This window comes from Sander lucioperca, chromosome 11, assembly GCF_008315115.2.
Source record: "Sander lucioperca isolate FBNREF2018 chromosome 11, SLUC_FBN_1.2, whole genome shotgun sequence".
Classification (NCBI taxonomy): domain Eukaryota; kingdom Metazoa; phylum Chordata; class Actinopteri; order Perciformes; family Percidae; genus Sander; species Sander lucioperca.
This window is the reverse complement of record NC_050183.1, coordinates 27549441-27689904: the sequence shown is the minus strand read 5'-3', so window position 1 is coordinate 27689904 and position 140464 is coordinate 27549441. Positions and strand designations below refer to the sequence as shown.

General features: G+C 41.6%; 10 protein-coding genes, 2 long non-coding RNA genes and 1 other non-coding gene across 29 annotated transcripts in view; 7 read left to right on the top strand and 6 right to left on the bottom strand.

Moving 5' to 3' along the window:
- vamp4 (vesicle-associated membrane protein 4) overlaps positions 1-1708 on the bottom strand; it is a 9905-nt gene extending 8197 nt beyond the window's left edge. The window contains exon 1 of one of the 2 annotated variants that reach the window (XM_031311729.2): positions 1447-1708. The gene's annotated coding sequence lies outside the window, so the exon portion shown is untranslated. The remainder of the gene's footprint in view (positions 1-1446) is intronic. The other variant, XM_031311728.2, reaches the window with a different exon arrangement.
- A 2011-nt stretch (positions 1709-3719) lies between these two features.
- On the top strand, positions 3720-4793 carry rangrf (RAN guanine nucleotide release factor). 3 transcript variants are annotated; one of them, XM_036007318.1, is made up of 3 exons: positions 3720-3840; positions 3949-4543; positions 4583-4793. In XM_036007318.1, exon 2 carries the CDS (start codon positions 3953-3955, stop codon positions 4532-4534), a length of 582 nt encoding a protein of 193 aa, XP_035863211.1. In that variant the 5' UTR covers positions 3720-3840; positions 3949-3952; the 3' UTR covers positions 4535-4543; positions 4583-4793. The 3 variants fall into 3 exon arrangements, 2 of the variants coding, with proteins under 2 accessions (XP_035863211.1, XP_035863210.1); XR_004107128.2 differs by having other exon boundaries at positions 3722-3840; positions 3930-4588; positions 4648-4793; XM_036007317.1 differs by having other exon boundaries at positions 3723-3840; positions 3930-4543.
- Positions 4794-10071: 5278 nt separating this feature from the next.
- itpa (inosine triphosphatase (nucleoside triphosphate pyrophosphatase)) lies at positions 10072-13532 on the bottom strand. Its single transcript, XM_031311850.2, has 8 exons — positions 13401-13532; positions 13114-13171; positions 12951-13015; positions 12786-12859; positions 12657-12688; positions 11702-11814; positions 11084-11160; positions 10072-10401 (listed from the first exon to the last, which is right to left on the bottom strand). Exons 1-8 carry the CDS (start codon positions 13461-13463, stop codon positions 10269-10271), a joined length of 615 nt encoding a protein of 204 aa, XP_031167710.1. The 5' UTR covers positions 13464-13532; the 3' UTR covers positions 10072-10268.
- A 90-nt stretch (positions 13533-13622) lies between these two features.
- On the top strand, positions 13623-21462 carry mettl13 (methyltransferase like 13). Its single transcript, XM_031311849.2, has 9 exons — positions 13623-13889; positions 15477-15749; positions 15867-16335; positions 16450-16649; positions 16825-17014; positions 17303-17467; positions 20309-20521; positions 20622-20753; positions 21032-21462. The coding sequence occupies exons 1-9, from the start codon at positions 13737-13739 to the stop codon at positions 21319-21321; spliced, it is 2085 nt and encodes a 694-aa protein (XP_031167709.1). The 5' UTR covers positions 13623-13736; the 3' UTR covers positions 21322-21462.
- A 344-nt stretch (positions 21463-21806) lies between these two features.
- dnm3a (dynamin 3a) lies at positions 21807-46498 on the top strand. Of its 6 annotated transcripts, none has more exons than XM_031311689.2 (21): positions 21811-22679; positions 26344-26417; positions 26741-26890; positions 26998-27201; positions 27427-27525; positions 28725-28885; positions 28991-29133; positions 29238-29373; positions 31445-31512; positions 31675-31768; positions 31933-32019; positions 32124-32194; positions 32280-32340; positions 34065-34091; positions 34890-35003; positions 39733-39842; positions 42983-43094; positions 43754-43915; positions 44192-44415; positions 44520-44663; positions 46116-46498. In XM_031311689.2, exons 1-21 carry the CDS (start codon positions 22519-22521, stop codon positions 46147-46149), a joined length of 2436 nt encoding a protein of 811 aa, XP_031167549.1. In that variant the 5' UTR covers positions 21811-22518; the 3' UTR covers positions 46150-46498. The 6 variants fall into 6 exon arrangements, 5 of the variants coding, with proteins under 5 accessions (XP_035863207.1, XP_035863208.1, XP_031167549.1 ...); XM_031311687.2 differs by having other exon boundaries at positions 21813-22679; positions 31675-31813; XM_031311688.2 differs by lacking the exon at positions 34065-34091 and having other exon boundaries at positions 21813-22679; positions 31675-31813.
- Positions 42319-47875, bottom strand: LOC118496271. The gene is made up of 3 exons (XR_004898816.1): positions 47794-47875; positions 45521-45524; positions 42319-42329 (listed from the first exon to the last, which is right to left on the bottom strand). It is a non-coding gene; the product is annotated as an uncharacterized LOC118496271 (long non-coding RNA).
- A 654-nt stretch (positions 47876-48529) lies between these two features.
- Positions 48530-52039, bottom strand: pigc (phosphatidylinositol glycan anchor biosynthesis, class C). 3 transcript variants are annotated; one of them, XM_031311626.2, is made up of 3 exons: positions 51916-52039; positions 50952-51183; positions 48530-49739 (listed from the first exon to the last, which is right to left on the bottom strand). In XM_031311626.2, exons 2-3 carry the CDS (start codon positions 51177-51179, stop codon positions 49089-49091), a joined length of 879 nt encoding a protein of 292 aa, XP_031167486.1. In that variant the 5' UTR covers positions 51180-51183; positions 51916-52039; the 3' UTR covers positions 48530-49088. The 3 variants fall into 3 exon arrangements, with proteins under 3 accessions (XP_031167486.1, XP_031167487.1, XP_031167485.1); XM_031311627.2 differs by having other exon boundaries at positions 50952-51186; positions 51916-51999; XM_031311625.2 differs by having other exon boundaries at positions 51912-51987.
- A 3673-nt stretch (positions 52040-55712) lies between these two features.
- LOC116058775 lies at positions 55713-71137 on the bottom strand. Its single transcript, XR_004107115.1, has 3 exons — positions 71127-71137; positions 67808-67818; positions 55713-55911 (listed from the first exon to the last, which is right to left on the bottom strand). It is a non-coding gene; the product is annotated as an uncharacterized LOC116058775 (long non-coding RNA).
- tmed5 (transmembrane p24 trafficking protein 5) lies at positions 55950-61101 on the bottom strand. The gene is made up of 4 exons (XM_031311629.2): positions 60791-61101; positions 59977-60074; positions 59419-59599; positions 55950-57906 (listed from the first exon to the last, which is right to left on the bottom strand). Exons 1-4 carry the CDS (start codon positions 60977-60979, stop codon positions 57688-57690), a joined length of 687 nt encoding a protein of 228 aa, XP_031167489.1. The 5' UTR covers positions 60980-61101; the 3' UTR covers positions 55950-57687.
- Positions 59445-118718, top strand: suco (SUN domain containing ossification factor). Of its 6 annotated transcripts, none has more exons than XM_036007312.1 (24): positions 59445-59617; positions 88660-88780; positions 91623-91724; positions 92704-93032; positions 93802-93942; positions 94277-94469; positions 96924-97035; positions 97562-97689; positions 98006-98073; positions 98184-98291; positions 101167-101272; positions 102527-102547; positions 102852-102907; positions 104909-105000; positions 105469-105534; positions 106385-106468; positions 108848-108932; positions 109123-110484; positions 110622-110709; positions 110839-110943; positions 112983-113137; positions 113498-113589; positions 114746-114801; positions 115426-118714. In XM_036007312.1, exons 3-24 carry the CDS (start codon positions 91659-91661, stop codon positions 115993-115995), a joined length of 4083 nt encoding a protein of 1360 aa, XP_035863205.1. In that variant the 5' UTR covers positions 59445-59617; positions 88660-88780; positions 91623-91658; the 3' UTR covers positions 115996-118714. The 6 variants fall into 6 exon arrangements, with proteins under 6 accessions (XP_035863205.1, XP_031167471.1, XP_031167472.1 ...); XM_031311611.2 differs by lacking the exon at positions 59445-59617 and adding an exon at positions 62076-62381 and having other exon boundaries at positions 114749-114801; positions 115426-118718; XM_031311610.2 differs by lacking the exon at positions 59445-59617 and adding an exon at positions 62077-62381 and having other exon boundaries at positions 115426-118718.
- A 1569-nt stretch (positions 118719-120287) lies between these two features.
- mysm1 (Myb-like, SWIRM and MPN domains 1) lies at positions 120288-129112 on the top strand. Of its 2 annotated transcripts, XM_031311616.2 has the most exons (21): positions 120288-120416; positions 120626-120698; positions 120794-120864; positions 122030-122104; positions 122384-122468; positions 122595-122693; positions 122959-123514; positions 123880-123932; positions 123969-124138; positions 124221-124351; positions 125190-125293; positions 125401-125478; positions 125579-125661; positions 125746-125800; positions 125953-126003; positions 126270-126344; positions 126441-126629; positions 126715-126847; positions 126965-127070; positions 128216-128273; positions 128417-129112. In XM_031311616.2, the coding sequence occupies exons 1-21, from the start codon at positions 120361-120363 to the stop codon at positions 128753-128755; spliced, it is 2640 nt and encodes an 879-aa protein (XP_031167476.1). In that variant the 5' UTR covers positions 120288-120360; the 3' UTR covers positions 128756-129112. The 2 variants fall into 2 exon arrangements, with proteins under 2 accessions (XP_031167476.1, XP_031167475.1); XM_031311615.2 differs by having other exon boundaries at positions 123880-124138.
- Positions 129113-132273: 3161 nt separating this feature from the next.
- Positions 132274-140464, top strand: part of oma1 (OMA1 zinc metallopeptidase) — a 13736-nt gene continuing 5545 nt past the window's right edge. Inside the window, exons 1-6 of the mRNA XM_031311624.2 lie at positions 132274-133093; positions 135515-135743; positions 136378-136551; positions 136691-136798; positions 139691-139819; positions 140097-140171. Coding sequence (XP_031167484.1) covers positions 132711-133093; positions 135515-135743; positions 136378-136551; positions 136691-136798; positions 139691-139819; positions 140097-140171 — 1098 coding nt within the window. The 5' untranslated portion in view covers positions 132274-132710. The remainder of the gene's footprint in view (positions 133094-135514; positions 135744-136377; positions 136552-136690; positions 136799-139690; positions 139820-140096; positions 140172-140464) is intronic.
- Positions 136977-137111, top strand: LOC116059014. Its single transcript, XR_004107183.1, has one exon. It is a non-coding gene; the product is annotated as a small nucleolar RNA SNORA5 (small nucleolar RNA).

Sequence of the window (140464 nt, the reverse complement as noted above, 5' to 3'; positions counted from 1 at the left end):
AAATCGCGATCTCGCCCCAGTTCGCGATTTAATTTCAATTAATTTTTTGAAAGCATTTGACATTGACATTGACATGTTTTAATTATGTAAAGACATGTTCAAGGTAGGGCTGCTCGATTATGAAAAAAAATATAATCACGATTATTTCGGTCAATATTGAAATCACGATAATTTAACACGATTACTTGTTGGCTTCTGGGAAGATGTTGCAATTATTGAACTTAAAAAACAGTGGAAAAAGTTAAATAAATCAACAGAAAAAAAAAACATATAACTGTGAAATTTGCCTTAATAGTAAACTTTATTTTTTCATTCAGAACACAAAAGAAAATAAGAGTTTACTTGCAAAACGTAATGAGCTAAATAATTGTTTTTCGCGATTATTCTGTTTTTGTGATCATTGGGAGCCGAAATCATAATCGCGATTACATTTCGATTCATTGCACAGCCCTAGTTCAAGGAGTTCCGATAGAGCCTGTATCAGGGCCATATTTAGTTCAATGTGTTATACAGTACGTCACTATTTTTGGTAGCCTACTGTACTGAAATGGCCAGTATGTAGTTTATTTTCTTTATTCATTGAAGCCTCTATGTTTACAGGCTCGTGGTGATGCGCAATGTGCTATAGGTGGCAACAAAAATCTATGTTTGGTACTGCCCATTTGTTTTGTTCTGTCATGGTTCATGTGTGCAATAAACATTATACTTCGTGAGAAAAAAAATCGTTGCAAAGAATCGTGATATCAATTTTAAGCTAAAAATAAAATCGTGATTCATATTTTTCCCCGAATCGTGCAGGTCTAGTGCAATCCATAAAAGAAGCAGTATTGGCTTAATATCAAAGTTGTGATTTATAACATAAAATAAATATTACAGACAGTGTGATGTCAGGTTTGGACAACAGAACTGTGGAAATTGCATCATATTAACCACAAGAGAGGACTGTTGATTGTTAATTATCATAATTAATATATGGATTGCAATTTGTTTTCCTCTTAGAGAGGGAAAAAAAGACGTTGCGTTCATTGAGTCAAGTAACGTTACAGTTATTTTTTGATATTTTTACTACTAATGTAATAGCTTAGAGGTTCAAACAAGGGCTCTATAAGGGAGCCAGTGCTGAAATGTCACTGACATCGCAGGAGCACAGCTGGTATTAGCTAGCTAATCACAGGCGGTGACAACTTTAGCTGTTTGAGCTGTTTGTTAGCAGTACGTCAGAATGTAGCCTAGCTAAGTACGCCAGAATATCGTTGTCTACCAAACTTTGACCATTGAATTACTACACCACAATATTTAAAGTCGACCGGGACTAATATAGACGCCAACACAACTAGCTACTAGCTAATTTAGCCAGCTAGTTCAGACAGGCCGCTTGGTTCATTGACAAAATGTATCTACCCAGCTAAGCTAAGCTAAACTACGGATGCTAACGTGGCTAGCTACCTGCTGTTTCCCACAAGATCCGATGCTCGATGCTGGCGAACACAAGCACACAGACACTCAGGTATGAATCCAGGGCTTTCAGGGTTCGAGGTAGCTTTACAGTTGTGTCACTTTCATTTCAAATGCTGTCCAGGCGACGAGACAGGATTATCATTATGGATGCTAGCGGTCCGCTTGTCTTTTCCTCCGTCTGAATCAGCTGACCAGGAAATGAACACAAACATCTGGAGGAGGAGGAGAGGGACCCATAGGAGGGACCGCTGCAGATGTTTGGTATTCGTCTCTTTTTTTAACAATTGTACAGCAAATATACCAATTTCTCATAGTAATATACAGCTCTTTGGCACTTTTCTAAATAAATGCATACATGTCCCTCTTCTTTTTACTTTACCTCAGTTTAGATTGAAATTTCATGCCACTTTTTACTTTTATAAGTTACACGTCAGAGGGAAATATTGTATTTTTTACACCAACAAATGTATTTGAAGGATCAAACTTTATTCTTAATCGTCACATACACACAATGTATATTCTATTACTGCATTTAAGTGGACAGCTATACATACAGCATCCGGGGAGCAACTTGGGGTTCAGTGTCTTTGCTCAGGGACACTTTGACTTGTGCCTGGAGGATCCTGGGATCGATCCGCCAACCTTCTGGTTGAGGGGCAACCAGTCTACCTCCGAGCCACAGCCACCCCATTTGGCAGCTATACTGCTAATTAAGATTTTTTTCAAAATATAAGTGTATAAAATAAAATTCATAATTTCATAAATGAAATTACCCAACAGTATATTAAGTAAATTAAAATGTGCTTCAACTCAGCCAATTACAAGAGTATTTAAGATATGTATTAATAGGCCTATACCACTCACAGGAGCCATTGTTCTATAGGTAGGCTACATTTATTTTAGACATGTTTCTGGTAGTCTTTTGTCATTTTAATTTTAATAGACTTTTACTTGGAATGTGCGTATGTTTACGCTGCTGTACGTAAATTGGCTTTTACCTTAGTGTTAATATTTTAATAATAATTTCACCACCAGTTTAGGGTGCATGCAGTGGTGTAGTCTACGTGATACGCAGGTATACGCAGTATACCCACTAAGAAATCTCCAGGATTTCCATATAGCATACCCACTAAAAAATGTGCAATGATACGCAACAACATATTTATGTGACAGAACTTTCACTTCAGATATTTGTATTCACAAATACGGGGTCGAGTAATGTGACAGCAAACTAAACTAACACTGCAGAACATGCAGAGAGACTTCTCTCATCTTTCATCGACCCGCTCCTCGCTGAGCGCAGTGTGTAGTAGCGACCGGGCCCCAAATGCTCCGCCTACACTAACTCAACTTTTGTGATCCAGGCTTAGGTCCCTGATGTGAAAGCCCCCCCTTACTGCTTTATATTCCATGATATTGTTGATATATTTTGAATGTCATCTGTGTTTTCCTTCTTATCAGGATAAATAAAGGTATTCCCACCGTAAATTGGTGCATAAAAGTGTATCAGAATGAAGGATATTAGTCTTTGACGCTCAAAATAACCCTGGGGGAGGACATCCAGACCCCACACTTTGATATGCGCCCCTATAGACTTTTTTATCTACCGAAAATGATTAGCGCTGGTCAGGGGGGTATATGTATGGTGGCCGACAGGGGCAAACGCCCTGCAACTTAAGAAAACACACGCAAATAGACAAAATACAAGCAAATTAAGAAAACAACTTCATTAATTTGCAGCATTCAGCAAACGCGCTGCAAATACACACAACACAACCAAATACATAAACGCACTGCAAATACACACAACACAACCAAATACATAAACACGCTGCAAATACACACAACACAACCAAATACATAAACGCGCTGCAAATATGAAACGATGCAAAAAGAAAAGCACACAAACCCAGAAAACAAATGCAACAAAAAAAACGCAGCATCCAGATTACACAACGGAAGTTCTCCAGACCTCTAGAGGGAGCAGCTAAGTGGAACAGCTGGATTTTCGACCCCACGCGCGTTTATGTATTTGGTTGTGTTGTGTGTATTTGCAGCGCATTTGCTGAATGCTGCGCATGTGTTGTCAAATTGATGAAGTTGTTTTCTTAATTTGCTTGTGTTTTGTCTATTTGCGTGTGTTTTCTTAAGTTGCAGGCTGTTTGCCCCTGTCGGCCACCGTATACATGGCTTAAAGAAACAATTCAAAAGGGGTACATTATTGAAAAAAGTTTGAGAACCACTGCATTAGACTACACCACTGGGTGCATGTCACGTCTCACCTGTAGATGGCAGCAGTGCGCATGACATGCGTCTAGCGGGCATACAATGTAACGGGAAGAAGAAAGGAAACTTTTAACGGAAGAGAGTTCTGGCTAGCTGGTAAGCTATCTGTTTACCACGTTACCACGCTTTATTTACAGATATATTATTACGTTTTCATGTTCTTTTTTTGCTGGTTCTCTCCAAAGCGGCTCACGGTCTTCACAGAGAGATGCAGAGTGCCGGAGGCTGCGCCGGTCAGCCTCATCCTCTGTTCGGAGGAGCCCTGTCAGCCGCCTTCCCTCACAGCGCCAAAGACACCAGTGAGCTGAGGGAGATCCCGGACAACCAGGAGGTGTTTGCCCACGAACACACCGACCAGAGCCTGATCGTGGAGCTGGTGGAGTACCAGGATCAGGTGGCGGACCAAGACGCCGCCAGATATCACTTTGAAGACATCGCAGGCAGCAACAAAGCGTTGGAGCCAGGTGCCTTTGAAGTGACCAGTGTCGTGCCTCTGTCCAAATCCGAGCTGTCCCTGTCAGACTGCAGCTCTGCCTGGATGCTGACTGGGACACAGTGTGTATCCAAATTCAACGAGGAAGCGAGGAACACAGTGACCCTTCACCTGGGTCTGTTCCGTCTGCCGCAGTTCTCCACAGATGTCCTGATATCCTTCAACGACCCGCAGAGAATCAGCCCTGAGAGCAGCAGTGCTGCCTCGGCGGAGACACACAGAGAGCCATGGACGGTGCAGGACTTCCAGCGCTTGTTGCAGACTCTGACCCTGCACAACCCAGGCCTGTTTGGGTAGAACAACTGCTTGGGACCCTTTTGTCTCAGGCACATTTAAACATATTAGGACTGTGTTTTGCTGGGGCCCCACAAGAATCAGCAGCATGCGTCCCAACTTAAACGTTTTGGAAGCAGTTCCTTCGACCCACATACTCTGTTCTGCCTTTTTGATGTTGACTTTGTTCTACCTTGTTGTCTCTGACATTTAAAATGAAATGAAAACCAAACATTTCACGATATGATAGTTGTGTCATAATAAATGTGTTGGATGGGAAATCTTGGACTATTTCATTATTTTTGGATCACCTGATTATTTTTTATTTAACATTTATTTAACCAGGTTAGTCTCATTGAGATATAAAATCTCTTTTTCAAGAGAGACTGGCCAAGATAGCAGAACAAGTTAGTTACATCTAAAAACAATTTACAATCACAAAAGAAACACAAAAGAGGCAAAGACAACTCAAGTGCATTTCAATTAAATAAAAATACCATTAGTCAAAACATTTGCACGTGTGGATGGACTCATGTTCTATGGTTTTAACATAACCCTTTAAAATCATTTAAGGAAATTAGACACTGTAGTTTGAGGGTTTTCTGTAGGTCATTCCAAGTAGAAGGTGCAGCAAACATGAAAGCCTTTTAAAACAACTCTGTCCGGGCTTGAGGTACATTCAATGAGATAGTGTTCTGGGACCGTAAACCATAAGTACTCTGTGTAAAAGAAAGGAAATTCAGATATGTAACATGGGCGCCTGCCTAAAATGCCTTTGTATATGAACATATAAAGGTGAGTAAGCCAGCGATTTGACAGAGAGGGCAAATTCACTGTGGAGTAAAGTGTACGGTGATGAGTGAGGGGTCTGCAATTTGAAATGAACCTTAAAGCTCTATGATATACAGCATCCAACATCTGAAGACACTTTGATGGGGCATTCATGTACAACAGATCACCATAATCAATAATAGAGAGAAATGTGGCATTGACTAGCCTTTTTCTGGCAGAAAAAGTAAAACAAGATTTGTTCCTAAAGAAAAAAACTACTTTTAGAGCAGTGGTTCTGAAACTTTTTTCAATAATGTACCCCTTTTGAATTGTTTCTTTAAGCCATGTACCCCCTGACCAGCATGTAAACAGGAACAGTACAGTGCTGTCAGCAACAGATTTACTAAACAACAGCCTTGTAACTGAAAAAAACAACATTTAAATGCTAATGAGAAAAGGAGACAAAAACAGTAAAAAAGACAAAAACTTGGAAAAAGATGGTAGAAAGAAGGAAGGAAGTAAGGCAAGAATAGGTCAAAATAGTATCAAAAACTTCAAAAACAGTGACATAAGAAGAAAAAAGCAAGAAACCTGTAAAAAGTAGGACAGTAGAAGGAAGGAAGGCAAGAATAGGTCCAAAGAAGGCGACACAAATGTCACATTTTTGGTAGGAAAAAAAAAAAAAGTCTACATAAAGAGGAACAATGTTCTGGACAACAGCCTTGTAACTATTAAACATTTTGTTAAATATCTCATGTACCCCCTGCAGTTCTCCAAAGTACCCCTAAGGGTACACGTACCCCCATTTGAGAACCACTGTTTTAGAGCATATTTAACCTACAAATACATGTATATATGCATATTTAGGATTTTTAATTGATGATCACCGTTCTTTTAAGCTTCATATACATAACAGAACCTAGTAAAAAAGTTGAAATTGAAGCTGCTGTGTGGTCCTTTAGATCGGATTAACATGATCACATTAATGTTATTTTTAAGGCACGTCTGACCTGAGAGAAATGTGAGATTTGAGACATAACGTCACAGACATGCAAATTTACCGCTTCTCAGTTTCCCGCCACATTCCCCTTCTACTACTCACTCAAGCCTCTCTTCCTTTATTTTACTCGGCCACCATCCTTATGTGTGTTTTTATGCTTAGATACAAACATCTGACAGAGTAGAGCCTTGCCAGTATCTGTAATGCACAAACCACCCCTTACAGACCATTATATTATTTACTTACTAACACTGAACTTGTGCTACTCTAACGCTCTAACCTCCATATTTGTGCAATGGCAAATGTCAAAGTGGCGGTCAGAAGGTTAAAGGTGCATTGAGGTAGCCCTCCTACGTACTTCCGCTCAACTTTAATTTTCCTTCAGTGCTAATGAAATGTACGTGGGTCTGGTAGGACCAGGCTAGAATTGAGGTTCCACATGTAAACTCCCTCTGGAGCAGTTAAAATGCAGTTCATATCCATAGAGTCTTCAGTGGGACCTGAGTTTGGTCATAAACAGTAAAAAAAATTGAGAGAAAGAATCCCAGCAGGAATATGCATTAGGTCAACTGTTTTCATCATTCTCTGCAGTGGCCTCATGGTGGAATAATTCATTAGCCTGAACCTTGAAAAACATTGGAAAATGTTCATTCAAGGGTGACTTTGGTGAAACACAAAATTTATAGAATGGAAATTGACCCTCATTATTTGTTAACCCCAAGTTAAGACTTTTACTCAGTTATGCGTGCTGTTATTTGAGGAAAAAATGTTTTTATTTGAGTCTGCTGTTACATAAAAGTCACCACAGAGAGGGAATTCAGGTAGGTTTTAACACAACAAATAAGAGGAAGTACAGTCTGTCTCCCCAAAGCCACATTAAAACCCTTCTTATCCTCTGGTGCATTCACGACGGATTAAGATCTTGTAAAGTCAGGCATCTTTTCCTCTCAGTGATCCCAGTAGCACATTCCTTCATCAACCACAACATCTAAACTAACACAAAAGATAAGCCTCCTACTGGCTACCTTGGATAAACATGCTTGGTTCTCTTTTGTTTTCTAATAAAGTCGGGAAAAATTCTGTCTTTCAGAGCTGTTGAGGGTTTTGGAACACAGCACCTGACTTAAAGGTCATGCCAGGAGACAATTTCTGAGACATGAGAAGACTTTTTTCCATTACTACAGAGTGGCTACTGGGTTACTATAGTGCAGTAGTCTCAAACATTTTGCCCGGTGATGCAGAATGGTTTAACAAAAGAATGATTGTCTCTTTCTAGATTGTTTCTGTTTGGGAAATTATGATACATACGTTCCCTCTTGTTATTTATTAAACTGTTTGCATATATATATTATATTCTCTCTCTCTGTTAAATTAATTGTGGATGCGTGTGGATATTGTTGAGAAACCAAAACACTGCTTGAACTCATAAGACTCTGTATCATGATTTATTGCATTTACACTTGTGATTATAAAAAGCAGCTGTAGAGAGCTTTTCGTTAGGTCATTGGCTGTACTATTTTGTAGTGAGGCAACTGCCTCCTTGTTGGGTTCTCAAGTAAAATTAACTTTAATATATCTTCAGTAGCCCTGTCTATCATTTGATAATGGAAAGTATTCTAACCATTTCATTTCAAGCAATTATCAGAGGAGAATCATTAGAGGCAGAGGTACAATTAGGCATTTTATCATTAGAAAACATGTTTTCGTATTCCATGAATTTTTTTATGGCCCCACAACATTTTACACAACCATCTCTTATGTCCAAATAGACAGGCAGAGAGGACAAAAGCTAACTTGTGCACTCTCGTATCTCTTGAGGATTGCTGTGTCTAAAACTACTCTGTAATAGTTGGATACATTAAAAATGTAATTGCATGGTAGGCTACCAGTGTCAGACCTCTTGTTTTTGTAAGCTTGAAAAAAATCCAATATAAAATGCCCAAGGTAGAATTTATTGTCATTCCTTCCATTACAATACTCAGTATACTGGGGGACAAAAGTGTGTTCCTTAAGTGCTGCAGTGTACACCAATACCAAGAGATACAATTAAAAAAAAGTAAAGTTTGATGAGTGCCGTCACATATGTAAAGATGTCCCTAGTTTCATTAAAACCGGTTAAAAATTATCATGGAAAGAAATGCATATAAAAAATAAGTCTCTGTCGGCTTGGGAACCACAATTTCATCATAATAATCTGGCTGCAAAAGATTCAATTTAAGCGAAACAAATGCCCAAATAATCCTGTTTTTTTAATTTATGAGACAAATTTAGGTCATATTGATGTGATGTAATGTCATGTCATATCATGTATTTATGTTGTTCATTTTAGCCAGTTTTGGTAGTTAGTTTAAACTGGGGCATGTGGTACTAGAGCTGTTCCAGACATCATATGAGGATGTCTGCTGTTTACCTCAACGTTGTACAAAGGAGGGAATGCCTTTAGAAGAATGACTACAGGATAAGCTGCTGCAAGAATGGAGTTAAATAAAACAACGCCATGTACTTTTGCAATACTTCCATCTCCTTCTTAGCTGACTCTTTATTCTCCAAAATGCATACTGTATGGGCAGTAGCTAGGGGGCCCCCACTGAATGCTGCAGCACTGACAGTAACTGTGTTGACTTTGAGTCGCAGAGGAAAAGAGGGAAAAGGAGGGATGCTTTCACAGCCATGTCTTTAACCTCTAGTGACCTGAAAGTCTGGCTCACATCTTGCATGTCCTGTTAAAGAAACTTGGCTGACAGGTGAACTGAAGTCTCCCTGATGAAGATGCATACAGCTTTCTTGCTCCTTCTCCCAACAACTTGCTACTTCCTCTGGAGGTCTAAGCAAACAGAGTGGTCCAGTCATTTTTTTTAAATAATTTTTTGGGCTTTTCCACCTTTAATTTTTGATAGGAGTAGGTGAGAAAGGGGAGAGAGAGAGGGGGAAGACACGCAGGAAGTTGTCACAGGTTGGATTCGAACCCTGGACCTCTGCATAAACCTCAGTACATGTGCGCCTGATCTACCACTGATCCAACCCGGCTACAATGGTCCAGTCATTTCACGACGTACAGCAGCTTTTTTTTTAGCCTGACAAGCCAGACCCACATCAAGATGTTGCAAATTACAATTTTCTGGCTTCTAGGGTGCATCTAGATTTCTAGGCTAGCTTTTTTTCTCAATAAGTGTTTTTTACTTGCTTAGTATCATTATCGATAACCAGGCGCAAACATTTTCTTGTACACAGCTTCATAGAATATAAATAAATGAGGAAAGTATGCAAAAAAGCCATTCAATCTGTGTTGAAGAAAGTAGATGAAATATTTGATAAAACACAGCGCTATGGGTTGTTTCTGTCTTCTGGTGGTCTCATGCAGGATGTGTGTATTTGTGCATGTGTGACATTTTCAGTACAGTACATCTGGGAGGCATCAGTCACAGACTGTGTGCATAGTTTCTGCTCAGAGACTTCCAGCTCTAGGGTCATTTATTACCTAAACACTCCCTGTTATCACTGTTGTGTTTGTACTGAACAGTCTCAGAGCGGTCTGCTGCTCTCATCAGGATCCCGAAGCTCCGCTTTTTTTTTAATAATTCATGCTCATCTCCAGGTCTAATTTTGTCTTGGCAGGCAAAAACTCTAAAGGTTGTCTTTGAGTACCCACTGTGAAACAAAGAGACAATTCTTGCAACAATTTCCGCTATCTTCCCATATTATCTGGAAGACATATTTGACATGCACATTTCCTGAAGGTCCTTTTCCTACCACTGACACAAGGAAATCTTCACCAAGAATAACAAAGGGAGAATTTGTTGAAAAATAAGTTTATTAAAAATAAACAGTTTCCATTGCAGATTCTACATGTAGACATTGTGATCACAAATTTGTTATCTGCCATATGTTTCTGACCCAACAATAAAACACTCTGCTGGTCAAATCTAATGACTTGAGGGTTGATACATTGTACAGATTCAGAACCTGAAGTGAGCCTAAAATGATTCTTTAATCCTCCTGCTTCTTCTTCTTGCCCTGTGGCGAGGTATCGTTGGTTTGAGAGAAGTGCTCAGACATGGCAGCAAGCGCCCGGTAGCGGTGCGAGATAGTGTTCTTCACCTCTTTGGGCAGTTCAGCATAGCTGCAGATGAAAGGGAAGTAGTTAAAGTCAGAATGGATATGTGTTCATGTCTGGCACAATAGTGATAAATAATCTCTAATGCAGAGGTCTTCAACATTTTTTAAACCAAGGACCCCTTAACTGAAAGAGAGATGGAGCAGGGACCCCCCCCTACTACATATATTGTATAATATGAAGTTGCATATTAAACTAGGCCTACAATAACTTGCAGGGCGGCCAAATGCCTTTATACATACCTTTTTAACATTCAAATTGTTGGCATGATTTTATAAATAATGTTCAAAATACATGTGTCACATTGAATCCTTAGGATGTACTGTATTGTGGATGGCTACCTTAGTGACTACCTTACCTATAGCACAGTAAGCCTATCATCAGTGAGGATTTATGTTTGCTAATAATATGTTGGATTCATGGTAAGACTTTTTCATTTTTGAAAAAACTTTCAAAAATTAACAATAATTTGGAGGTCCCCCCGCATTGACTCTGAGGACCCCTTAGGGGTCCCGGACCCCCTGTTGAAGATCCGTGCTCTAATGCACAGCATAAAGTGAAAACCATAATGATGCTTTTTTTTTTTTTTTTTTTAACTAATCTGCAATGCTCAACTCATTTTTAAATGGGACTTTACATGTGTTGACCGCTGGCTCCCCCTTGTGGTATGAACAAGAAATTTGCTTACGTTTTGTCATATCCCTCTGGCTGGAAACAGGGATCCCATCCAAAGTCTCGAGGCCCCCTGGGTTCCACAATGTGTCCCTTGATATACCAAGAGGAGAGAGTGAATGGAAAATAAAAAACACAAAACACAATGCTAACCGCCACCTGCAAAAACAAACTCACTAAAAATCACACATATTGCCTCTGAGATAATCAGTCTCCCCACACCCAGCCTATCAGACATGAATGACACAGCCATCCCACGCCCAGCACGTACAATAGCAGCTGACACAGACCATCCCCTGAATCAATTCTTCACACTACTTACATCCAGCCGCAGATACAGAGCACTGAACTGGACTAAAGCCTATTTAAAAAAAAGTTTTGTCCCCCACCGCCATCACAGTGCTTAACAAACTGTGATACCGCCACGATATGGATTATATATATAACATGTTTTATGTGTTGTTGTGCTATAGAACATGAAAAGAAGATGTGTGGAAATGATTATCCCTATGGGACAATAAAGAATCCATCCATCCATCCATCCATCCATCCATCCATCCATCCATCCATCATCCATCCATCATCCATCCATCCATCCATCCATCCATCCATCCATCCATAGAGAGACTCTTACCTCTGTTTTCCCTCTAAAGAGCTGTACTGGCTCATCTTTCCCAGCAGAGAAAGCAAAGGTGCAGAGAGCCCATGCTGATTTATCTTCAAACCCAGCTAGGAGTTTGTACAAGCCTACAACAAAAATGTAAAAAAAAGATTAGAAATGCCATATTCACTTTTTATACCCAACTCTAAATATCTCTGTTAAAATACAGTGGCACTCATACGTTTATGAACCCATGCTAAAGTTGACTAAAAAGAGGAATAAAAAAAACATTTTTTGGAAATTGATCTAACCCTAATTTAAAAAAATGAGGAAAAACCCAACCTTTAAAGACACCAATTTCCTTTGTGAATGAATAATTTATCGTAAATAAATAAATGTTCTTCTTTAAAATACAGGGGGCATAAGTCAGTACACCCCTATGTTAAATTCCCATAGAAGCAGGCAGATTTTTATTTTTAAAGGCCAGTTATTTCATGGATCCAGGATACTATGCATCCTGATAAAAGTTCCCTTGGCCTTTGGAATTAAAATAGCCCCACATCATCACATACCCTTCACCATACCTAGAGATTGGCAAGTTTTTATTTCATTTAGCCTGATAGCTGGTTTGATCTGCATTCAGAGATGATTTTATGGACACTACCCCATGCCAATCTCTAGGTATGGTGAAGGGTATGTGATGATGTGGGGCTATTTTAATTCCAAAGGCCAAGGGAACTTTAGCAGGATGCATAGTATCCTGGATCCATGTGTTTATTTACGATACATTATTCATTCACAAAGAAAATTGGTGTCCTTAAAGGTTGGATTTTTCCTCATGTTTTAATTAAGGCATTAAGATCAATTTCCAAAAGATGATAGATAGATTTTTTTTTTATTCCTCTTTTTAGTCAACTTTAGCATGGGTTCATAAACTTATGAGTGCCATTGTATCTCAGTAGTCTCATCTATTATCATACTTACATACCTTCTGGCTTGAGTTTATCCAAGAACCATTTTCTACAAAAACAAAGTTTAGTTGTAATTATTACTGATCATTACCAGGCTACTATGAAAGATAAAATGGCATATGACAGACGTGGAACTTGTTACTAACATGTACGGTCCAGGCAGGCCTCCCAAAGCCTTGAAACACAGACAGGTGTCCTCCACTATGACTGGCCCATCAATCTGAGGGTGTAAAACAAGCAATGCAATCAGTTTCATTCATTCATCATGTACTGTACATGCAGAATATTTACTTGCATGACAGTACAGTTACCTGCCGTGCAGCCTCCTTACACTTCTGTATGGAAATCTCATCTGGCTCCCCTTGGTATTCAGGCACTAGAGACAAAAATAGTTAGTGTGTTATTGTTAGTGTCGTGTGTGCAATGATTACAGGAACTATCTATTCTACTGGTGGTCTCTGTTCTGATACTTACAGTCAATCTTTTTAGACACTAGCTTGTAGGGAAACCTATCTCCCAGGATCTGAATGACCTGATGGACGTGACCAAAGTGAGAGTCAACCACAGAATCTAGCAGGACTGAGTTTTGTCAAATGAAACAAGATATTTCTGTATTAAATTACAGCTCATGCTCACTGTCTATGTTTAGCTAAAGGCAATACGTGTAGAAGTATCCCGCCTGAAACGACTAGCTAAGACAAGACAAGCACGAACGTGAACACAGAATCCGTCTCAGGTGTAAAAATGTTTGCCTCTTTTACCTCTTCGAGTTTTTTAGCGTTTCCAGTCACGAAGACCACAGACCTTCCAGCAGGCACAGCCATGTTGAATGACACCCCCGGAGGACTAACAATATCGGACCGAACACTTCCGGCTGAGCAACTGCCAATGAAAGCAGCTCTAAGGGCCAAAGCGAATCACCACGTACCGTGTAACCCCGCCTTCACACAAAGCCTCCAATCAGCGAGCTGTACTGCCAGCAATGTTGTCCGGCTTGTAAAGTTTCGTTGCGTGCCATGTGCAGAAGTGGCTGTCAGCAGACTCTGTCACGGTAAACTCGAACGTTTTTAGACTTTTGTAAGCACTGCAGCTGAAAAATGAGTCTTTTACCTCGCAGTGCCGAGGAGTTCAGCTCCGCAGAGTACTGGGAGAGATTTTTTAAGAAGCGCGGAGAGAAGGCTTTTGAATGGTATGGAGACTACAACAAACTCTGCGGCGTGCTGCATAAATACATCAAAGTCAAAGATAAGGTAAAAATAACTTGTTTGGCAAGATATGTACAGGTATGGCGATACACAAAGTATATAGAATTGCCGTCAAAATAACATAACACAAATGTTATTATTTGCATACTATTCATTCACTTCCTGCTAATATGTATACCAGTGTTTATATAAAGTACTTTTCTTTCCTTATCCATTTAGTGTTATTTCCATAATAATACACACAGTATTTTCTGTCTCAGTGGTGGAAGAAGTATTCAGATGCCAAATACCACAGTGTAAAAAAAATACTCCCATTCCAAGAAAAGGTCCTGCATTCAAGATCTTACTGAAGTAAAAGTACTGTGCATCAGCATGATATAGTACATTAAATATCAAAAGCTAAAGCAGTCATTATACAAAAAAACAGCCCCTGTGAGTATTTCATTGGATAGCTAATATTTCATTAATGTGCATTTTACTGTCGAGCTGGGCAATATATCGATATTATATCGATATCGTGATATGAGACTAGATATCATCTTAGATTTTGGATATCGTAATATCGTAATATGGCATAAAGTGTTGTCTTTTCCTGGTTTTAAAGGCTGCAAGTGATGTCATTTTCTGAACTTACCAGACTGTTGTAACTGTTCTATTATTTGCCTTTACCCACTTAGTCATTATATCTACATTACTGATGATTATTAATCTAAAATCTCATTGTGTAAATATTTTGTGAAAGCACCAATAGTCAACACTACAATATTGTTGCGGTATCGATATCGAGGTATTTGGTCAAAAATATCGTGATATCTGATTTTCTCCATATCGCCCAGCCCTACTTTACTGCTCAAGATGTTAAAGGTGAAGCCAATTTTATATACCTCAAGAACCTTTGGGTAGTTACATTTACAAAGAAGCATCATATTTAAGAAGTGCATCATGTGTTTTGCATATTCAATTTAACCAGCAACTGTAGCTGTCAAATAGAGGCGTAAAAAGTCCAATATTTTGAAATTAAATGTGGTGGACTATAAGTATAATTTAGCATAAAATGGAAATATTAAATAAAGCACAAATGCCTCGAAACTGTACTTACAGTACTTACGTAAATGTGCTTACTTACTTTTAGAGATGGCCCGATACAATTTTTTGCTTCCCGATACCATATTCTGATACCTGAACTTGCGTATCGGCCGATACCGAGTACCGATCAGATACCAGTATGTCATATATTTTATTATGTTTTAACAACTGTATGCTACTATCACTGTATGGATGTGATATGATTTCTATCTTTATTGTCAGTCTGGCTCAGGTTAAACTCTTTGTGAAACATGAACAATGAATGCCACAGAACTTTCTTTTATTATGCAGTTTGACAGTCAGTTATAACGGAAAAAGAACATAAATAAACTACTTTAACGTAGATTTTCTTTAGGTCTTTATTATGTGGTATCGGATCGGTGCATAAGCTCCAGTACTTCCCGATACCGATACCAGCATTTTAGGCAGTATCGGAGCTAATACCGATACTGGTATCGGTATCGGAACATCTCTACTTACTTTGCACCTCTGCAAAAATCAATAACTGATTAATTAACGGTGTATTGTTGTGTTTCTGTCTTGCAGGTGTTGGTGGTCGGTTGTGGTAACTCTGAGCTGAGTGAACAGATGTTTGATGTTGGCTACAAACATCTTACTAATATTGACATCAGTGAGACAGTGGTGACCCATATGAACCAGAGAAACGCTGAGCGCCGGCCAGGCCTGACCTTCCAGCAGGTGGATGCTACACAAACTCCATATGAGGAGGCTAGCTACCAGGCTGCTCTGGACAAGGGCACACTAGATGCCATGGCGTCAGAAGAAGAAGGAGCACTGGCCAGGAACATGCTCACTGAGGTAAGAAAACCAAAGGGTCAGGGTGTGCACAGACCGTATGTTTTTTCCTCCTCACTCTGTAGACTTCTCAACACACGTCTGTGCATTCTCGTCACAGCTGTGTTCTTGTGTCTGCAGGTGGGCCGTGTGCTAAGTGTCGGCGGCCGGTATGTCTGTGTGACGTTGGCTCAGGAGAGCGTGATCAAGTTGGCTGTGGAGCACTTTGTTCAGCTGGGCTGGGCTGTGAGGCTCCACTGCCTGCAGGAGGAATTGGGAAAAGAAGAGGACTCCTTTGCTCTGCCGGTCTTTGTTCTGGTCTGCACCAAGTTTCGTCAGCCTATGCCCATGCCTATTCTGGAGATGTGCCTTGGGGAAGAAGGAGCCCCTACTCGTCTCCCACAGGTAGCAGAGTTGTTGTCTGCAGTAAGGGAGCATCAGGCTTACTCTGTCTTGAAAAAGAGACTCCGTACAAGCACAGACGCCAGCTCGAGCCCCTCACTCACTCTCTGCCACGCCAAGACTGGCCTCCCCAGATACTCTCTCACAGTACAAGATTGTCCCCCAGGTGCCAAGGTGCCAAGATCAAACCCGTTTGCTATTTTTATTGGTGAGCTCTCCTGTTATCTCATCATGTTTTTGCCTTTGCATGTACAGTAAGTCACAGTGGTTGGCTTTTGCCCTTCTTTAATGACTACTTCCCCCCCTCTGCTTATCCTGTCAGTGCCTCAAGGCAGTGAGACAGCTTGGCTCTACAGCTCCAGTGAGGGGCGAAGGCAGCTGGCAGCCAGTGCTAACTTTCGGCGCCTGGTTATTGCGGCAATGCACAGGAATCAGGAGTACACAGACATGCAGGCTGTCCAGTCAGAACTCTCACCAATGGTGATGGACCTGGCTCCCCCGGGTATGCCAACAAACCAGCAGGTAAACACAGACACACGCACATGCACACACACACACACACACACACACACACACACACACACACACACACACACACGCGCAATCCTTTTTAGAAATTTTCTTTTGTGCAATAAAACCTTTTCTGTTACAAAAATGTGCATCAGTGTATTCATTTGAGTTCTCTGTCCCTATTCAGGTGCCGTTTCTGTCAGTTGGAGGTGACCTGGGTTGGCGAGAGGAGGTCAGCAGGGGTGTGAGTGAGCTGAGCGGGGAGTACTGTGTGGAGAATGTCAAAGGAGAAGACGGAGAACTGTATCGGAGACTCGTTTTCCTGTCTAATGTTGCCCTCGTCCAGTCAGAGAGCCGTCTTGTCCCTTCAAATACTGGTCAGTTGTTTTCCCTTCTTTACTGTAATTAGTTTTCCTTTATAATAAATAACCAATTAAGCAAAACCAACAGTGCATATACCGTATATGTCCAATTAAATGAACAGACACCCATCAAACTAAGAAGCTAAATAACAAATACAAGCAAAAAAATAAAATAGAACCATAAAAGGGGAAACAATGAAACAAACAATAAAAAGGAATAATATTACCATAGTTTGAGTTTAGTTATACTATATTATATTTTATTGGATTATTATAAATTAATGACTGTTTATGTCCCTGCAGCATCAAGTCATAAGAAGAAAAACAGAAAGAAGCTCAAGCCAACAGATGCTGCAACAACATCTTCCACCTCTCTGTCAGTGGACAGCGGCTTCCTCTGCTGCGCTCACCATGAGGTTATGGTGGCGGGCCTTGCTATGCTAGGGGTGGGCACGCCACAGAACAAAGGTCAGTTGGGCTTATGGTGTTGTCATTTAAACATATGTTTGTTTGGTTTGTGGTTTATTGTCTGTTGTTATCACAAACCCCAATTCCAGTGAAGTTGGGACGTCGTGTAAAACGTAAATAAAATAAGAATACGATTTGCAAATCCTTTTCAACCTATATTCAATTGAATACACAACAAAGACAAGCTATTTAATGTTCAAACTTATAAACTTTATTGTTTTTTTTTTTGCAAATATTCACTCATTTTGAATTTGATGCCTGCAACACGTTCCAAAAAAGCTGGGACATTGACATGTTTACCACTGTGTTAACATCACCTTTCCTTTTAACAACATTCAATAAGTGTTTGGGAAATGAGGACAGTAATTGTTGAAGCTTTTTTTTTTTTTTTTTAAGATTCTTTTTTGGGGCTTTTCCTTTTATTGTGTAGAGACAGTGGATAGGCATGAAAGGGGGAGAGAGATGGGGGATGACACGCAGCAAAGGGCAGCAGATCGGCTTTCAACCCGCGCTGCTGCAGGACTCAGCCAACATGGGGCGAACGCTCTTACTGGGTGAGCTACAGGTCGCCCCTAATTGTTGAAGCTTTGTCGGTGGAATTCTTTCCCATTCTTGCTTGATGTACGACTTCAGTTCCTCAACAGTCCGGGGTCTCCATTGCTTGCGCATCATAATATGTCCCTCCAGAAAAACGCGATTATGCGATTGCATAATTCAATGCATAATCAGCCAAAGTCTGCATATTTATGCGGGGGCCGCATTTTTTCAAATACGCCGCATTTTCGCCGCATAAATTGCAGATTTCCACACAAATATGCGGGGCTTGCATGATTTCATAATCCCCGCATTTTTGGTGCAAAAAAGTCACATATATCTTAGCAGAAAGTTGAAAAATGTTGCGTTTACTTCACACAAGAGCAGCCGTTTTCCCCTGTTGCCATGGAAATGTTATGAAGTGACGTAATTGCGCGACGTGAACATCATCGAACAGCTACAAACCCCGCGATGAAACCGCAATTTTTGCTAGTTCCCACAATTTCATCGCATAAAATTGCATAAATATCCTGCATATTCCATCGCATTTTTTAAGAAAACGTGCCACATAATCAAGGAGTTTTGCCCGCAACAATCTCAAAAAAGGACTGCATAATGCGCCACACATTTTCAGTGGGAGACAGGTCTGGACTGCAGGCAGGCCAGTCTAGTACCCGCACTCTTTTACTACGAAGCCACGCTGTTGTATCACGTGCAGAATGTGGCTTAGCATTGTCTTGCTGAAATTAGCAGGGACGTACCTCAAAAAGACTTTGCTTGGATGGCAACATATGTTGCTCCAAAACCTGCATGTACCTTTCAGCATTAATGGTGCCTTCACAGATGTGCAAATTAGAGCTGTAATCGGGCCTTAAAAGTTAGGCCCGACAAGGCCTGAGCCCGACAGAATTCGGCCCAAGCCCGACAAGTACATTTAGATTGACAGCTTTTTAAAAGCCTGAACCCGTTTACAGCTCGACATTATTCAAATGTGCGCACGCACACAGCCACTGGCTCATTATTCTCATTATGCACATGGTCAAAAGTTTTCCACACCTCAGACTTTTCTTTCTTTGCCGGTGCAACCAAAACGTAATTGCCAGAGGCCAGCCTCCGTTTTCACCTCCTCAGCATCCATTTTCGCGCTAATCAAAACGCATCACCTGACCGCTCATTTACCGCCCAACCTGGAGCGCAAGCCCAAGCCCATGTAAAATGATAGAAATTAAGACCGAACCCAGCAAAGATCTTCAGCTCTAGTGCAAGTTACCCATGTCATGCCACTAACACCCCCCATACCATCACAGATGCTGGCTTTTGAACTTTGCGCTGATAACAATCTGGATGGTCCTTTTCCTCTTTGGCCCAGTGAACATGACGTCCATGATTTCCAAAAACAATTTGAAATGTGGACTCGTCAGACCACAGCACACTTTTCCACTTTGCGTCAGTCCATCTCAGGTGAGCTCGGGCCCAGAGGAGCCGGCGGCGTTTCTGGGTGGTGTTGATATATGGCTTTGGCTTTGCACGGTAAAGTTCTAACTTGGACACGTAGATGTAGCGACGAACTGTGTTAACTGACAGTGGCCCACGTGGTAATATCCTTTACATAATGCTGTCGGTTTTTAATGCAGTGCCGTCCGAGGGATCGAAGGTCACAGACATCCAATGTTGGTTGTTGGCCTTGCTGCTTACGTGCAGAGATTTCTCCAGATTCTCTGGATCTTTTGATGATATTATGGTCTGTAGATGATGAAATCCCTAAATTCCTTGCATTGGTACGTTGAAAAACATTGTTCTTAAACTGTTGGACTATTTGCTCATGCAGTTGTTCACAAAGTGGTGAACCTTGCCCCATCCTTGCTTGTGAACGACTGAGCCTTTTGGGGATGCTCCTTTTATACCCAGTCATGACCAATTAACCTGTTCACCTGTTCTTTGAGCATTCCTCAACATTCCCAGTCTGTTGTTGCCCCTGTCCCAGCTTTTTTGGAACGTGTTGCAGGCATCAAATTAAAAATTAGTGAATATCTTTTCTTGATTTTAGTCTGGGTGGGTGGTGATGATGATGAAGGGGGGGTGTTCATGTTGCGAGTTGTATGTTTTGTATAAAAAATAAAATAAAAAAATTGTTAATCACACAAAAAAACAAAGGTCAGTTCCCACCTGTTTTAACAGTCTTGTTGAGGTTGTAGAGGTGGATGGCGGGAGGAAATCTAGACCAAACGGCCACAGGCGTTGCAGCGTCTTCCCACTTCATTGAGCTTTACCTGCGATGTTTTCATCCCCTCTGTCTCCCTTTCTTAGATGTCCCGGTGTCAGTGCTCCTGGTGGGGCTTGGTGGAGGAGGCCTGCCTCAGTTTCTACGGGACTTTGTGCCCGGTGTTACTGTCGAGGTTGTGGAACTGGATCCTGTTGTGATGCAAGTGGCAAAGGAATGCTTCGGGTTTCGACCAGATGACCGTTTGACTGTCACTCTTGGGGACGGCCTCGAACGCATCTGTGCCCTGGAGAAAGAAGGTTAGTGAAGGAGGAGTCAAGGAGAGAGCTGTCAAAAGTAAGCCTACGCCAGTGAATATATTACCTAAGAAGTGACTGTCTATTTTTTTTCCCTCTGTAGGTGGTCGTTTGTTTGATGCCATCATGTTCGATGTAGACAATAAAGATAGTACTGTGGGTATGAGCTGTCCTCCTGCTGCCTTTGTAGAAACCTTGATCCTGCAGAAAGTCCACAGCCTGCTAACCCCAAGAGGTACAGTATTTTTAACAATATATCTCTCCATCTGGTGGTATCTAATGTTTTCTATTGAATAATGAAAAGAAAAAAGTTTTGTAATTTTAATTAAGTAGACAACTAATAGGCACATTAAGAAACTGAAAATAATCAAAAAGCTGTTTATTGGTCTCATTACACATGTACAAAATGTCTTCATTTTTGTTTGAAATATTTCACCATAGTTGTGTGTTTCATCTACATGTTCTCTTCTTTCGTCTGTCTGTCTGTCTCTTATCTCCCTGCCATTGGACCAGGTATATTCATACTGAACCTTGTGTGTCGTGACTCAGCCTTGAGGAACAGCGTGTTGGAGCGTCTGAGCTCCGTTTTTCCCACCATCCTCTCTAGAAAGATTGAAGGGGAGGTCAACGAGGTCCTTCTTTGCTCTCGTGGAAAAAATGAGACATCGGACGCTGTTCGCATCCTTCCATCCCTGAACCGAGCAGCCAAAAGCCTGCAGAGCGCACTATGCTCTAACAGGACTGGAACCAGCAGCCCTCATATAGACATTGCAGAGTTGTTGAAAGAACTGAAAGTAGAGTAAATATATGTGGGATGGGATGTACAGTAATCATGTGTCATACTGGAATATGAGAGTATGTGCTTTCACTTTGCCATTCAGTGCGATGTAATGGAAAGTATTGATGTACAACATCTACAATCACAAGTAAAGAATATTTTATCTTAATGTGGTGCTTTGACAAAAAAAAAAAAAATTCCCAGTGCTGTTAGATATTTGAACTTGCATTATTATTGTATTATTTCACAATTACATGTCATTTAGCTTACACTTTTATCCAAAGCTACTTACCATTGCTGTATATGTCAGAGGTTGCACACCTCTGGAGCAACTAGGGGTTAAGTGCCTTGCTCAAGGACACATTGGTTGATGTATCGCAGTGGGAATCGAACCCAGGTCTCCCACACCGAAGGCATGGGTCATATCCACTGGGCCATTACCACCCCCACAATTAAATGTAGCCTTCAGTTTCTCTTTCACTTGACTTGCTTCGGTTTTCCAGTGTACTACATGGTGCTCACTCCCTCATTGCCAAAGAATGCAGCAGTGTTATTTACAGTAGATGAATCTTACTCTCTGGTTCTAGTTGCAGTGTTTATAGGGCTGCAGCGGAGCCCTACCCACACTAGATGCGTAGGATTTTAAATAGCTGTCGGCTAGAGGAGTGAATGTTTGCTTGGTGCCTGATACATCAGTGTACTTTCATTATTGGCTATGAAGTTTATCTGTCCTCTGCATAAGGGGATTGCCGAGTGATTGCCACGCATGCGCAAAACTTGATTCCGTTAGCTGTCAGAGTAGAATGTTTGCACCCTGTCCGTGGACCAAAGTTAGCGCAGCGACAAGCGGCTAGCTTCGAAAATGTATCCAGAGGGAAACGGCATACTGCGAACATTCGGAGTTTTAAAACAACAAAAATGTCTATAGCGAACTGTTTTCGGAAACTTGAGGTCTGTGAGTACAAACGTGGACATAACTGTCGAAACCACACTAACGGTAACGTACCCGCTGCTAAAGTTAACTACGGAGCTTTGTAAAGTTGGCACCGTCCTTCAAGAAGAGTATTATTTTTAGGTTTTGTACATATCAGTCATGAAAATGGCACACTTGTAAGTAACCATTAACTATGGTAGAAACTCTAACGACGGGTGTAGTGTAGAACCGGAGTAGCTAAAACAGGATTTAAAGGAGCTGGGCGGGTAGCCCTGCTGCTCCGTTGCGATGGGCAACCGCGGGATGGAGGATCTGATCCCGCTGGTCAACCGCCTTCAAGATGCCCTGAGCAGCGTGGGCCAGAGCTGCAGCCTCTACCTGCCGCAGATCGCTGTGGTGGGCGGCCAGAGCGCAGGCAAGAGCTCCGTGCTGGAAAACTTTGTGGGCAGGTAAGACACAATGAACTCTAAATGAACTGTACAGCAAGCAACATGATCAACACAACCCTTGTTAACTGTACTTACTTTAGGTGGATAAGATTTACATGGCAAACGGTGCCATTTTTTAATAAAGCACCCTTTATCGTTTTGTGATAGATAGATAGATAGATAGATAGACTGTATTCATCCCAAAGGGAAATTTTAGGAATTCAGTAGCTTAGACAACCATAACACAACAAACATACATACACATATCTCACATACATAAACATCACTCACAGAAATTTAAAGAGTTAAAAATGTGTGAAGTGATTACAAAGGTCTGGTATGGTCTGACCGTGTGATGCAATGACCATGATAAAGTGCTATGGATGGTAGTGTATGCAATGGTGGTAGTGCAAAAGTGAACAGTGCAGGGATTGAATATTATTAAATATTAACTATGACTGAATAGACAAGAATGTAAACATAATAGAGTTGCTTGACAAACAAGACAGTAAATAATATACTTTAAGAACAATATATAACAGGGAATCAGTTATAAGTTATGAATTGTTAGCGGCTTTGTTAATATTAATAATTTAATTAATGGATTAATAATTTGGTTTTCCAGGTTGTGAATAATCCTTTTGGTACCTGTCCTGGACCAAAATCCATCAACAAGAAGCAGGGTATATAACTTTAGCTCTGAAGGCTATTAGAAAGCAAGAAACCTATCAGTTCACATTTATAAATGCATTTCTACCAAATGCAAATAATAAACATCTGCCAACAGCATTTTTCACAACCTGGCAATCCAGTAAGTGATTACTAAACATTAATAAAGTCATTAGTTTCCACTTATAAACCCACTTCTTACGAACAGCACCCATAAATGACCAAGACTGTAACCAAGATATGTATAAACAGTAAGTCACTTAAGTCACCCTAAATGACTGAATGACTTGAAAGACAACGCTATAAGAAAGTCTTACCAAAAAAATCCATTGTGCAATTTGATTAGTCCTGGCTAATTGTAATAAAATACTACAAAATATGAATTTGTAATAATAGGCCTACTGCTATTTGCTTGTAATGCTAAAACTACAGTCATGGGAGATGCTTAATACACAAAGGTGTTTTTTTGGGATAGTTTTTCCTTATCCGATGCGAGGGTCAAAGGTAAGAGGGTGTTGTGTGCTGTACAGATTGTAAAGCCCTCTGAGGCAAATTTTAATTTGTGATATTGGGTAGGCCTGCACGATAAATCGTTATAAAATCGCGATCTCGATTCACCCCTGTTCACGATTTAATTTTTAAATGAGCGTTTTTGTTTTTTTTCTCCAATTAATTTATTGAAGCATTTGACATTGACATTGACATGTTTTAATTATGTAAAGACATGTTCAAGGAGTTCAGATAGAGCCTGTATCAGGGCCATATTTAGTTCAATGTGTTATACAGTACGTCACTATTTTTGGTAGCCTACTGTACTTAAATACGCAATGTGCTATAGGTGCCAACAAAAAATCTGTGTTTGGTACTGCCCATTTGTTTTGTTTTGTCATGGTTCACGTGTGCAATAAACATTACACTTCATGAGAAAAAAATCGTGGCAGAGAATCGTGATATCAATTCCAAGCTAAAAAAAAATTGTGATTCATATTTTCCCCTGAGTCGTGCAGGCCTAATATTGGACTATAATGAAATGGACTTGACTTGACAAAGATCTGTGTTCCACTGTATTGAAACCAGGACTTCAGGCAATTAGTCAATTACAATGCACAGCTGAAATCACTGTTTTCATATAGCACTGTCTCCGCCCAGCACTAGCTGTTTGAGTTGCTAGTCTAAAGTGGTGGATGCCGGAGGTGGCAGTGTTGGTATGACAGTAGCCAGTGTAGCACCTTATCTCACTGCAGGCTGTGTAGGTGTCGAGGAAGGGGAGGAGGTTAACATGGCTCCTGAAAACGTAATGGAATCAGCATTCTTTAAATTAATGTACAGTACGCGAACCAAAACTGAGCTCAACAGAGCTTTGTTGAATTTACATCTTACTCTGACCTTTAACAGACTTCAAGGGCCTTAAAATAATGTAGACTAATCATGATTACCAGTGTTGTTGTATGGGTAAAGATGAAATGCAAGTAAGACGATTCGGTTCGTGAGGAGTAGAATAAGTGCATCCACCCTGTCAGAAAAGAATGCTGGTGAGTAAGTGAGTCATTTCTGAGTTTCAAGACAGTGGAGCTCTGTTAAGTAAAGGAGGCGTATGTATTGTCCACATGGGTGTATGTATTGTCCACAGGGGTGTATGTATTGTCCACAGCAGTAGAAGGTGTGGCATTGCCAGAAACTATAGGACACTATTAATGCTTGCTTTCCTGATTGTGTATAATGATATTTTAACACACAACTCAGTTGTTTGTCTCTGCTATGATTATGTTATTACACCCCTTTTGTGGGGGACTGTGCCAGCTATTTCATCTGGGACAGGATGCAGTAAAACAAACTTCCTGAATTTGATTTGATTAGGAAAGAGGAGGATATTTTCCTGTGCATTCGGTTTCCTTATAGTCAACACTATATTTAGCTTTTAGTCTTTATATATCCGTTAGGGCTGATCATATGGCAAAGCTTTTCTTAGCCTTCCTGACCGAGTTGCTGATGTTTTGGATAGTATGTATGGCAACTAAAATACAACCAATATACAGCTGACTGTTAGTGCTCACAATACTATACAGTGGTGCTCATACGTTTATGAACCCATGCTGAAGTTGACTAAAAAGAGGAATAAAAAAAAATCATCTTTTGGAAATTGATCTGAATGCCTTAATTAAATAAATGAGGAAAATCCAACCTTTAAGGACACCAATTTTCTTTGTGAATGAATAATGTATCGTAAATAAATAAATGTTCTTCTTTAAAATACAGGGGGCATAAGTCAGTACACCCCTATGTTAAATTCCCATAGAGGCAGGCAGATTTTTATTTTTAAAGGCCAGTTATTTCATGGATCCAGGATACTATGCATCCTCATAAAGTTCCCTTGGCCTTTGGAATTAAAATAGCCCCACATCATCACATACCCTTCACCATACCTAGAGATTGGCATGGGGTACTTTCCATAAAATCATCTCTCAATGCAAATCAAACCAGCTGTCAGGCTAACTGAAATAAAACCATGCCAATCTCTTCCTAATGGAACTTTATGAGGCTGCATAGTATCCTGGATCCATGAAATAACTGGCCTTTAAAAATCAAAATCTGCCGCCTCTATGGGAATTTAACATAGGGATGTACTGACTTATGCCCCCTGTATTTTAAGGAAGAACATTTATTTATTCACAAAGAAAATTGGTGTCCTTAAAGGTTGGATTTTTCCTCATTTATTTAATTAAGGCATTAAGATCAATTTCCAAAAGATGATTTTTTTATTCCTCTTTTTAGTCAACTTTAGCATGGGTTCATAAACTTATGAACACCACTGTAAGTTACACCATTTTAGTGTAATGGTCTTATATGTGCATGTACAATATGTAAAGTCATTTAACTGGTGCCTGTCAAGCTAATGTTTCAGATTAAGATGCAAGATTGCATTGACATCGAATGCAGTGGCAGTGGCAGTGTGCGTGCGTGTGTGTCTGTGTGTGTTTATGTATCCTTCTCCAATTTAGTCTTTCTTCCCAAACAGAGACTTCCTTCCACGGGGTTCGGGAATTGTCACTCGCAGACCTTTAATCCTCCAGCTGCTTAGTGCTAACACTGGTAGGTAAGGCACACATCATATTCACTCATGCAGGCTGGAACATGTCATTCTTAAGCTGCCACCAGATGGCAGTATGATATTTTACAATGGCTGAGCCCGACTGGTGGGACAGTGCTGGAATTGTCATCTTTGCTGCATGTCATCCCCCCCTCTCTCTCCCCCCTTTCCTGTCTTCAGCTATCCTATCTATTAAAGGCCAACAAATTAATCTTTAAAAGCAAAACGTTGCAGGCGTGATATTCCAAGATCCTTTAGAAAATTATGATGAATCAATCATTGTTTAACTGATGATTCCCCCCCTGCTCATTGTGTGTTTTTTCAGAGTACGGCGAATTTTTCCATTGCAAGGGAAAGAAGTTCACAGACTTTGATGAGATCCGCAAAGAGATCGAGGCAGAGACGCGCAGACTCACAGGATCCAATAAAGGCATCTCCCCTGTCCCCATCAACCTACGGATTTATTCACCACACGGTAACACAATGTGTACTCGTGTGTGTTCAGTGTGACATATCCAAGGTCAATTTCTCTGACACATGTATGACCTGTGTGTTTATTTCTACTCTTCTGTGTGTTTGCAGTGCTGAACCTGACTCTTGTGGACCTGCCTGGCATCACCAAGGTGCCTGTAGGCGACCAGCCGGCAGACATAGAGTACCAGATACGAGACATGATCATGCAGTTCATCTGTAAGGAAAACTGTCTCATCCTGGCTGTCACGCCAGCTAACACTGACCTGGCCAACTCTGATGCACTCAAACTGGCCAAAGATGTTGACCCACAGGGTAAGCCCTGGGTGGGCTTGTAAAGTCTGTGGGGTTTCATTATGTCCTGAGAATAAGGCTCTACACACTAATGTCTTCATAGGGATAAATGATCACATTATTACATTCAAAATATGAATGTCTAAAAGGTTGAAAGGGGTTGCCATATATTATTCATATTTCCACAGGTTATGAAATCCCATTTGGAGGCTATAAAATGTCCTCTTTTCTTCATCTTCTTTTCAGGCCAGCGCACAATTGGTGTAATCACTAAGCTGGACCTGATGGATGAAGGAACAGATGCCCGGAACATTCTAGAGAACAGGTTGCTTCCCCTGCGCAGAGGTGTGCTGCTTGTGTTTGTGGGCATACAGTATGTGTGTTTGCACGTGCTTTTGTGTGTTGAGCCACCTAGCTGTAATACAGTCACACTACACCCAGTGGAGGCTCTTTGTAAAGGACTGACATTATGGAGTCAGCAGCCAGAGGCTCCGTCTCGGTCAAACTCTCATTCCCCTCTATTCTTTTTCCTCGTCCTCTCTGCAGGGTTCATACGTTTTGAAAAAACCTGGAAAAGTTATGGAATTTGAAAAATGCAAATTCCAGGCCTGGAAAGGTTTTGGAAACATAAAAAGACCCAGAAAGTTTTGGAAAAGTCATGGAATTTTTTTTTTTAACACAGTATAATAATATGTGATTAATAAATGTATTTCACGTCGTCCTAACCTCACCGTTCTATTCGGGGCGCGATATTACGACTCCCACTATGAACCACATAAATTGTCATTCATTTTATTGTTAAACCTCTGAGGGTAAATTTTAACACAGATTTTTATTCTTATTGTATAATGTCGATTGACATTTTCAGGAATACATAGTCATGGAAATTTGCTGAAAAGTCATGAAAAAGTATTGGTTAAAATGTGTATGAACCCTGTCTCTGTCTGACTCTGTCTTTCTGTTTATCCATATGCAGTATGCAGTATCTCTTTAACTTGTGCCATGTGTTGAAAGATGGTTATGCACTTTGAATAACATCACAGCAGTACTTTTGAGTGTATGTCTGGACAATTGTTCTTGTGTGTATGAATAGCTTGTGTGTGTGTGTGTGTGTGTGTGTGTGTGTGTGTGTGTGTGTGTGTGTGTGTGTGTGAGCCTGAATAAAGCACCACCAGGTGCTGGCCCCTTCATGCTTCTCCTACAGTGCTAATGCATTAACCATGGAAGCCCTAGTAACAGCATAGAGCTGAAGCATTAGATAAGGAGCCTGGTGCTATTACATCTATTACTGTGCTAAATAGTGGATTCGGCCCGCTTGATATCACATGCTTTGCTGTTGAACAAACATATTTATTTCCTGCTTGTATGCTACAGTCTTAATGGAACAAATGGCGGTCTGGGAAGAGTTCCCAAGGACACGTCAGAAAATGCAAGTCAAATCTGTCTAACATCAGAGTCCTTGATTCTTCCTTCCTCTTGTTGCACATTGTCGTCCTTACAATGGTCACATGCTGTTCATTTCCCTTCTCACCCCCCCCCCCCAGGTTACATAGGGGTGGTGAACCGCAGTCAGAAGGACATTGATGTGAAAAAGGATATTAAGGCAGCCCTGCTTGCAGAGAAGAAGTTCTTCCTTTCCCACCCGGCCTACAAACACATGGCTGAAAGCATGGGCACCCCATATTTACAAAGAATACTTAACCAGGTTAAAAATACACACACACACACACACACACACACACACACACACACACACACACACCTAGAGAAGTAAATACATCGTATTGTTTCTCATTATGTTTGTTTGCAGCAACTGACAAACCACATCCGGGACACTCTGCCAGCCTTCCGTACTCATCTGCAGGGCCAGCTTCTGGACTTGAATAAAGAGGCTGAAAAATGCAAACAGTTCAGTCCTGATGACCCTGGACAGAGAACCAAGACACTGCTACAGTCAGTCAGTCAATCATTCTGGAAGTGTCTGTTTGTACTCTTTTGTTGTCTTTTAAATTGTTGGTATGTCAGGGTTTCTCCTGGTCTGTGTTTCTGTCTCCCAGGTCAGTTCAGCGCTTGGCTGTGGACTTTGAGAAGCTAATCGAGGGCTCGGGCGACAAAGTAGACACCGTTAATCTGTCAGGAGGTGCCCGGATCAACCGAATCTTCCATGAGCATTTCCCCAATGAACTGGTCAAGGTGTGTGTGTGTGTGTGTGTGTGTGTGTGTGTGTGTGTGTGTGTGTGTGTGTGTGTGTGTGTGTGTGTGTGTGTGTGTGATTCTTAATTTGAATTTTGTTTTGTGCATAGGTAGCACTTGTCATACAGTAGCTCCATGAATACTAGGGGTGCACGTAAATTTGATATTGATTTTTAGGCTCAAGATTCGATTCAAAATCGATTTTCGTTTCAAAACGATTCTCGATTAAAAAAACGATTCACAGTATGTAAATGTAGTTACTTTTCCCATGTGGTTGCAGTAGACATACAATTTAAAAGAAAAGAAACACAACAAATTAAATGTAGTTTGATATTACTTTATATGTCTTCATACAAAAATAAAAACTTTTGCAACTAAAAACTGCAAAGTGCCAAGCTTTGGCCAGCTTTCAAATAAACTTAGCACAAAAAGTAAGGAAATTTGTGTTTGGTAGATTATTTCTCTGTGGTAACAATGCTTTTTGGCAATAACTCTTATACTGTTGGAAAGCCTGTTTAGTTCCCTTACAAATGGTGCCCAATTTGTAAGGAACATGCATTTGTGGGATGAGCAGCAGCGCTGAGTATGTGGGTTGCGCCCATGAAAAATTTGCCAAATCTTCTCTGCCATTGCCAAACAGCTTATTTTGCTGTTGCTATTGACACTTGTTTTGAGCTTCTGGTACCCCCAGGTGCTGCCAATCAGGTGCCTGATTTAGAGATGAGATTCTGCAACCAGTGGCAATCCCATATCTCCACAGTCTGGGACCGAACTCTATCCTCCAAGATGACAATGCTCGCCCCCACAGGGCAGGTTTATCAGAGACTACCTCCAGAATGTGGGAGTGGAGAGGATGGAATGGCCTGCCAGCAGTCCTGACATCAACCCCATTGAACACTTGTGGGATCAGCTTGGGCATGCTGTTCGTGCCAGAGTGACCAACACAACCACGTTGGCTGACTTACGACAAATGCTGGTTGAAGAATGGGATGCCATCCCACAGCAGTGTGTGACCAGGCTGGTGACCAGCATGAGGAGGAGGTGCCAGGCTGTTGTGGCTGTGTATGGTTCTTCCACACGCTACTGAGGCTCCTGTTTGTGAAATGAATAAATTGCCAATATGTCTTGTTTCTTCAAACTTCAATCATCCAATCCACCAAACACCAAATGGGTCAATGGCAGAATAAGCTGTTTGGTATTGGCAGAGAAGATTTGGCAAATTTTTCATGGGCGCAACCCACATACTCAGCGCTGCTGCTCATCCCACAAATGCATGTTCCTTACAAATGGGGCACCATTTGGAAGGGAACTAAACAGGCTTTCCAACGGTATAAGATTTATTGCCAAATAGCATTGTTACCACAGAGAAATAATCTACCAAACACAAATTTCCTTACTTTTTGTGCTAAGTTTACATTTAATTCAAGTATAAAATAAAACTGTTAAATAAAAAGAGCTTTTCGTTCAGAGTTCGTTGGGAGTTTAGCGAGTCTTTAATGTTAATCTCCGGGTGATGCCGTACCATGTGAGTTCTCAAGTTTGTGGTGTTTCCAAAATACGTAACTTTCGCTTTGCAAAGCCTGCATATAGCATGATTCCTATCAAGTTCCGTCTTCCCCTCGAGGTTATAAAAGCCGAAATGTGCCCAAACTCTCGCCTTCAATGAGGATGGAGCAGGTTGAATCATTCTTTCTGTGAGGTTTGCCATTGTTTGCGCCGACTAAACTACTTCTGCTGCACTCGTTCTTTTGATTATGACAAGAGGGCCCAGGCGTCAGTGTGAATTCGACGCAGTGTCATCTTTGGGAATGCTGAGCTAAACTCATTTCAGGACAATAGTATACACGCCATTAAAAATTTGAAAAAAAAAAAAATATATATATATATATGAAACGATTTTTTTGTATTCTATGAATCGATTTTGTATCGGTAGAGCCTGAATCGCGATATGAATGTGAATCGATTTTTTTGCATGAATACTGTATGTGCATTAAAAACTGTGGTGCTAAACTGAAATGGACCTCAGCCAAGTGCTCAACTCTGACTGACTGTGTACTGTGTTTGTCTTCAGATTGAGTTGGATGAGAGAAAGCTGCGGCGGGAGATCAACTATGCCATCAGGAACATCCATGGTGTCAGGTGTAGTAGAGTGTTCTGAGCAAAATGCAAAGTGCCAAATTTTGTCATGTAATGTAATCATTTACAATTTTACCGTTACTGACATGTTTTGATCGCTGCAGCCAATCTACCTTTTTTGCGTTTTTCTTGCTTTTCCTCCATCTCGCCTCTCTTTCCCTATAGGACGGGTCTGTTCACTCCTGATATGGCCTTTGAAGCCATTGTCAAAAAACAGATATCAAGGCTAAAGGGGCCGTGTATTCAATTTGTAGACACGGTCAGTCAAGAACTAATCTCCACTGTGTACCAGTGTATCAACAAGGTATACATGTGTGTGTGTGTGTGTGTGTGTGTGTGTGTGTGTCATGTGCGATGAACTGTACATTTTGGGGTGTCAAAACTGTCTCATGTCTTACTTCTGGTCTGTTTTCCCCTCTATAGCTCAGTTCCTTTCCCAAACTGCAAGATGAGACCGAGAGAATTGTAACCACTGAAATACGAGAGCAAGAGAGTAAATGCAAAGATCAGGTCATTCACACACAGCTGGACATTGCATTTAGTTTTGTCGATAACTCTACTGGATTATTAAGTTTTGTGTGTTTCTCTAGTTAATGAATGTCTGCTCTATTCAGATCGTGTTGCTCATTGACATACAGCTTGCCTACATAAATACCAAACATGAAGATTTCATTGGCTTCACTAAGTGAGTAACCTCATCAGTTTTAAACTATAAAGTTAACTATAAATTCTAATTCTAGTAAATAACATGAGCTCTTCCTCTCTGTCAGTGCCCAGCAGATGTACAACCAAAGCAACAAGAAGACTGCTGCAGTGATGGCAGGAAACCATGTAAGACTTTTAATAGCACTGCATTTATATACTGTATATGTCCATGCTAACCAAGGGGCATTTGAGACGGTGATGGCACCATACGGCTCATTGGTCCCTACACTTTGGTCAAAGTGAATATCTCAACAACTATTTAATAAATTGCCATTACATTTGATTAAAAAAAAACACTCATGATCCCCAGAAAAATTACTATCTACAGTAGTAATAATAAATTGAGTTTGTATAGCGCTTTTCATGGACTCAAAGTCGCTTTACAGGGCAGGGTACAACAAAACAAAACAAGATTCAGGCACAGATGAAACGGGAGGGGGGCGTGGGGCTACAGATAGGCAGAGGTGAAGAGATGGGTCTTAAGGCGGGACTGGAAGATGGTGAGGGACTCAGAGGTGCGGATCTCTTGGGGGAGGGAGTTCCAGAGCCTGGGAGCTGCCCTGGAGAAGGCTCTGTCCCCAAAACTGCGGAGGTTGGACTTGTGGATGGAGAGGAGACCGGCTGAGGTGGATCTGAGGGACCGTGAGGGTTGGTACAGGGAGAGGAGGTCAGTGAGGTATGAAGGGGCCAGATGGTGGAGGGCTTTGTAGGTGAGGACCAGGATTTTGTAGATGATCCGGTGGGAGATGGAAAGCCAGTGGAGTTATAGGACTGAAGTGATATGATGCCAAGGAGAAGTGAGTTGCAGTAGTCCAGTCGGGAGGAGATGAAGGCGTGAGTGAGTCTTTCAGCAGCGGGGGGTGTGAGGGAGGGTCTGATTTTGGCGATGTTGCGGAGGTGAAAGAAGGAGGTTTTAATGACATGGCGGATGTGGGGCTCAAGGGAGAGGGTGGAATCAAAGATCACGCCAAGGTTGCGGGCCTGGGGAGATGGGGAGACAATGGTGCCGATGGTGAGAGTGGGGTTAGTGTCACCAGAAGGTTTAACTTCCAACTAAATACCACAAGATATCCCAACATCTCATACCATAAAGATTCTTGCTTTAGCACCATCACCCTTAGGCCATGGACATACACTTTTTGTCTTGTTTACCCTCCTTCTTATTCAGAATCATCTTTGTCAATTTTAAGCAAAACAAACTTGAGTATGTGCATGACAGTGTGCTCTTCTGAAATTATATTTGAAGGTGTAAACTCTCAAAAATGTTACTTTACTGCCATTGGTTCTCTACAGCGCAACATTTGAGTGTGCACTAAATTAAGTAAATGTTTTCCATCTATCTTACCCCAGTAATCTCACCATCCCATGTGTTACACATTAATCAACATTAATCAGAATTCACAGCTGCAGACAAATTAGATATTTTGTGATTTTACTGGAGGGGATTTAGGTTCCAATCATGCAACCAGAGTTGATCTTGGCTTCTCATAGGAATGCAGGCAAGCAAAAATGAGGCATTTCTGTGTGTGTTTTTTCTCAATCTGTTATGATTAATACGTATGTAACATAATATTTATGTGACACATTTGAAAGCAGGCATAATTAAAAACACGATCCCAGTATGATTTAGTCAGGAGCCTTCATGTGTGATGATGAGAACAGCAGTACATTTTAACCACAGCTTAAGAAGTTAAAAAATGTTGTAAGTTATTTACACAATCCCTCATGTTGTTTTGATAGTAGTTATCTATTAAATTATCAATATCAGTGTCCCCCCCCCCCCCCCCGGAATATTTCCCCAATATAACGAAAACATTAACTCTGCTCCCTCATCTCCTATTTTTCTCCAGGGTGCGGCCCCTCCTTCCAGACTCGTAGTAGGAGACCAATCTCTTTAAGCCTATTCACTCACTGCTGCCTCTGCTGGAAATATTTGTGTGCAGGATTCAAGCTTAAGGGTTGTGGGTTGGCATGCAACCGATGGCAGCAAACATGCACACTGGCAAATGGCTTGTTGTAGCTTTGTTAATCATGTATTTCACCATCTGCAACTGATACACTGCTAACTCTTTTCCTCTTACAGTTACAGTTAGCAGTATTCTCTCTCTGTCTCAAACTAATACTCTTTACTCCCTCTGCAGTCCCGCTGCTTCATAAATATGTGCAGATGTTAATATTTTCCTAGTCTGCAGGATGTCTATGTCAGTTTTTGGTATCTTTATGTCATGTCAAACTTCCTGTTCCCTTATTCATCACACATTCATCTTTCTTCCAGTCTTTCGCATCCTGTTTCTATTTCCACATATGGGTTGTTACTTTTGTTTCTATGCTTACTTTGAATGTGTACCTGTGCATCTAGTCTTCTTTTCGACCAATTACGTCCACGTTAGTGAAACGTTTTGGTGATTTGGCCATGGCTACATAATCTATGTCATATATCTCACAACTGTCTAACCTGCAAAAATCCTTTCGTTTTTCCTACCGTGTCAACTGTTTACTCTTATTTTCATCAGCAGGAGTCCACTCTCATTGTGTGACCTGCTTTGCACATCTCTATAGTGTATGAGTTATACCTTGCTATCTCATTTTCAATCAATCTGTTCTCTGAATGCCATTGTGATGGTCCTGTCTTTCCCGCCATCTGAGCTCCTTCCTTACCCTCGGCTGTTGTGCAGGTCATACGCAAGGGCTGGCTGACCATCAGCAACATCGGCATCATGAAAGGTGGAGCCAAGGAATACTGGTTTATTCTCAGTGCAGAGAGCCTGTCCTGGTTCAAGGATGATGAGGTGAGGCATTTACACTCACACTTGAAACAAATAGATCACACCGAGACATTTTTTGAGCGCAAACTCAATAAATAAGAAAATACTTAAGTCACAACGCAGCAGCACACTGTTTATTAACACAAGTTTATTAACACATATCTCAGCTTGAAACAGCATGTTAATTGAGAGGTTGAGAGATAATTAAGTAGAAGGGGAAATCCCTCATCTGTTGATATTGTTGCCACAGTTTCCCTATGTATTGATGTAAATCGGAAGAGCTTGTGGCGCTCTGTTCTGATGTCAGTGGGGCTGCCATCTGTCTGCCTGTCTGTGCCTGCTGTACAGGAGCAGAAGGTCTGCACAGCAAGTGTAGACAGGCAGACACACCACAACAGTCTCGTCCTGTCACAGTCAATGTCATGGTAGGAAGGAAGGGCAGAGTGCAGGAAGTGAGCTCAGAAGAGGGGAACACATCACAACATTTGCATATGGACATAAACAAGTACCTGTAAACACTCACATCTGGTTAAAAACGCTGGACAGTGTTGCTGTGGATGGAATTAAGTTGTGTATTGTTTGACAGACAATATTTTACAGAATTTAGTGGTTTGGTAGAATCTTTTTACAAATAAGTTATTGTTCTTGGTAACCGTACTAAAATGGCTCCAAGGCCGTGTTAAGGATCAAACTAAACAGACAGGCCCTGTCTTTATGGAAGTTTTGTGACATATGACACCAATAAAAGCATAACTAAAAGAGCATCTTTAAACCTGTTTCTCTGTCCAGCTAACTTGCTTTTCTCTTCTGCCACCTGGACCTGCTATTGAGCCCCTTCCATTTCCCCCATTCATTCCTCTGACGCCCCCCCCTCCCCATTCGTCCCGCTCACTCTTCCCCTTACTCCCCCTTTTCTTTCCTCTTCTGGGAGTTCAGGCATTTGGAGCGGCTCACTCTGACACAGCTGGAGCTGCCCCAAGCCAAACTAAGACACGCACATACACACACATGCATGCACGCACAAACACACACACACACACACACACACACACACACACACACACACACACACACACACACACACACACACACACACACAGTGGACAGACTTGTATATACAGTATACAGTACACATGCAGAGTCTGATGTAAACAAACTGGCATGCAAATAGTGGAGAAAAATATACACTTGCTCAGACAGACACACAGTCACTTTTCAGATAAACACTGGATCTCTTGAACACAGTGTTCCCAGACACAGCCCCAGGCATGCATATTGTACACACACAGTGTTATAGGTTTTCCTTTCGCTGTCATCTACAAAGAAGACTTAGCACATCTGCGAAAAATAATACAAAGACAGGAGAGCAAATATCTGTTGACCACATCAGAGCAACTTTGGCTGTCTGAGTGTCACGATAAGACACGCATGTTTCACTCTAAGGTTTGAAGCTAATATAAAAGTCTAAACCTTTAACTCATTTTGATTCAGTTGGACTAGTCTGTGTTTAATCTTTGTACCTCCTCACTACGTTGGATGTCTTATCAGCTGTGTTTGGAAGGCCTGAGTGCAAAATCAGTCACCCATATTATTACAGAAGATCAGATCTATCTTTCCACATGCGTGCGTGCGTGCGTGCGTGCGTGCGTGCGTGTGCGCACACGCACAGTCACACAAGCCAAACTTCTGCTTCTTCTCTCTTGCAGTTCCCGCTCTCACTCTCCCCACCCACACTACCTTCCACAGACATTTATTTTTTCTTTGAATACTGACCACCTCTTTTTTTAATTTTCTCTTTCTTTACCTCTGTCGCCTTTTCCTCCTCCTTTCTCCCCCTCTCTCTGTCTCTCCCTCTTTCTCTTTCTCCCCCTCTCTGTGGTTGGCAGTCTCCCTGGGACTGTGCACATTCTTGGCTGGAAAATCTGAAGCTTTGTCCAAACACCAGCTTCCAAGATCTGCCCAGAGAAATCCCACATGGCTGTTTCTACACTGCAGACCTCCCCTTTTGACTCCCCCCTCTCCTCTCAACTCCTCCACAGTCTCTCTCAGAGATACTCCCCCCCCCCAACCCACCCCTCACCCCTTTCAACCTCCCCTCTCCATCCCTGTCCATTGCGTCTATATACGCTCCAAGTTTTTCAACGTTGTTTAGGCCGTATCTCCTTTTTGTGTACCTAAACTGAGATTGCAGCATAATAGTTTAGGGTTTAATCTCCACAGCACACTGAACAGACATACATTCCTTTACCCCTCAACTGCCAGGGCTCCACCAGGCAGTCTGAAGAAAAACAGACGGCTCATGTATACACACTTAATCTACATGCTCGCCTCTGTGTGTAGGTGTGTGTGCCCTGTTCCATATCTCAAATCCATTAGGTCTCGTGGAAGAGGAGACACAGCAGCTCTGATGTATGATACTTCATGACACCACTGGGAATATGACACACACACACACACACACACACACTCACGCACACAAAACAGTGCCATGATATCTGTGAACACAAGAGTTATATTGCCACACGGATGCACATGCAGGAATTCAAAATACCCAATGAGAGGCACTCTGAAAAAAAAAAAAAAATCTGTTAGTTTAGAGCTTCTCTACAATGAATGTGTGTAAAAAAATTAGTAAGCTAGTTTATAGCTAAGTATTGGTAAAACAACAGTCAGTCACAAGTTATAGCTTCTCTTGCTTACATGAGATGCATGTAAACTACTCTGCCTTGTACGTAGATATCACTCCCCATTAACAAAGACACTTAATTCAGGGTGACAAATGCTACAAAATGGATGTCATTGCGCTCGACTTAAAGAGTTGAAAGTTGCTGATAGTGAATGCACATATAAAGGCATTTGCACCCATTTAAGCAAGAAACAACAGAGAATATTAGACCCAAGATTTGTCTCAGCGTAGAGTACATGCAGGTTTTCACGTTGTCCTGAGTCTTGCTGCTGAAGCACTTCCTTGCACAGTCTAACCAATGTGCAGACTACTGTACACCAGTAAGATCCTGAACAGGTAGTCTGAACACTGGGATGACGGAGCAGGACCCTTTCTAACTTTCTCTTCGGCCTCCCATTTCCCTGCTCTGGCTGTTAGCTAGCAGTCCTGCCAGCGGCGGAGGGGATTCGGAAAAAGATTTTCCTCTGTTATTCTCTTCTTTCTTATCCTGTGTCGGTGCTGGGCCACAAGGCGAGGGGTCTCGCACACATCAGACTTCCACTCATATGGGTGTCCCTCCTCCGGAGATGTGAGTGTATCTTTAGTCGGGCGTCCGCAGGGCTGTGTCCCGGCGTAGTATCCAGTCTTGACGTGGCACATTTACTCATTCAGCTAGGGATCTGCCTGTTCTCTCGGAGAAGTCATAGGGAAATACGGGGAGTGAGAGAATGAGAGAGAGAGAGTTAGGGAGGAACTTAGCAGCCATATATGGGTTGATGGGACCCATGGGGAATCAACTTTGGACTGGTCTGCAGTTTCTCCCCACTTCTCCTGCACACTTTCTCCTGCTCTCTATGTTCCTCAACCCTTCCTCTTCTACTCTAGCAAAATCCATCTCCCTCTATGCCTCTGTCCACCTCTATCCCTCCTCTTCCTCTCTTCATCATCTCTACTTTCTATTTCTAACCCATCAGAGCACCCTATACTCTCTCCAGTCTCCTCCCCCTCTGTCCAAAGCGATGCCAGATGTTGCTGTATGAGCGCCAATCCCGTCCTGTCATTTTTTTCAGCCTCTGTTACAGGAAGTGGGCCCCTTTTGGAGAAAAAAAAAAAAAAAAAAAAAGGAAAGAGGAACGAAGGAAGAGAGTCGTAGGGTTCAGGGGAGCACTGAGAGAGGGAAGACCGAAATGTACTACGATGCACACTAGCATCTCAAATTTGTGTGAACGTGCTCAAGTGCAAGCGCACACACATGCATGCAAATGCTCAGACAACATCCATTCCAGACAAATCCACCGATTTTTAGGACACTTTTTTGCAGGCATGCTTTAGTTCTCTCTTCTATAGAAGTCACCTTTCTATTTCATACTTTTCCCTCTCTTTACCTTACCCCAGTCTTCTAACCAACCTTTCTGGAACCCCCCTTTCTCAAAGGTTAGAAAGAGGGAGCAGGCCGAGGAAGAGAGATGAGGGGGAAGGGCTTCACTTTAGGAGAAATGTTGTGTTAGAGCTTGAGTCTGAGTAATGACTTTCACATGTGGGCCCGGCCTCTCTCTCCCACTTTTTTTTCGTACTCCTTCTCTCATTCCCTCCCTCCCTGCTTCACTTCTCTGTACCCTGCCTCCATACTGTCTGGTTCTCCTCACACTGGCCACTCCACTCCTCCAACTGTTCTCTGTCATTCATAAGTCCCCGTGGTGATGACAGACTATAGACTTATGGTATCCCCTTCTCTCTCCCTCTCTCCCACTGTCTCTCTTCTGCTAGTTAGTGGGCTGTTAATGTGAGTCAGTCTGACAGGCAGACACATCATCTCATATGAACTCAGGTGCTCTGCTAGCACAGTGTTCCACATCTCCTGTTCACTCTTTTCCTTCTACAGCTCAAGTCTCTTGGCTCCCCTTTTTTCCTCTCTGGCTCTCAGGCTGAAAACATATTTACTACCAGACATGCAACTATTTTAACTTAATTCCCCAACTGAACTGTCTTTAGTCTCCTTTGTTTTTTGCTATCAACACCTGTGTTACCTCTCTATGATGTCATATTTTACTCTGCATACCTCTGTCAAACTGTATCTGTCTTTTCCAGGAGAAGGAGAAGAAGTACATGCTTCCTCTGGACAACCTGAAGCTCCGAGATGTGGAGAAGGGCTTTAGGTCCAGCAAATTTGTCTTTGCTATCTTCAACACCGAGTTAAGGTTTGTTTGTGTGTGGCTGGAGGCCTGTGTTTGTGTGTGTGCGTGAGTCAGAAAAGGGAGTTGTGTTCTTGTCACCCACTTTGCTGACGTTTTCGTGATATTTTTACGAGGGTGGACATGTCAGGGAAGGAAAGGGAGGAGAGTCGTGTTTTGTCCTTCCTTTGACTTCTTCCATTCAACTTTGCCACCGGAACTGAAAGGATATCCAGTGGGTACTGCAGTTTTTTTTTTTTTTTTTTATTCCAAGTATTAGCCAGGCTTTTGAGGGGATGGTTTTCTGGGTTTATGTTTGTGGAACAGATTGAGGAAGACAGAGAGACAAAGAGAATAAGAAAGAGAGAGAGAGAGAGAGAGAGAGAGAGAGAGAGAGAGAGAGAGAGAGAGAGTGTTTAGAAGCTGGAGCTGACCCAAAGCCTGGCTGATTGTACCAGAGCATGTGCTGCATTCGGACAAACTGGATGTGTGTGTGTGTGTGTGTGTGTGTGTGTGTGTGTGTGTGTGTGTGTGTGTGCGTGCGCGCGTGCGTGTGCGTGCGTGTATGTGCGTGTGTGTGTGTATGTGTGCGCGTGTGTGTGCGCGCGTGTGTGTGTGTGTGTGTGCATGCGCGCGTGTGTGTGTGTGTGTGTGTGTGTGTGTGCGTGGACCACAGCATACCGACGGCAGGCTCATTAAGCAGCTAATCAAAGCCAGAGAGCTTGGATCAGAGATGAGGCTGCTCTTGTTTGGAAAGAATTGCTCGACTCACCACAAAAGGGAGGGAGAAAGAAGAATTGGAAGGGTTGAGAGGAGAAAGAAAGCGGGAGTGAGAGAGTATCAGAGCCATCGGCCAGGAATGTGTCAAAGTCTGTCCTATGGCGCCCCCCCCCCCCTTTTCCTGCACACTCTCTGTTTCTCTCTCTGTTTCTCTTTCTGTAATTGTGTGTGTGTGTGTGTGTGTGTGTGTGTGTGTGTGTGTGTGTGTGTGTGTGGCAGACATTGCAGTGGTTTTGTCCCTGTCTGACAATGATCAAAAACCTCAGGAAACTCTTCAAATCTAAAGCAGTCAAGGATCTGTGCAGAAATTCCTCAAGAGTGAAAAAAACTCACACTGGCTACGAGCTGGGGAGAGGATAGCAAAGGGGACGAGAAAAAAAAAAAGTTGAAGTAATAAATCAGTGTGAAGAGCAATTTTAATGTGTGCTCCATTGTGTATGTGAATGTTAGCGTCCTGAGCTTAGTGTAATAGCACTCTAGTATTGTCATTGTTGGCCTGGCTCCCCGTCTGTTAGCCACCACGCCCTGACTTATTAGCCTCACCCATCCTAGCCCAGCCATAAGCTCACAAACTGACTGTCCATTTCTTGATCTTTCTGTATCACTCTCTGCTGCTGTAGTTTATCCCCTTTCCATTTTTTTTGTCTCTCTCATTCTCACACACACACAAAGGTTTTGCATATTTGAGGTTAATTGCTATGTGTTCTGAGTGTGAGAAGGGAACAACAAAAGGAGGAAAGAAACAACTGAGTGATTAAATAAAAATGTTTAACAGATGGGCCACAGCCTGCTCCAGATCTTTAGCTTGTTTCTTACTTTGCTGTGCTGCTGCCACAGCCAAAGCACGGAGATGGTATGATGGTGTGAAGAGGGAAGACTGAGAGAGGAAAGGTGGAGGGGGAAGAGGAGCTGGGGAATGAAACACATGGAGAAAATAGATGATGGAGATAAGAGGATAAGGTTTGGTTAGAGAGGGCATGCCAAGCACAGCAGTTGAAACTGATGAAATTGATTTATTTTGTGTCTGTATGTGTGTATACGTATCTGCCTAGCTGCAAGTGCTTGTGTGTCTCTATGTCCTTTACATTCAGTGAATCATTTTCTCTTTACATTCTTTTTGATTGTATATACTGTATTGCATTTAAAAGGATCGTACCACTGGGCCCCTGGTTAGCATCACCTGGTAGAGCGGGCGCCCATATGTAGAGGTTTACTCCTCGATGCAGCGGCCGCAGGTTTGACTCCGACCTGCGGCCCTTTGCTGAAGGTCATTCCTCTTCTCTCTCCCCTTTCAAGTCTAAGCTGTCCTATCCAAATAAAGGCCTAAAAATGCCCCAAAAAGTAATCTTTGAAAGGATCGTACCACATTTTTGGGAAGACTGGCCCAACCTGTTATACCCTTTTTTCCCATCAAGGACCTGTGTTCAATATGTGGTTCTCAACACGGTGGGGCCCTTTCGTACAAAATGGTCTACATAATGTGCATTATATCAGGCTGTGACAATATTTCTGATCATTTTTACAAAATGGACCATGCATGCTAGTAACAAGGACCACACTTAATTATTATTTTTTCTGCAAACACAAGAAACTATACTTATAATGACATACGATTGTTTTTAAGGATGATATTTTCCCTCATCGTCGGTAGTTGTGTGCACGAGCTCAGGTTAGATTTATCTCACTGGAGAATACTGAATCTAACCCTAGAGCTCATTGTGTGTTGTATGTTTACTCATAAGGAATGCTTTTAATGATTTCACATGATACACACAAAGGCAACCTTGTTCCAATAACATTTGACTCATGTACAAAGTGGGTCAAGAGCTGAGTGAAGAGGGGGTATTAAGAAACACAAACACCGAAATCATCCATGTGGTCTTGGTACATTTTTATGCTCTGACGTCCTCTTTTAAGTACACTACGCACTAACTGATAATAGGTGATTGATTGGCATCATCTACAAAATAACAGCTCACAAGATAATTCCAAATTAAACTGAGTGATACAGCATGTGGCTGAGTTTACAATGTTTAAAAGGAGACACTTTTTTTTTGTACTACTAGAGACTACTTCCTTTCCTCCCACAAGACGTGGAGCAAGACTTGTTTTGTTTCCACTTGAAGTGAACATGGTAAGAATGAAGAGACGACAGATGGCTAGAAATGACTGAAAACGTTGCTCAACTAAAATGTTCACACATTGTAAGAGACACCAGTAATAACATGTCATCACAACCTGTGGATGGTTTTGGTATGTGCTGTATTTTCTCAATGGGTCAGTCTCTCTTGTGTGTGTGTGTATAACTGTACTGTGTTTATAACTCTGTATTGTGGCCGGGAAGCGTAGCTTTTAGAGACATCTGACAATGTTGCGCTGAATTGCAGGAACGTGTATAAGGACTACAAATGCCTGGAGTTGGCCTGTTACTCTCAGGAGGAGTTGGACAGCTGGAAGGCGTCTCTGCTACAGGCCGGAGTCTACCCTGAGAAAGTCACTGTTAGTACTCTGACCCCTAATTCAACCTAATTAAACCCAACCCCGACCATAGCTGTGGGGAGCTGCACCTGTCTGAACCTTACCTTTGCGTCGGATGCACTCGTAGACTTTGCTAACCTTAAAAACCCAGCCATAACCCCTTACCCTTCTCTCCATGTTCCCCCTTCTCTTCCCCTGCCAAAGCGAAAAAGTAAGTCCCCCACCCCTTCCATCTCGCTCTGTCGTTGGCTCTTCAGCACAGCATTCTTGGCCCATGATGTCACTACAACATGTGTGTGTGTGTGTTCTAGTCTGTTTCTAATCAGCAGTTCCTCGTCCCTCACCCACTCCCCCTTTTATTTCTTCTGCCCACTCCTCCTTACCTCCCTCTCATGTGTTCTCTCTATTCTGCTTTCCCTGTTCCTATCACAGAGGCTCTATGCTTCTTCTCGTCGCAAGCACAGAATACACAATGAGATATGGAAATGCACATCAGACCGATCTTAATTGCTTCACACATCTGTATTATTATTACATGAAATGATCAGCTGTGTTACCTCAGCAGTCACTGCAGCACATTACACTACACTATATATCCTTGGTTAAAACCGCAGGGAGAATCTGAACAGCGTATGTTGCAATTTCCCCCCCCAACTCCATCTCGTCTGTCTGTCACCCAGGTGGACGGCCAGGGAAATGGAGCTCCTGAAAACTTCACAGACCCCCAGCTGGAGCGTCAGGTGGAAACCATTCGTAACCTGGTCGACTCCTACATGAGCATCACCTATAAGACCATCAAGGACTTGATGCCAAAGACCATCATGCACCACATGATCAACAGCGTAAGATATACAGGCCAGACTCTTAACTTCAAAAAAAAAAATCTGTTTCAGAATTTGTATATCTTTGCCTACCATACAATAATTTACTATTTGAAACACTATTTGAGCATATTCCAATGACTTTAAAAACAAGAAATAAGAGACCCTAAGTAAAAGAAAATAAGATTTTCACCACCCCTTTAGGAATTTAGAGCCATAATCCCAAATCAGAGTAAAATATCACATTACAAAGTTACATTTTGACTTGTCGCAGCTGTTTATAATCCCTCTCTGTAGGTGAAGGAGTTCATTAGCTCTGAGCTCCTGGCCCAGCTCTACGCTCTGGGAGAATGCTCAGCGCTGATGGATGAGTCACCGGAGCAGCAGCAGCACCGGGAAGAAGTGCTCCGCAAGCACGCTGCCCTGAAGGAGGCGCTCGCTGTCATCGCAAAGTTCTCCACCTCCACCTGCACCACCCCTCTGCCTCCACCTGTAGACTCCTCCTGGATACAGCCCTCCAGGTACACACATATACACAGTTAAACTACAGGGATGCATAGATGCATGCAGTAAACAAAACTGTGCCACCCCATGCCTGTCACTTAAGGTTCTCTTCTCCACCCAGCCCGACACTCCCTAGAAAGTCGGTGACCAGTGGCAAGCCAGTGGTTCGAGGCCATGCCCCATCTGTCCCTCGGGTGCATGCTCACACTCCTTCCCCGAGCACTGATGGCCTTCAGCCCAACCGTGCTCCACCTAGTGTGCCAAGGTGACTCTGAAACCACACAATCACAGCCTGAAATCCGACCCGTTACATTATGATGACCTACAGTCTGCCGCTCAAATATGCACTGGCATATATGCATACACACACACACACACACACACACTCACATACACAGAATCAAACCTCGCGCTACAGAGGCACAGGGGCAAGAGGGAGTTGTTATTTGAGCTGGGTGGGGGTCTGCTGGAAAATGTGTTTCTCATATTCTCTTTCCCATCAGCCTCAGTAGACAGGACTTCTCTCTGTGCAGCTTTCTACTGGAGCCAGAGACAACAGGCTGAGCGCTCTGTCAAGTTTTCATCTTTCTCTCTGTCCTCCATCCCCCCTTTTCCCGCTTTCTCCTAGCATGCATTTGTTTTATTGCCCTCCCCAGTTTCCCTCATGCAATAACCGTTATTTTCCCTTCCCCCCCACCCCCCCCGACTTCTTTTTCTTGTACATTTCTTCACTTCTTTTCTTTCACTGGTTCCTCCCCTGCTTTTGGCCTGTCTCTCCTTTTTCTTTCTGCCTCATTTCCTCTGTGCTCTCAAATGGTTCTTTAGGTTCTTTCCCGCATGGTCTCTCTCTTTCCTCTTCTGGCTCTTTCCATCCAACCTTATGCCTATTTTCCTTATTCAATCTCTCTCTCTCTCCCCTATAGATATACAGTATGTGGGGCATGAGCTTACTTCTATAAGTCTATTTTATTTTCTCCCCCATAGTTGACACTACAGGTCACGACTTCTGTAACAATCACAATGTATGGCAAATAAAATGAAATAAAATCTTGCTAAATAAAGATACCCTTAAATGTGTACATGGACATTTGTGAACAGGGAACTGCGAATCATGAATTACACAGTTCTCCAACATTTGGATTAGCTCCTTGCTAAATTGCACGTCTCTCCAATCTTCCAAGTTCTGTAACCAGCTGCTGTCTTACCTATATTATATTAATCTCTAATAACCGTTATTTCCTCGGCCTTATTCACCAATTTCCTTTTTCTCTGTTCTTCTTTTAAACGCTGCCAAACCCACATAATTGTCCATGTAAACGTTTTCATATCTTTCATGACAAGCCTCTAATCCAGGGGTCAGCAAATAGGTAACAACATGGACATTTGTTTTCCTTCAAAACTTTTCAGTAAAGGGCCAACGTAGGTTTATAGCCGCTGTGGAGGCGTAAGCATGTGTTTTAAAATGTTGCTTTTGTTTGAATTGTTTTATTATTTTAGGAATTAAATGGGCATATTAAGACAAAATGCTGGTATTTTCCTGGCCGGTGTTATAACACACAGTAGAGCTAGCTGCTGCATAACTAGATGTATAGATTATGATGATGAGGGATCAGACATTATCTTTATTAACAATTTGGTAGGTCTGCCATTAAGAAAGCTACAGTTAAACCATGTATAGTCAACCATGTATAGTAATATCTTTTAATCTTCTCTCCAGGAGGCATCCTCCAGCTATCCCAAAGGTCAAATAACATCTCTGCTCAGAACTCCATTACCCATGATCCTTCTACTTACTGCTCGCAGCTGCCCAGAGACACCCATGACCTGTGTGATGTGTAATCCAGCTGAAGCACTACGCTGGGCTTCTCTCCGACTCCTCTGGGAACTGCTGTCTGCAAAATTCACTAAATCTTGAGCCTGTTTTGTACATAATATCATCGGCCATAAATTGCGGAATGTGCTCCGCTGTCTGCAGACTTTTCGTCAAGTGCCTGAACTTTGTGTAAATAGAAATACTATTTTTGAGTTATTCTACTAAAATAGAATACACATGCACTATTTTCACTGTTGAATAAACACAAACAGGTTTTATTTTTTAAACATGCATCCTGGTTTCTCCTTATTTATATATTATAATTCATATTATATTTTAAGGTAAATTTCCATTTTAGTTAGTCTATGTCACTATATTACAACTCACCTTGACTCCAATTCAGCTTATAATAGTGTTTAAGATGGATTACTATCAGATGTTATGTCTCCAACTGTAGATGCCAATTGATATATTATTTTTGTTGAGTGTCCAAAACACACTAGGATATCAAGGTTTAATTGGAGTATTTTGATTTATAGAACTCCATGACATAAAAACTCTTTTGTATGGCTTATTATCAAGTAGGTTATGTTTACACTAGAAGAAAAAAATATATCATTTACAACCGTACAGTCGGTGACGCGCTGTTACTGCGACGTACTTTCCTAATTTATAAGGTTCCTTGGTTTGTGGAAGTGTGGTTCTCTGAGGAGAAAGGAGGCCGCTCAGTTTACAGGCAGCTCGATTGAACCGTGTGTTAAAGTCGGGCTTCATCTGCTTGCTAAATGGCGCCACCACAGCAGTCAACCACAACCGCAACGCCCGCCGTCACATTTCGGATCAAGCCGGGGAAAGGAGAGGTGAAGCAGGTATGACACCTAGCGTCCACTGCGCACTGCTGTTACTGTTACTGTTACTGTATATGTGGCTGGCGCTGCATCCATGTATCAGCTTTGGTATCGCACCTATCATTTCATGTTCACGGTAATTCATTTCCCAAAACAGTAGTAGTAGTAGTAGTTCTGGTGTTTTTTTTTAATATTTTGTTGGAAGTGAAAGCCAAAATGAAGACAAGATAATGTGCCGACAATGCTGCTCCTTTTAATGTTTTGAAACGAAAACAAAAGAAAACAAAAGCTACAATAATTCCAGTCTTCTTCACATTGAACAAAAATAACTAAAGGAGTTAGCGACATTGAGTTTAAACGTGATGCTGTTGTGAAATCAACGGTCAATATGAGAGGGAGATGTAACTGCTGCTGTGCTGCTCTCTTTGGACTGGAGGTTTTTAAGCAGCGTGACATTTACAACAGGTTTTATTTATTTATTTTTTTAATTCAATTTACAAAAATTCAGTCATCACAGTCCGTAAACATAAAACTATACATACATAAGTGCAAATAATATAATATGAAAGTAATTATTTAAACAAACAAATTAAAAGACACATAAGTAAAGAAGTGACAGACTTGCAAGCTTCATGAATGATATTGACAGCAGGAGTTTTTCATTAAATAATTTTGAGTAGATATCGGTTATTAAAATACTTTTATTTGTTACCGATTTAAGAGACTCAAAGTACTGTATATGGAATAGTTTTACAACAGGTGTTTCTCATCAACTAGCTACGCCAACGTGACGTCACTGACCGGGGTGTGTCCGGGAACGTTACGTGGTTGACAGTCCCGCGTCAGCAGCACGTGGGGAGCAGCCGAGCAGCCTTTACGGTCTATGGAGCAGCAGTATAATGGACCTTTTTCACAGCAGACATTTTGACTTGTCATAGTAGGAAAAGCACAGCTGAAATTGATAACCTTAACGATGGCTCATCAAGTGTCCCAGTAAGCTATTTCAGTGAGTCAGCATGAACAACACCAGGGCCTCTCCTAAGTGGAATACAGCCAGCATTAATGGTTTTGAATACACCTGTGCTTTTCCTACTATGACATATCAACGTGTCTGCTGTGAAAAAAAATTTATATTTATGAATATAATCCTTCCATGGAGCAGCACTGCAGCAGTTTTCTGCCCTGTATGATGATCAACAGGAGCAGGTAATACTGGACTTCTGCAGGCCTACCCGTGTAATACTACATTATTATAAAAAGGAGCTGTTGGGTTCATTAAAATCAAACAAAATCTCTCATTGGTGTCGTTACAAACTGGCCCTCCATACAAAAACGCAACTCAAAAACTACAAATTTGGTGGTCTAACATGAAGAGGAAATGAGCATCATGTACCACGGACAATACATTTGCGACTATTATTTAATTATTGTTGCATTACACTTCCACTGTAGTCCAGGTTAAAAAAATACTTTTTAAGTAACTTACACTGAGAAAACTTTTATTTTTTATTGCAAAAGCCTTTAAAATATTAATTTGTACTTCTGTGTATTTTAACAGTTAACAATCCACTGGATTAAACACTATGCATCCGTCCATTCATACCATAGAAATAAAATGATTCATACACCAACAACATTGTGTACACAACCGAAAAACATCTCCCACAGATTCTACAGACATCACTGATATCAAATTGGTGCATAGTGTCAGAATGTGTCCAGTAATGTAAGTCAGCATTGCTAGTTAGTTAGTTGATACCTTCTATACAAATTCGGAGGTCAACACTTGTAAGACAATAGCAGCTTGGAACATTAAAAACATCTTCATATTCTCTGTAAGAGTATAACAAGTTGTCATGGCTGTCCAAACAGATGTGGACTGATGATGAAAGAGTTGACGTTTGTCCGTTTAGATGTGCAGTACCATCATCGTAATACTGCAGAATGACATTAAAAATAATTCATTTAACATTCTTAATTGGCTTCCTCAAAATGTCAGGTTAGCACCATGTGCTCCTTTTGGCTCTGTCTATAAGCGACTCAGGTCCTCATGAATCTCAGCCTCATCCCAGGGTCCATGGATGTTGTCCTTTTGCCTCTGCAGTCTGACTAGCAGCAGGGGGCAGAATAATGTAACGCTCCATAAGGCCAGAGCTAAGAGCACGGCTCCCCCTGGCCACTGGGAGCCCAGACCACCCACCCCTCCGATACACACTCCCACACACACACCAGTAAACTGGCTAGGGGCGTTCTCCCTCAGCCTCTGCAGCAGGCAGGGCCACAGGGCAAACACCAGCAGGGCACAGCTGAGCATGGCGAAGGTGTGCAGAGCCCCAGGTAACCTTGAGGCTAAACACACTGAGGCAAACAGGGCTGCATTTAGGGAGAAGCTGCCAGGGGGTGAGGGGTGGGCGTAAGGGAATGACACCAGGTGGGCCAGCAGCATAAAGGCAGACATGGCATACACTGTGTCGGTACTCACAGACTCTGTAAGTGTCTTTAGAACTGGCGAGAAGCCAAAGGTAAAGGAAAGAAAAATAGTGGCACTCTGTAAGTCAGCCAGACGGGTCCGGGGCTCACAGCCTGATTCGACTTGAGACGTCAAGGCTTGGTGCAGTCCATAACCCAGCAGGGCGCAGACAAGGCTGGTCCACAACAGTGTCTCGGGGGACAGCAGACCCTGTGAGGAAACCAGAGAAGATGTAGATTAATTATGCATTTAATGTACACCATTCTATACATTTAAAAGGCACGATGTGCTCTAGGGGTGCATGATATATCGACTTAATATCGTTATCGCGATATCACGTTGTGCAATTTTATATCAAAAGCGTCGCGATAAGTATGCAATATTTTGTGGAGCGCTGCATCCCGTCCGTTGGCTGTGTGTCTTAGTTGTGTTTGATTTAGAGCCCGCTTTAAACGCTATAATGATCATGTTTCATTGGCCAGTTACCGTGCCACTTGCACGTTAGTGCACATCAGCGCACTGGGCCACTACGTGACAAACCCTACGGAGCGTACCACGTGTGTGCATATTTCGACAGAGTGACAGTGTAAGTGAAGAAATATAGAGACAAAAAAACGGAACAAATCAGAGAAGAGAAAGAAAAGAAAGGACCTAAAGAGAGAGCGAAGGGAGTGAGTGGAGCAAAAGAAAGAATACAAAAGTAAGAAAATGAGTGTTGCTCAGGGAGAAGACGAAATAACAGAGATTGAAGAGGAAACTTTAGTGGCCAAAAGTTATCCCATCCCGCATCTATTTCTCACCAGTAGCTATCCCGCAACTTTACCGACTACGACCGACCTGTTGTCCAGCCGCACTACAGAGCCGTACATACAGTAAGTCTCTGTAGGGCTGGGTGATATGGAAAAAAAATCAAATATTAAATATTTTTTACCAAATACCTCGATATTGATACCGCAACGATATTGTAGTGTTGACTATTGGTGCGTTCACAAAATATTTACACAATGATATTTTTGATAAATAATCATCAGTAATGTAGATATAATGGCTAAGTGGGTAAAGGCAAATAATAGAACAGTTACAACAGTCCGGTAAGTTCAGAAAATGACAACTGTAATTTACTGTAATGCAGCCTTTAAAACCAGGAATGGACAACACTTATGCCATATTATGATACTACGATATCCAAAATCTAAGACGATATCTGGTCTCATATCACGATATCGATATATTGCCCAGCTACAAGTCTCAGTGTGCACTATATTGCTGTGAATCTATTTTGATGCGCTTTCCCATAACTTTTGAAATTTTACATATGTTTAAAAATATAACAATTAATATCGATATCACAAGATCACATTTTGTCAATATCGTGCAACCCTAATGCGCTCTACGAGGACCACCGATTTTCTAAAGCTTTACCTGCTCAATGTAAAGCCAGATGGTGATAAAAATGGCCACGCAGGACAGCCGCTCTCCGACGAAGCCTGCTTCTTTTACCACAGCCCAGTAGCGGTACTGACGGATGCCCTCATTCCTCCGTAATTCCTCCAGGAACCGCTGGTCCACATAGTTATCAGGGAACGGCTGGCACTCCCACAGCACCTTCCGCCAGGGCACAGCTGGACCTGGGGCACTGTCTGGCCCCATCAACCTGCTGACACACACACACACACACACACACACACACACACACACACACACACACACACACACACACACACACACACACACACACACACACACACACACACACACACACACACACACACACACACACACACACACGTTTGTTTCACTATCTTTGTGGGGACCCGTCATTGACATAATGCATTCCCTAGCCCCTTACCCTAACCTTAACCATCACAACTAAATGCCTAACCTTAACCCTTACCCTCACCCTAACCATAACCTAATTCTAACCCTAATCCTAAAACCAAGTCTTAACCCTCAAACAGCCCTTTAAACTTGTGGGTGGATAGAGAACGCTAGACTGTCCAGTTTGTGCTCATGTAGTTGTGTTTTTTTAAATGTTAGCTTGGAAGCTAATGGAGCCATCTGTCATGTACTGAATTTCTTGCATTTATGATTTCATCATCAGCTTTGAGCGCGTCAAATGAGATATCTGAACAACACTACAAGTATCACGCACCTGTAGTGTTGCGTTTGCGGTCAGTTGAACGAATCTATTTTGAACAGGGTCTCTCAACTGTTGACTGGTACCGCTAGCATGAAACTACAGGTACTTCCGGGCTTTGACACGACAATTAAACCACACATGACATATGTACACGTATGTTTATAAACACTAACACGCTGACGATCTGTTAAACAATTTACAATGTCCATTTGAAATATCTAAAAAGGTTGTTTTTTTTCTACCTACCTGAAATGGGATTTTGTTCAGCGCCGATGCTGTAATCTCCTCCTGTCATTATGCCGCCGGAAGTGAAGCCCTTTAGTAGAGCCCACAGCGCCACCTGTTGTTGGATGCTTTCAAAAGGCACGTTTCTGTCAACGTTGAGGATAGGCCTCTTTGTGTTGATGGTGTCAGTTTGAACAGCAAACAGTTCACTAACAAGTTTGTTAAAAATGTATTATGTACAAAATATTATCCCTTTCAACTGAAAAGAAAATAATATTCTCCGAGACTATAGTGGTGAAGAGACACGAAAGATTAGGAAATGATCCTTATCGTATCCTCTCCCACCAAAAGCCAAATAAGTGACATTTAAAATATTAAATTATATTTAGGCTATCCATCAAATCACTTCCTACATGTGAAATTTAATTGGGAGAGTAACTCCTGTATTTTCTGTGAGTGCGATATTGAGATGTTTGAACATATTTTCTTTCAGTGTGAACTGATTAATGAATTGTGGTTGTCTTTTCAATGCTGGCTTCAATCTAAAGATATACTGCTGCACCCATTAAATGAAATGTCAATTAAAGCTGGGATATTTTTGAAGGATAAGAATGTAGAATTCTTGATTAATAACTTGATTGAACATTGTAAACATTTTATTCATAGGTGCAAATATTTAAAGGTCAAACCCCACATCAACAGTTGGAAGAATGAACTTAAGCTTTTTGCCACATCTTTACAATACATGACAAAGGAAAACGCCAAGAGACTCTTTTATTTATTGGACTTACATTCCCTACTGAACTAAAGACCCCTGGTATCTTATTTTCTTTACTTATGTTTTGTTGTATATACTGTCTCTACCTCAAAACTGTAAACACGTTTTTGACAAATGTACAAACACATTGTGCCTTGAATGTTTGTATGACTGTTGTATAATAACGGAAAAATTAAAAAAAACGCTGAGGATGAGACTCTGGAACACATGTTCTTTTTTTTGTCCCGTGTCCAACAGCTTCTGGTCCGAGCTACATAATTGGCTGTCACTTAAGATTGATAATATCCCTACTCTCACCTTGCCGCACATCCTCTTTTATATGGATAGATTTATCATCAATATCAGATTTAGTTAATATGATTATTCTTATGGGTAAATATCACATTCATTGCAGTAAGTGGAGATGTTCTAAGCCTTCCTTTGTTTGGTTTATAAATGACTTTAAATTGTTTTTTTCCTCACTGAAAAAGATCAAATCTAATAAAATTGCAAGAAAAATGTGTAGTGACATATCTAGGAAACTACTGTTTTGATTACTCTCCCCTTGTGTGCTGCTCTAAATGTTAATTTTATTTTCTCTAGCCTTTTTGCTTTTGACTTGTGTATTTTTAAGTAGCTCCCCCTCTTTTTGGTTTGTTCTTTGTTGTTTTTTTTGCTTAGGTAATTCTTTCTTGTACATTGACAACATTTGTATTGTACAGTATCTCACAAAAGTGAGTATACCCCTCACATTTTAGTGAATATTTCATTATATCTTTTAATGGGACAACAATGAAGAAATTACACTTTGCTACAATGTAAAGTATTAATTGTACAGCTTGTATAACGGTGTAAATGTGCTGTCCCCTCAAAATAACTCAACACACAGCCATTAATGTCTAAACTGCTGGCAACAAAAGTAAGTACACCCCTATGTTAAATTCCCATAGAGGCAGGCAGATTTTTATTTTTAAAGGCCAGTTATTTCATGGTTCCAGGATACTATGCATCCTGATAAAGTTCGCTTGGCCTTTGGAATTAAAATAGCCCCACATCATCACATACCCTTCACCATATCTAGAGATTTGCATGGGGTACTTTCCATAAAATCATCTCTCAATGCAAATCAAACCAGCTATTAGGCTAACCGACATAAAACCATGCCAATGTGTGTTGAGTTATTTTGAGGGGACAGCACATTTACACTGTTATATAAGCTGTACACTTAATACTTTACATTGTAGCAAAGTGTAATTTCTTCAGTGTTGTCCCATTAAAAGATATAATGAAATATTCACTAAAATGTGAGGGGTGTACTCAACTTTTGTGAGATGCTGTATCTACGCATATATGAAAAATATATATGATATGAGATATATATATATTCTCTTTCCCCTACGAGAGTTCTGTATTTTGTTGTTTTTTTTGTCAATAAAAGAACAAAACAAAAACTGTCTGTCAACTTCATTCTTATTATAACTGATCTTTTTCTTTGACAAGGTGTCTGTGTTGACCATACGTGGCCCCTTCTCTGCTACCATTGTAAGACCGGCCAACCCACAGACCAACATGCCTGCAAAAAGGTAAGCTAGAAGATATCCTCATGATGCTGAAGGTTTGTGTTACTTTTAAATACATGTACCATGTGTTTACTGTGATAATAATCCATAATCTCGTGTATATTCTGTCAAATAACAGCATCCCAGTGCATAGACCACAGCCCGTTTACTCCGACGTGACAACTCAGGTAGCCAGTAGAGCTGTCAGCTCTGGCACAGTGTCAACACCAACCACCAAGGTAAATTCTGCCAACACAAAAAAAAACAACTTAGTTGGGAACAGATTTGAAATCTTGCATTTACACTTTATCAGCGAGAACATTTATACTGATTTTGACACAGTCACAAGAGTTCTGACAAGGGCTTTTTTTTTTCTAGATCAATTTGTATTTTACAAATACAATTGAACAAGAACAAAAACCCTCTCCCACCCCCCACCCTCTGCGGTCTCGAGGAAAACAAAAACAACAACAGAAATCCCACCTTGCCTAGTCACTCTCCTCTAATTCTTGTGATGCTGAGGTCATTTTCCATATGTCTATAGTTGATGATTTGGCTTTCTTAATCCTTACTGTATAGCTCAAGCATAACTATGTCTAGAAAATACGCCAACCACTGTTTTATACAAAGTGAGCCAGCGTTGAGCTATAATTTTCTTGGTTGCGGTTGAGCCGGCTAGCCAAACTTCCTTCTGTCTCCCAAGCAGGTGTAGTTTAGAGTCGTCATTAAGTAACAAAACAATCGGGTCAGTAGGAAGTCGACATCCTATCACATCAGATATTATTGATGTTGTTTTATTCCAGAACTAATGCACCTGTTCACACTCCCAGACCATGTGCAGGAAAGTTCCAGTTTGTTCAGGTTGACAGAACATGCAACAGGGAGTGGGAATGACTTTAGAGACGTATGATTTGGGTCATCTGATAAGGGCTTTGCCTTAAATTCATCTACCATCTATTAACCAATCCACATACAGTTCTTGCCATTTTGTTATCTGATGGTTAGGTGTCTCTTACATATCACCTATCTTTGATTCTAGTTGAGAACAGGATCATGTCTTAACAAAGACAGTGTTTCCAGAAGGATTGGATCATCCACGCAACTTCTGATAGGCTAGTAAGTGTCATGAATCAAAGTGTAATACTGTGAGGATGAGTAGTAACGATGACCAAAAAGAAGCCTAATAGCCCTTACTTTCCTTTCAGTTCTCCTGGGCTCCGTCCGCTGTGCTTGGCAGTGGTCTCTGCACTACAGGAGTGTCTCATCATCACATCTCTGCACCCCCAGATCCAGAAGAAGACACCAGACTGTCCAGCAGCTTAATGATTTAGTCACTTCTATTTCATCTGAGCTGCTGCATGCTTGAAGAAGCCCTAGCTTTCCTACAGGTATCTGCATAACTCTTTGATACGCTGTCTCAATATACAGTACAATAATTCAAATTTGTAAAAAACAAAAAACAACACGTTTTGGCTCAGTAGGAACACAATAGAACACAGAAGTCAGAAAAATGTATGATTGTTTAATTTTTTACACATTTACAACTACAGGACATTAGTTGAATAAATATCTTATAACGTCACATTCCCTCGGCCCCCACTGCTGCATCAGGGTAGTAGAAAATACTTTTCAAAGCTGTTGATCCAGACCCCTTAACAATCTCATACTTAGCAACTTAGAAATATTTTAGAAATGTGTCGTCTTTTAAGCACTTTAAAATAACTCAAACTGCAACTTCATATTACTAATCCGTCACTTTTTATAGAATCTCGACATACAGTACCTAAATTAAACACAGTGAGATCAGGTGGGCAGAGGAATAAAGGATGGTGTTAAGCACTTAAACTGAGGCAGAGGATGACCTTTTCTGACAACCATAACCATGTTATTGCAGGGACCCACAATACGTACATACTGAATGGAAAAAAACTATAATTTTAAAACAAGAAGGCTGCTCAAAGTTTGGTTTTACAGCACTTCCAACATAAGGCTGTTCAATTATGAAGGCATTAACTCACTGTATGATCTTTATCTTACAGCACAGGGCAAAGATGGAAACACGAGGCTTCCAGCTGGGTAGTGGGTAACCAAGTTTCGCCTGTGGAGCTCAGTAACAACAATAAAAGAAATCCTCTCATCAGCAACCATATTCACAAGCCACAGTTGTGTCTTAATACTGTATAAGCAACCAATGAGATAAAAACGTCTTGAGCGGCTCCTTCACCCACGCATCGGAACAAGTTGTGGACCCGTCTGCTGGGCCCCCGATTATACTAAAGAATAACACTTTGGTGCCCATAATGTGGGAATAAGAATATGAAGACAAAAAAAATATGTTGTTCTGTGGCATCAGAGGCAGTGCAATGACCAGATGTCAGTTTGTAATGATTGCTAATAAAATAGGAATATCAAACAAAATACACAGATACAAGCATTTAAAAAGAATGCTGACGTAGCACAAGGCAGTGAATGGCTCCAGCCAATTTAACTGAGCAGTGCACCCATGTAGTAGTGGTAATGACCTTCCAGGTGTCAAGATAGAAATAGACATATTAGTCACCAGAGTAGACAGACAGGCATAACATCTTCACACAGTAGGTGGCTGTAAGCAGATAGCTGCCAGCAGCAGCGAGGCTTCACAGAGGGTAGTGGCTGCCATTTAGGCTACAAGCCCAAAAGTCATGGCAGAGGAGAGTAGGGTAGTAGTCATTGAGAGATTTGGAGATGGCCCGTTTCCTTTTCTCCTACTCCCTGGCCCCTTGAGTGCCAAAGAGCAGCATTAGCAGCGTGGTCCTACCTAAATACCTGACTTTTTCAGTATTGGCATGAAAGGGAAAGTGCGACTGAATTTGCTAGCAACATAAATGTCCATGGCAATGGGACAAATACTCAAAAAGGTCTCATACACTGGCAAAAGGCCAGCAGCTAAGTCTAAACCACTAAGGTGTCTTCATAACACAAAAGGGTATATTTTTTGTAAGTAACTACTATGGGGAAAGACTTGCTGACTGACTGATTGCACTTGCCACTCTTACTCAGATCAAATTCTTCAGATACCACATAATTTCTTCATCTAGTTTAGCTCAAATAAAAACATGTCCAAAGAAAAGAGAACATTTTTGCAATTGGCCATGGCCTGGTAACTTTAGACTCCGTTAGAAAAATAGTCACATCATGAACATGCTTATGTCACTTCTCTGTGAAGAATTACAGCCACTAGGGAGGACTATAAAACTATATAAACGTTTTAAAAAGAGAGAAACTTTTTTTGAGGATTGAGGACCAGAGAAAGAAACGAGATGACTTTGTTATAAAGAATGTCAAAATGTCTGTTTGTGTTCGTGCATATGTATGTGTATAGATGACATCTTGTGTTAAAAGTCACAAGTCAGGAGATCTGCTGAAAACAAATCCCCAAAAAAAGGTATCTGAGGGCAAGTGCGTTTCTCTCCCTCTGTCCCTCCGTTTGGGGCAGCGTTATGTACGAATTTTCCTCTTATCTTCAAACAGTGAGCGGACTAGGTAGACCTGAACCGCCGATATCAACATCATGCCAATGACATTTACAACCGACCAAAAGTTCACCCTGTCATAGTTACTCTCCTGGAGGTTTCTGTCGCGAGCCTCGAACGCCCGCAGCACCGTCTGGATCTGCAGACTTTTGCCCAGCCGAGCCTTCACGTTGTTGATGGTGTCCTGGAGGAGAGGAGACGCCACAGGTCAGAGAAGACAACCGTTATTAAAAAAACTTTCAACTACATTGTTCCTCTTATGTACCTGACACAAACTAGCTAAATGCACAAACTTACAAAGCAGAGTGATCTAAATAAAAGTTAGATCTCTGGCGGCAGTCCCTTCTTTCATGAGAAAACAACTTCCTGCCCAGCTGGAAGATACATTTTCTTTCTTTTAAGTGAAGCCTATGTGACTTCTGACACAAATTGAGGCAGTTCCTGGTGAAGAGGGCGTTGCAGGCTATTGTGGTGCAAGCTGAGACAATTGGCTGCCCTCAGCCAATAGGTGAGAGTTCATGACAGTCTATTCTTGTGACACACTCCTTGTGACTTTGCATGTATAATGGTTTTTCCATGTGCCCGAGTCGGTCCCCTTTTAGCTGCGCTGTGCAAACAGTAGTTTCTACTAATGCCTCACACTAGTCCTGCTGTGGTCCTGCTATGAAGCATACACCCACGATGGTCTCCTCCACTGAGATGTGTCCTCAGCGGTTAAACTCATACATGTCTGTGCTGGAGACTTGAGAGCTGTTTTTAAAAGTATTTTGGTGTTAAGCTCTCAGTACTTTTTGTATTGTGTGTTTGTGTGTGAAGACATCAGCCTTATTTCACGGTTTACTAATCACTTTAAAGCTACATTGTGTAAGAATTTCTCTCATCTAGCGGTGTAATTGTATATGACAACCAACTGAATATTACTTTCTAGCCCCTCCCATTCCAATCACGTTTTAACTCCTACGGTGGCCGTATTATTCCAAGAAGTACGACTTTGTCCGTGAGTGTTCCTTCCAGTGTAATAATAGTTTTACGTTTTCGTTATTTTGGTACCATTTCATTGCTAACATCAGCTATCAGGTTCCCAAATGAATGCAAGCTAATGTTAGTAAAGTATCAGCGTGATCCTCCCATCTTCAACAGGCTTTCAAATCTGCCGGCAGTCGCGAGTAATCTCCCCCTGGCATTCGTCACGGTGCCACTGAGTTTAAAAGCGTGAAACGCAGAGGTATGTCTCCCTTTGGTGTAATGTATTTTAAAGATGGAGGCGCAACATGGCAGAATACATGTATTCTGAATGATTCTGAATGGCAGATTCCACGCGTACGAGAATACTTTGATTAGTTGGTGGAAGTAGTGGTGGTGATGGCACAGTAGATATGACCCATGCCTTTGGTGTGGGAGACCTGGGTTCGATTCCCACTGCGATACATCAACCAATGTGTCCCTGAGCAAGACACTTAACCCATAGTTGCTCCAGAGGTGTGTGACCTCTGACATATTTAGCAATTGTAAGTCGCTTTGGATAAAAGCATCAGCTAGATGACATGTAATGTAAGTATTTACACATGAATGAGCACATATTTGTGAAAGGACAAACAAACCTACCTAACTACTCTGGAATGTGTTACATATCAAATTGAATATTTTTTTTTGGATAACCAACATGTGGTCTATTTTAGACTGGCTTCACCCTCACCATAATGTCTTCCAGCTTCATGTCCAGGATGTCTGTTCCGTGGACATACTCCTTCCAGTCGTCTGGGTCTTCGTCTGTTTCCATGTTGTCCAGGATCAACTCAAAGAAGATGAGCTTCTCAGAGACGGAACTGAACGTGTTGTCAAAGCAGAACATGTAGTCTCCATCTTCAGTCTCAACACTGGAGGAAAGCACGAAAGTAAGAGCTTGCACGTGTACCTGTGTCAGTAATGTGTGTCCCCTAGAACAGTGGTTCTCAAAGTGGGGTTTAGACTTGAGGGAGGTCCACAGGGTCCCCAGCAAAAAGGGAAATCATTTATTTTCACTTTAATTCCATCCATAAGTAACACAATGACGGAATGTATAACAATGTTGGTCACGGGTTTTATACACTTTCTGTAATGAAACATTAAAAAAGGCAAAAATCCTATCAGATGGGAGACGCTGGAACACAATCTTATCAAATGGGGGGTCCGTGGTCTAATTTGTGTCAGTTTAAGGTGTCCTTGACGTGAAAAAGTTTGGGAACCACTGCCCTAGGTCACCTATGTAACTTACGTGTGCACTCCATCTGATTTGTGGTAGTCACTGAACAGCACTTGGCCAGAAGGAGAGGAGATGAAGAAATCTACATCGAGACCTGCGCCATCTAATACCTGCGGACAGTTGAGGACATTCACACATGAGACGTAAATGGGGACAGATTACTGAAAAATTGAGAGACATGGAAACAATACTGCAAGTTTGCATGGGTTGATATTTTCTCCAGAGAATGTAGCTGGACTTCATTCCTGTATTCACATATTGGAATGTCAGGAATGCTCGTTTACTACTACTCAAGGTGTCCCTCCTGATCCACTGGAAACAATGTGCCTGGATACCTTGTCCTCCACGGTAGACACTACAATAGATATAGCCTATAAAATGCTTGGGATGTCTTCCACAGGCAATAACAAATGGAAACTCCCTGACATCGTCTAACTTCTAGAAACACCAGAAAGTTAAGACTCATTCATTCAGTGTTGTAACTGTTAAACTGCTACATGGACCGGCATAACAGTTTCCCAACAATATGAAAATAAAGGCGTGAGCCACATAACCTGCTGGCTCTCTTGTTAAATAAAAAAAAATGTTATTTAACATCGAAGTATACCAGTGTAGTTTGCATTCACTTATCTGTAATGAGAACTACACCAGAAAACGTGAACAGTAACCATGATAAAAGGTACTATCAACCAGTTTAATGTTATGTCAATATGGCACTGTTGACTCTCGATTAACGTTAGGGGTTATCGCTGGTTTGGGTTCGGGTTTGCTGAGCTAACGTTCGAATTTAATACAAGAAAATCCCATTTCTGTGAGTCTTTATCACCTGATATTCAATCTCCAGTGAGGCATCTTTCTTCATGGTCTGGTAGAAACACTCTTTGCGACCAGCGGGTAGAGTGAATGTGAAGTCGCTGTCCAAAGACTGAGAGAAGAAAGCTAGTACCACAAACCTATCCGAGACTAGAGCAACAAACACGGACAAGACACACAAAAATACCCGGACTACCTCCATAGCCAAGCCTGCGTGCCTAAAAGTCCAAAAGAGCCAAAACGGTAAATACAGTAGTTGACCAGCGTAATTAAGAGGCGAAGAAACGAGTTACGTTCGCCCCAAACTTCACTTCTGAAATGTTCTCACTTCTGTTTCTCTCACGGCTGTCGAAAGCTCAGGCCCCCGCCGGTTTAAAACAACAACACATTCCTAGTTATTACTTCAAACAATCTCGGATCAATTCAGTAGTCTTTTTTTTAAGGTTACACTCATTTTTATATCGTATTGATTATTCTATATGCGTAGATATAATAAAAAGTACAGGCAAATTTTAGGGCTCTTTTCGAACTGCACGTTGGGATATGTAGTTATTGTTTTTTTCCATGTGGGGCAAACAGAAGATCAGAAAGTGTATTCAGAAATTAAAATAAAATGATTTGTTATTTGTAAACACAATTCACACATTTTAAAGAAGGGAGATAGGATTGACATTATATATAAATGTATAAAGATGTGTTTTGGCGGTTCAAGATTATTTCTATTCTAAAAATGCCAGTTTAATGATGCTTTCATTTTAATCGCTCGTGGAATTCCTGGGAAAAGGGGGTTTCTAAAAGTGTCTGCCCTATTAAATGAATTATATATGATAAATTCATTATACAGATATAATAATACAATTTAACTGCATTGCATTGACCATTGATTGTGCTTTATAACGAATGGTTGTTTTTGCAATAGCCTACCTGTTTAGAATGCTTTTAAAAATGCATTTTTATACTGAAGCTGTTGAGGCAATGAGGAACAAAGTACATAGTGTTCACATTCCTAACCACACACCTCCACATAAATTGCCATTACGAAAACAAAAGTATCAACATTAGTCATTTATATTGAAACGTTAACATAAGACGATTGAGCAATCATTTTGAATGTTGCGTGCTTTAGTGATATGCTTATCAAGATATAGGTGACGCGTCGTGCTCCACAGTCACCAACTCATCCTCAGTCCAGTAGGCGGGGAATTGTCAAAACAGTATAGCTACGTCTCCTATGATTGGTTGAAAAAATCCACATCTCTTATTTGGTTGGCCAGACGTGGAGCAAGGGTTGAACTTACCAACAGCCAGCTACCCTCAACGGCAGTAGCTGTTAAAGCCGAAAGAGAAGCAGACAACTGGTCTGGTCCGCAAGATGAAAATTAGCACATCTCAAGTGTAGAGTTTAGCCACAGAAGACAGTCGTTTGCTCATTTGTAATTGACAAGGGCCTTCCAGCAAACAAAAAGCTTGTATTCGGTGTATTGTTTAGCCGTCAAAGATTAGAAACAACCCCAAAAAGCGAGCGAGGATGTTGGTCCCCGCGGGAAGATAATGAAGAGGCTGCGCGTTTTGTTGGTGTGCCTCATTGTAGCTCTCCTGTGCTGGTAAGCTAAACCTGACATCTCCATCTCCAGTCACATCGCTAATGACATGTCAGACAAATGACAGTCGTAACAATAGACGAACAACGTTTCGTGATAAATACACTTGCCCGTCACGTCGGTTTTGCATGATGTCTTTTGCCGCATTATATCCGTCGGTCATCAATGTTCAGTGACATGATTCCTCCCTGCTACACAGCTAACATTATCAGTTACAGTGTGTGATGTTTTTTTGACCTGTAACTAAAAAGAACAGCTTTTGCATGATTTTGTCGGTACTTCACATAACTGGTTGATAAAGTTTTTTTTGTTTTTTTTTAGTGGGTTAGTAGGTTAGCTAGCCAGCTGTTTAATAGCAGCATAGCTAGCTAACCTAAACCAGTGAGCATGGGCTGTGAATGAAAACGTTACTTGTCTGGTAGCTGGTATTGGTAAGGTCAATGTTGACCAAGAAATACTTAAAGGGACAGTAAGAAGCTGCGTATGATTTAATCTATCTAAATGTGTGTGTGTGTGTGTGTGTGTGTGTGTGTGTGTGTGTGTGTGCGCGTGTGCGTGCGTGTGGGGTGTGTGTCTCTCTCTGTCTTTGGGGGGGAAGGTAACTTGCACGTCACAGGCAGACGCCACCCGCAGAACCCTTTACAGGGGGTTCACCGGGTTCACGCAGAACGCTTTAAGCAGCGGGGGGTTCACGCAGAACGCTTTGCTGGAGGGGGGGTACCTGCTTCCAACGTTACATGATTGCTAGCTAGATATACCAAACTACTGTTGTGTAAGTTTGCCTCTAACTTATTACGTTAATACCGCCGTTTTACAGGGTACCTGTAACGTTACGCCTATAACGTAGCTCTATCTCCCTCACAAAAACCGAAAACCTGGCCAATATATTTATTACAACGACTTTGACTGTTTTGCGTTACATGATTACTGGATATAACGTTAACAACCAAACTTTTCTTCGCTTTCCCGGAGCAACAGGGGTACAAGTTGGTTTTGGAGAATTCAACAAGCAGCAATACCACAGGCCAAGCAATCGGCACGTTCCAAACGAGCACATTTTCTTTTCTTTTTTAGATTATTTTTTTTGGGGCATTTTTAGGCCTTTATTATCCAGTTATCCATCTCAAAAATTGTGCCAAATCCACATCATCAGCCTGTAACATCCATACTGATGTCTAAAGATTGTTCAGTTAGTTTTCTGCGAGCGATTTGAACCCAGAATGAGTCAATTTATAATCCTATGAATACATATAAGCAATGACATAAAGAAAAGCAAGCATTTCTGTGCATTTGTGGAAAGAATGCAGCATATGCATTGCATTGTTAGCCAAATTAATAAATGACTAAAACAAATAATCAGTGGTAATTAAAATGGATTAACTTTATGTGGGTAGTCCAAAAAGTGTAAGTACATATCAAAGGATACATATTGTACTATAGTACAGATGTAACCTATCTATTACTACATTAAACAATGTCAATACATTGCACTATACAACATGCTGTGTGTAATTCCTCTCCAGAGCGCATGCTCTCAGAGGTGAGAGAGAGAGATTAACACAAATCATGAATTTGTTTAATCTCAGAGGCACGGAGCAGGTAAACAATACACAGGGTGTGTGAAATGGGATTAACAGGCCAGCTAACAGGCCACCTATATCCAGATTGTTGACTCGGGAGCAGCAAACCTTTATGTGTGGTCTGCTGACTGTTGCGTCTTCCTTTACTATCCTGGTCATTTTGTTTGTGATAACTATTCCCCATTACGCTTCCTGACAATGTATAGGGTTAGGTGACTTTGTTGTTTTGGGAGACAGAATCATTTTAGTCACAATAATGGTTGAAAAATCAATACCACCACCCATTTGGTGAATTACTAGTTGTAGAAAGTATGATGTAAAGCTTCAGTTTGTAAAACTCCAGCAACTGGGCTCTTCCAGATGATGTAATAGTCTTACTTCAGTGTGAGGTCACTTCTTTCATTTGAATGTTTTCAGGAAATGATAACCTAAAACCTGTGTTACAAGTACAGAGCCCAACAGTGGTTCTGTAGTGGTAAAACACAGTGTAATGATCATATCCGTCTCATTTATACTTAAGGTCCCTGATCAGTATAGTCTAAAACCAGTTTTTTTTTTCCTCCTCCCTGTTTCCTCATAGCATCAGAAAAATATTTAAAAACTCATACGTTATTGAGCATAACAAGGATAAGCCTTATATAATGTCATCAATTAGTAAAACTCTTTGCAGTACACATTCTGGTTTAGTACCTTCATAGAATTCATGTTTTGCAAAAGAGATGCAAACGGGTTTTAAATAAGTCTAAATATTTGCTCAGACTAAAAAGACGAATACTAGTTTACAGAATCCTCTTCTCTGTTTGTAACCCTTGTACCTTTTTTTCTGAAGAATGAGCACATCCCCATAGATTAGATTATTTCCAAACAGTTCAGGTATTGTTCAGAAAAGATTTAGCGTACTCTTTTTTCTTTTATAGCTGGCAAACAAAGTAGAAAGAAACATGAGAATGTAAAAAAACACAGCAGCTTGGCAGAACAGTGTTGTGCTCTCTGTGAAACAGGGATACTGACTGAGGGATTAACACATTATTAGTTAGTCATTTAAATTCATGACATTTCTAAGGGAATATTGAATTATAGATTTAATTTCAAATGAGACAGCCTTCCCTGGTAACGGCTATATCTGATCACAGCCCTGCATGTTAGGCGTTTGCTTGCTCGCTGCACTTTTTCTCTTTCCCACAAACTAATGACCACGCAACCACATGCACAGACTTCATTACTGATGCAAACCCTTTTTAGCGTGCCGCTGTCGGCTTCTCACTCCTCTGTGCCAGCTCTCACACATCCCAGTGGGAACAGAGAAACGGGGAATGCAGTCCTTGCAGTTAGCCAAAGGTTTCCAAGGCAGCAGTAATTTTAGGCAGAAAGGGGCTCTGTAATGGGAGGCTGGTAGCAAAAGGCTGTGGGGAGGCATCAATCTGTCGTCCTGATTCACCTGCTGTTTTAAATAACCTCGTGCAGATTCCATGCTTGTATTTGTTATGTGTGAAGTCTTGTTAGCTGTAAATTACTGTGCGACTGCTGTAGCTGCTCAGATCTTTATGCTGTAGTGCTCAGAAAGGCACAGCAGAACGTGTTCTGCTGTGCTTCATGCTGCCGTAATCAGCAACTGTGGGGTCTTCCTGTGCTGGTTTAGGCAGTTGACATCAGCATCACTGGAGAAAGTGTGTTTGTGTGAGGGTGCACATTTCCAGCCAGTTTGATTGTCTGTAATGATAGCTTACCACATACATATTTTCTCCCCATTAAGATGACAACTTTAGTGCCTAGACGTCAGCTGAGTGTGGTTTGTTAGCACTCCTCCCTGTAGTTACACATTGTTGGACTTTCTCTCAAACAGCTGGCATATTTCCTTTTCTTCTATATTCTGTCAAATAATAGGCAAAATAGACAATTGGACTGTTTGTGACTATTGCATTTGTACAGGAGCCTGCTCGAGGAAAATATCCTAGCTGCATGTCGTCATCATCTCATTCACTCCCCGTGTCGTAGGCTCATTAATTTCACAACCATTTGAAGATTATTGTTATTATGTAACATGATTAGCACTCATGAGATAACTCTGCAGCCGACTGACCAACTGGGGACTTTACATTATATTCCATTAAACATAACAAAACTCGCAAAGCATTACAAGTCTCCTGGGCATGTGCAGGTGAAATGAAGTTGTCCACCCAGGGCTGTTGAATTTTAAATGTGCTGACTCACCTGATTATGGTAGAATTTATTGTTTGCGCTGTTGATTTAGTCTTGTATGTAATTAAGTGACGTTGATGCTGTTTAAATTGCTCTAGGGTGTGTTTTTGCCTGTGCCCTAGGGGTGGGGGAAATTGATACAGCATAGTATTGTGATATTTTCCGTGGCGATACTGTATCAATACACAGGCGCCAAGTATCGATCTTTTATTACATATGTGTTGGTCAGTTTGTCTGCTTGACAATCCCATTTTGCAGCAATAAAATTGAAGTGAGATGAACAAAGAAATGTATCTTTTTAGATAAAACAGATGTTGACAAAGTTTCCTTCATTTGAAATTGGGAAAAATTTGAACTTGGAAAAGACGTAATGAATTGCAATATGACGCAGAATATTGCAATATGTTTAAAATCGCAATAATATCGTATCGCGACATAGGTATTGTAATGATATGGTATCGTGAGGCCTCTGGTGATTCCCACCCCTACTGTGCCCTAAGGGGTGTAATGTTTGTGCTGTATGTTTAGACACCAGTCCAGTAACGGCACATCTTTCCTAGGTCATCTATAGGAGGAGGCGGTCTATAGGGGCTTTAGCGTTTCCTCCTCTGCCATATCAGGGTTTCCTAACTCACAGCTTCAGTTCTTGAGCAATCTTTTGTGTGAACCTGTTTTGCAGCACAAATAGTTTTGGCTATAACAAAATGTCCACAGTGAGTTAGTGTTTATAAAATATAGCATCAGGTAAACCCCCCCCCCTCACCACACAAACTTGTGTTTGTGAATAAGCAAAGGATTAAAAATATGTCATGACTGTGTGCTCCACTGTGTGAACGGTGTCCTTTAAAAATTGCTCAAAGGCAATTTGACTATCTATGAAACCAGGCATAGCTACAGGACCCTCTTGTTTTTTATAAAGATTTTTTGGGGGCATTTTAGGCCTTATATAGGACAGCTGAAGACATGAAAGGGAGGAGAGGGGGGAAATGACAATTAGCAAAGGGCCGCAGGGCGGAGTTGAACCTGCGGCAGCTGCGTCGAGGAGTAAACCTCTGTATGTGGGCGCTTGCTCTTCCAGGTGAGCTACCCAGGAGCCCAGGACCCTCTTGTTGAAAGAACTAGAATTAGATCTGACTAGAGATGTTCCGATACCAGTATCGGTCTCGGCTCCAATACTGCCTAAAACGCTGGTATCGGTATCGGGAAGTACTGGAGTTTATCCGATACCACGTAATAAAGCCCTAAATAAAATCTACGTTAAAGTAGTTTGTTTATGTTCTTTTTCCGTTATAACTGACTGTCAAACTGCAGAATAAAAGAAAGTTCTTTGGCATTCATGTTTCACAAAGAGTTTAACCTGAGCCAGACCGACAACAAAGATAGAAATCATATCACATCCATACAGGGATAGTAGTATACAGTTGTTAAAACATAATAAAATATATGACACACTGGTATCTGATCGGTACTTGTTACCGGTCGATACGCAAGTTCAGGTATCGGAATCCGTATCGGGAAGCAAAAAATGGTATCGGGCCATCTCTAGTTCTGACCCCTTTTGTAAAAGTTCCCCATTTGGGGCAATTGTTGCATAAGTAGATCTGCCTTGAGTTGCCCACGTGTGCAAGTGGCCATGGAGACTGTTGTCACTGTTGTATTTCCTGCCAGTAGACACTCACCAGCACCTGCACTGGCTACTGAGAGAACATGGCAGAAACAGAGAGAGGCTCTGTGTGTGTTATTGGCTGGGAAAAGGGGAGGGGTGCTGGAACTTGAAGGTACAATGGAAAGTAGCAAAGCCTGCCTTTTGGAGCACCTTCTAGCACTTCATTTCATTCAGCTGCCTTTTTATAACTTTTGTGGTTTTTTGACACTGTATGGCTGCTGTTATTTGCTGTGTTTGCTGTTCTGGTATTGTCCTGTTCGATACCTACTGAGTGAAGTCTAATCCAAGTATGTGAAGGTGTATACCTCTAGTATTTTCATTCAGACTTCATGTTGTTTTTGGATTCTTTTCCCTAGAATCGATATTCAGTAGACGGAGATTACATTATATCCGTTTCCAGCAACACAGACCAAAAGCAGAAAATGTAGAAACTCCATGTTATGTTCTTCTTTACAAATGAAATAAATGTCAGACTGACTGACTGACATGTGATGTGCATTCTTTTATTCAACTTTTGTTTTTGTTAAAGAAGGAAAATCGAAATACTCAATATTGAATTGCACTACTTTTAGAATCAGAATAAATGAAAATCACACTGTAATCTAATCAGCACCCATGTATCGTGAAAGAATTGAATTGGGACAAAAGCATATCGTTCCAGCCCTATGATCTATCCAACCTAGAGGTAGGGCTGGACGATTTTGGCTAAAATCATAATCACGATTAATCGAACAAGTTACCTCAATTACGATTGTTGAACGATTATTTAAAAAAATATATATTTTCTTATACAGTAAATATGTTCACGGTTATTTTTTCTAATGAAAGAGTGCATAATCCTATCTTTGTGATTCTAAAATAAGGAAACAACACACAGATAGCAATTAATGCTTATTTATTAAATATTTCAAACAACTGAACTGAAATCTACAACAGTAGATTTTACAATGAAATAAAAACGTCTTATAAAAAAGTAATTTAAGTTTTAATGTAAAAAAGTTTCCTAAAAATGTAGAAAATAAATAATGAATGTCCATCATAAGATTAACGGGAACCTGTGGTTAACTGTCTTTTCGGAGTTAAACTCCACAAGCGTGTCCTGCGGCTCGCCGGCCGTCACACACACACACACACACACACACACACACACACACACACACACACACACACACACACACACACACACACACACACACACACACGTCCACAGCGCAGCAGGCAGAGGCGGGGTCTGTTCCGAGTATAATAAAGCCCCGTCTGTGTTGAGCAAACGGGAAAAAAGATTTTGGGGGAGAGTAGTTCTTACAACTGCTTAGAAGTACTATCCGATCGGAAAGCACCTATGGTCGCAGACTGGACGGGGCGGAGTCACGTGACTACACACGCGGCGGCCTTAATTTGTTTTAAGGGGAAAGTACATTAACACAGCCAATATTAATAGGATTAAAAGACCGAAATAACCGACTTGGTAAAATTACGTCGGTTATAGGCTCTGAATTTCGGTTACGATTATTTTTTGATTAATCATCCAGCCCTACCTAGAGGTATTAAGATACATTGCCAAGTCATGTATGGTCCTATACATCTTTTATGTAGTCTGAAGGACATGGTTGATATTAATATATAATGAGTTGCAGATGTCTAGATGTCCGCCTTAATACTTATTTATGCATAAGCACCCACATACTGTACTGTCATGCCATGCAAGTCTCGGCATATGGATTTGGGACACACAGATGCACAGATAAGACATACATGATTTCATGGCATTGTGTTCAAGATGGACCAAGTTTTATTTTATATAATTTGCGATATAAAATTACATTTCTTTGTGTTTTTTGATTTGCAGACAAAAAAAAGCAATTTTATGATATCACTTTCAGTTTTAGGTCAACTAAAAAATGCACTTGTCATTAGGTTTAGCAACTATATACTGTATTGATGAATCGAAAGAATAATAGAAGCGGTGTTTCCTCTATGTTGATTTTGTAGTGGCGGCCCACCATGGCAAAATTTCTGCCACCACGGTATCAGAAATAGGGCTGTACAAAAAATGTAGTCGCGGTTGCCTTTTAAATGATCCTGCCGACATAATGCTGTACGTCCTAGTAGCCTACCCTAATCATGATCCAGTCAGACTGCACTTTATACAAGGTTTTTTAGTTAGGCTGCAGTTTGTTTTGGCTAATTCACAACTGTGGTACACAGAATCATCGATTGGTGGAGAAAGAACAAGTAAACACAAAGTAGGCTAATTAAATGCTTCTACTCATTAATGAGTAGAATAAGTAACAACTGGGTAACTGACTAAAAAACAGATATCTGCTTTGTTAGCACAGTATTTAGAGTAGTCTGAATGAAGAGAGTTATGACTGGAGAATAGTATAAAGCAGAGACACATGGTCTCTGTCTTTTTTTTTTCTTAATTAAAAAAAAAAAAGGAAAAATCCAACCTTTAAGGACATCAATTTTCTTTGTGAATGAATAATGTATCGTGAATAAATAAATGTTCTTCCTTAAAATACAGGGGGCATAAGTCAGTACACCCCTATGTTAAATCCCCAGCCTGATAAAGTTCCCTTGGTCTTTGGAATTAAAATAGCCCCACATCATCACATACCCTTCACCATACCTAGAGATTGGCATGGTTTTATTTCAGTTAGCCTAATAGCTGGTTTGATTTGCATTGAGAGATGATTTTATGGAAAGTACCCCATGCCAATCTCTAGGTATGGTGAAGGGTATGTGATGATGTGGGGCTATTTTAATTCCAAAGGCCAAGGGAACTTTATCAGGCTGCATAGTATCCTGGATCCATGAAATAACTGGCCTTTAAAAATAAAAATCTGCCTGCCTCTATGGGAATTTAACATAGGGGTGTGTATACTTATGCCCCCTGTATTTTAAGGAAGAACATTTATTTATTTACGATACATTATTGATTCACAAAGGAAATTGGTGTCCTTAAAGGTTGGATTTTCCCTAATTTTTTTAATTAAGGCATTAAGATCAATTTCCAAAAGATGATTTTTTTTTTCATTCCTCTTTTTAGTCAACTTTAGCATGGGTGTGTAAACTTATGCAAGCCACTGTAAAACAGATGGAGTATCCTCTGTTTCAGTTTTGTGCTAGTCCATATTGTCTCTTAACTTCCTTAACTTAGAAAATAATTCAGTAGGCGCATTTTAAGTAGGATGTCCCGAGGTAAATCTTGTTAACCTTGCAACTGTCTTTGCAAAGTGCTTTTCACTGCTCATCAACATATGTTTGCCTTGTGAATGTTGTGTCATAAACTTGCACAACATTCTTGTAGATTTGTTTAAAAAAAGAGAGGATGATGTGAATAGTTAAAACGCTTGCAGTTGTATGCGATGAGCCCCATAACCGTATCACTTTGCAAAAAGACTGAATTCAAATACTCTTTTCTTTATTTTCTGGCAGCAGGAACGTCTTTGTAGGATCGTGTTGCTCACATGTTTTTCTGGGAAAAGGTAGGCCTGCAGTGAGAGTTGAGTGCAGGCCAGTAGCCTGAGGCTCTGTCAGTGGTTAGAAAGAAAATGCCACTGCTGTTCTAGTGAAGAGTACTCTGAGGGTGAAGATTCCTATTAAAGGTGGAAACTTGCATCAGAGCACACAGTAGTGTTACTGCGTGTGTTTGCCTGTGTGCGAAGAGTTGATTGATTTGATTACATGACAAGTGAGCATTCAGTTTAAACTTCTTTTTTTGTTTGAAACTTCTGTGGTTCTACACTTAACAACATATTTGGGAGCATATGTGAGCAATCAAACAGTGCAAGTGGTTTACCAGGTTTTTAATTGTAGCCTACATTATGAGTATAAAACCATTTAAGGCATGAAATTCATCTCAAGTTGTTGATGCATCTCAAGACATCTGATAGCTGGATGCTGTATATACTCGTGTGAGTTTTTGATAGTTCATTACACTAAAATCAGGAGTTGCTTTGCTTTTTCCTGCTGCCTTCCTATAGAAAGGCACTGCTTTCCCTCTCTTGAAAATGCTCTGGTTTCTTATCTTCCCCTCCCCCTCTCTGACTCACTGCTTTTTACGTTATGCAGCTACCGACCAGCCTGGCTGTTATGCTTGTACTGTGTGCGGTGGTCTCTTTTTTTTTTTTTTTTTTTCTCTCTTTGTTGAAGGTTTAGTCTTGAATGCAGCATGTATGGGACTTTGTGTACATGTGTACATTTTAACCGTCTGGGTGAAGGCAATGTACAGAAACATGCCCTGCCCATTGTTGACACACACAGGGCTTAAGAACATTGTGTACTGAAGCTAATAATGGCATGTTTTGCTTACGCTTGCATAGAAAGACATACCAATACCATCACATCTACTTTACTCACGCCGCTTGCCGAATACAAGATCCCATTATCTTATTTCACAGGCCAAAATAATTAGATTTGTAATGGACATCAGAATCAAATGGGCAATATACAGTAGGCTCATTGTTTCAAATTTGCTAAATATGTAGGTGCTGCTGTGGAGTGTAATGTATTGTTGAAAACCAAAATATCACAGTATTTCTGTCCGTTTTTAAGGTTTCCTTGCTCTAGGAGGCGACTGTTTGCATTGGAGTATGTATGGTCAGTGTACATGTTCCACCACGCTACTGCAGCACATGGGTACATTGTGTACTGAAGTGAATGTCTGATGAGTTTTTGTTCTCCCTCCATGCCTGACGACGCATACATACTGACTAAGCATGCAGGCGTATTGTTGTATCCACACCCACCCATGCTAACCCCCACTATCGAAGTGGCTTTTCCTATCAAATACCATTATATCACATGGCTGCATCCTGCAGTCCCATTGTCCTGGGCTGATGTCAGATTCCCAAGCCTCTTTGATCCCCGTCTGACTGGGACTGCTGCGATGCTTCACAGTGTCACAGCTCCACCGTTGCCACCATGCTGTGACCATGGGTCTTTGTCTAGCTCGGTATCAGGGAAGAGATGCGTGTTTAATTTTACTGCTGATAAATATGCAAACACTTATTACCAGATATAGATAGATATAATAAGACAAACATATTAGATTCCACCTCTTGTATGAGTTCTCTTTCTCTATTCAAGCCAGATGATATAATTACGTAATTGTATAAACAGTAACTTAAACAAATGTCAAATATAAGCTTGACACATTTATGCATTTACAGGACCGTTGTCTCATGGTGTCTCTGCTCAGACCCTCTCTGCCAGTCATGTCTCAAGGTGTTCATTTGTACATTTATCACTGAAGATAATGTATCGTGTACCTGACTTGGTGCTATTGTTGTGTTATTGAGGTTTAAGTGATGCAAACAAAAGTTGTTGCATCAGTGATTTAGTGGTCAACATACTAACAGATTTAAAATGTTAGCGAGCTGCAGCCATGTTGGGTGAACGTAACCCTACAGAAGCAGCAGGCTTTCTTCTACCAGGTGACTTGGCCCCTACTTGGTGCTTCAGGCTAACTTCCAAATAGAGGTGTGTCTGTTCATTCACATTACTTCCTAGAAAACATCTCCTGTGTAAATGTTGAAGCTTTACATGCGTCACAGAGCCAGAGTAGTCAAAGAAGGATTCTTATAGATCAGGGAGGCAAACAAGCTTTACAAATAGTCTAAACTAGTGTGGATTATAAAGGCCTTTTTACAGTCGCCGGTCCCGACCGGTCGCGCAACAATGTGACGCGCGCCAGGATTTAAAGTGCACCACTCTACTTTTTTTCTGCGGCGCACGACAAAGCAGAAACTGGATGCATGGACGAGTTCTCTCTTGTAAACTTACTGGGTTAAGATGAGTTCTTGTATGGTGAATGAAAGGCTTGATCCGACGAAGTAGGTCATTGAATCGCTGTGCAGACATTCTGAAGTATTTAAAGTGCTTCTCTTCGTCTATCATCCACATTTGTTTCACGAGGATATTGAACTCACCATATTTATGTCTGGCATTATTCAAAGGACGAACATTCCACCTTCGTTTTCTTTGTTTCTTTGCAAGCAGGCTCAAAAGCAGCTGTTCTTCGACTCCAATAATATCATCTTAGCCACTGTTGACATTGATGTCAATGCTGCTGCCAGTTCTGCCATTGTTTACCTTTTTCTTCTAGTCCGTAGAAATAGAGCTCAACAGTGACCGCCCACTTTTTTTCGGCTCTGTCTCCGAAAGTGTTTTTCCCCATTCAATTGTTTTATTTAATTGCTTATATATAGAGTTTTAAGTCTGGAACCAAGCCAACCAGCTATGACATAAATAGTGAGCCTAACACATTTGATTCGGCGCAAAAAAACATTTTGAAAACGGCAAAAAAGGCAAAGGTCCGAGACTGTACAGAAACTATCATAGACTTCAATGGTAGAAGCTCGCTCTAGCTGTTCGCGGTTTCGCGGGTACGGTAAACGTTTCTATGGTAACAGCGCGCTGGACCAATCAGAGACGTTGCTGTTACGCTTAGGATTGTGGGTAGTGTAGTTTTTCTCCATTAAATCGCGGCTAAAACATGTTTTTCTTAAAACAAGGTTGATTTCATACGGACTTCTAGCTTCTACAGGAGCAGAAACCTTCGTTTCACAACCACGTAGCTCGGGGTCAGTCTACCTCGGGTGGTTTAGACATTATGACTGATATTCTAAATCCTTATGGAGAAAATGGGATTTTTTACTTCCGAAGTCGGCTGTGGGCAGGACTGTTGAGGTCTATAGCAAAGTCAGTAGCCTTTCCTCAGTTGCGACACCTCGCAACTGAGAAGACTGCAACTAGTGTCGCGACCACCACGTGCGAGTATAAATAGTCACACTGTCGCGCGACAGGTTGGGAATGGCGTGCCCATATTATGAAAAAAAATCACTTTTTCTGGGATTTAGAGTGTTATTTTGTGTCTCTGGTGCTTCCACACGCATACAAACTTGGAAAAAAAACATCCATGCTGTTTTGAGTGAGATACAGGTTTCTGAATGTGTCCTGCCTTCAGTCTCCGGGTGAGCTGTTCATGATCGGCAAGGCTTTCTACGTCACTAGCCGAAACAAGGTGGCTAACCGTAGTATGCTAGCGCTAGCATGCTAGCTCGTTCTGAATGGCAAAACACTGCTACAACACACACTAGTTCACCATAATCTACAAAAGAACTACTTCCATATCCCTGTTCTGCAGGTATTCCACGCAAAGTTGGAAGTGTGCTCTCGTTTAGAAGAAGTCTCCCGGTTAATCCTGCCTTGTACAGACTGAAGTTGTAGAAACAAACAGCTAGCTAGATGATGTGATCTTACCTAGCTACTGAGCATGTGCGACTCCCAACAAAGATGTTACAGCAGTGAGATGTCTCACTCTGTAGCTAAAACAGAGAGCTCAACACACAGGGTGAAAAGAGGAGCTGCAGCAATGTGCAGTACAACAAAAATATGGTGTTTTTTGAAAATTAAACCATGTAAACCTATTCTGGTACAACCTCAAAATACAATTATGAACCTGAAAATGAGCATAATATGAGCACTTTAAGAGTATGTGGCCTCTCATTATATTAGATGAACTCAAGCGTGTTACCAAACTCATTATCTGGCTTTAAGAAGAAACGGGATGAAGTGGTGTCATTCTGCCAGGAACTGCTAGGCCTGTGCCAATGCGTTTTCATGACAGTAGCATCTGTGACAGTGTGACATATGTTTGTAGGCACTTTGCTGTTCCTAAGGATGTTTTCCCACCTATAGTTTGATTACTTTGGTCCGAATCAGTTGATATGTTTGTAAACTTGGAGCGGTTTCCCCCTTGGTTCGGTTTCGTTTCACACGGACGAAAATCCAAGCGTACCAAAATGCATAATTACAAATCACGCAAGAACTTTCACTCCGCTTATTCGTCAGATGTGTCTGGGGCGGGAGCAAGAAAGTAAACCCACGAAGAAGGTCCTGTGTTCTGGACTAGTGCATGAATTTCTTTCATCTCCATGGTCCAACCAGCTCATTTCATTTAAATAATTAGACATTGTTTGGTGAGCGGCTATGTCTGCTCTGCTCACCGAGTAGGGGTGTCACGATTCTCCAAATCCTCGATTCGATTACATTTTTGATTCTAAGGTCACGGTTTGATTCGATTCTCGATTTTTACTTAAAGCACAGGTTGCTATGCCATTTTTAGACTAGACTTGTATGTAATATAATATCTGACCTTTGTTCGCAATGTACCACACTACATTGTCACATTTCAAACATTTATTAACAACATAATGTAACGATAACATGTCTTTAGTCAATTGGAAACTTCACAATTTGTCAAAGTAAAAAGGAAAAAAAAAAGTTTACCGACAATCCTGAGGGCAGACGCTTCCACATGGAGTTTGGTGTTAAAGCCGCCAATGTCGTCTTCCAGGCAGCGCAGCCTGGAAGGCACTAGGATTAGGCAATGGTTATGGTTGAAGACGACGGTCGCAGCGCTGCCTTGAAGGCTGAGTTGGGGGCTTAAAACACCATCAAGCCAGCACAGCAACTGAGCAGACCGATAGCAAAGAGGGCGACTCGGGCAGTTTGCTAACTTGTTGCTCTCTCTAATATATACAATATAAGCTGCTCTGTTTAGGCTACAAAACGTGCATGCATGCTGAAATTCAACCGTGCGGTTTTGTTGGGATAAAGCTATAAGCAGAAGGAATATCCGCTAGCTGCTAGGCAATGGTAAACACACAGAATATGGTACACGCACATAGCAGAGCTTGCAAACTGGCTTTTTTGTCAACAACTCGAACATTGTCAACATAATTCACTGGAAATCCAAAATACTTCCACACTTTGACACACTTCAGTGAAAGAGGAGGGGGCCGAAGTTCTGTCAATGGGTCTCCAGCATCTGCAGTTGCCATGCTATCTTTTGACTGGCTCTAGCTAAGTTACAGGAGGTTGACTGACTCGCAGCGCTTCAAGAGGTGTGTTTTTTCCCGCTTGACAAGCCGACCGGACATGGGGGCGTGGCAGTATCGACGATTCCATTTTTTAATTCAAAATTCAAGATTGTGACTTAATTTCGATCGATTTCGATTTAAAATCAAAATCGTGACACCCTTATCACCGAGACTTTGCTCTGCTCTGATGGAGTGGATGGTTTGACCATGGGAATGCGAGTGACGGACGGCGAGCTTGACTGCTGTATTTCTGTGAGAGAAACATTGCAAGCTGCTACAGTTTGCATTTGATTGAAAGCGTACCGAGCCCACCTCATCAAGGAGGTCTGGATACGCTTGTTTGGTGCGTGCCTGCGTGCGTGGTTCAAAATTAACTTATTTGTCCACCAGCCAAATGGCTGGTGAATGTTGACATTTTATCAGCCACCCAATAGATTACCTTTGTTTTTTGGCTGGTGACGCTCGATTGGTTGGGGTTAGGCATTGACCTCGAGTGGTTATGGTTAGGATAGCCGATTGGTCAGGGGATAGGATCTGTACAAATCGGGTTACGTTACCTTGCGTAAGCATGGACGCCTGGCCAATAGTAGTGTGTGAATGCTACTGAAGGGCGGGTCTTGGCGTGGCCATAGTAGGATTCATAAATACGCGTTCAGTCTGTCGCTAGCAATGATGACGCAGTGATTAGTGACGATTCTCTCCGACCAATCAGTAGTCAGCAGGTTTTCGCGTCACCTTTTGGTATCGCCTCAGCTCGCTTGGAACCTCGACAGAGGTGATACTAAAAAAAGTACCGGTTAGCTAGTACCAGGTACTTTTTTTAAAATGGAAAAACAAAAAAGGTGAGGGCTGATGTGTCTGCAGCAGCAAGGTAGAAAACATGAACTTCCATTCCCTCAAATCTTTCCCTTGACCCCACTGTTGGTGATAGTGTCAGTGGAGTCTCTCAAAACCAAATGTAGGATAGGAAAGGTGGTAGGGTCCGGTACAGAAATGTGTTTGTGTGGGTGAGTTAGGGAGCTATTCACCAGTTAAGACGCGTTGTCCTGGTTGCCCCAATGATGCACCAGTGGGGAGGATTATGGAGGATCAGCAGGCTTTAGAACAAACTGCTGCTCTACATTTTTGCATGCTTTTAATGTGGAGGAAAGTTAAAATGCACACGCAAACTCGCTCAGTCCTAAAGGCTGGGCTTTTAGGCTCTGCCCCCACTTATCCTCCTAACAGTGACGACATGTTTTTGTCTGCCTGGCAGATGAACTGGCCTACTTTTACTGGCAAACCTCCCTGGCCCACAATCCATCTCTGCCCACGTGGATCCTGGATTCTCTCTCCTCACCTCTTTTTCTCCCTATCTTCGTGCGTGCGTGCGTGTTCGTTCTCACCAAGCATGGGACTAAGCTTTGGTGAATTGACAAATCAGTTTATAAGGAAACTTGTAATATCATCATGCTGTTCTCCATCAGCCTCTTAACTCATCTCCCATCACTACACATCGTATATCAAGATAATCGGATCCTCAGTGAAAAACATCACACGACTCTCCGACTTTGGAAAAATAGAAGACAAATGCACTATTCACACACTCATTAAATTCATAGTTGAAACCATAGTAACAAACTCAGTGACTTCACTATTTTGTCAACCAATTTGTCTTCTCCCTATTATTATGCTTTTATTCATTTATCTATCACCTCTCTATATTATATTTATATATGTTGTCACAGCATTTGACACAGTGACACAGTTAAGTTGTTTTCATTTAAGACAATTAAGGAGGGTAGGGACTTAGTGTCCATCACATGCTGTCGGTTAATTAAAGGCTGTGTGTGTGTGTGTGTGTGTGTGTGTGTGTGTGTGTGTGTGTGTGTGTGTGTGTGTGTGTGTGTGTGTGTGTGTGTGTGTGTGTGTGTGTGTGTGTGTGTGTGTGTGTGTGTGTGTGTGTGTCAGAAGCTGGTCTGAGATTTAGGCCAGAGAAGGGAAAGGCAGCAACTAATCTGCCCTGACCCAGGTTATATATAGTTTGTGTGTTGCTGTGTCATGCTTTAAGAAAGCGTACAATACGCTTTCTTAAAGCATGACACGTGTGTGTGTGAGAGGGCAGAGTGATAAAACTCTCTTGATCTAAAAAATCAAACCGTGAAAAAGAGAAGAATAAATGATGGAGAGAAAGAGCACGGCCCAAGGCTATAGGGAGCAACATGCACACACATTTACACATTCACACATTGTCATTCTCGACGCCTCTGAAAACCTTTAGTCACCAGGCAAACATCCTGCCTGAGAAGAGATCAGAGCGTACTATGCATGCCATGCAGCTGGTGATATCAGTTGACTCCCTGCTGGCAGATGAATCCATCCTCAGACTGTTGTCTCTGCAGTTTTGTCTGCTCTGTGTCAACCCAGTCGGTTGGTACGGTACAGTTGATTTATACCATCTCTATTGCTTCTGAATGGTCCTTAAGCCAACAGGAAATATCAGGGGATTTGGCTGTTTGGAACTGGCAGAGACAGCGTATCAGGACATGTAGCCAGTGTGTCTGCTGTGCATCTTTGCAAAGCTCGGTTGCTTTTAATTGTATTGTTGTGCATTGAAAGGCAGTATGATGGAATAAAAAGTAGAAAGCTGTTTTCAAAGGTTATGGCCCAGGTTGTAGTTGTGTCCCCCCCAAACAAGACACAGACTCCATCAGAGCTTTATACATGCCCTTCTGCTCCATCTCATGTTTCTGTAATGGGTGACAAAACAGGTGATAATGTCCTCTTCAGCAGGGCTATACTGATATAGCGTTTTTATTTTTTTTGCATGTCTCTGGTACTTCTGCACAGTGGCAGATAAAGACTAGGCTACACTAATATTATTAGTAGGGCTGTCAAAATAACGTGTTAATTTTGATTAATTAATCTGAGAAAAAATAACGCGTTAAAAAAATAACGCAGATTAATCCATTCCAGCTGTTCTAGCCACCATTGGACTGTTAATGAAGGAGGGAGACGAAGAATGTGCTGCCTGGATCATTAATTGGAACATTTACTTGTAAAAATCTTCTTCCTGCCAACCCTGGCTACCGAAATCTGGTGCCACTGATATGTCTGCACTTCTCTCTGGTGCTCTGAAACAGACGGCAACACAAACACCGCTGCACAGGACGCTAGTTAACACTATACTCAACAGCAGCTAATGTTAGCCTACCACTAGCTAGTTAACACTATACTCAACAGCAGCTAACGTTAGCCTACCGCTAGCTAGTTAACACTATACTCAACAGCAGCTAGCGTTAGCCTACCGCTAGCTAGTTAACACTATACTCAACAGCAGCTAACATTAGCCTACCGCTAGCTAGTTAACACTATACTCAACAGCAGCTAACGTTAGCCTACCGCTAGCTAGTTAAGACTATACTCAACAGCAGCTAACGTTAGCCTACCACTAGCTAGTTAACACTATACTCAACAGCAGCTAACGTTAGCCTACCGCTAGCTAGTAGCTGGATTAAACACGGTTAAAATGCTGACAGCTAACGCTGAACGGTGTAAAGTTTGACTGTGTTTTAGCCGTCGGAAAAACAACACAGACGTTTAATGAAACTGGTAACCTACAGCCTCGTGGTGCATTTGAAGTTATTGTAAATGTCCTTTCCCCACCTGGTGGTTGTTTTTGTCGTTCAACAGCAATTTACTAGTGAAATAAGTTATTGTTATACATTATTATTAAATCATTTAATTTTGACCATATGGCCTTAGTAATAAACAAGCCGTTCTTTAATGTCACCAACTGTTGTTTAGTACCCTTTTTTTTTACTTTTCTTTTTTTACTTTCTTAAAAAGTATCGGTTCAGGCACCGTTAATTATGTATGCGATTAATTTCGATTAATTAATTACAGAGTATGTAATTAATTAGATTATTTTTTTTAATTGATTGACAGCCCTAATTATTAGTATTATACTCGTGGCTGCATAGGATTGTTTCCGACTCGTGTGATCCAAACATTTCCATTAACTCCAGAGCGTCGTTTCTGTCAGAGCATAATGTTGCTATATATATTCATCATTATTTTATGCCCTTATTGGATTAGCCTGCTGCCTACATGTATTTATGTTGACAAAACCGACGAGTTATATTCATTTAAAAAGTCAGTTTATTAAAAAAAAGAATAACTTACTTAATCTGATAAATCACTTTATTCAAATTGAGGATTTTGTCAGAAGATTTTTTTTTTAGGGTGATGACGCCGTAAAATATGACAGACGTTCTACAGGAATATTACATAGTGATTGAGTTGCTTGTAGCCAGAGAAGAGCATGAAAGCCTGAAAGACTTCTTTAAAAACCCCCAGGTGCTTCTGAAGTGGAACAGGAAACAGGGATAGAGAAAGAATGAGGAAGAGCGTATTTGCACGCTGCTGACTCATGAGTCTTGCCTGAGGCTCTTCCTTCATTAGCTTGGCATTGACCCACTACTGTATATTGTAAATATGCCACGCTTTCTCTGCATTTTGCTCCATTTATGGGTCATACGATCCCCCTCCTACTGTTGCATAACCAGTTGAGTTAAAAAGTAGGCCACGGTACACCCCCAAAGCAGATTGGCCCCTTTATCACCTTTTTTTTCTCTCTTTTCGTCTGCTCCATTTTTTTTTCCATCTGTAGAAGGGACATCAACACTCAGGTCTTTCTATTCACTCAGATGACGCTGAGTGGGTGCGAGACTGCGTCATTCCTACTTGTTTCACAGTTGGGGCTTGGGTTTACATGTTGCAAAGTAAATAACAGGGCATTTTGTGGTCTTGAATTGCTCCACATGTTCTAATCTCTGTATTTGAATTTCTGTTATTTAGATAACACTCAGTGACAGGTTGGCAGGTTCCAGTTAAACATTGGTTCTTTTAGTCACATAGCGGAAGTCAATGCTATTTGCATCTATCGTTTTGTTTGTATTGTTTACTCTGTGGTGTGTTAAACCTGCACTGTGGTATGTGATCTGTTTGTCCCTTATGTGTATTTACCTATTTAATACAGTCTATGGTATTTACACAAGTGCGGTCTTATCTGGGTGATTGAAGGTCTTTAAAAAAAAAAATGATAACAAGCAAAGTTTGGGAACATAAACAGGTCAATAACTAAATAATTCTGGTAAGTCAATTTTGACTATTGGATATTAATAATAGCAACATTTAATACACATTTAAGAAGAGATTTTACAGCTTTCTAAGAATTTAGTGAATTATATATGAATATAATGGCGTTTTTCCATTACATGGTACCTGCTCGACTCGCCTCGCCTCTACTCGCCGTACTTTATTTAGTATCACCTCCGTCGAGGTTCCAAGCGACCTGAGACAATACCAAGAGGTGACGTGAAAATCTGCAGATTGCTGATTGGTCGGAGAGAATCGTCACTAATCACTGTGTCATCATTGCTAGTGACAGGCAGGGGTGTCCTGAACAAACACATTTTTAAATAGTTTAGTTTTTTTTTTTTTGCTGCCTCCAGCTTCTTTTGAAACAAAATGTGTCTTCTGGCTGTGGCAACAGCCACATGCCGAGAATCGAAAACAACACGCCATCAACGTTTTGTGTGTGTGTTGTGTTAGGTCACAGCAGTTTCTTGCGGCGTCGCTATGACGACCAGCCACGCTCGGTACTAAATCTGCAATGGAAAAAGAAGGACGGGGCACCGTGGCCGAGTAGAGCCGAGTAGAGCTGGTACTAGCAGTGGGTAAGCGCCATAAGTGACGGTAAAGCCTTACTTGTCCTTATCTGAAAATAGACTGTGAAACAACCAAGGTTTGTTTCAGAGAATATGCAGGAACAAAGAGGCCTTGATACACAATAAGCACATCACTATTTTGCAAAGTATTCAGACCATACCAGACAATGTGAGACTTTAAAAGAAATATGTAAAGCGATTCTAAGGCTTTGTGGCATCCAGTGCAAAGATGCTAGTAGTGATATTTTGAAGGCTTTTGGTAAAGGGATTGTGCAAACATTCTACAGGGACCCACACTAGTGATGCTTTCCTGTAAGCACCTTACAGCTGCAAAGTTCTGGCCAAAGAGGGATGAAATCTGTCATATAGGATCTTGTGTGTAAAAAAATAAAATAAAATAAATAAATAAAAAAAAGTTGGGATACAATAAATGTTTTTTTAGTGTGTGAATAGTGATATGCATGTCAAGGATTCTGACTGCATTGCCCTATAACCACACTTCAAACAGATTTATAAATTCTGAGTGGATACACTTAAGCTTGAGTTATGGTTCTGCGGAGGCTCCACACAGAGCTTTCGCCATAGCCTACATAAGTGGCCTGACGTTTATACTTGTGCGTTGGTGTGTGCGTCCTGCATGTATGTGTGGGTAGTGTGTGGAGTCGAGTGTGCGAGAGAGACGGTGATTAGCTTCCGAGCGAGTAGCGACTCTAGAGTCATAGTGAGAGAAACAAAGTGTCTCCCCTGTTCTTTCTAACCACGGTGGGAAATATGTAGCAGGAAAAGTTAACCCTCTCCTTGATTTCACGTTGTTTATGGAGAAGGAGAACCCAGAAATGAGTATGGGGGAAATGCAACAATACCAAGCAGTACCATACCAAGTATGTCCGTTTCTCCACGTACATACAATACCTACGTATGTACCCGCGGCGTAGTTCTAACAAAGAAGCATAAATCACGCTTTAAAGTATGTCTGGTCTGGAGGTCATCCCCGTCCTTTTTTTTAACATTGACTTGACTTGGCTGTCTCTGTACTACTTTAAGTTCCCAACTTGTTCTCTATCTCTCTACTGTCTGTTTGTCTCTGGATTGATACATACAGTGCTCAGCATAGGTGAATACACCCATGCTAAAGTTGACTAAAAAGAGGAATAAAAAAATCATCTTTTGGAAATTGATCTTAATGCCTTAATAAAAAAAATGAGGAAAAATCCAACCTTTAAGGACACCAATTGTCTTTGTGAATGAATAATGTATCGTAAATAAATAAATGTTCTTCCTTAAAATACAGGGGGCATAAGTCAGTACACCCATATGTTAAAGTCCCATAGAGGCAGGCAGATTTTTAAAGGCCAGTTATTTCATGGATCCAGGATACTTTGCATCCTGATAAAGTTCCCTTGGCCTTTGGAATTAAAATAGCCCCACATCATCACATACCCTTCACCATACCTAGAGATTGGCATGGGATACTTTCCATAAAATCATCTCTCGATGCAAATCAAACCAGCTATTAGGCTAACTGAAATAAAACCATGCCAATCTCTAGGTATGGTGAAGGGGATGTGATGATGTGGGGCTAAGGGAACTTTATCAGTCAACTTTAGCATGGGTGTATTCTAGGGGTGGGGGAAAAAATCGATACAGCATAGTATCGCAATATTTTCCGTGGCAATACTGTATCGATACAGACGCCAAGTATCGATCTTTTATTAAATATGTGTTGGTCAGTTTGTCTGCTTGACAATCCCATTTTGGAGCAATACAATTGAAGTGAGATGAACAAACAGAGAAATGTATCTTTTTAGATAAAACAGATGTTGACAAAGTTTCTTTTTGGGGACATCATTTGAAATTGGGAAAAATTTGAAGTTGGAAAAAAGGTAATGAATTGCAATATATTGCAATATGTTGTTTTTTTTTTTGTTTTTCTTTTTAACTTTTTTTAAACTTTTACAAAAAATAGAAAAAGCCTGATGGGTATACAGCATCTGACATTGTTACATGAAGTAAATGAAGTAATAAAAGAAAGACAGAGGCTATATGAGAGTATATACAATAACCATAGTAGTCCAGTGCTTCCTGTCTCATGATACCGTCAGGAGTATAAATACAAAACAAAACAAAAAGAACAATTACACACACACACACTCACAAAAAAAAGAAGAAAAAAAAAAGGTCCAGAGAGGAGAATCAAACCCTTAGTCAGTGCCGAAAAAATACATAGAAGCCTGTTTTATATTTTGGTCATTTAGATCTTATCAAGTAAAGCCAAAAATGGTTTCCACGTTTTCTCATAATAGTTTGGTGCATCCCCTCTGCTAAGGCGAATCTGTTCCATCCTAGAAACACAAACCATTTCGTTGAGCCATCTTTTAAAGCAAGGAGATGATGGAGACTTCCAGTTGAGTAAAATCAATTTCTAGGCCACTACCTTGCCTGTTTTAAGTGCCTGCTTACAGTTGGAAGGGAGGGTCGATGTCTTTTCAGAGGAGCCAAAGATTGCCAGGTTACAGTCTGGTTGAATGTTTATTTTATATTGCTTAGAGAACCAATTAAATATGTCACTCCAAAAGTTGTCCAGTACTGGGCAGAATATTGCAATAGGTTTAAAATCGCAATAATATCGTATCGTGACATAAGTATCGTGATGATATCGTATCGTAAGGCCTCTGGTGATTCCCCCCCTAGTGTATTCACTTATTCTGAGCACTGTATACATGTGCAGGAAGGCCAATTTATGAATAATGTTTTAATAACTTTCAAAGGTTTTATAGCCCACACAGGATTTAAGTGCTGAGAGATACTGCATTTTGCAAGAGGGATCGGAAGGAAGTTTGTTGCAGTTTTGTCTTGATTTTTCACTTTTTCCCATTTTTTTTAAAGTTCCTCCATAAAGTGTAAATGGCTTTTCGTATATAGCAATGTCGTTGTGTACCCATCGTTGTAGGCGGTTATGGTCTCTGGGTGTGTTGTCTGACATGATTTTGCTTGTCGAGGGCATAGTGTCACTCTGACTTGACTGAACACGTAATTAGAGGGCCTTTTCTCTTGTTTTAGTCTACCCTGATAGTCAGTTACTGACTACTATACTATACTATAATACTAAATAAAAAGGTTACATTTTCATAGGCTTGAAAATATTTTTACTTTGTCGACAATTTTGATTTGAGTTAAAATAAATAAATAATTATAGACATTAATTATCTTTTTTTTTTTGCATGTTGTTCCTATAATTTGCTGGCATTTAGTTTTACAGCAGTCTGTTGCATAATTTTGTACGTGTCATCTTCCCTGTACATCCGTGGGTGTTTTAGTGGTTGAGGGGGGAGGGCGGGAGAGACAGGAGACATTTGAAACGCAGGCCAACATAGTTTAAAGCTATGGATCTAAGTTTAGCCAGGAGCCTAGATTAGCCTGTGGTTCCTATTTACTCCATAGTATCTGTACACTGCTCTGCTCTTAGGTTTCCCTCACTAGCTTTGTGGCCCACCCCCAGCCCTTTTTGGGAAGGTGTACATTACGAGGTGCTAAAGCATATAGGAACGTACAGCGTACTGTTTGATGAACAGTACGCCACAGGGACCCAAAACACACGGTAAAGATCATGTCCTGGTGTCGGAGTCAGCTGTCCCTCAGAGTTGAGGAGCCAGGGCTTTTTTTACTTGGACGTGCACGTTTTAACATTCAGACAGTGATAAATCCATCACAGAGAATGCAGAGATGGTAACTTCTCTACCAAGCCTCAGGCATCTTTACTGCAACATAGCCAGAGGACAGTATCAGTAATGGGTCAAAACTCTTAACAAATTTGGTAAATGGCATGTTGACTTGAGTAGCTTTTAATGTTTGTAATAACACCTTGTTTTACTGTGTTGTCATTTGCTCATAAATCTGATAGTGTTTACAGCACAGCTTTCACAAGATCCTCTTACAAATGAAGTCTCAGGCGGATGTTCTTGTCATCTTGTATCTGCTCATTCAGCTCAGATGTTAATGAACAGAATACAGATGGAGGGGCTCTATGAGTGACAGGACACTGACTTGCACAGGTGGCTGTCTCTGTGTGATGTGAGAGTATGTGTGCTCCCTGCTTATCTCCCTCCTCCTGCCAGCCAGGCTGACAGGGTGCTAACATGACTGTCCATGTGTCCCGCTCTCTCCTGACACTGATATTCGACCGCTCAAGGAGAGCTGCTCCAGTTTCAGAATCACATGCTGTTTGTGTTGGAGCCCAGTATCTTTGTGCCTCTTGTCACTGATGCAAAGTGTTGTTATGCTCCGAGTATGATTTTTGCATTAGTATTCCCATGCATGCTAGGTTTAAAGAAATGTACGATGCACATGCCAGTGCCTCTGGTTCCCCATAATAGGTGTTACAGAGGTCTTTCTGCATTAAAGGTGCTCTAAGCGATGTCACATGTTTTTTAGGCTACATTTTTTGTCACATACAGCAAACATCTCCTCCTCACTATCCGCTAGCTGCCTGTCCCCTGAATACACTGTAAAAAAAACGCAGTCTCTGTAGACAGCCCAGGCTCCACAAACGGCAACAAAAACAAACTGCGCCAACCTGCACCACCAAACATAACAAACAGCATTCCAGCCAATAACGGACAAGAAGGAGTTGGGGGTGGGGATTGGGGGGTTAGTGCGCGGACAGACAGAAGGGGGAGGGAATGGGATGAGGAGGAGGGAGGGGCGAGCTAGTCTCGTTTTGTTTGAAAATACTTTGAACGTCAACAAGAAGTAACGTCACCCAACATCGCTTAGAGCACCTTTAACACTGATAAGTAATTTAATTTGTTGGCTCTAAAGCAATCTGCTGACCAGACCGACTTACAGTATTAAAGTTCAAAGTAATTTAAGGGTAGATATAGTTTGTGGGTGAGCTTTGGGAAAACACTATGAGTGTCATAGCAGAGGTTTGAGCAGACCTCTTGTCCGTTGAGCTTCACTCTCCCCTTGCTACCTTGTTCACTTCAACTCCACTGTTAAGGTAACCAACTGAGAACCAGCTGTCTCTCCTCTGCTGGTTTCTTATGGCTTCTTTCCATTCCTATTTATTTTGCACTCTCTGTCATCAGGACCATATGCTTAGCATGCATATCACATCAGCAGTTCTGCTTTTAAAAAGATGCTCATGTTTTTACATTAGCCCCCGTAGTCTGGCAGAGATAATGTAGGTTAGGCCTGTTGGCCTTGAGCAGATAAAGTGCAGCTATGTGTTGCCGACATTCTGTACCGCACATTATTGGTCACCTTGAAAGTAATTTAACATAATTAAGTGGACACGCTAGGTGTGCGAAAATATGGAGGCTGAAATATGGCTGGAAAAATGCCGAAATATGTCATTTGCATGTCTCGATAACGATATCCATCTATCCATCTATAGACACTTTTATATCGTTTTGACGATGTTTGAGTCTGCCTTTGTCTTGCTCTGTGCCTCCCTCCTTGTAGCCAAGATGTTTCCTGACTGTCCTTGGGGTTAATCTCTCTCCATTAGTGTATCTCTGTTTTTCCTCATGCACATTCAGCCTTCTTTGCTCTCCTGCACTCATGGTATTTTTATTGACTGTGCCCAAAGAGCTCGTGTCAGTTGCCTTCCCCCCCGAGGGAAGGAAGTGCTCTCAGTGTGAAGGACCTTTCAAATCAAAGGCACTTATTGCTTACAGCATTGTTACTTACTGTGCTGTTGAACTTCTAATCTTTGTTTTAAACCCACGCCATGATGTGGAAATGGCAACACGTTGACGCTGGGTTTTAATGATGACATTGATTTCTTTTTTGTTCTTTTCCCTTTTTTTTTGCAACTACTTGTACAGTAACTGGCATTGATTACCCTCTCATTTTAAGGCCCAGACACACAGAGCCGACGGCCAAACGTCGGCAGAAAAGGCAGTTAGGCTGATCAGTCTCCCCAAATTGTTCAAAGAAGTGCCTTGGAACACACCAAAGCAACGAGACATAATACGTCTCCATAACAGCAGGCGGCGCTAATCTGTATTGTCACCCAAAAATGAAAACCGGCAGCTGATTGGACGAACACGTCACGTGGGTCTGGTTTCTCCAGAAATTCGGACGACAGCACGGAACACACTGAACAGACTCGAGTCACTACAGACGATTATCGGCTCTGTGTGTCCGGGCCTTTAGTTACATGTTCCTGTTGTATGATGATCACAATCATTTTGCATTGCGTTGACAATTTTTTCCCGGTGTATGTTTCAGGTACCCCAGTCAATATGTGTATTGTTCAGAGCAGAGCTCGTCTGGCCCTGGTCAGTCTGCGGGGGACAGAAACCCGGAGGACCAGAAGCAGAAGCAGGAGCAGGACTCCACGCAACACAAGGTGTGTTGCCGTTTTCTTTACATGTTTTAATCAGCGAATCAGTCAGTCACATTACGCATTGCTTTTAATAAACAGCCGTAATACACTATTGTAATAAACAACACAGATGTTTGATAAATTATATCAAATAATCCTTGTAACACCAACTTCCTAATTTCTAAAAGCAATTCATCCACACCGCCTAGAAACTATTTTCAAAAAATAGATCAATTATTAACTTTTCAGTTGTTTGCCCTGAGATGCTGGAGGCTCCAAACATTACTGGGCTGGGTGGGGGGGTTCCCATTTTTATAAAGGGGGGGGGGAGATGCGATTTAATTATTGATGTATCACACTGCTCAACCTCCCTGGGAAAGCTTATGCAAGGGTGCTGGAAAGGAGGCTCTGACCGATTGTCGGACCTCAGATTGAGGAGGAGCAAAGGGGATTCTCTCCCCAGGTCGTGGTACAGTGGACCACCGCTTAGACCTTTTTAGGGTTCCTAGAGGAATCATGGGAGTTTACCCTGTGTCACCAAGGGAGTATGGGGTACCAGGGCTGTTCGGTGCTTATATCACCGGAATGAGAGCTGTGTCCGTATTCTACGTTCCAAGCCTCACCGATGCTGATGAGCTTTGGATAGTGACCAAATGAATGAAATAAGTGGCTTAGGCTCACCCTTAGAGATAGGAGAGAGAGTGTTTCCCACAGATTAGAAAGCAATTTGTGTTTTTCTGCTTGAGCAGCACTGGTTGAAGCTTGAAAATATTTCAAACAAATTAATAACATTTCCACTGGTCGGACCATTCAGCTCCGTTTTAGACCGATACCTCCTGTTCAGGCTGGTACTCATCCTCAACACGTGCCTTTTTCAGTCGCGGAAAATACTTTTCAATACTCATCTGCATTGAAGCAGCAAACATTCAGTGTAAGAGTAAAAAAATGACATACCATTATTTATAATAATTATTTGATTCACAGCTGCTACATATAGTGTTTTGACCTCGACAACCCAACTGCATTTTACCGCAAACTGGCGACTAGTTAACTTTCTAAAGCAGGCGCAATCGCTTGTTTGCGAAGAGTCGGGTCGGGACTCCAACATTAACACGCTGACAACATTGTATTCAGAATATAAAATATTTTTATAGCACTTTTTGATGTGTCGTTGTGTAAAGGTGTTCACGAGATACCAACCTTTCGTGGTGAACTTGTGAATTTCGCCAGCCGTCTTCTCCATAGACAGTGTTTTCATGGAGACAGACGCTGAGTGCACGGGGGATGATCGAGGGGCTGTGTGTGTGTGTGTGTGTGTGTGTGTGTGTGTGTGTGTGTGTGAGTGATGCATGATTGACAGAGACGGAGGAGAGCAGGGAAAGGAAATGCAGCTGAACAAATGCTGCGTGTTTTAAATAGCGTTAAAAAAAATTATTTTATAACGAAACGCAAAGTCTTGATTGTTCGGCGCACCGCCAAAATATAGTCTGTGTGGGAAACACTGAGAGATCCGTAGGGAGCTCAAAGTAGAGCCACTGCTCTTTCTGTCGAAAAAGAGCCAGTTAAGGGGATCAGGGTGGAGGTTAAAGGTTTTCCTGGCGTGTCCAACTGGTAGGAGACCCTGTGGTTGACCCAGAACACACTGGAGAGATAACCTATCTCATCTGGCTTGGGAACGCCTCGGGTTCCCCACAGGAGGAGCTGGAAAAATGTTCCTAGGGAGAGGGACCTTTGGACTACCTCGCTTATCCTGCTGCCACAGCGACCTGTCCTTGGATAAGCCACAAACAAATGTAGCGTGGGTATTCAGTGTGGTTAACAGTGCTGGTTCATCTAGTTGGCCAGCTGTGGGATGGTAAGCAGCGTCACTGGACTCAGTGCTCGTGGTGAGATGTACGAGTTAGCAGAATACCCAGAGGACAGCGGTGGGAGTTGGGTCATGCGCTTTAATGCACCCTTGGTGAAAGGGAACCCAAGCATGTGGATGGTGGGAGGGTATTGCATAAATCTGTTATTTCTCCCACCAAGATAGCCAAGATAGGCGTTGTTGAAGAAGAAAACAACATATCGGTCGTTTCACCATATCTCTCTATCTTTACAACTGATAATCTTGTTGTGTGTTTGAAACTGTGTCAGGGACCCTCGCAAAGAGTGAACACCATGTTCAGAACATGATTAGAGCCTTTTCCAGATAAAAAGTTACTTAGAAAGCAGCCCACTTGCATGTTGTCAAGAACATAGACTTCTCTATCTAATAAGTCATAGAGGTGGTTTTGATATAGGTCAGGACCTGCCCTGTGGGGTTAAGAGTTCAGAGAATAAAAAGCTTTCCCAATTCTCTGCTTTGTCCTTTTTGCAGCCTTGGTGAATAATGTCGGAGACTAATCCATCTTAAGTCAGTCTGTGGATGACATTCCATCAGAGTTGAGAGTAAAGCGGTTTTGTCTGAGGTGAACTGATGCTGGCTCAGAGCTGGGTCTGGGTTAAAATATTTGATACCCTCCGCTCTTATGAATGGGCCCTCAAACGTGTGCGTGTGCGTCTGAGTGACTGAGTGAGAGGGAATCATTGTTAGTGGTCCAGCAACAAACAGGCGTGCCAGGGCAGTTCAACAGACCTGCAGTCTGTCATTGGCCCTATGACACAATCTTTGTCTGCCAACAAAAGCCTTTTTTTTTTACAACCTGAGAAGCAAAGACCTTTTGCATCTGACATTTTCGCACAAAATGCATTTCTTTAATAACCATAATCCATCCGGAATGTCCTGCAAACAGTTTGAAATGTCACCCTGAGACGGTTTTCATTTTTAGCCGGTGATTTTTCATACGTTGTAACTGTTGGAGGTCCTTATTTCTTTTCTACGTAGGTGTTGGAAGAATGGACGACACACACATCATACGATATGGGACTAGAGACGGAGAGAGCAGCACTAGAAAAGCTAGCAACACACAATGTGCTCCAAGAACAGGTAACAGCATATATCTACCAGTTATTAAACGGTCTCAAAACTACTGTAGGGCTGGGCAATATTGACAAAATAAGCATTGAAATATACAGGGCTATATTCAATATGGTGCCAATCCTTAAATAATATATATTTTTTAAAGAAACACGAGTAGAGATCATGGTATTTCAACTTGCAAATAGTCGTCATTTTCCTCATCATATTATGCACACTAATGAAAGATGGTTGTCTATTGTAATCACTACCTATAAATAGGACAAAACAGACAAAAGGGGAAAGATGTTGTAAATGATGAAACAAGTTGGTCTCTAGTCATTTGTGTACTTGAACTGGTTTAGGTTGTAAACAGTGATTAGTAGGGGTGTGCAAAAAAATCGATTCATGTCACGATTCAAGCTCTACCGATTCAAAATCGATTCATAGAATTCCAAAAATCGATTCATATATTGCAGTAGACATACAATTTAAATATATATATTTAAATTGTATGTCTACTGCAATCACATGGGAAAAGAAACTACATTTACATACTGTGAATCATTTATTTTGTTTTTATTTTAGATTATGTTTTTGGGCATTTTCAGCCTTTATTTTGATAGGACAGCAGAAGACATGAAAGAAGAGAGAGAGGGGGGAATGACATGCAGCAAAGGGCCGCAGGTCGGAGTCGAACCCGGGCCCGCTGCGTCGAGGCGTGAATCGTTTTTTTTTTTTTTAATCGAGAATTGTTTTTTAATCGGAAATCGATTTTGAATCGAATCTTGAGCCTAAAAATCAATATCGAATCAAATCGTGACATTTTCTGAATCGTGCACCCCTAGTGATGAGCTAAATCAGTAGAAATGCAATTAAATAAAAGTGGGTTATTCAAGTGTGATTTATAATTAACAAGATGTTCGAGGAGATGGTGCTCACTTTTGTTTTTTAAGCTGTTGATGGATTATCTTTTTTATGTGAATGTTTTTGTGTTTTCTCTCACCAGACTGTGAATCCTCGGCAGGCTGAGGGAGAGGAGACCAAGCCTGACCCAGAGTCTGATACTGTACCTGTTGCCCCTGAGCCCGAACCCCAACCAGACCCCCATGTTGACGAGGACCTGCAGACTGACACCCAGGACCATGACCAGGAGGTCCCTGTGTCCTCAACTCCAGAACCAGTTCCAGCACAGGGCCAAGTGTCTACAGATGCCCCAGCCCCAGCAGAGATTGTCAGTGACGCCCCTGCTGCACAGCCCAGCCTGGACTCAACCTCAGCCCCAGATGAAGCTGAAAACACACCTACCTCACAGAGTGACGACCACACCCACACAGAGTAAGCTCAGAATCACTTCCTCATTCCAGAGACCTTTTTCTCTGGCATTAGAAGTTGGCTATAACCACAGAGAAGTCACATTGGCAAACTAAAAATTAGAATCGTAGATGCCTAAGAAAATACATGTTCCTCTTATGATGGTTAAAGCCAATTTCAAGCCAATCTAGGCATGTTTTCCATTGCACATTTGCTTTGATATTTTTTGTTGGTTAACTTTTGTTCCCTTCAGTTTTTATTTGAATTATTTAGTTTTATTTATTTAACCACGGACTGATCACAAACTGAAAGATAAGCTCAAAGGAGAGCTGGTCTGACAGCCTGGATATTTCCATGTCACATTTTATGGAACTGGTGGCCAGTGTCGAGAAGTTACACGAAACTGATCATACTGTATACGGTGACATTTTGTCTAAAGGAAGTTAATGGACATTGTGGGAAATCTCCTGTGTGGACAAGGAACTTTGACCAAGATTATTCTGGAAATGACCTGCGTCGAACCTTCAAGAAGAATATGTCCATCCAGTGGCAACTCCTCTCTCAAAGTGGCTGTCAACATCAGGACATTTTAAGACGTGCACATCAACTGCCCCACCAGCAAGCGACCTCTCCACCCCCTTTGTCCATCTATTTCTTGCTCTACTCTCTCCCTATGCTCTGTGTCGTTTATCTCCTCTTTCTCTTCCCTTCCTCTCTCCCGCCCCATCCTCCCCTCTCTACCATCCCCAGTGTAAGGAGGTGTGATAAACGCCGTGTCCTTTCTTTCCCTCAGTGCGGTGCGGGTTGCCAGTGCAGGAGATGAACTCGCAGTAGACAACTTTGTCTTTGCTGAGCACTCTGATTCACAGTGCTGGGTCATTCCCCCCGAACTGGCAACCTGTGAAAGCTCCCCTTTTGGCAGGCCTCTGTTCAGGTGAGTTTCTAACCCCCGGAATCCAATCAAAGCACAGAGACAGGTAATCAAGGTACAAGCTACACCTCTCTGCTGTGCGCAACCGTCAACCGCTGGCCTTGCTCTCCATTTACTTCTGCTTTTTTAAATTTTATTTATTTCCTTTTTCCATCGTTTTGCCTGCTCACGACCAAGGATTGAATATACTTTATGGTTTGCATCATGTGTCCCACATCGGAGTACTTAATTGAGTTCTCAACCCTTCTTTATCTTTATTCTTCCTCCCTCCATTACCATCTTATCCCTCCAACTCCTCCTCCCTCTCCACCTCATTGGCCCCGTGTCTGTGCTATAGTGTGGATGAGGCTGGCATAGAGGACCAGCGGACAGGCCAGAGCCATACCTCTGGGGCTGAAGCAGAAGTCCAGTCTACTCCAGGCCATGTGGACCAGGAACAACAACAACAACAGCAGCAGCAGGAGCTGGAGGATGGGCTTTCTGATTTGGACCAGGAAGGCAACAATTCTCAACACCACCAAGAACAGCAGGTCAGCAGCTTGCGGTTCCTAAGTATTTCTCACGTCAGTGCATTATAATTTTAATAGAGAAACATCCAACATCCAAAGCTTTTAGTGCAGCTCTAAGAGTTGGAGCATTCTTCATAAGCAGAACAATGTGGAGGTCTACGTGAATGCTGGAATTCCACGGTTCTTATGAGTCCCAGTGCAGTTTTGAGCAGAGTACGGGTCTTTTCAGTAGGCATGGGCAGAGACATTACAGTGCTGCAGGTATCCTGATAGAAAATGTGACTCAGCGATCCGAATCAGACATGAGCCTGGACAGGTGGTAGAAAATCACAGCTGTCGGGCGCCCGGATAGCTCAGTTGGTAGAGCGGCCGCCCATATATAGAGGTTTACTCGACGCAGCGGGCCCGGGTTCGACTCTGACCTGCAGCCCTTTGCTGCATGTCATTCCCCCTCTCTCTCCCCTTTCATTTCTTCAGCTGTCCTGTCAATAAAGGCCTAAAAATGGCCAAAAAATAATCTTTAAAAAAAAAAGAAAATCACAGCTGTCAGCTTCCTGGTCATCTTGTCTGTGGTTCAGATGACACACTATTATGTTAGGGTAAACAATATACACAATAATACGTTATATTGTTACACTATTCTGCACAATTTCATTTCTCAATGTTGCAGCACACATATACCCCAGTGGGATAAAGTATGACCAGTGCCCTAAGGGTGCTGTTTATCATTTTGCGTTATATTCACATGTTTTTAATTATACATATCTGCCCAACTGCTGGCTAGAAATGCTAATGAAAGCTATAAATATTCAGTGTGCACAGCTGTTCAAGAAAAGGGCAGCTTTTGAATGTGTCAAGTACCAAATGCTGAGTCAACTTAGTTTCAGTTGCTTTTTTCATCGTTGAAGGAAAATGAAAGACGAGTGTATCCGGGGGAATTTACTTATTTTAGGGGGGTTGTGTGCATTATGTATTTGTAGACTATTTTGCTGTTTTAAACCAAGATCTGGTGAGGAATCTTTATGTGGCTGCAAACGACTCCTGCTTGGGGTGTTTACATAAGAGGCTGTCTAAGTTGTTGGATTTCTTAGGATCAGACTAGCTTGTGAGGTCCAAAAGGGTGCTTATATAATCCATCAAAATGTTATTCACGATTCAGTGCATCTTAGTGCTTAAGTGACCAGGGGCAAGATGACTACCATGCATTAGGGGTGTAACGGTACGCAAAAATCACGGTTCGGTACGTACCTCGGTTTTAAAGTCACGGTTCGGTTCATTTTCGGTACAGTAAGGGAAAGAAATGCAAACATTAAACTGCAGGTTGTTTATTACTGTAAAAACACTTTTTAATAAAATATAATAAATAAAATATATATAAAATAAAAAAGAATAAGAAAAATACTGCTGCAAAGTTCTCCACTAAATAAAATACTCTGTCTCAAACCAATATCACATAATAAAATATAATGAAAAATATAAATAAATAACTATGGATTACAGAGCAGCATTATCAATCCCAGCTTGTCAACAACCGAGTATGGTCGTAGATCAGCTGCTATAAAAACACCAATTGCTTTCGTTATTGCGTTGGCCCGATCGGAATTACCAGCAAAGGTCTGTTTAAATGCCAACGGGAGCTGCGTTTGAATTACGGTCGTTTTTTTCCTTGTAGTAGTGATGTTCACACTCGCGTGATGCCTTTTCAAGTGCGTTAGCAACGTCGGCACACTGCTTTCGTCTTATCGACTAGTCTTTGTCCGTTGACGTATTTCACTGGGAAACCGAAGTGTTCCCAAACAGGAGACCTTAATGATATGGGTGGCTCTTCATGCTCCGGCTTGTCCGTACTGTCTATGGGCATTGACATTGTCTGCCATGACGCTAGCTAGCGAGAGGCTGGGCTAAAGCGTGCCGTGTATGTTGTTGTACAGCACGCGGTGTGTGATTTTTATTTTTTTCCCCCAAACCACTTCAGCGGAAATCCCGCCCTGCAGTCGATTTCATTGGTTTAGGTTACAGTGACGGCGGGTAGGTTTAGAGATCAGTGTTTGGTGTAGGCAATCTGTACAGTGATTGACATATTGACCTGACCAATGAAAACTTTAGAATCAGCTGCAGGGCGGGATTTGCGCTGAACGCGGAGACTTCCGCCACTTAATATGTTCGTGTGGAAACACGAAAATTGACCTATGTTCCGCACACAAAAGATTGCGTTCGGCCGTTCGGTGTACACGTGCACCGTACCGAAAGCCCTGTACCGAAACGGTCCGGTACGAATACACGCACCGTTACACCCCTACCATACATGTACATTAATGACTAGTACAATAGCATGCAATTCATGTCTTGGGTCACTGATGCCAGGATACAAATTATCTTTATGTTTAGCAATGTTAGATTCAAAATGTGCTGTGCTCCATACATTTGAACTCTTAATATGGGCCTGTGTGTGATACACCTGCCTGTGTATTTCAGGCAGGGCATGGCAGTACCGCCAGGGAGACTGATCCCTCAGTGCCCAGCAAAGAAGACATCCCCACCTTCGACGAGTGGAAGAAACAAGTCATGGAAGTGGAGAAGGAGAAAAGTGAGTGCATAAATTATTAAAACACACATTTAGATGCATGCACACGTATCAAAAGAGAGACACCATATGACCAACTAAGTGCAATGTTCCCATTAAGTCCAGAGGCTTGCTTCAGGGGTATTGGTCTCACAGAGCTAGATAACTCAAAGATAGCCCGATGATGTTAATCTCACTTTGTGACACAGGCCCAGGCGCAGTTTGCAGCATTGCCTCTGTAGACAAAGGAGGCCTTCACATGTCAGTTGTAATCTATATCTTATTGCTTCTTTGTCCTTGTTACTACTAGTGTTTTGTGCATTGTCTGCCTCTGTCATTTCTCTTTTGCTTCCTTCGCCGTGTTCTATTTCTGTCTATCTCACTCACATCTCCCTCTCTCTTCGCTCTTTCTGCCTGTATACACGCCATGTGCTGTGGTCAGCAGAGCGTGTGTTTATGTGTGTTGCGTAACCTCATTACTTGTTCCTCTCAGGCAATGCTCTTTTGCCAGTGTCCGTGATGGGCCTAATGCAACACGCCCTCTTTCCAGGTCAGTCTCTCCATACCTCAACCAGCGGCACCCCCCATCCAGTGAAGAAGGTCCAGAAAAACTTCAAGAATAACTATGCCTCTGTGGAGTGTGGTGCCAAGATACTCTCTGCCAACAACGAGGCCAAGGTTACACACACATCGCCTCTGTCCCCAGTTGCCTACACACAAACGCATACAGTCACACAGCTAAGGATACAGACCGTTGTATTATCATGTTGTATCAGCAGGTAGATAAAACCTGCTTTAACATCTCTTTAGTCTATTAAACATTTATGATATGAATATGAATTAAAGCTTAACCTGTGACAGATATTTAGTCTTACATGAAACAATGTCCACTGCATTTGGCTGTTAAAAAAAGGTAAATTAATAAAATCAAAAACTTGTGATGATGATGGTGGATGCTAACTGGCTCCCTCTCATTCTTCTGTCTCGTATTCAGAGCACTTCAGCTATTCTCATGGAGAACATGGACCTTTACATGCTAAATCCTTGCAGCAACAAAATATGGTGAGTGCACTGGCATACACAACTGGTACACAGTTTGTAACAGAGCCTGATTTTAGATCGGCAAGTTTCAGTATCTTTTTAATAAACATTCTCTATTTACTACTCTGCAGGTTTGTGATAGAGCTCTGTGAGCCCATTCAAGTCAAGCAGCTGGACATTGCTAACTTTGAGCTCTTCTCATCAACGCCTAAAGACTTTTTAGTTTCCATCAGTGACAGGTATACTCACTTTGTTTCTTGTATGTCCACACAGTCCCTCATAAATATATGTTCATTAAAATTGATTGACATGTTCTCAAAGGCATGCGGTGGGTGTGTGGCAATTGGGCTGTGCCGCTGGCCTCCTGTCCAATTCTTTGCTGTCAGAGTGCATCATCACCTGCAGTTAATTAACAATTGAGTAAATGGGGAGGAGGGATTGTTGCATGTATTGGCATGGTTTATTGAAGAAAAGGCAGAAGAAAACAGCTGGTACCTGTGATTTAAGTCGAGCCATTTTTATTTCTTTTTGCCCAAATCACAAACTTGCATCAAGGGGCTTCACAATCTGCACAGCCTACGACACCCTCTGTCCTTAGACCCTCAATTTGGATTTGGATAAGGAAAAACTCCCTAAAAAAATCTTAAATGGTGAAAAAATAGGAGAAACCTAAGGAATAACAACTGAGGAGTGATCCCTCTCCCTCGATACAGGCATGCAAAAATATCTTAATAATAATAGATTATAAAGATATATGAAGAATAGAACCAGGAGGATGTCAAGTAGCTTCTAGGTGTTTGAACTCTTTCAGGAAATATAGATAGGAAGGAGTAGTGGGTATCAAGTTTAGCATGTACAAAAATCTTGCAATTATCATATTTCTTAGCCGGAATCATGACTGCACATGGACTGACACTTCTAACACAATTGGTTCGATGTGAAAGTCATAATATCTATACAAAATATAAAATGCACAACATGTAGCCTTTGAAATGTCAGTTCTTATGTAATGGCATAAATGCCACTTTATCAATTATTTTATTGTTGCTAATGCTTTTTTAGTATATTTTTATTTTTTTTAAGATTATTTTTTTGGGGCTTTTCCCTTTATTACATAGAGACAGTGGATAGGCATGAAAGGGGGAGAGAGATGGGGGATGACACACAGCAAAGGGCAGCAGGTCGGAATCAAACCCGCGCCGCTGCAAAGGACTCAGCCAACATGGGGCGAACGCTCTTACTGGGTGAGCTAGAGGCCACCAGTATATTTATTTTTGAATGTGATGGGTGGGAGAATATTTTCAATGAGGGGGTCACTCATTTTAGGACATCATGAAACTAGCTGGCTCGCCTCCTCCTCAAACAGCTCCATATAAAACCATCAGGACCAGGGGCCTCATTTATAAACGCGGCGTACGCACAAAAGAAGACGTACGCCGCTCTCTACGCAAGAATCGGGATTTATAAAAAGCAAACTTGACGGGAAAATGTGCGCTCCTCCACGGACACTCTGAGCCAGGCGTACGCACAGAAACGGGGGAAATGAGAAACGGCGACCCCGACGACAGATTGATGAAACGTGTGAATCTGAGACCATTGTGTAAAACAAATTGAAATATTCCCTTTTATTGATGATGTGAAGAATTCACAAAGCCATTCTTACAATTAATATCCTGCACAAACACCTGTTTGATCCATCTGCGGTGAAAAACAGACAAAATAAAACAAGATACTTTGTAAATTCAAATGAAGATGTATATTTGTGAAAAAAAAACTCATATGTTCTGTAATTATATTGACATGTTATGGAATTTATTCTTATGAATAATACGATAAACAGGACAAATAGACCAATGCTGTTTTCGATGCCTCCGTCTGGCGGAGCACGTCGTTTTAATATGGTCATCATATACAGTATCATAGTGTTTATTTTTATGGCTTTAGATCGTTTTATTTTTGTTTTAAATATTTGTTTTTATTGTAGGTCTAAAGCATGTTTTAACCATTGTGAAAGGTGCAATAGAAAGTTTTACTAATTACATGCTTTTTGTTTGTCACAATTAGATTAATTCCTGACACCTTAAGCTTTTTAGATACAATCCAATGAATGGGTAAAGGCACGCCATGCGTAATGACGCACAATGGCTGGCTTTGCACTGTTGGAAGATGTGGCAAATGGAGACAGACAGCAAGAAGACTTGCTGGCAAACAAGGACGAGTGGCCTCAGAGCCGATTCCGACTGCCTCGAGCCGTCCTGTTGGATCTCTGTGCTGTTTTGGGCACAGCATTACAGAGGAGCACTCGGAGAAACCACGCCGTGCCGACACCTGTCCCACTTCAAGAAGGGTCAGCTCCGGCGTCCCGTGGCAGAAACACTTTCTCTGTGTAGCGCTAGGTGTTTTTTTTTTTTTTTTTGCATCAACTTTAATATCAGACCATTTCTTTTTAATTTGGGCCATGGTCCGACCTCTGAGGCTGTGGCATTAACTGCGTCTGCAACATGTTGTCACTCTACAGCTTTTTTTTGGCATTAGTAATGCCCACACTGTGCCCTCCAAATATATTTTCCTCTTTTCCACCTCTCGAACAAGAACTACAACATTGAGTGAAAGTCCTTTGCTTTGTTTTCCTCTGTGCTCATGATGTCGTTATGGATGAATATTAATTTGGGGCATTTCACTGACTATTTAAGGGCAATTATGGGTGTGACATGAAGCCGCCACAGCTGCGCCACATTTAGAGTTGATTGTGATTTATAAAGGGAATCCGGCGTAGGACGTGCGTGCGCACGGTTTTATAAATCTGAATATTTCTGCGTGTACTTGCATCCTATGTTTCGTCCGTATGCCACTTCTCTTCTCTGTACTGTATTAGCAGCTCTAACTTAATTGCTGCCAGAGCTGGTGTTGTCTGTGCTTTGGATTAAACCCTCATGGATTTATTTCCATCATCTCGCACCACAACTCATAAATTCCACCCTCTGGCGTGGAAGGACGGTCACACAGAGTACAGTGGCATTTGCACCATGCCTTTGAGGACATGTCAGATTGTGTTTTGAGCACACTGTAGCTCTCACATACGTGCAACTTACTTTTCTCTTGTTCTGTCTGCAGATATCCTACCAACAAGTGGGTAAAGCTAGGTACTTTTCATGCCCGTGATGAGCGCATAGTCCAGAGCTTCCCACTGGATGAACAGCTGTATGCTAAATATGTGAAGGTACTCCTTTTTGTATCATACTTCATTGTTGTTAATTGTTGTTATCTGCTCTTTTTTCTGTAAAGCATTTTGTAACCCTATTAAGAAAAGTGCTATAGAAATAGTTTATTATTATTATTACTATTACTGCTTTTTTCTTTTCTCTTGCTATAACATTACACTTATGTCTCGAGGTGACGAGCATTAAACAATGAATGTATTCATTCTTTAGAAAATTACAGCTTCTAGTTGATGAATATACACACACGCATTCATTCATATACAGTACGTGGGTTAAAGCTGTATTTAAAGCTCAGGGGACCCTCTTATGACTTCATGGTAAGTTAGCCATGCCATCAGCGCTGCCTGTTAACCCCTCCTTTGACAGGATGAAGAAATGTGACTCTGTGTGACTGTAAGGGCGTGTGTGTCCATGACAGAGTTTCACTTGTAAGAACTAAAGGGCAGATACACATAACTATTGGGTTGATTTATATTGGGGTGTCACAACTCCTCCAAGTGTGTTGTAGTTTGTGCCAAATGCTGCTGACAGTCAGTAAATAGAATCATCAGTGTGAGACGTTTGGATCGACTTTAACTTAAACATTTTTGACTTATTGTTTGCCTTCTGTTCTAGTCACCTACAGTAGTTCGCACTAATAGATCAATTTAAACTTTGGACTTTTTTTAACGTTTGATATTTTTCTTCCTGCACCTCTCCATCCACCCGAAAATAATTGTTGGTGTTATTAATATCTGTTTCTGTGCTTTTTCTGAGCCGTCTCTCCCCTCACACTTCTACCCACGATGTTGCTCACTAAATATTCACTGTGCAGAGAGTGGCAAGAGTGGGCGTTACGTGTGGGTGCTTACTGTGATTCATGTGCTTTATTATAAAATAATTGTGTTTTTTTTTTTTTTTTTTATTGCATAAACTGATTCTTTGTCTAGAAAGTTTGAGGGTTATCTGATTTGGTTACCACACTGATCGCAGCAGCTGAAAACTGTTAGCTCTCGTTCTGATGTTTCACATCTGTCCTGAGCTTGTCTCTGTCTGTCCCTGTGTCTTGCTTGTGCTCCTTTCTTACTGCTTTCAGTATCTTGCCTGTGGACTGTTCTAGAACAATGACTCAGCGTGTTCCAGCAGCGTGTTTGTCTTATGAGAGAGCCAGGCTGTAAGCAAATGCTGGACTTGCTTGTAGCTCGAATCAGTCTTTACTGATTTCTTTCTCTCTGTTTTATTTCCTCTCTCCTTCTGTCTTTCTCTTGCATCAGATGTTCATCAAGTACATAAAGGTTAGCACTCTTTTCTCTGTCAGAGGTTGTGATACGCTGTTAAACTCACTATTGGAATGGTCATACACTGTAATGGGTGAGCTTTGGCAGAGCATCATCTTTAATGCATGCGAAAGATGGTAAACAAGTAGAACATGCACATAAACCATATTGTCAACGCTTGGCAATTCTAGTATTTATTTGCACATAATTGGTGGATTATGGATTTACGGAGTGGGCACACATACTAATACACATATTATTGGCATTGGTACTATTGTGGATGATATTTTTTATTTCATAGTTTATCCATTTTCCTTTTTAGGTTGAACTCCTCTCCCACTTTGGATCGGAACACTTCTGTCCACTCAGTCTAATCAGGTAAGATGGCAAACGGCTCATCCCAATTCCCTTTTATAGTCTAAGACCTCGCTTTCTGATTTCCTGACTCTACATTTTCATTAAAGGTGCTCTAAGCGATGTTGGGTGACGTTACTTCTTGTTGATGTTCAAAGTATTTTCAAACAAAACGGAGGCTAGCTCGCCCCTCCCTCCTCCTCATCCCGTCCCCTCCCCGTCCCTTCTGTGCTTTCCTGAAACGGTCATGAATCCGCATTGTGGAAGTAGCCTACGTGCTAACGCTGCTGCGGTGATGGCTCAACCAACTCCTTGTCAGTTATTGGCTGGAACACTGTTTGTTATGTTTGGTGGTGCAGGTTGGCGCAGTTTGTTTTTGTTGGCGTTTGTGGAGCCTGGGCTGTTTACAGAGACTGCGTTTTTTTGCAGTGTGTTCAGGGGACAGGCAGCTAGCGGATAGTGAGGAGATGTTTGCTCTATGTGACAAAAAATGTTGTAGCCTAAAAAATGCGTGACATCGCTTAGAGCACCTTTTTAAATAATACAACGTTAAAGATCTCACACATTTCAAACCCCTGAAGTTGAGTTCCACTGCAGCTTAGCCTGGGAGGAACCATTAAGGTTACTGCTCTCAACAAGTCTTTGATTTTACACTGGTAAAAATGTACTGCACACAATGTTTGTTTTTTTTTTATCCTGAAGAAGAAGCATGACTCCAGTGTATCAGTTTACACTTTATTGTACCATAATTCCTGGACCTATGCTGCATTTTCACTATTAGATTATACAAGAAACGGACTTGATCTTTTGATCACTCTCGTATTAGTGGGTGTTTGCTGTATGCACTCATCAAATCAAAAATATGGTTATTGAGGTTGCTACACTGTTGAGGTTAATTATGAGGGGTGGAAGTAACAAACATGGATTGATAGAAAGGCAAAAATGCATCTGAATGCAGATGTTTGACATTTTATTTACTTCTGCCCAAGAAGTAACACAAGTTTGCTTGCTGTAAACGATAAATGTTAGGTGGGTGTTGTGAATGATGAATGGTAGGCTGTAACAAAGCCCAGTTCATTATCAGAGCAACACTGTTTCAAATTAAATGTCAAACAAGTTTATCAAACCACTCTCCATTTTTCAATTCACATGCATTTTTGTTACTTCCACCCCTTACAGTTACTAGTCAATGTGTTTCACCTGTTCACCTATAAGATTCACTCCAAAGTTCAAGCCCTCTCTTGTACACTCAGTTTATCTTACAAACACACAAAGGCACATGTACTGTACATACTGTACATGTCTGTCCCAGATCTGCGGGGTCATCAGGGGCTTGTTCTAAAGGAACTGCTGATGGGGTTTAAAGGGGCTGTAAAACTGTAAAACAACGAAGTTACTCGTGATCACCATTTTTACAACATTTCTGAGCTGAGCAGCATGCTTTAAAGGTGCCCTGCCACACAAAACTGTTTTTACAGGTCCATTTGTGTTTGTGTTATGTCGTGAATGTGAAAATGAACTGCTACCTCCTCTGTCAGCTCTAGCCACTGAAAAGAAATAAGCGGAGAAATCAGGCCAATTACAAAAGCTGGTCAGTCTGACGTGATGTTGCCTGAGCTCATTACTATTCATGAGCTCGCCCAGTTGCACTGGGTAAAGGATGCTGATAGCCAGGCTCTCATTGGCTAGCTGTTAGCCAATCAGAGTCAAGCAGCTTAACTCGTTGAATATTAATGAGAACTGACACAAATCTAGCTGAGTCTTCCTGCAGGCTTTCTATACCACGCTAGAATGGCTTGAAACAAGGTAGCCAAGGCATTTTTTTCACAAAAAGTGTTACAGAGTCCATGGTAGAACTTCAGACATTACCACAAAGTAATGAAATACGTGTGGCAGGGCACCTTTTAAAAAGCTGCCTTTCTCCTTAAAAATAGCCCCCTTTCTGTGTAGTAATAACAACCCTTCACCTTTTCTGTAGGTATGTTTGTTTATGTAACACTGTATGTGCGTTTGTGTTTTGTGTAGGGTGTTTGGTACCAGCATGGTGGAGGAGTATGAGGAGATAGCAGAGTCCCAGTATCCGTCAGAGAGACTGGAGTATTTAGATGAAGACTATGGTAAGATGGTGACCTGGTATGTCTTTGAATGGGAATTGTTAAAGGATATCTTGTCCAACTTCCTTTCTCAACATTTATTGCAAATTTACAATTTTACTCCACTAGGGAAGAAAATGAATGCACCTACTAACATGAACATTTTTAACCTGCTTGACCTGGCAGAAGAAAACATGTGCTGCAAATGACCGGGCTACAAAGGACCCTGATAAGAGAGTCAAGTTACATTCTTGCTCTCCAACTTAGTCACTAAGTAACATGGGCTGGAGTTAACTATTTACATCAGCTGGCCTTGTGCAGCAAAGCTTTATCGACTCAATTATTGCAACATTTTGTGATTTATTGTAAAATTCCATAAAAACACAAAACATTTATTTACGGTTTAATGTTATTCATTTTTATCGTGTGCATTTTTAAGTGGAGTCATGTATTTTGATGTAGATATAACCTGCAGTATGTCCTTTTCTTCAGACTATCCAACAGGCTACCATCCATCAGAGGACAAGGCCTCTAAAAACCTGCTTGGCTCAGCAACCAGTATGTATATGCATATACAAAGACTAATGTACAGAAAATAAGCTACAGCAACATGGTTGATGGTTGAACAGTGTGGGCGGACGGGGCGACCTCTAGCTCACCCAGTAAGAGCGTGCGCCCCATGTAGGCTGAGGCCTTTGCAACGGCCCAGGTTCGAATCCGACCTGCTGCCCTTTGCTGCGTGTCGTCCCCCATCTCTCTCCTACCTTTCCTGTCTATCCACGGTCACTCTGAAATAAAGAGAAAAAAGCCCCAAAAACATAATCTTTAAAAAAAATCCAACGGAGTTAGATATGGATTTATAGGGCAGTGTTGAATGAATTCTCAGTGTCTTAACCTACTCAGTATCACACATAGATGTAGACTTGGGTTTGGGTTGCAGGCATTTTTCAGCTTCCACTACACTTATTATTTTTTTTTTTTTAACCACACATGAACCACACATGCAGAAGCACACTGGTGCCCCTCTGTCTCCTGATTTAGCAAAGGGAGGACTGGTGCACCCCCACACACAAATGCTGTACACACAAACCTTCTGGCCTTAAACCATGAAAAACAGCAGTCCAAATTTCTTTCTCTAGACAGGCAGGCTCGGAGGGGAACTGACCAAGGCAGAATGGGGACTGAAGGAAAAGTTTGAGACAGAAAAATAGGGGTAATAATGTTGAAGCAGTTTAGAATAGCAGCGTCAGAGAGGAGAGTAAGAGGAAAAAGGAGTAACAAATGGCAAAGCCTGTGGTTTAATTGACATGTTTGGCCACATGCTGCTGCCTGTCAACGTATTTACCGGGAACCACCTGCTTTTCAAAATAACTGGTGTGTGTGTGTGTGTATTTCCTTTTTCTTCTAGATGCCATCCTAAACATGGTAAACAACATTGCTGCTAATGTGCTGGGCGGAAAGCCAGAGCTGGAGGGTGGAACAGAAACAGGAGGTACTTATCCCTCATACACTCAGTGCTTCCTCTTCCTTTTTTCCATCCTGCTTCACCTTTCATGGCCACTTCTCCCTCTTGTAAATGACCACTTTTCTGATTTTCTACCTAAGTTCTGTCCTATCATTTTATTGTTGGAACACAAATGCATAATACCACTTTGCTCTGTTTGATGGGATGCTGCAACTTAATACAATGTCTTGCGCCTTTTTGACTTGTTAGCACAGTACTGATTAAATATAATATCTTTTGAAAGCTGAAATATATGAATTCCTAAACTGTACATTTTAGGAGAAAGCCTAAAGCCTAAGCTAACCTGGAAATCCAGACCCAAATCCAAAAGATTAAGGGTCTGGCATTGAGTAATGAAAATGGCCCAACTCGAGGGGCGGCACCAAGCATGCATTTGAAAATCTCACTGCACGCAATTGGATAACACTACGACCAATCGCAACAATACACGGGGTGACGTATCCAGAGCCCCATACGCTTAGCTACCAGCGGAGCTAACTGGTAGATTAAACTGTCGTCATCTGTTTAGCTCACCTCTGGCCCGCCTACATCAGATACACCGATGTGATTGGTGCAGCTCGGCTACCAGGGCATAGTTAATGAGCATCATTACTCAATGCCAGAGTGACTCGGTGAGCAAATTCAAATTGTGCTCTCGCGAGAACTCTGGATTTCCAGGGTAAGAAATTGCAACATGCTGAGTTAATTAAAGTGAAAATGTAAAAGTAAAAGACTGCCGTTCTGCGAGCCATTTACACATTTACTGATTTCAGAGACGCTTGATACACCATAACAGAGCCCCACATTATTACTGGCATGGCTTTGCTTTTATTCTCTTTGAGCAACCACACCTTGTCACAGGGCTATATGAAGTGAAATTGCCCGGTTTATCCGTGTAAAACCGCTGATCGTTTCTGGATCAGCTTGTGAAAAAATGCTCTCGTAAAGATGCAAGAAGCATGAGTCACCCATCCAGTTTTGATGCCACTACATAAGAGCACTAGTGATCGTTTCACTGTCACTTCTGATCAGTAGTTAGTATAAAGTTTGTAGTTAGTATAAAGTTTGTTTTTATTTCATCTATTTGGACACTTAGTTTTTTCACATGAAATCTGACACTTCACACTTGAGGTGAAAAGGTTAGTTTATCAATTCGCAATAAAAGCCAATTGAAACATATTTTGCAAATAAAGATCCCAGAGCTGCTGCTTCTGCTTCTTCCGTAGACGCAACATCGTTGTGTCACATGTCCCCTAACAACCCCTCCACACAGTGTCTATGAACAGAAGAGAAGATACATAATCATTCATTACAACTACATAAATACTTTTCTTGGAAATATTGCAGAACACCAGGACTATTATACTTCACAAAGACCTTTTTAAAAATAGCATGACAATTATTCCACAAAAATGTTCAAACTGCCCCTCTTTTCTCCGTCTCTACTCCGTCTTTTCCTGCACTGTGCTTGTACTTGCACTGTTCAGCTGTCTGTTTTCTCCCTGTCTCTAACCGCCGGCATGCTCGTCTTCCAACATATTGATTACATTAACTGTTGCTAAAACTGGGTCACTTTATTTCCTCCTCTAAAGTGCGAGCAAATGCACAGCCTTGACTGTTCATGTGTATGTGAGTTGGGAGAGCCAGATGTTTATTTGGCTGTTGGCAGGAGGTCTCACACAGCCTGTCAGCAGAACTTTGGCTATCTGTATTTTTACTTCTTGGTAGAGCAGCAGAGATGAATTAAGACTGAGGGGGGGCCTATGACGCCAAGCCTGCTCCTTGCCAAAAATGACTCCTTTACTCAGCTTTTCCCCTGGGGCATCGAGTTAAAGAGAAAACTCCGCCTGACACACAGATTTCACCTTTTGCTTATGCTCCTATACAACTTCTTTTTAGATTTGCATTTCTCTCTAAAATAAAAACTAATTCTTCCGGAAAGACCAGCTTTTAAAAGCTAGAGCACTCGTTCCAAGAGTTATATAATTTGTAAATTATGAGCTGCCACAAAAAATAAGTTTCCTTTTATTGAAATGGGATTCCACAAAGTCAGCCTAACATTTATTGTCATAGGAGAAACTCTTTACAGTTTAGTTCTGATTTCCATTTTCACCCACAGAGTAGGCAGGGAAGAGTGAGAGGGTGGGAGAGAGATCCGTTCTAACTGGACTAGACTGGTTCACAGTATTTCTGACTTTCCCAAACATGGGCTTGCCAGACACCAGAAAAGGGTCTCTGTTCTACACTTTGCCTCCTACAGACTCATTGGGGAAAAAGCTGCCACTGCCAGGTTATATGGTTTTGTGCACTCTTAAACAGCAACCTGTTCTGAGTTTGTTAACTGTTGTGTGTTTTTGTAAATGCTAGGTAATACAACAGCAGAGGAGGATGAAAAGAAGGAGAGCACAGAAGTTGCATCTACACCAGCTGAAACACCAAAGGACTCTGCGGTGTAAGACCAATTAAAGACCAGTAAACCATTATGAATGTAAAGTGATTTATATATGTCACAGAAGGATGGATTCAGCTCAAATACAACTAAAGTTGGTGTTGTTTTACATCAATTTTCTTCTATAATCCTCCAACAAACACAAAAGCTCTGTTATAATGCTTCTAAATTTGTATCTGTGTCTTTCCTCCAGACTTGAGCCCACAGAGCCAGAACACACAGCAATCCAGGAGGACTCTAATGTCTCCAGTGACTCGTCCACACCTTCCCCCTCTTCACCAGACTCCCAGGAGGACAGACAGATTGTCACTCTGGTAGAAGAGGAGGAGGACGAAGAGCCCAGACAGTCTACTGTCACCCTGATGGAGGAGGAGGGAGAGGAGGAGGAAGAGAAGAGAGAGGAGGCGACGAGGAGGGAGGCAGACAGGAACCAGTGGGAGAGCCAGACCTACTGTCCTTTCTCCTCCTTCTCTTCCCTGTCTCTGTCCTGCATGGCCACCCTGCAGGAGCTCCTCCATCGCTGGTGCTCCGCCAGGCTGGCCAAGGAAAGACTGCGCAACCTTAGGCGGAGGCAGCTGCGAACTCAAACACAAACACACCCTGATGCAAACACCCCTTCCCTCACATACACACCTCCACTGATCCCTGTCCCTGATCCCACACCTGTCAAAGAAGCTCTTCCCCTCACAGAAAAAGCTCCAGAGCCTGAGGTGCCTGTTATGGGCCATGAGGGGAATGTCTTGGGTGAGATGCACACCACACATCCAAACACTCACACCCCTGAAGCACACACTCCAGAGCTCAACATCCTCCTAGAGCCTAGTAGAACAGCCACTATCCCCCCTCACAGTTTCTCAGACACCCCTAGCTCCATGACAGTGCCTACCCCCTCCCATGAGGAGAAGCTGCTTCCTCCCATCAAAGACGCAGCCCTCGACCCTGTCCCCACTCCACCCCTCCAAGCTGCCACTATACCAGAGACGCAACAGGCCAGCAGTGCCACCCCCACCCTTACTGTGAGCTCGCTCCCACAGCCTTTGGCCTCCGAGACAGCCTCTCCTGGTATTGTAATTCCTCCTGTCAAGGAGCAGCCTGTTCAGCCTCTTCCCACTGCATCAAGGCCTGAAGATCTTCTCCCCCCACCCACTGAACTGCCAGCAGCTCTCCCACTGACTGATACCGACGCATTAAAGTCAGGCACAGACAGTGGGGACTCGCAGAGACACAATGTCCAGACTTCTCAGACTCACGGGGAGCAGGGGGACTCGCTCACTCTCACCGGAGAGCCCCATCGGGTGGAAGACACCGTGGACGAAGACCTGTTGAGCACTATTGGAAATGGGAACGTCCACCGGACAGCTACAGACTTCTACGCAGAGCTGCAGAATGGAGATTATAATGGTGGAGCGATGACCGGGAACGGCATGTTGAACGGGGGAGCAGTGCACGGCTCCAGCCAGAAGGAGAGTGTGTTCATGAGGCTGAACAACCGGATCAAAGCCCTGGAGATGAACATGAGTCTGTCCAGCAGATACCTGGAGGAGCTCAGTCAGAGGTAAACCGATAGCCCTTCTTTCAAGTTTATGTTTTGGATTGCATATTAGATTTATATGACCAGTGCTGTCATACTACGAATTCCAAACTATGGAAGGGTTCCTTACAGGATGTCATTTTTGCATTTGTGTTGCTCAGATACCGTAAACAGATGGAAGAGATGCAGAGAGCGTTCAATAAGACCATTATCAAACTGCAGAACACCTCCCGCATTGCTGAGGAGCAGGTCAGTTTACACGAAGGCAATACGAGCAAGAGAAGTAGAAGCATAACAGAAAGTAGTTGTGTGTGTTTGTCTGATAGTATGAGTAACTCTTTTTTTTATTTTTTATTTTTTTTTTTTACGGCTTTTCAGGACCAGAGGCAAACAGAATCCATCCAGGTCCTGCAGAGCCAGCTGGAGAACGTCACTAAACTGATGCTCAATCTCACCGCTACTGTCAGCCAGCTGCAGAGAGAGGTAACGTACCTGTATCTATTGCATTGCCTGCTGCTAACATAGTGCTCAAGCCACCTACACGTGATCAGAGGTAAAACCGCAGAGCATATTGCAGCCACAGAGGCAAAGCACTGCGCAGGTAGCGCTTTGAAAGGTCAGCAGCAACGAGGTCAAAGTTGAAATCATTTGAACTTTGAGCGCAACGCTCAGCACAATTTTGAGCGGTGCGCTACTCCAAGGGCAGCACCTTTTTCCGATTTTGTACATATTTTTATCCGTTTATCATATTCGTTTTGAGAGTTTAAGCTCTACCCATGCCAAACACCAACCAACAAAAGTCAGAAACGTGTTAGGTTTCCAGCTTGGAATGCAACAATGTGTTTTATGTCATACTGAAATGGAGCAGACCACATGGAAATGGGGCTGCACAGCACATTTGTGAAGTTGAACAGGGAAATGCTGAAAAGATGATAGTTGAAAGAACATGGACTAATTATACTAATTGTAGCACATATGTGCCGCGCAATGTGTTGGCTTCCAGGACTAATAGCTGACTAGTTGGTAGCATGACAAATCAGTGATGCAATTAGACATTGTAGCATATCTGAATACCCTATCTACCATTACAAGTGAAGAAGTCAGGAGAGAGATTAAAGCCGATTCTTTAAGAGAAAATCTCAGGTTATTGGTAAAAATGAACTCACTGATTAATTTGAGTGATAGTTGAAGTGTTGAAAAGAAGAATTAATTCCTGAAAAACATAGTAAGTTGACCTGGAGGTATGTTTTGTTTGTTTTTAGGCAAACTACAGTTTCCAAGGTCAAGAATGATGAAAGAATGATGCATTCACATACATATATACACTACCGGTCAAAAGTTTGGGGTCACTTAGAAATTTCCATTCCACTCCATTATAGACAGACACATTATCAGATGCATTGTTTTTTTTTAATCAGGACATCAGTTTTCAGATTACATTATGTGCTTACATAATTGCAAAAGAGTTCTTGACTGTTGTAGAAAGAAGTGGCTGAAGAAACACTTGAAATCCATGCTTCTGGTCTAAACGTCATACCCAAATTAAAAGTGGTACAGCTCCCATATACTCTGACACTCTGGGGTGTGCCTGATATCACTGGAAAGGTGATTGATGTGGGTGTGTTTGTGTATTTGAGAAGTGTTGTATTTTGTAGTTTTTGGGCTTTTTTTCTTTGCACTTTTCAAATGGAAATAAAAAAAACGACTGTAGAAATAAATTCATATGAAATCCATTTTTGAGCTAATGCCCTGTGTTGTCTGTCACCTGTCAGATGTGTTTACAGCAGTGTATTCTAATCGTTTTACAGATGTATGACTTGGACGGAAATAAAAAACCTCCATTCTAGCCTCTGTAACTCTGTGTCAGTAAGGCCTAGAATCACCCTGACACTTGGAACAAAAACGTAAGAGTGTTACCTTTCCAATGATATCAGGCACACCCCAGAGTGTCAAAGTATATGGGAGCTGTACCACTTTTAATTTGGGTATGACGTTTAGACCAAAAAGCATGGAATTTCAAGTGTTTCTTCAGCCACTTCTGTTTACAACAGTCGAGAACCCTTTTGCAATTATGTAAACACATAATGTAATCTGAAAACTGCTGCCCTGGTTAAAAAAACAATGCAACTGATCTCAGCTGGTATTCTGTCTATAATGGAGTGGAATGGACATTTCTAAGTGACCCCAAACTTTTGACCGGTAGTGTATAAACACATACATACATACATACATACATACATACATACATACATACATACATACATACATACATATCCTATGAATGGTACTGTGGCGTGTACCCAGTTTTGATTTTAGGTCTTTGCAGTAAGACCTCACTTTAGGACTCAGTGTAAAATAAACAATCTGCTACTAACTAACTCATTTAATATTTAATTCATACATACAGTACATCTTAATGTGAAGCAAGTCATTAATATGCAAGTGTTGAAAAGTGTGATGTTTTAAATGGATGGGATTTTCAGACTTGTGCAACATTTCACTGTTGGACATTTCCTCTGCAGGTATCGGACCGCCAGAGCTACCTGGTGGTCTCTCTGGTTCTGTGTCTGTCTCTGGGCCTCCTGCTGTGTCTGCAGTGCTGCCGCAGCTCCTCTCCCTCTCCAAACACCAACGCTGCTACCCTTATCAAGAGCAACCACTACCCCAGCCCCAAGAGGTCTGTCTCTCACACACACACACACACACACACACACACACACACACACACACACACACACACATATACTCACAAACTCCCACTACATATAAATAGGACATTTTGCTTCTGTAGGCTTGGCTTCTAATTCACAGTTAGTTATTTATAATAGTATTGTTCTACCATTCTCATATCTGTCATTGTGATCCCTTACACCCAGTCATATGCTGCTGCTTTTGAATAGAACATATTGCATCACTTCCTTACTTCACTTGTGATCTGCTTGCCTAAGGCTGTCACTCCGGTCCTGCCACTAACTGTAGAAAGCTGGAGGAGTGACAATGTAAACAACACAAATGTCAAACTCATTTTTCTTGTCAGATGCTTCTCCTCCTATGATGACATGAGCCTAAAGCGCAGGGTCGCCTGTCCACTTGTTCGCTCCAAGTCATTTCACTTGTCCTCTACAGAAGGTAAGAGCCCCCTCTCCTAAACACACACACACACACACACTGTACTCAAGTCTCTCCTCAAACCTGCCCTCTCCTCTCTGTTTTTCTGTTGTTTCTCTCTCTTTTTTTGTCATTGAAACATAAGCAACATTGAGGCTTGATGCTACAGTCATAGCTCATTGCAAATATCATATTCTCGCTGCTGTAGACCTTTTTCCCGGCTAGTTGCGTCAGACTGTCCACATCCAAGTACTATCCTAATCTTTCTTCATTCTTTCTGTCTTTCCAAATCTCATTCGGGCTATTTCTCTGCTGTTTCCTCTCACACATGTTGCCATGCTTAGTGGCTGCTATCCCTGGTGTTGCCAGTACCTCGAGCAACACAAGCCCACAGGGAGAGGCTGGTGCAAGCAATGAAAGAATGAAGTCTTTGACTCATGAAACCTAAAACTCCCCCTGCTGTTCATTATCCCTCAACAAGTGTGTGTGTGTGTGTGTGTGTGTGTGTGTGTATTCTTGTTTAACTATATTTGTGGGGTCCAAAAACTGGGAATACAGTATACTTGTGGGGTCCGGACAGCTTTGTGGGGCCAAAATGCTGGACCCCTCAACTTTAAAGGTCTGTTTGAGGGTTAAGACTTGGTTTTAGGATTAGGGTTAGAATTAGGTTATGGTTAGGGTGAGGGTAAGGGTTAAGGTTAGGCATTTAGTTGTGATGGTTAGGGTAAGGGGCTAGGGAATGCATTATGTCAATGATGGGTCCCCACCAAGATAGTGAAACGCACGTGTGTGTGTGTGTGTGTGTGTGTGTGTGTGTGTGTGTGTGTGTGTGTGTGCCCTTGAGGCTGAAGGCTGTCATTGCCAGCTTTTGCCCACATGCTGGCTTAAGGAGTGTAATTATAGAGCATGATGCTTTGCTGACTCATGATAGACATTTGCAAGTAGTAATTGATAATAAAATGACACATTTCTGTGATTTTTATTTTTTTTAGCTTAACCCGAGTTTTAGTCAAATTACTCGTTATCTTCTGTACAGACATTAAGTCATGATTGTTAAATTGATTTTTGCCATTGCATCTTTAATACAACTACTTGCAAGGTCACTTCATGCTTGTTACATGTATGTATTCCTGTTTGCCATTCCATCATTAACCTGGCCCCTCTCTCCCCTCCCCAGTAGGTCCAGATGACTTGTACATTGTAGAACCTCTAAGGTTTTCTCCAGAGAAAAAGGTACAGTGTCTGTTCCAACTGCTGCTGTTGGCTGTGACGGCCACCTTACTTTTAAGTGCTGTGTGTTTTCTAGTGTCAAGTCTGTCTGTACAATAAGTGTGCTAGAGCAGTGAAAGGCATCTTCGTCAGTCACGGATTCCTGAGCTCAGTGGAGTAGCCGAGATAAGGGAGCAGCTGAAGAGTGTTAAGATTCAGCCCACTCCAAATGCCTGTTAACCACTTCTGTGCGGACACTTTTGGGCATGTCATCTGATTTTTGAAAAACAGATTTCGATGCAAGTCCCTCAAAAATGAAAACGCATCACACACAACTCTTATCCTGTGAAACATTTGGTGATGCAAGTAAAGCGTGGTGTACTGTGGACTTGTATCACAGCACAGCACTGAGCAGTTATAAACACTTTTAAGATAAGTCGTTTTGATCATATTTGTGTCTCCTATATTCCATCATTCCCTATGAAACTTTCCCACCCTTCTTTGATCCATTTGTATGACCTCGGTGTCTAGCGCAGAAGTGGTTAATATGACTTTACATTATTAGATGTATCTTGTCATTCTCTGAAGTGTTTCTTTTTATTTTATTTTTTTATCATTCGCTCCTCCTGTCTTGTGTTTTTCCTGTAGAAAAAGCGCTGCAAGACAAAGTCGTCGGACAAGGTTGAGATTCTGAAGCCAGCCGATCCCTCTGCTCCACTCACAAACGGGGATCTAAACTGCAACGGCTTCCACCCATGCCTCCCTGCGCCACCACAAGCACCACCACCACCATCACCTCCTCCGCTTCCTCCTCCTCCTCCTTCTCTCCCACCGCCTCCCCCTCCCTCTGCAGAGGAGGTATCATCCCTGCCCACTTGCGCTTCCAAGGAGTTCCCCTCAGAGACTAGCAGCTGCAGCTCGTCCACCCACTCTGAGGAGTCCTACACAAGCCGTCTCCCACCTCCCTCTCCCGTGTTCCCCTCCGCCGGCCTGTGCAACGGACACGGCCCATCTTTCTCCCTCCATCAGTCTCCCACCAAGTCCCGCCAGGAGAAGCGTTCGATGAAGCGGCGGAAGTCGCGGCAGACGGAGCTGCAGTTCCCTACCATGCGGCGGGGGAGCCTGGGTTCTCTGCCCAGCCTGCAGCAGCTTATAAAGGGAAACAAGGAGATCAGTGTCGGGACCATCGGGGTGACAGCAGTCACCGGACATGTCTGAATACTCTTACTTTTACACGACTTTCTATTAACAACCATATATACACACACACACACACACTATATGGTAGCAGACTTGTGAGGAGATGAGGTCTTACTGCATCCAAAAGAACCACATTTCCCATGAGCACCCAGGCACACCGTGGAACTGAAGTGGCTGGGGCAGCAGTAGCTCCACATCATCCAGTTCCTTATCCACTCCTGTCAAAGAGCTGTTCACGGTTATGTGCCTTTATATCTGTTCTCGACCTTTTTAATGCTAAAGCAAATGTGACAAGTGAAACATTATTACAAGTCAAATCCATTGAAGTGCGTTGAAGATGTTTGTTTTTTTTCATTTTTTTTCTACTGGATAAGCACATTGTCCCATGACAGTTGAGCACCAGTAAGTGTTTATCCCCACTCTGAGCACAGTGAGGAGAGGTGCTGGCCTCAACTCTACGTTCCTTTACCTAAGTGGGCATCAAGAAGTATTAAGGCTGCTCTTTTGGATGAAATGTATCGTGAGAAAACTGTGGAGCATGACAAACTACTTCTATATCACCTTCTGTCTTTCATTGCCATCATGTTATCCTTTCTGTCTTTGTACTGCATCCTAACACGACTGCAGGTGTTTGTATGGGACCAGAGTGTTCAACTTCCATTGTTTCTTTTCCTCTGTCTCTTGTCAGTCTGTTCCAAATCAACCATCAGAGCTGAATGAAGAACAGACTTTTACATGTCCGAATGTGTCAGTCCTCTCAGTTTAGTGTCCCATTTAACCCCATATTACAAATACAATTGCAGCAGTCTGTAGATCCTACTAATTCACAATGAATTGTTCTGTGAACTGTCGCTACCCGGTTAGTTTGGGCTGGGCCCAAAGAGCTTGCTCCCACACCGAATAAAGAGAAATTGCACTGTTACAGGAAATATTGTGACTGTGGGGAACAGGCTAAAGGCAAGCCATGGGTTTTTTATTGTCTTTTTTTTTTCACGTATATTTTATTGTTTCTTTTATCCACTACTGAGCCATGCTCCTCTCTTATCATTGCTCGTGTGGTTTGTTTGAATCGTCACATAAGTATGGATGCATAAGTTTGCTGTTTAGGGCACAATGTACTGTAGGAGCACATTGTGCAAAACTGAATGTTTACACTTCCGTCACATACACACACACACACAAACACACTCACTCGCACTTAACTCGCACTTACTGGCACCCTGCAGCCTAGTCTGACAGACCAGTTTTATTTATCTATTTATTTATTCAAATGCCTGCAGATTTTTCTAACCTAACTTTGTTGCCCGTCTCCCAATCATGCAGTGCCAAAGCAGTTTATCCATGACAGTATCTTCCATAAATAAAATATTACAGTGCAATCCACTCCACCACACTGACACATAGCCATGGTGGATGGCTCGACCTCGGACATGTTTTTTTTTTTTTTTTTTTTTTTAAGCTTTTTCTCTGACATTATGGCAGCCCCTAACTCTGTTTGCCTCTGCCTGAAATTTCTGACCAATATGATAGCAGTCACATATCCTGCAGCAGCAACAAGATGAAGTATTGATTTAGAAAACTACAGGCTTCTTAGGATCCTCACACTGCTGCTTTTGTATTATGTTGAGAGCAGCTGGGTGGTAGAACATAGTGGAAAGGGTCAATCTGAATGTTAATTATTGTCTTGTCTTCTATGTGGTCATTAATTTCAGGATCTTTGTCGGATCGCTAGCCAACCCATTTTAACTCGCCCCGTTCATGATTACATGACTGACCTACGTTAACGTTCAGTTCAATGTTTAAACGGCGTAGTTTTAAGTAATAAAATGTATATTTTTCTTTATGTATGCAGTTTCTGACTGGCTCTGTGTGGTTGCATTTGGGTACATTCTGACAGAGAACTTTCTTCTTACTCTAGTCTCCCAAAAGAGCGTCATTACCTCTCCTGACCAGCTTCTATTGCTCCTCTTTCTCTTTACATATCGTTAACCCTCCCATTGCACGACTTATTGTGACTGTGAAGAAAAGTTTTTATATGCCTGCTTTATTAGCCACTCTAACAGGTTCCCATTGGGAGCTTGAAACGCTACAATGACTATACATGCTTGCTTTCTAGCTGATCTGTGCATCCTCACTCTCATTGTACACTATTGTCTTTTATTCACTTGTCATTGCTCTTTGACTTTGTGTTCGCCCCCCACCTTGATTGATACTTGTGGTTTGTGAGGAGATGAATATGAATTGTTGAATAAAGGGAACGCAGCAAAGATGGGTAAATTTGGAACACTATTAATGTGATTCTGTATGTTCCAAAAGCTGAGCAAATCATGAGTTTTGTTTTTTTTTACCCTTTTTGAATGTGTATGATCTTATGTTTGTGTGCGTGTGTAAACCTCATGTATGCGTGTGTGTGTGTGTGTCTGTGTTATGAGAAAGACTACTTTTGAAACTGCTTATCCTGTAACACAGCGAATGAGGAGAATGCCCTCGGCGAGAAATTTTAGGAGCTCAGTGAGCACTTTGTATGACTCTTCATGCCTTTTTGTTTTTCTACCTTAATATGTCAAGTGCTATCTTTTCTTTCTCTCTCTCTCTCTATCCCTCCCTCTCTTTCTCTCTGTGATTATTCTGAAGAGTGGCACAGTATTTTTGTGCAGGAGTGAGTTACTACAAAACATGTAGTGCCATTAGAAACTGTGAATTTCTAAATAAAATCTTTTTTTTTTGTTGTCTTTCACTTTGTCTTTGGCTTTTATTGCAGGTGACTTCATACTTGTTTGTCAATCTTGAATCAATCCTTAATGCTACCTAGTCCATAAAGACAGACTGACTCACAAACTAAATAAAAGGGGTGATTCTCTGAAATTGAAATAAGATTTTGCCACAGGGCTTTACATGCACAACATTAGCACATCGATGCACGTGTGATATGTCCTGCTAACTTCACCTGATCGAGGTTTCAGTACAACCACACCAACAGGCTTTAGAAAGCTGAGATGGGACAACTTTTGCTCTTGCTATAAAATAAAAGCCAGCTTGGCACTTTGGGTCTGCATGTAAGGCATCATTACGCTGCCTTCATGTGTTGTTGGAAATGTTACAATTATGATTACAGTGGTTCAACTATTCCAAGAACTGGAGAAATTCTATGTTTTACAAATTGTTTTATTGTTGTAGAAATTCTTCAACATTACAGAGTCAAATACATTGAGTACTAAATCTAAAATGTTCATTTCCCACATTATGAACAACTTGTTGGCAACATTTAGCAGGTTAACACTTGTCCTAACCTGCTGTTGATTGAAAACTGAACATAAATCTCAGTATTTTGCTCATGCTGGAGATGTAGACACTGACACTCATATCCACAAATATTATACAATAAGACATTAAAGAAAATATAGGAACTCATTGCTTGGAACCTGTGGTATTATATTTGTTACATGCTATATATTCATAAAGCAAAGAATCTTGGCTATTCAAATTGGTTTTACTACTTACTGTAGTGAGCACTGGGCAACTGTAGTATTCAGTGTATAAAATAAACAATTGTAAAGCATGTATGCATCAGGACATTTCTACTTTTGACTGAGCTTTAGACCTTACAAAAAGAAAAGTTACCAACTTTCACATTAGACAGGGGTCTTGGAGCCTTTGGGACAAATAATCAAACATCAGCCACCAAAAGTAACTTCTTTGGTGACTTTGTTTGAAAAAATATTTAGACCTATTAACAATATCAAAGTGATAAAGTAGAACAGGAGCACATTCATGCAGCAGGATTATTAGAGATTATTAAATATTACTATTAAAGAACAGTATAGAAGTGGCCGGGTTGTCTCAGTGGGTAGAGCAGGCGCACATATTCGCTCGATGGTGTTTTAAGCCCCCAACGTCTCCTTCCAGGCAGCGCTGCGACCGTTGACTTCATTAACCCTAACCCCCCTGTGCCAGTGCCCCTCGCAGCGCCCATCCTGGGCATTGCGTTTTAACCCAAACCTAACCATAACCATAACCCTTGCCTAATCCTAGTGCCTTCCAGGCAGCGCTGCCTGGGAGGAGACATTGGGGGCTCAAAACACCGATAAACCCCATAGACTGTATATAGAAGGATAAACCTCGACGCAGAGGTCCAGGGTTCGAGTCCGAGCTGAGACGATTTCCTGCATGTCTTCCCCCTCTCTTTCCCCTCTCTCCCCTTTCTCACCTAGCTGTCCTAGGCGGAAAAGCCAAAAAACTAATCTTAAAAGAAAAAAGGGAAAAAAAAGAGCAGTATAGAAATTGGTACATCCCACCACAAGGTGTCGCTGTGAGCAGAGCTGAACGCTGTTTTCCTCCAGCGCGCTCTCCATCTCTCTCCGTTGTTTACGTTTATCCAACAACATGGAGGACGAGGTGGATGTTGATATCGAAGGAGACGAGTTTGAAAGCAGTACTAGGTGAGAGTATTTACTGGAACTAATTAATTAACATTCATACTGTCTGTTGGTCTCGTGTGCTGTAGTCCACACTGGTTTACGGAGACCTGGTCGTTGTTTGTAGCCCCACGGTGCAGGAGGCTACAGCGGCGGTTAGCTGTCCCGTGTGTCAGATAGATGCTAGGTGTCTCCTCGGCCCTTCTCCACAGTTTCTTTCCTTTCTGTTGCAGTGAGCTGAATGGAGGAGGTTTAGTCCAGGAGCAGTTCATACAGTCTGCGTGGAAGAGCAGCGCAGGGATACTGGTACGAGTTCACGAAGCTAACAGTCCTTCAGCGGACTCCTGTGTGACTGCTAATGCTCGTTGTTGACTCTCTGTGTGTGTCTCTCTGTTGTGCAGCCATGGGAGCTGGACAGCTCCATCAGCCCAGAGAACAGGGAGGTGATCGAGAGGATGCTGCTGGAGGAACAGTATCCTTTCACTGGCCTCAAATGCATTGTCATAATGGCTTCAGTAGCTTTACTGCAGACCTAATCAATCAATCAATATAATTTTATTTAAATGTAAAATCACCATTATACATGGTCTCAGTGCACTTTACAATTAAAGCAACATAACAGACAGCAACAAAACTTTAGCATTAAGCAGTAATAATACAAAACCAGCAACATAAGACCATAAGTGAAAAGGTTTATTAGTGAAGGACGCAGACAGGATGGTGTGTTATGGTTAGCTATAGTATAATGCAGTGTTTCTCAAATGGAGGTACGTGTACCCCAAGGGGTACTTTGGAGGACTGTTGGGGGTACGTGAGCGCTTTTTTTCTAAGTTTTTGTCACTGCTTTTGAAGTTTGTCACTTTTTCAAAGTTTTTGTTGCTTTTTGTCACTATTTTCGACCACTTCTTGCCTTCCTTCCTTCCTTTTTTTCTACTGTCTTTTTTTATCCAAGTTTGTCAAAGTTTTTGTCACTTTTTTCAAAAAACAATTCCGCATTTTCCAAGGTTTTTGTCACTTTTGTCTAAGTTTTGTCTTCTTTCTTTCTAATGTGGTTTTTTTTTTACAAGTCTGTTGCTGTTTTTGATACTATTTTCCACCTATTCTTGCCTTACTTCCTTCTTTCTACTGACTTTTTTTCATTAACATTTAAATGTTTTTCAGTTACATGGCTCTTGTTTGGTAGATCTATTGCTGGTCAGGGAGTACTTGGCTTTAAACACAATTCAAATGGGGAACATTATTGAAAGAAGTTTGAGAACCACTGGTATAATGAGTAGAGGTGGGTTTTCAATTTAGATTTAAAAATGTCAACTGAGTGAGCTTTTTTAAGCTGCAGAGGTCTGATGGGCAATAACGGCCCCGGTCTGTAACTAATGAAATCCTATAGAAATAGAAGTGAATCTACTAATTGCAAAAATTAAAGACACAAGAAATAGAAAGAAAAAAATAATCAGTGAGAAATGGTGCAAAAATGAATAATGACTATTTTAATAGATTTTTTATCCTAAATTGTAAGATTGTCTGTCTGATTTTTAAGTCATTGTCTGTTGAACTATAATGCACGGTACATTTGTTCCAAATACACAGTTCGGATAACACTCAGTATTAAATGTATCGGTCCTGAACTGTACTTGTAGATACTACCTGACAGGTGAGGGAATTCCTGACAACATTTGGGAAAGTGATGCGAACAATGAGCCCAAAGTGAAGAAGTAAGTCAATCCTTCCTCCAGCATTCAAGGTGGAGTCAGCGATCCTGGAGAAAGATTGTTGATAGGGGGGTAGTGTAGGGCAACCATTGTGCATTGTGCTGGAGCAGTTTGAGGGTTCGGCAAACTGCTGACTTGAACTGGCGATCTTCCACTTCTCAAGGCAAGTCCCCACAGACTAAGCTACTGCTGGGATAAGAATCGCTGACTGCACCTTTCACATTAGCAGAGTACATGTTGTCATTGGCATTCATTTCACACTTTTACCTGTCGGGGGTTCAGGTCTCCAGCCAAGACGTCGGCCTCTGCCTCAGGCACCTCTTCTCGTTGGTCCAAACAGGAGAAAGAACTGTTTGAGGAAGGACTGGTGAGCTTCCCTTGGCTCAGGGCATCTTAGGTTTACACTGAACAGGCCTATAACATATGTAATACTTGTTGTATATGTGAGAGTATTGTCTAAAATACTAGGTGGCTATGTTGTGTTTTTCTGCAGGCTCAGTTTGGTCGAAGGTGGACTAAGATTGCCAAGTTGGTGGGTAGCCGTTCCGTCATTCAGGTCAAGAGCTATGCCAGGCAGTATTTTAAACACAAGGTGAGACTTTGCTTTACATTCAACCTTTTGTTTTGCTGCTAACGGCAAGTGCCCACTACAGGACTTTAGACCTGATTTTCTTAGCAGCGTTCAGGGTGTTTCAGTTTGTCAGTACAAGCTTAATTGTAGTATCCCACAGTTAAACTTGTGCTTTCCTCATTATTCAAACTCTTTCACAACCAGAACGCATTCCTCAAGCATGATTGGGAAATAAGAATGAAGAATAAACAATGTCTTTCGTCATCTGTATTTATTTTTTTTCCAGGCTAAATCAGAACCCAGAGCTGCAGCTCCCTCTGCAGGTCCTGCGCTGCACTTACAACCACCCCAGCCCACCTCCAGTCGTGCATCCTCTCTGACAAACACTGTCCGCATAGAGAAGCTTTCTGATGACGAGAACGAGGAGGTAGACATCACCGATGACCTGAGCGACGATGGGGACGGCGACGGTGACGACGAGCCGCAGGCTGTTGTGAAGACTGAGTTCTGTGAGCCAGAGCAGCTAGCAGGCACTGAGGTCCAGACAGACACGGAGGAGCAGAAAGAGGCAGGTCTGACTGAGACAAGGGACCAACCCAGCCACACCTCGCTGTTTCCACAAAGTACCCGACCCTCATCTCCCCTACCTTCCTTAGAGAAGACCATTGTGACTGGGCTGGACGTGAAAAGCAACGAGAGAGTATCACTCCCTCATAAAGACCTTCCAGCATGGGCTCAGACGGACTCGGAGCAAATGAGCGATGAGAACGAAGGCCAGAGCTCCCAGTCTGATAGCTCAGCACAGACTGGTCCACTGGAAGAGGCCTGTAGCGATGGCACAGGTAAGACTCACGCCTGCTGTTTTTATGTACAGTACCAGTCAAAAGTTTGGACTTCCTCATTCACTTGAATGGGAAAGTGTGTCCAAACTTTTGACTCGTACTGTAAATCCACCTCACGATGATGCCCCTTACTTGCTTTGTTTTTTTTGGGCATTTCTTTTATTAGATAGTAAAGCTGAGATATGAACAGGGAGAGAGAGGGGGGAAGACATGTAGGAAAACCGCCACGGGTCGGACTCGAACCCTTGACCTTCTGCGTCGAGGAACAAACCTCTGCATATTTGCGCCCGCTCTACCAACTGAGCTAACCGGCCACCTTACTTGCTTTTGTGAAGTTACACTGTGGTTCCTATTTGCTTCCCCAGATACTGCTGATAAGACTGAGCAGAGTGCAGCTGATAGACCAGAAGAAGACCAAGAGGAGGAGGAGAGGGAAGAGGAAGAGGAGGAGGAGGAGGAAGAAGAAGAAGAGGAGGAGCTTAAGCCCCCTGAACAGGAAATAGAGATGGACGTGGAGACCACCACTGAGGATGAGAAACAAGCAATCCCAGAGTTCTTTGAGGGACGACCATCCAAGACTCCTGAAAGATACCTTAGGATCCGAAACTACATCCTGGATCAATGGTAAAACCTTAAAAACATGTTTGGTAACTTCTGTCAAGAGCGTGCTGCAGAAGAAGTGCTCATTACTTCTTCTGTTCACCAGGATGAAGAGCAAGCCCAAGTACCTAAACAAGACGTCAGTCCGCCCTGGACTGAAGAACTGCGGAGACGTCAACTGCATTGGGAGGATTCACACCTACCTGGAGCTCATTGGAGCCATCAACTTCAACTGCGGTAACTTTACTGACGGCATTCTTCTGTTTCTTTTAAAGGACAATTCCGGCGCAAAAGGAACCTAGGGGTTAATAACACGTGTACCGAGTCGACCGTTCTCTGGGACATGTTTTCATGCTAATCGAATTTGTCTCTAGCTTGAAACAAGCTACCGTAAACCGCTGATTAGCTTATAAAGCTAGTCGTCGGGGCATGGGTAAAGTGAAAAGAAATCTCTATTTCTATACCACTAACAAGGCTCAAAATATCTCCACACGTCAACGGTAGCACAATGAGGGTCCCTACATGTAAACCGAAGCATTGAGAACTTTGTAAGTGTACAGACAGTTTATTAAAAAGATAGATTATAAAGACAGTCACAGGCGCCATCTTGGGAAAGCAGTCAAGACCAGTCGAACGACGAACGCCGTGCTTGAGCTATACTACTGGTTACTGGTTGCGCGGCGTTCGTCGTTCGACTGCTCATGACTGTTTTCCCGAGGCTCCCGCATGTAAACATGACCACTACTGTCTTTATAATCTATCTTTTTAATAAACTGTCACACTTGTACACTTACAAAGTTGAGTTACTTGAGGCTTGTTAGTGGTATAGAAATAGCGATTTTGTTTTACTTTACCCTCTGCCCCTACGACTAGCTTTATAAGCTAATCAGCGGTTTGTGGTAGCTTGTTTCAAGCTAGAGACATATTCGATTAGCATGAAAACAGATCGCAGAGAACGGTCGACTCGGTAATCATGTGTTATTAACCCCTAGGTTCATTTTGCGCCGGAATTGTCCTTTTTTTAAAAGAAATCTGTCTTCCCTTTTCATTTGGAGCTCTGCCTCTTCTCTCGTAGAGCAAGCAGTCTATAATCGCCCAAAGGTGGTGGACCGCTCCAAGCACAAGGAGGGCAAAGACGTGCTTGAGGCCTACCAGCTCGCCCAGAGGCTGCAGAGTATGGTAGGTACCCATAACCCCCTAACTCCCACAGAGACACCAAACCTCAAGCATCTGAACCATGAGTTTGCTGGACTTTGAGCTAACTGTTGATTGGCTGCACGGTTTAGCGGACCAGGAAGCGCCGCGTGCGGGACATATGGGGAAACTGGCGCGACTCTAAAGATTTGGAGGGACAGACGTACGAGGTTTGGACACTCAGACACACACTGCAGTTGTTCACACACAAGTATTGATCACTTGGTGAGTTCTCATTGACTATATGTACTGTTACGGTGTTTTCATCAGCATCTCAGTGCTGAGGAGCTGGCTCTGCGGAGAGAAGAGATGAAGAAGCAGCCGAAACCCTGCAAGATCTCCAGATTCAGGGGGTGAGTGCGAGCGAGTGTGGAATTTCCGACAACCTTGTAATTACATATTTCTATATGTGTAACTACTTTCACTCCTCCTTGTAGGTCTTTTGATCCCTTCCAGTTGATTCCCTGCAGGTCTTTTGGAGAGGATGTGCAGGTCAGTGGCCATTTATCCCATCAATCAGTCACCAGTGGTGCAATGTTTCTTGCAAGATGGGAGTTTCACCACTTATTTAATCTGAGGTCATGTATACGTAACCTCACTATAAGTTAAATAAGTACTAAAATGTCCTCTTTGTTCTCACCAAGGAACCATTCCAGGTTATTGTGTGTGCAGAGACTCTTCTCATAATGGACATGGTATGCCATACACACAACCACACATGCTGAATGTATTTTCCCTTAGGTATCACACATGTTAAGAGTTATTCATGAAGAAAATGTTTTCAGTGTGTTGCATGCACTATGAATTGACTTATGTTGTTAATTCACTGACCTGTAAGGCCTCTAATACATGATTATCTGTTTTAGTTATAATATTAAAATGTGAAACAATTGTCTCATTCATTCGGTCATTCATTTATTTTATTTAAATCTTCCAAAAATGATCAAATGTTTTGTGACAGCATGCCCACGTGTCGCGGGGGGAAGTCATTGGCCTGCTAGGCGGAACTTTCAGTGAGGAAGAGAGAGTGTTAAAGGTAGGGGAAAATGTGGACAATGGAGAGATCGATTTGATGTGCTATATAAAGTATTTTGACATTTGCGTTTACAAACGATTCTGTGTATCTATGCAGATCTGTGCAGCAGAGCCGTGCAACAGCGTGAGTACAGGTTTGCAGTGCGAGATGGACCCGGTGTCTCAGACACAGGCCTGTGACGTGCTGTCGTCGCTGGGCTTCAGTGTGGTGGGCTGGTACCACTCGCATCCCACCTTCCACCCCAACCCTTCAGTACGGGACATCGACACACAGGACCAGTTCCAGGTAAAAGGATGAAATGAAAGAAGTCCCACTGGAGTGAGTCTATGAGAGCACGTGATCTGATTCTCTTTGTCCTGATTTGTTCCAGAGTTATTTCTCACGTGGCGGAGCCCCCTTCATCGGGATGATAGTGAGTCCATATGACCCAGCCAACCCCTCCCCCCACTCCCAAACGACCTGCTTGTTGGTGAAAGAGAGCCAGGAGCCTTCAGGCCCACAGAGTATGTTTTAGCACACGCAAAGACATAATTCAAAACGTTAAAACAGTTCATATCAAGCTGACGATGTAGGACACGATGTAGGTCTATCCTCTGTCTCTCTTTCTGTTCCTACCCCAGAGCTGCCCTACCGGTTCGACTTCCTGTCATCACAAGACATTCCAGACTGGGAACAGACGTTGAGGAGAGCTCAGTGGATCATCCACAAATACTGTCAAACCCCCGGGTGAGTGAGAAACAAGACTGCAGTGGTCGTCCTGACACTAATTCTGCCTTTTTGTGATTTGGAACAAGTTGTTAGTAAAGCTTAAAGCGTAACTCTCGCCAAAATGCAACCTAGGGTCTTTTTGTGAATGTACCCGAGTCAAACTTTCGTTTAAAAGCATATTTAGGACGGAATCGCCACTTTTAAGATTGTCTGTATTTTCAGTCAAATGGCCTTTTGAATGGGAGTACTAGGGACACTTTTATGCTAGCCTCAAAATAGTTATTTTTAAAACACTAAGAAGGCTCGACACAACATGAGACTTTGCTCGAAGTATCACCAGGGACTCTACACCTTAACGAAAGCATTGAGAACACTGTTTGTGTACCCAGAGTTTACTAAAAAGAGGTTTTCAACAACTCACCGTAGCTCTTGTTGTTTCCGGCCGCAGCCATTTTATCAGTCAAAAACAATCGATTTCTGAATGCAACGTAACAGGGAGGAGAGTAAAGATGGAAAGCTCCTAAAGCTTAGTTCCATATTCCATGATTATTTCTTGTTTTGTCGTTATTGAAAAACAATATTGACCTCGTAGTTGAAAAAGGAGCCTCATATGGAGTCCGTTCATTCACATTCGGATATCGACTCGTTTTGACTGCCGAGGTGGTAGCAGCCGGAAACAACAAGAGCTACGGTGAGTTGTTGAAAACCTTTCTTTTTAGTAAACTCGGGGTACACAAACAATGTTGTCAATGCTTTGGTTAAGGTGTAGAGCCCCTGGTCATACTTCGAGAAAAGTTTCATGTTGTGTCGAGCCTTCTTAGTGTTTTAAAAATAACTATTTTGAGGCTAGCATAAAAGTGCCCCTAGCACTCCCATTCAAAAGGCCATTTGACCAAAAAACAAAAATACGGTCAAACTTAAAAGTGGCGATTCCGTCCTACATATGCTTTTAAACGAAAGTTTGACTCGGGTACATTCACAAAAAGACCCTAGGTTGCATTTTGGCGAGAGTTACGCTTTAATGTTGGCTCCTCCTTGGTTCCTGTAGTATGTTAAAGCGCTTTGAGTAGTCGTTAAGACTAGAAAAGCGCTATATAAGAACAGTCCATTTACATTTAATGTTGGAGTATCTGAACTGTTGTTTTTTTTTTTACACTGGGTAGGAGTGTGCAGATGGAGAGATTGTTCCGGAAAGACTCCCATCTCACCTATCTGGAGAAGGTCTGTCCAGCTGATCAGTCTGCCCACTGTTCACACATCTTAGTGGCTTCTGGCTTCATTAACTGATTTACCTCTGCTTCTACTGCTTTATTGTCTTTGTCTCATTTCACTTGACCTCTTCCATCTATCACCTCCTTTTTTAGATGCTGTCGTCTCTGGCCAGGTACCTGGAGCCCCTGCCAGATGAGGAGGGAGACCCCTTCCTCACCCAGATCCAGGCGCTATTCCAGTCAGACTTTATTGCCAAGCAGGAAGAGGGGGAATCTTTTATCTTATCCAGACCAGAAGTCTCAGACGACTTTGCTTTTGATCAGCTGATGAGCGAGGAAAGGCCCCAGGAGGGAGGAAGAGACTCTGATCCGGATTCTGGCAGAGCTTCAGATAGCAGTGTACAGCCCGCGGACACAAACTCAGACACAAACAGCAGCACAGTTTTACATCTGGGCTCTGTGTTGTCGACTGAACATGACTATTTACTGTGATGGACCTTATATCTCATCTAATTCTCAAAAGAATAACCTCTATGTAAATACAGCAACGTTTTGTATCAGTATTACTTACTTACTTTAGTTTTTCCAACATTTTATGGGAAAAAAAGCATTTCACTTTCTCAGTTCTGCAGGTTTCTTTTAAACATAAAAATATATTTTCTTATTTTGTTGTCTTTTATATTACTGTAATAGCTCGATATTAAATTGTTATAGTGCTGTAAGGTGCTGTCGATTACGACAAAATGTCAGTCACATTTCCTTATAAGAGAATGTCAAGAAGTCACAGTTTCCTTTCAATTTAGGGAAATGCTTGCTCCTATGGCAACAAGATTAAATAAGCTAAACTTGTCAATGGGGATTTGTAATTATTAGCCTCCTATAGGAGCCCCCTACTGTACCAGAGTATCCATTATGCATATGCCCTGAAGATAATCAAATACATTCCTACCTGTGTTTATCTCCAATTTCTCATTAAAAAAATCTTTTTTTAGGCATTTATGCTTTTATTTAGACAGAGACCGAGAGGAAAGGGGAGCTGGGAGGCGAAGAGGTGCAGCAAAGAGCCCAGGGCCGGACTCAAACCCTTTAAATCCCCTTTTAATACATCACATACCTCCTATAGTGTATCATTTTAGTAAAAGGCTTTTAAGATTCTCTCTTATTATATCAAACATCTAGCTAAATGCTGTTGGCTGGTGAAATATGTAAGCGGCTGCTGCACTTGATTCAGTCTCCAGCTAAAAAAACAATGGTAATCTATTGAGTAGCAGGGGGACACAAAAGTTAATTTCCAATCCTGCAGACACCTGACTGCCAGTTTAGCTGTTTTATTGTAATCACAGACGCCACATTTATTTGGATAGAGACAAAAAAAAAAAGCTTAACGAAAGTGACAGGTTAGTGCTTTTACTGACAGAAACGGCAAACAGGAAATTTCTACAGATTCGCACGCAGTCTTTTTTTCTGTAATAATGGTTTTGCTTTCTTTTCAAAGTCAGAAGAAGTAATATACTATCTGGTATTGCATTCCACCCTCATTTCTACATTTCACATCATTTTTTTCCATTAGATTTATATGTATACAGTATATAGCCCATATACAATACACAGACTCTGATCCAAATCTGGACCCAGGTGCAATTTAATCCAGTTTCGGTAACTTAATACTTGAAGGTATCTGCATAAGAGTGACATGACGCTGTCATGACACATGACCCGTAACCCTAACCATAACTTGTCAAAACAAAAACCGAATGACACTTACTAAAAGAAGCGTTACGTCATAATGTTTATGACACGTTCATGACAGTGTCATGTCACTCTTATGTAGATACCTTCAGGTAAAGTGTAACCCCAGTTTCTTTACATTCCAATGCAACCTGACCTAATTTAGATATCACTTGTTTAACCCAACCGGAGAAGTGACACTGCAGACATTTTACTTTGTATACAGTTATTTGAGTACCGCTGATATAAAGCTATATATTAGTGGTGCTCAAATACAAGTATACGGTATCTTTATTAAGCAGAAATGAAAAAAAGAGTTTGCCATATAAGTGAGGTAGTGTATAAAAACATGAAAAAGGCACATTCACATGTAATAACATTGCTTATGTGGTAACATAAAACAGTAGTGTCAGTCACTCTCAGAAGTAAAATCTGATTTCTTGAAGAGATGTGTGTATTTTGCAAATACAAGGCTACTTGCCTGTATGGGATCTTATATGCCTTGCCAAATGAGATGCATCAATGCATCTTTTCCCACAGGTCTTGCAAACTTACGGCTTCACAGCTGTGTGGGTTCTCGTGGATTTTCAAGCCATTACTAAATTGAAAAGCCGGTAACACTTTACAATAAGGTACACAAATAAATAGGTAGTTATTGATTAGTTACTGTTTTTGAAAGAGTAACGAATGATTAGTTACTGTTTTTCAGAAGGGTAGTTACTGTGTTACTGTCACATATGATAGACTGTTTCCCGTTGTGAGTATTATGGTGAATCCCTGACAGGTTAGTGTTGTTAACATTGTAACTGTGACTTCTGCTTTTGTGATGTCTCTTCCTTTGTTTTGGCTCTGCATCTCTGGTTGATCCTGAGTCTCAGTGCTTGCCTCCTTCGTGATCTCGGCTACTTGAGAGTTGTGAGAGAGGAGCCGGTGGTCACTGTTTGCTTCTGATAACACAGAGTTTATAACTGGCATGTTAACTACAGACTCTTTCTCTGCTGCACTAAGAGTTTGATCAGGATTCAAGTTCCGAGTCTGATCTCACTTTCCTCATAAGTAGGAGTCAACATAAAGGTATCAGTCTCCTGCTTCAGTACTTGCTGCTCTCCCTCCTGACTTGTGCGGAGTTCCTCCTGTTCCTCTTTAATCTGTGGAGGCTCTGGCTTCTCTTGGTCCACACTGGAGTTCCTCTCTTGAACACAGAGCTGCTGCTGGTCAGCGAGAACCTCCTCATTATACAAACATGTTACTGTGGGAGCTCTGAAGGGACAGAGCACAAAAGGAATAGGAGAACTTACTGTGATTGTAGAAAAACGGACATGTGAGCAAATATATACAACAAGTAACTAGGTCTGCACAACTAATCGCAATTGTATCAAAATCCCAATATGGACTGGTGCAATATCCAAATTATTTTGGAAATTACATCCAATAATTTTCAATCAAAATGAGAATAATGATACAAAAACGATCATTCCCTCTAATATCGTGAATCATATCGCAATCGGTCAAAATAATCGCAATTAGATATTTTCCTCATATCTTGCAGCCCTACAAGTACCGTTATGTATACCATTGGTCCTAATGGTATACATAAGTTACTTACTGAATAAGTTATATTCCCTTTTTAGTTTTTTTTGAGGTTGAGGTTTTACACACCTATCCTGTGTAACTTTATTTCGGGTTTCCCAACGATATCAAACAATCTGCGCTGACGATCAATCTCTTCCTCGTACTCGACCACAGTTTTCTTCAAAACTCCAAATATTTCTGAAGCAGCAGCAGCAGTTCGCTCGTTGACAAACTCACTCAAATATTCAACTGCAGACATTGTTGCTTCGTTACAGCTGGAAAACGACGCGCTACGAGTACAGCCGTCTTCCAGCTAGAACCCAACACATGTAGCTGTTGTTTACTTCCGCTGGATGTCACACTGTTAACTTCCGACAGTGGAAGTGCGTGATTTTTCTTTCCGCTTTCAAACTGCGTAAACATGTTGGGCTATTTTGGCTTTTACAGGTTAACGTTATAACTGGAACTATCTGAAATGAAAAGACCACCACAGCGTTCGCCCTAGACATTGATGACTCTAAACGTTTATCAACTATACACGCAGGCTACTTATAAGCATTGATAAACCACACAAAGAACATGATATCGGTTTAAAACCGTACTTTACAGCAAAAATAATTCCATGGTCTGGTAGTTTTCGCTGTGCGCGCACCCGCGATCTCACTCGACACCGGAACGTTGTTCACGGAGTCGTTTCTACGGGGGAGCATTTTGGAAGCAGGAGCGTCAAATGGTCCAGTCTGTTGTTATGGTTGTTAGTAACGTTACTGACATTTCACGTCCCTAAATGTTTTTAATTCGACGTTTTAAGGTGAAATTAAACAAAGTTTTGGGACGGATGCAAACATTTCAGTCTACGGCTGTTGGATAACCGAGGTTACTTGTAGCTGGCGTCCACCGCTAGCAATGGATGACATTGACTGCTGGGGCAGTTGTCCGTTATGAAAGTCTAAAGTTATGTTAAATAAAAAAAAACAAAAAGTAATGTTCACAACCTTTGCAAGTTCATTCTACAATAGGATGAGGAAATCAAGTCCTCTCATATAATAACTGGCGGTCGTTTTTTTGCGTCTGTCTGTAGTTATTTGCAAAAGACTTGGCAGCCTGGGGAAGTCATTCAGGAAGTTCTGCGTTAGCAGCAAGGACAATGCTTTTACCATTTTTTTTAAAGAACAGTCGCTTTTGTTCTCTTTCTGGACATCTGACTTTAAACTTCCAGGTCTGCAAACAAGCTGGGCGTCCTGTGAAAAAGGCACACTCTGTGTCTTGTCCTATCAGCTGTCACAGAACAACAGACTTTGTTCACTTTAGAGCCACTCCGAGGGCACCACTTCTCTCATTCTGCAGCAATGGGAGGACGGCGTGTTTCCAGATTAGTCCCAAGACCACTTTACCTCTGCGCCCCGGTCCTGTCCTGGGACAGTGTGGACAACCGTTCCACACCTCAGCCCCTGTGAGGGCCCTGCCTGCTCCTCTCATATGGCTGCTGCTCAAACCTTTGCAGAAGATCGCGGCTATAATACTGGGCAGGTAGGAGACACACTGGAGCTCTATACATTTACATTGAGAAAGGCAACTATTTAATTATACTTAATGTGTACTGTTTTTTATGTATAATGCACACATGTTTAGCTTTATCAACAATTGTATTAATGATGTCATTGAAATAAGGAATAAATTACTTCCGAAATAGTTGCCATGTTCCTGTTAATTAACTTTTTTCATTCAACTGGTAAAATTCCCTCTCTCATTAACATACTATAGTTATTAACTATATATATTTTTTTTACTTGATTGAATTGAATCTTTTATTTAACCACTCCCTCCTACCACACACACACACACACACACACACACACACACATACAGTACTTTGGTCACCATAGTTTCAATTCATTCTCAATCTTACCCTTTTTTTGTGGCGTTGCCTTGTTGTGTCAGCCTTCTTTTTGACACTAACCTGTTTTTGTTGTCTTCTTGTCTCATCTGTTGTGTTGTTACATTCATTTGAAATCAATTTAACTTGCGAAATGTAATCACATACGTGGACTGACTAGAATAGTAACGATTGGCACACATGAGGCTCCATGACACACAACAATCACTGATCAATCAGGTCTGCTCCTACCTCGGTCTGCTGTCACTTGAACAACATCTTGAGCTGGAAGGCCCATGTTGAAAGTTTTTGCACTCGTTCACTGCAGTACTTACCTACTTTTTACGCAGACTCAGGGGTGTATGGGGTGGATCAGAGGATTATATGAGCAGTCTGTTCTCAGGTAAGCACAGAGAATATTGTCTGATCCATTTCATATGCTCCATATTGAGTATGAGCTCTTACCCTCTGGCAGTGAATATAGAGTACCCCAATGTAAACTCAACCGTTTTAAAAATTAATTTGAGCCTACTGCAATAAAAGTCTTAAAAAATGTTGCTTGAAGCTGCAGAGGTTGAGTAATAGCTTCATGGTATGATGGGAGAGGTTGTGTAATAGCTTCATGGTATGATGGGAGAGGTTGTGTAATAGCTTCATGGTATGATGGGAGAGGTTGTGTAATAGCTTCATGGTATGATGCAAGGGGTTGTGTAATATGTTGCTTGTTCTTATTACTGGTTGTGTAATTTGTGGTTGTGATGTGCTTCAGCTCATGTTGCTTTGTGTATTTGTTTTTTTACTATTAGCACTATGGAGTAGGGCTGCACAATATATAGTTTTTTTTATCATTATCGCGATATCAACATGCGCAATAAACACATCGCGAAAGGCTGCGACATGTCGCGAAAGACACTTAGAGATTTTTCGAGTTAGTTGAAAGAGAGTATTAGTAGAAAACTACACCTTAAAAGAGGGATCTTCAATGTTTTTTAAACCAAGGACCCCTTAACTGAAAGAGACATGGAGCAGGGACCCCCTACTACTAATATTGTGTAAAATGAAGTTGCATATTAAACTGGGCCTACAATAACGTGTGGACAGCCTAAAGCCTTCATACATACCTTTTTAGTGCATAGAATACTAAGCTATTAAAATAATAATTGTCAGCATGATTTGAAAAAAAATCATCTTTTAATGTTACACATACATGTGGTACAGTGAATCCTTAGGATTACCTGTATCTGTGGATGGCTATCCTTAGTGACTACCTTATCTCTAGGAGAGTAAGCCGATCATCAGTGGGGATTTACATTTGCTAATAATATGTTGGATTCATGTTGAGACGTTTTAATTTTTGAAAAAACTTTCAAAAATGAACAATAATTTGCAGTAATGGTGCTTTTTATGTTTAATTAAATGTTCAATTTGTTCAATAAAATAATGTTGGAAATTATGTTTTTATCTCATATTGCATATTTTTATCAGTATTGTGCAGCCCTAGTATGGAGGCAGCTATATGATAAGACGATATGTCATGTGTCATGTATGCAGTATTTGAGTCCTAGACCAGTTTCCTCACAGAGACAATAAAAAATATTGTATCCTATCATACTATCAGTGAGGCATCATTCATTTATTTGGTTCTATTTTGGGTCAGAATTTGGAAACATTTTCAGCTCCCCCATCATGGAACTCTTTTCAATACAGAGAGTTACTTGTTTAGTCACTATTCCAAAAAGTGTTGGCCTACTTGTCTACTTTAATATTGGACTGTTTCCTGTCGGAAAACACACATAATTACTTCAACATTTTGTGCATACTATGTTGTTAACATATTTTGTGAATGTTTTGATGCTATTTTTGGCAAGACCTACTTTGAGATCTCAGTGGTTCTTGCATTTTCTATTAAATTACAAACATGCATATTTATCCAGACATGAAATAAGGTTTAAATTGTTCTTTTCTTTTCATACTTTACCACTGTAAGGCAGTATATGATTTTAAATGTACTGCATGAGGCTGTGAGCTACATAACCCGGTATCACAGACCTTGCGTGGCCTTCCTCTGTGCACAGGAGTATAAGGAAGTGGTGGGTGGCTCTACCAGCCAACCGCCGGCAGCTCCTGCGCGAATGGGTCCGGCAGCGTCGCTGGCATCTGGCAGCGGGGGCAGGCGTTGCTATGGTGATTGTAGCCCTCCTTCTCCTGACCCACCTGGATGAGTCCCCAGTGACAGGACGGACCCGCCTCCTGGTGTTCAGCAGAGAGAACTACATGGAGCTGGCAGCTCTGACTTCAGAGGCGGTGAGAGAAGGACCAGGGCCAATGTGTGTGTGTTTTAGGGGTGCACGATTCAGAAAATGTCACGATTCGATTCAATATCGCTTTTTTTAAGGCTCAAGATTTGATTCAAAAACGATTCTCGATTAAAAAAAGCGATTCACAGTATGTAAATGTAGTTACCTTTCCCATGTGATTGCAGTAGACATACAAAAAAAAAAAGAAATTATAAATATATATATATATATATATATATTTTTATTTATTTATTTATTTTTTTAATTAAAAAATATTAATCGATTTTTTAATTAAAAAATATTAATCGATTTTCGGAATTCTATGAATTGCCATTCGAATGTGAATCGATTTTTTTGCACACCCCTAGTGTGTCTGTCTGTTTCTTTTAACAAGATTCATAAAGATGCAAACAGTGATGACAGCTCAGATGATATTTAGTAAAAGGAGGAATGGGGGAGAAAATTCAATATGAGGAGCAATTAAATGAAATTATTCCTGCGGTGACCTCTAGCTCACCCGGTAGATGGCATGTGGCCTCTTGCTGCGTGTCATCCCCTCTGTCTTCCCCCCTTTTCTGTCTTTCTTCAGCTGATCTCATAAAAAAAAAAAATATTATTCCTTGTGTGTGTGTGTGTTTCAGTACATGGAGGAGTTTGCAGAGCTGTTGGTTCCAGTCACTGACCCTCGTCACCAGGTGGTGGAGCGGGTGGTGCAGCACCTGGCACAAAGAAACAAGGACATCCCTGAAGTGTCTGAAGTCACCTGGAGCGTCCACGTGGTGCAAAGTCCCAACGTCAATGCCTTTGTCCTACCGGTAAGTGAAAAACAAATAGTCAGATGAAGAATTACAGATGTCATATTATCATGTTAAAGTCATATGTGAGGATTTTTTTATACACATCTCTATCTCTTCAAACACCAAATGGCTCAGACTTGGATTGTACTTTCCCTAGAACGGGAAAGTGTTCATTTTTACGGGGATGCTGGACGCTGTGGCAGATGTTCACCAGCTCACCATTGTCCTGGGACACGAGATGGCTCATGCTTTATTGGGACACTCGGTAAGTACATAATCCTCTGCAGTAATTGTAATTGTAGCGTTGTTTCTACCCCTGATTATATTACCATATACTGTTTACTGTAGGACTTGACATTAGTCAATCACTTTTTTTTATTTATTTTTTAACAACAATATCCATTCATGAGTTTGCTTTGATGATCTTAAAACACGTGGCGACTTGCAGCCTTGTCAAATTCAATGTGTTCTTTTCAGTGGACTTCACTGGCCAAAATGGCTGCCACAGTCACTGTAGTTCATGGGCCCCACCTCCTTACATCGTGGGCAGTGGGGATAAATATGTACTACAGACAGACACTCGTATCAAAGAGCTATGTTAAAGGAACTTATTGGGACTTGAGCTTATTCACCGTATCCCCCAGAGTTAGATAAGTCCATACATACCCTTCTCATCTCCGTGCGTGTCGTAACTCTGTCTGACGCCCCCAGCGCTAGCCTAGCTTAGCACAGATCCTGGAGGTAACCGGCTCCATCTAGCCTACTGCTCCCAATAAGTGACAAAATAACGCCAACATGTTCCTGTTTACATTTGTGATTTGTATAGTCACAGCATGTACAAATAATAAGGTCACGATGCTTTTTCTATCTAGTAATTGTTGACTCTATTACTCCAACTCTGAGTGAACTCAAAGCAAACTCTCTGCTCCTCACCACAGGGCTTCTCAGGTGCTGCGAGCAAATCACTCCGCCCAAGTAGCAGAAGTAGCAGTGCTTCACCTTTCTGAGAATATAGTTCCCAGTATGTATACGGTTAGAAGACGGCTGTGTCTCATGTGACCTTATTATTTGTACATGCTGTGACTATACAAATCACAACATGTAAATAGGAACATGTTGGCGTTATTTTGTCACTTATTGGGAGCAGTGCTAACCAGGCTAGCGGTGGGGGCGTCAGACAGAGTTACAACACGCACGGAGATGAGAAGGGTATGTATGGACTTATCTAACTCTGGGGGATACGGTGAATAAGCTAAAGTCCCAATAAGTCGGCGTGTTCCTTTTAATGGCGAGTCATTGTGTTACCAAAAGTGATGTCTGGAAGTTGCTTATTTATTATGAACAGCAATAAAAAAAAAAAGATCATTCTATACTTAGTTTATATTCAAACTACTTGAACACTAATGCTTTAAATGTACTGGTGATTTTGTATGTCTACATTTTGCCTTTGGTATGTCCTTTGGGTTACAGGTTTCTACTACACCCTAATATGTTTATTTTTATATTTCTTCAATGTGATTTGTATTCATGTGTGTGAAACAAATACACATAAAAGTAAAAAGAAAAAAACAAAAACAAAAATCACTTGGTGACATTTTGTTCCTACTGCCTCACAGCACAGTGGCAACAGGCCATCCAGTGCAGCTATGCAATAAGCAGGGGATTATCAGTCCTTCCAGAAAAATGTGGAGTTTTTTTGTGATTGTTGCGGGCAAAAATCCTTGATTATGCGGCACATTTTCTTAAAAAATGCGATGGAATATGCGGGATATTTATGCAATTTTATGCGAATATAATATAATATAATATTTTGCGCGGAAATCGGCAATTTATGCGGCGAAAGTGCGGCGTATTTGAAAAAAATGCGGATTTTGGCTGATTATGCATTGAATTATGCAATCGCATAATCGCGTTTTTCTGGAGGGACTGGATTATACTATATATATATATATTTTTTTTTTTTTTGAATATTATTTTTTGGGGCTTTTCCCTTTATTATAGTGACAGTGGATAGACAGGAAAGGGGGAGAGATGGGGGATGACACGCAGCAAAGGGCCACAGGTCGGATTCGAACCTGGGCCGCTGCAGGACTCAGCCAACATGGGGCGCACACTCTTACTGAGTGAGCTAGAGGCCGCCCCGGATTATATTATATTTATTTACATTGTTTATCCAATACAAGCAGTTGTATGAGATAGTCTATAGAACTATTTAGATGACACAAAAGGACACAGCAGTCCAGAGTTTGATACAGAAAACACGGAAACCTTTTTAGCGCTGTGGAGAATGATGTGCTGCAGTGTACAAAAGCCTGTGTGCAGTATGCTGACATTTGGTAGGCTCAGCTGGTGGTGGCAGACCTTGCTTTGCATGAAGATGAGTCATTGAAAACACTTATAGTGCAAGAACAAAGTTTAGTCATTTAAAAGCCCTTGGCACACAGTAGAAGTTACAGCTGGCAGTCTTCCAGGTTTCTCCCACCCAAGGTTGTAAAATAAGTATATGGACCTCCTATAGGTATGTGCATTATACACTGAGATCTCCTGACTATTCATCAGCCCCCCTGTCCTACTCCAGAAGTATTGTAATGGCTGAAGTGGCACCAGTTGCAGTGTTGTTGCATCAGCCGGTGATAAAGACTCACTGACAATCACCTCCAAACACTAACTAATCCTGTCTGTGCTATGACGACCAAAGTCCTGTCAACCCAGGCTACTGTCATGCTTTATTCATTCTCCACAGATGGCTGTTTTGACTCTGGCTACAAAAAAAAACTATTCTTTTTGTGTCTAATGAAGTTGTGGGTATTTCAAGACTTAAAACGTCCCCGGAGGAAATGCTTGAAGGAGATTTTAATTAGATGAAGGGAATGAGCATCGATGGGCTTGGTATTACCGAGTAGGTGTGCTCTATTGGATTGGCTGTTAAAACCTCTAAATCTGTTACAGCGTAAAAGTTCCACTCAAATAGATGGGAACAATCAATATGTTCCAGCGGCCTTGTTCACCTTCCAAAAACCTTGTACCTCTGTTATTCTCTCCCTCTCCCATTCTTGTCTCTTTTTTTTTACCCTAATCATTTACTTTCTACATTCCCTCTACATTGTCTCTTCTGTCACCTCCTCCTTGACATCCATGTCTCTCTGCTCTCCCCCAGGCAGAACAGGCCAGTCTGTCTCATGTCGTGGACCTCCTGTCCCTTATTCTGCTGACAGCCATCTGGGCTGTGTGTCCTCGAGACAGCCTGGCTCTGCTGGGACAGTGGGTACAGGGCAAGCTTTCCCAGGTGAGACCTATTCCAGACTGATGCACCGTATAACACACTTTCCTGGTTGTCATTTAATTGAAGAAACATCACATTTTCACACACAATGTTCACTAAATGGGCAACACTTTTACTATACAGTATGTTATTGTAGTGCCAGTGTGATTGTAGATCTGTCTGAAGTCTTAAGAAATTAGAGTACTGGAATAGACTTGGACTGTTGATAAGGGAATTGTGAAAAAGTGTATGAATCTTAGTTTGTGTAACCTCATACATACATCATTTGTCTCTCCCTTAGTTGATGTTCAGCCGTCCCTTCAGTAGGAAACTGGAGGCTGAGGCTGATCAAGTTGGATTGCAGTTGGCTGCGAAGGTATCATCATCACCTGTTTTTTATAACCTAAAGGGATAAAAAATTCTGTTCACTCATCACTAGGAGTACTGACTCACGCACTGCAGCCAGAGAAAGCTGTTCTATAATGTGTTATTTGTATTATAAGGTTTTTCCTAAAATTTCAGTCTGTTGTTGGTCTGTTTCAGTTTGTTTTGGGTCTATTTTCAGTCTGTTTTTGGACTGTATTTAGTCTGTTTTTGGCCAGGTTTCAGTCTGGGACTGTTTTCAGCATGTGCCTTTTTCAGACATTATTATCAATGTCATTATCAAAG

Excerpts from the sequence above, each read along its gene's own strand:
- tmed5 (XM_031311629.2), bottom strand. The coding sequence starts at position 60,979 with ATGGAGGTAGTCCGGGTATTTTTGTGTGTCTTGTCCGTGTTTGTTGCT. Across the intron at positions 60,075-60,790 it reads CACTGGAGATTGAATATCAG|GTATTAGATGGCGCAGGTCT; the intron begins GTGATAAAGACT and ends AACTGTCCGCAG. Across the intron at positions 59,600-59,976 it reads AAATCAGATGGAGTGCACAC|TGTTGAGACTGAAGATGGAG; the intron begins GTAAGTTACATA and ends GCTTTCCTCCAG.
- itpa (XM_031311850.2), bottom strand. The coding sequence starts at position 13,463 with ATGGCTGTGCCTGCTGGAAGGTCTGTGGTCTTCGTGACTGGAAACGCT. Across the intron at positions 12,860-12,950 it reads GTAAGGAGGCTGCACGGCAG|ATTGATGGGCCAGTCATAGT; the intron begins GTAACTGTACTG and ends TTACACCCTCAG. Across the intron at positions 10,402-11,083 it reads CCAGAGGGATATGACAAAAC|CTATGCTGAACTGCCCAAAG; the intron begins GTAAGCAAATTT and ends TTTCATCTGCAG.
- mettl13 (XM_031311849.2), top strand. The coding sequence starts at position 13,737 with ATGAGTCTTTTACCTCGCAGTGCCGAGGAGTTCAGCTCCGCAGAGTAC. Across the intron at positions 13,890-15,476 it reads ACATCAAAGTCAAAGATAAG|GTGTTGGTGGTCGGTTGTGG; the intron begins GTAAAAATAACT and ends TCTGTCTTGCAG. Across the intron at positions 20,754-21,031 it reads CAGCCTGCTAACCCCAAGAG|GTATATTCATACTGAACCTT; the intron begins GTACAGTATTTT and ends CCATTGGACCAG.
- dnm3a (XM_031311687.2), top strand. The coding sequence starts at position 22,519 with ATGGGCAACCGCGGGATGGAGGATCTGATCCCGCTGGTCAACCGCCTT. Across the intron at positions 29,374-31,444 it reads TCCCCAATGAACTGGTCAAG|ATTGAGTTGGATGAGAGAAA; the intron begins GTGTGTGTGTGT and ends GTTTGTCTTCAG. Across the intron at positions 31,513-31,674 it reads AGGAACATCCATGGTGTCAG|GACGGGTCTGTTCACTCCTG; the intron begins GTGTAGTAGAGT and ends CTTTCCCTATAG.
- rangrf (XM_036007318.1), top strand. The coding sequence starts at position 3,953 with ATGCAGAGTGCCGGAGGCTGCGCCGGTCAGCCTCATCCTCTGTTCGGA.
- suco (XM_031311610.2), top strand. The coding sequence starts at position 62,329 with ATGAAGAGGCTGCGCGTTTTGTTGGTGTGCCTCATTGTAGCTCTCCTG. Across the intron at positions 110,944-112,982 it reads TCAGCCAGCTGCAGAGAGAG|GTATCGGACCGCCAGAGCTA; the intron begins GTAACGTACCTG and ends TTTCCTCTGCAG. Across the intron at positions 114,802-115,425 it reads GGTTTTCTCCAGAGAAAAAG|AAAAAGCGCTGCAAGACAAA; the intron begins GTACAGTGTCTG and ends TTTTTCCTGTAG.
- mysm1 (XM_031311615.2), top strand. The coding sequence starts at position 120,361 with ATGGAGGACGAGGTGGATGTTGATATCGAAGGAGACGAGTTTGAAAGC. Across the intron at positions 122,105-122,383 it reads AATGAGCCCAAAGTGAAGAA|GTCTCCAGCCAAGACGTCGG; the intron begins GTAAGTCAATCC and ends TCGGGGGTTCAG. Across the intron at positions 126,848-126,964 it reads GGAGCCTTCAGGCCCACAGA|AGCTGCCCTACCGGTTCGAC; the intron begins GTATGTTTTAGC and ends TTCCTACCCCAG.
- pigc (XM_031311625.2), bottom strand. The coding sequence starts at position 51,964 with ATGACAGGAGGAGATTACAGCATCGGCGCTGAACAAAATCCCATTTCA. Across the intron at positions 51,184-51,911 it reads CAAAATCCCATTTCAGGTAG|GTTGATGGGGCCAGACAGTG; the intron begins GTAGAAAAAAAA and ends GTGTGTCAGCAG. Across the intron at positions 49,740-50,951 it reads TCTGGCTTTACATTGAGCAG|GGTCTGCTGTCCCCCGAGAC; the intron begins GTAAAGCTTTAG and ends GTTTCCTCACAG.